Raw genomic sequence first — 140,442 nt, 5'->3', positions numbered from 1 at the left:
ATAAGACATATCGGTGTCACTTTTTTCTCTGTCATAGAATTAAAACATCGTTTTAGAATACAGATTTTGAGTTAAGGGGTATGCAATTCTATAGACCTTTTGTTTTTCCCCCCCCCCTGATTTATAGACACAATGTACCAACACAAACAAGTCAGTGTTTCCTGGAGAATAGTACAAAGGACACATTTACAGTGTTACAGCAGCAAAGAGCAAGGATAGTCAAAAACAGAACACACAGTGAAAATTTTTATTAAAAAATAGTTGAGGAGCCACAAACAGAGCTACAGTTGAACAGGTTATTGCACAAAGTAGGTTCCATATTTTATTGCACATAACATCAGGTAGTATGTGGTAAATATTGTAATATAATATTGTACAAGAGGTATGAGTGAATTGTGTCCGGCTTGTGCGTGTGTGTTTTGTGATCTACACGACAGTATAATAAATAGATGTAGACTTAAGTCTCATCAGCTGCTGCATCGATCATAGAGAAGTGTGTCACAAATTGTGTTACTGCCACAACCACAGCATTGCAAATTGTCTTTAATGCAGTATGTAACTAACCTTGGGATGTTGTCTCTTACAAGACAAGGCCTTTAACTCCCTGTAAATTAGTCTAGTCTAATAAGCAATGGTGCACTAAATGTAAAAAAATGTGCAGTCCACATTCCTTAATTGAAATGTTAAATACATTGTTTTGATCATTCTGGTGTTTTCCAGCCACAATGATCTACAAAAATCAATTCAGCCCATGCTTGTTCGACACCATTGTCCAGATGTGACTATAGAACAAGGTCTTGCTATTGTGCAAGTAAAGGGGAATACTGGTTTACCATACTAGTATAGAGTATTAAATGCAGTTGTAAATTCCATGCATATTCACTGAGGCCTGCTTGGTAATCTATGGTATTGCACAATTTGCATTAATCAGAGCTTTAGCTGTCTGTTACAGGTTGTTTTTTTCTGCCAGTAGTATATTACTTGAATATTTTATATTTTTAATTATTTCTGTGTTGGTCTAAACAGCTGTCTGCATAAGGACCTGGTAGCTCACGTTGCTTCATGTTCCTGTCTGTGAGATAAAGTATGTGCAAATAAATCTGCGTGCTTCCCTTTCTCTTCTGTGTTAGATCTTGGCTCATGATTCGTAATTCCTCTTGGTGGCACTGTAAGCCTTCTGCACTCAATTACACAGATTGAAATGTGACCAGTAATGATGATGACTGAATAGGCTACTTGGTTATAAAACATTCAACACCTCTGAGCCCCTCAGTGCATGCCTGATGTTCCCAGAGAGAGAGGGTTCATTGATTTGATTGAAAATGGTTGAAAGCTTTTAACACCATAACTGAAACAAATGGACTAATATATGTTGCCAATAAAAAGCATTGTATTTTAAAATCGTTTGTTCAACTGTATAAGGATGTCTTATATTTTATTGTCTATTTCCAATGTATAATTCTTAATTTGAGATTCTTGCTTCTATATTCTTTATACTTCATATTATGAGCCAAAATACCTTGTATGTGAAACCAGTGCAGCGAATAAATAAAAATAAATAAATAAATGTTTTTAATAATGGATATGATGTAAGTGTGTGTGTGTGTGTGTGTGTGTGTGTGTGTGACAGAGAGAGGGTGTGGTTTGATGGGGTGATTGGTCAGTGTGATATTGGTAGGTGGTGATTAAATCTTTTGTCTGTCCTTCAGTCTGTCTTCATGTTTTAATACAATATTTGTGAGTGGTTAAAGGGGAGGAGAGATAAAAAAATCAAGGCATTGGTCAGGAGAGCAGGAGATTATGTGGTAGACAGAGGAAATAAGTCCCATCTTAACTTCATTACTTGTTTTGTTTTTCTGGCCACACTGCGGATGTTACATCTCAAACCACTGACTAATTTGGATGCCCGTCTGCTCAGAAGACATCAAGCTGCATCCTGGAGATAAAATAACTACCATCAGACTGGCCTCTGATGTTCAAAATCTTCTCTCAAATCTGCGCTACAGAGAAGAAACTTGATTGCAATTGTCATTCTTTCCTGTGACAGAAAGTTTTTTGGCTGTCTTCAAGCTCAGGAAATTCAGAGATTCACTTGCAGACAACTGAACATGTAATTGACTCGTTGGAGTTTATTTTTCTCTCCTCGCTGTGAAAACAAGGATCGATAACCATCTTTATTTTTCTCACACCTTCTGTGAATGTGAACATGCCTAACCCTGCACAGTTTGTGGAGGTGAAAGGTGTACCTCCTTTACCTGCAGGATGGGGATGGAGCATGGTGGTCTACTTCACTCTCTTTGTGTCACTCAGCATGCTGTTGGCTCTGTTCCTGCGGTTCTTACTTCAACAATCACAATGCTACAGATACAGAAGGTGATGAAGCACTATGACCTACACCTGCTTACTACAAAAAACTGCCAGTGTTTTGTTTTGCAAAAAATGTGTGTTGTTTTTTGTGAACTGTGTGATATTTTAAATGCTGAATTGTAGCATGATGTTGGAAATCACCATAAACAAGTAGACATATTGGCTGCTTTGATGTGGTTTCTATACTATATGTTGATCCCAACCTGGAAAAAAAGTGAATGCAAAGTAAACATACCTGAACACTAAAAGATAGAATTATATTTAATTTGTTTTATGGAGAATAACACATGATGATTACATGTATCTATATTTATTTATATATACACTTTAACAGATTTTGCACACTGGATCCTTTTACACAGTAAAGGTTAATTAAATTTCTAGGATGTCTTTTATTTATAATTCCGAAATTTTAGTTTAGTTTTTGAAAACTGATCTTAGTATTTTTGATGTCTTGTTTTTTGTCTGCCTAAATGTTATTTGTTAGTTTTTTTGTGTGGTGTCTTGACTGTGATTGCAGTTTACTGCTGTGACGGTATGTATGTATGTATGTATGTATGTATATATATATATATATATATATATATATATATATATATATATATATATATATATATATATGACGAAATTATACTTAGTAGTATCAAAATAATATACTGAAATAAAACACAGGGCAGTAGATGTGTTAATTTGCAAATAGTTTAATGTGCAAAAGAATGAAAGCTATGTTGAAAATACACGAGTACCACTTGTCACATGTGCAAATGTCATAACTGATTGTTTTCTTGTAATATTTCATATCTGTGATTGAAAAATATATTCTTGAAACTGTGTTGGTCAAATGTTGGCTATAATAAAATAATGAACATCAATATCACTCTTTATTTAATTCCCAATTTTAAAGCTACAATTAATGATGGAGATGGCAACAAAAAGATCTACAAACTTAGTTAACAACATACAAAATATGTGTATGCTTTTTCAGGAGCTTCAACTGCATTTCACAATCTTCACCACCAGAGGGCTGACATGGAGATGGTTTAATGATTGCCAGTTTGGTTAAGCTTGAAGCTTGATCTGTGACCTACAGGTCTGAAACAGAGCATGTGATATGAGAATTGCAATTAATAGATTAGATTTAGGTAAACCAAAATGAAAAAAAAAATGTTCACAGAGATTCTGCAGGTCAAGGCATTAACACCAAAAATGTTTCAATGTTGATGCCCATTGACAAGCAATTGAATGTTTGGGTGTATTGTACACCTAAGTAGCTGTCTTTTGTTTGACTACAGTTTTCATGTTTAGAATTTACACAGTGAAATTGAAGTTAATATTGCTTGTTCTTTCAATATAAAAGATTATGTATCAATCTTAAATTATTATTTTTTTTACCATTTGTTTTTAAAGGATATGTTCAGAAGCTCAAACTGTATGTGTTTTAAAACAGTAAAAACAAAATATGATATCTCTTTTTATCGATCGCTCTTCAAGTTTTTTTTGTTAGAATTGATCTGTAGCTCGAAGTGGACTTTACTTGGTGATATATTAACGTTGCATGAAGATGCCATAAATGCCAAAGGCAACTGAATGAATAGCACTCATAGTTCGCAAACTCATCCAATCCAATTTCTAAGATAAGGTTCTTCATTCATATAAAGTCTGTAGTAATGAATCAGTTCGGTTGTCAGTCTCCACCTGATGTATTCCAGCCTGGTCTCATTTTCTAAGTTCCCATCAGCAGTGGTTAATATATTATCTCTTTAATTATCTATAATCATTAATCTGACTGTAGGGGCAATTTCTTCTTGTGTGTCCTATAAAAATTGTCACTTGTGTCATAGGAGCCAACCTGTTGGTTCCTGATGCGTGTCGACTTAAATATACTCACAGATCCGTTGTTTCGCTTGATTTCTAATTTTATTCGTAAATCCACTTTCCAGAACAGATCCAAAATGAATATATCCAAACTCATAACAAAAGGTCACGATCAAAAAACATTTGCTGCGTGGCTCCTATACCTCCACCACAGTCCACAAACAAAACAATCTACTTTTTCCTCACCACCTGTGCATCTCACCCAAATGAATTAACTCGGCTCCACCCATAACACAAAATACCTGCCAAAATAAGCCCAAATAAATCCATTATTCACCATAAAGGTTTCCATGTCAAATCAAGTACTTCTCATAAATTAATACTTATTTCTAACAACACAAACAATATACTCTATTCGCACAAACTTAAACCATACTTCTGAAATTAAAGTTACCATGATTATAATGGCCTCTACACTGACATAAAAAATAAATAAATTGGCCGTATCATACAGCAGACTTACAAGGTTTCAGTTCAAATTAATTCAAAAATATTACAAAATATAATTGATACAAAATAGAAAACAAATGTCTTAGATCATGCAGAATTTAAAATGTCATCAAATGTATTTTTTCCCCATATTGGATTATGTTTATTGACGCATTAATATAACATCATAAAGATGTTGCAGTACAAGTAAGGATTATTTTGATTACTTTATATGCTGCAGGATAGCAATATGCACATAAGTATTCTATTCTATTATTTATTCTATTAATGATTATATTGTCAATTATCAGTGAAAATGTGAAAACTAGCTAGTTATTAAACTTACAAATGAATTAGAGAGGTGCAAAAATAATGATGTGGTTTCAAGAGTATAGGCTGACAAAAAAGCACTGAAGTATTTGTGTATCAAAGAATACCAATGATTGTTTTCTTAATATCTGAAAATATTGTGTTCTGTAACCATGAATATTCTTTACCTAAACAAACGATATCAAGCCAACACCAAATAAACTGTATTTCTTTCCACCTAAAATGATTATCAATCTTTAACTATATAATACGTCAAACACTGTAGCTGGTATCACTTATTATGGTGTTTTCACATTGGGATAATGGAGAGCATGATCTTTGTACATTGTCTTTAACTTGTGGGTGTGAGTGCAGTGTAAGCAGACTCTCCTCCTGTGTGTCAGCTCTTTGTTAGCTTGCCCTTAAAGCTGCACTCGTCAATATTTTAATGTTAACAGGGGATCACGTGACTTTGTGTCATGTTTAAGAAGTCACGAAACCACAGATAAGAGCACTTCCTTTTTCATTCAAGCCGTGCTCTTTTGGAATCTATAGCCACTAAATCATTGAAAAAAGCTTGCCGCTCATATCAGGCACTTTTCAGCCAAAACGCTTTGTTAAACCAACCACATGCTCCCCGCCAACAACCCAAAGTCAAACTTTGTAACTGTAATTGTTAAACAAAAACGGAGCACAAGCAGCCTTAAACCAGATATTTTCACCAGGATAGCAAAAAAAAAAAAAAAATCAAATACAAAACATCTCCACATTCTCTTAGCTCTTTTCATATGATTTTCATGGAGTAGAAACCCACTCCATAAACCTTTGTTCTGTATAAGCTTTGTCTACTGAGAGCTGGTCTTATCAACAATTCTGCCATGTGTATCCAGTGGCCCACAACTGGTGAACCAAAACAAGAAAGTAGACACCCCTAGTCTTTTTAAGGGGTAGATCTTTAACCCCAGAACTTCATTTGGACCCTGGTAGATTTGGTCTAAACGCACGTAGTTCTTCAAAAAGACCACAGTTCTGGGGGAAAGTAACTCAGGTCAAAAATAGGGCTAATAATTCTGGGGCGGGCCATTAGCATTCAGTTTCACAGCCAACATGAAAAAACTAATGTTTTAAGCATTAGTGGGCACACATATATATATATATATACACACACACACACACACACACACACACACACACACACACACACACACACACACACACACACACACACACACACACACACACACACACACACACACACACTGTATATTTCTTTGTTAGCCTACTTTTGTTGAATGTTTCTTTAAATCCTCACATAAGGCTATATTGATAAATTAAAGACTTGGAACTACAAAGAAAAGATCCTGCATCTGATGTGGTTCAATGACCGTGGTTAACCTTCCTTCCTGTATTTTTCTGGTAACCGATGTGCATGCATGAAATAAAAAGGAAAACTAAACATGAGTGTGAGGGCTATGTAGCCTAACTTTTATGGTTAATTGAGTTTGTAGCCCAGGATACACACATTAACAGGAGGAGAAACATCGTAAACAATAAGTCCATGTTTTGTGTTTCATGTTACTCAGCTGTAGACTCTACAGTGTAGAGGTAAACAGCCCTTCTTTTAATAAATATAATAACGAAACCTTCTTTTCTGGAAGACGTTCAATAGATTCAAATGAACCTTTTCTGCTTCTTACTGGCGCCAACATTTCAAAAGAACCCAAAACAGCTTCCTGATACCTAAAACTACATTTCCCAGGATGCTGCAGAAAAAGGGCTTTACCAGCTTAGGGACGTGCCCACCGGGGTGTGGCCCACACACACACGCACACACACACACACACACACAAACGCACACACGCACCCGCTATCCAGAGAGTATTTCCGAGTGGGTTTTCTGCTGCTCGTCCTTCTTTTCTTCCTGCTTTCTCCCTCTGCCGGGTCTGCTTACCGAGCTCCATCGGACAGCTGCTTGTCTGCGGTAAGTGTCCATTTACTTTATTACATCCGCCAGGTGAGGAAGGACAGACGGGGTTCTACCTGAGGACGAAAAGGAGACAAAGTGTGCGAGGCTACACAAAGGTTTGATAGCTACCGCTAAAGCTAGACAGGGGTCAGATAGAGAACTACACAGAATACTTTTATTGCAGATAGCCTAAAACATCTAAAACATCTAACCCCTATACATCTAAAACATCTACAACATCTAACCCTTATACATCTAAAACATCTGGTCTTGCTGTTTTTCTCTCCTCAACAGACTTTGTTCCCATCGCTGAAAAACCTCCGAGACTGTCAAAATGGTGAGTAAGCCTGCACATTGTTTCGCAATACTTTTTTTTTTTTTCTCCCCCAAGCTGTCAACACAAAGAAGCTCGTCGACAAAACTTTATTGCCTATCAGAGTATATTATATCAAACCCATGGCTAAAAAGTAATGGTCGATGAAGTCCGTTATTTATGCAAATGCATGAGTCACAAATACCATCTGAGCTGAAAGACAACGCCCACATTTTTCCTATTATAAAGTCAAACATTGAACGTAGATGTAAAAAAAAAAAAAAGTTAAGACTACCAAAAAGCAAGCTCACTATTCTTTCAATGTTGTTCAAATTGTAGGGACTGTTTAGACGTATCGTTAAAAGCAAAATATTTTCCGTAGCAGATCATCTGAAGATTGAAGATACTGAAAAGTGTTTACACACAGTTCAATAAGCAGCTCGTTTCTATAGTCAGGTAAACTTCAAAATAGTAATCTTCAAATGGACACTTTAACTAAAGTTACTTTAAGTTTATTTGCTGTGTACATTTGTTTGTGTTCGCTTGTGGAGTTGAAGAGGTTTCATTTGGGGAAGTTTAGTGTATGAGTCATGTGGGCTCTGGTCCATTCGGGTGGGTCTCTCCTCCTTCTATGTGTATGTGTGTGTATGTGTGTGTGTGTGTGTGTGTGTGTGTTTTATACTCGTATGTCTAGCCTGGAGTTTAAAGCGGCCCTCCCTCTCTTAAAGGGGAATCCGTTCTGTTCCTCTTTGTCAGGGTGGAGCCATAAAACATGTTTTTACATCATATTTATGATGATAAGTTTATTGTGAGGATATAAACTTAAAGTCTTTTTTTTTTTAGTAATAACTGTTTTAGGTCTTCCTTTGATACACGTCTAGTTTGAGGAAGGTGTTTTTTTTTAGTTTAAGCAGTTAAAAGATTTAAACAGAAATAAGTCGATCGTACCAACGAGAAAAGGACGGTGTCTGTTTTTTTTCAAAGCCTTAAAAAAAAAACGATTCCTCTGTCATTGACTGCAAAGTTGTGTAAAACATTATTAAATACACGTGAAGCCACACCCTCGTATTGAATGATGGAAACCGCACTTAATTTGAAGTCAATCCAAGATACTCTCTATCATCCAATCATGTCATGTCATGTCTTCAATCCAAGTTTAAAGATGATTGTATTAAGTTTAGTTAATGAGCATTTGTCAGCAGTTTTGTCCAGATTCTTAGAAATACTGATGTTGACAGAACAAGCACCCTTGCTGTCCCAGGAAAATTCTAAACACTGAGTTGTGTTTCTGGTGATTGTGATGTTTCCTAAGTTACAATTATTGATTAGCCATCTTTTTTTTATTTTTTTTATTTTTTAAAGATTTATTTCTGGGCATCTTGTGCCTTTATGTAGATAGCATAGTGGACAGCGTAGGAAACCTGGGAGAAAAAGAGTAAAGACATGTGGGGAAAAGAGCCGCAGGTTGGATTCAAACCCAGGCTGCATGCTTGGAAAACTACAGCGTCAATAACTGTCAGACTATCTGCACAACTGGCCATCCTTTTTTTTTTTTTTTTAATCCATTTAAAATGAGCTGAACCGGAGTGCTGATGGCACAGTGGTTAGTGCGCCAGTCCCCCAGGCAGGCGGCCCAGGTTCGAATCCGAACTGTGGCTCCTTTCCACCTCGTCATTCCCCACTCTCTGCTCCACCCAACTGAGCTGTGTTGTATATTCCTGTCATAACATTTTAAAATCGTCCTCTTAGTTTTTCATTACCTTCACTGTTTTACTGAACAGAACAAATGTAATTGACTTACTTGAGGTGGTATACATAGGAGTTGTTAGTCACAGAATAACTATGATTCATGTGCAGTTTACATCACATATGCATAATTGTCTGAATTTCAAACTCTTTGTCATTTACGTTTGTATCCCATTTAGTCCACTATTCTCTTATGTCATTCTGTAGTAACAGAGCATGGTGTATATGATGTTTATATTATCTGTTCTTGGGGGCGGGTAATAGTTCAGTTAGCAGTAAAACACATTATGAGAGAACATGAAAGGGAACTTCTTTTACAACTGTGACGATCGATTATGTGGCGCTCCATTGTTACAAACGCAAAGATAAGACCTGTGTGGTGCCACTGTCCGTACTCTCTGAAGCACAGATAGCAGCTGTGACAGTCTCTGTTTACATATGGCGGGTCAACATACCTTCATCACAAACCCTCCGCCTCAGGTCATGTCTGAACTCGCTCCATAGTACCAAACTTATCACTCGCTATATGAACTAAACCTGATCCTAACATTCCAGAGGACATTCTGCATTGTGTTGAGTTGTTGTCTCAATACCGTCCTGTTCTAACAGCCATTTGCAATCTGATTAGATTGTGTGTTTAGCTTGTGGTGCTGAGTGTGTTTATGAAAATGAAGAACTCGTGGACATTTTGGCTTTCCTTTCTGTGGAAAGACAGAATCCTGGTTGTCCCAGTTGTTCGGACAGCCCACTTTTTCTCTGCCAGTTTTTCAGAGTCAGGATTCCTGAGACATTCCCCTGGTTTACCACTTTAAACATCTCTCTCCTTGAAATTAGAAGCAAACACTTGGCTATTTCATTGTAAAGTGTCACAGTTTTAGTGAGTGTCCAGTCTTTTACATTCTTCCAGCCTTCAGTGAGCTAAAGTCTGTAGTTCTGAAATACTTTTCAGGATAATAACTACACTGAAGTGCGTTTTCATTTTCCTTTATACGTCATATTTCAACAGCTTAAGTAACGTGAGACTTAGGTGGCAGTTAGAAGGTTAAGAAATGATGTGGGAACATGTTATGAAACAGGACTGCATGAACTGAGTGGTTTTAATGTGAGAGCTTGTGTCCACATCTGCATGTGTTTCCTGCAGCTGCAAGTCATTATAAGTTCATGCATCTGAAAGGATTGAAAGTATTTGATGAGTGTCTGCACAGCAAACATCCCTGACACAGTGTTTTATATCCATTTAAGCATCTTTGTAGAGATAAAAAAAAAAAAAAATGTTCTGCTTTGATATAAAGAGGCTAAGTCTTTGATGATTATTTCTACAAGATATCTGAGATTATACATACATGTGTGTGTATGATTTAGTTTGAAGAAACCATAAACAGCAGAACTGTTCTCCTCTTCTAAAGTACTTTCTAGTAGTGGGACAAATTCAACACGCGTAAATAATGTTTTCTAAATTATAATAACATCCACAGAGTGACTTCTTCTTATGTTACTGCTAACGAGTACAGGATCAACAGTCAGCCAAAAAGAAAACATTTAACATCAGAGGACAATTAGACGTGTAAAAAAAGGAGGACATAGTAATGTCTCAGAGTCTCATGAAAAGTGTTACTAAAAAATTTTAAAAGATATTTTCAATAAAAGACAGAGAAACTGTGGTGATGTTCTGTGCAATAGATTTTTTTTATATATATATATTTTAGTCAAAGTAATTGGTTATTTTTTTTCTTTAGTTAGACGGACAGACCACTGTCTGGTTATGCTTATAAAGGTTTTCTTTTAATATATTTATAAGTTAATGTGATAGGATACACTTTTAATAAACATAGAATATAGTATTTTAAGAGCAAAATTGATAAGTGTGCACTTGTGAGTGTATATAGTATTAGGTTCTTCTATATTTGGTAGTATGGGTTCTGTGTAATATTTTGACCTTTTATTTTCCTTTTTTTTTTTTTTTTAATAGAACTTTGAAATGCATTTCAAATGACAGTAACGTGGTCAATGTTTCAGGAGAAGTACAAGTTGCCATACTAAAAAAAAAATACTTTCTTGAAAGAAAAGGTGGATGTTAGGTAACTTACTCCTTAATAACCCTCGTCTCTCTACCTGTCCTATGTTGCAGGCCAGCAGAGGAACTGTGAAACCCAGTTTAAACTTCAATGCCACCTCAGATGCTGAGATGCTCTACAAAGCCATGAAGGGCATCGGTAAGATATTTGTGTGTACTATGAACGTTACCTGTCAGCACAGTGTAATGTGATATGTTAAAGCCATGTCAGTCAGTACTACAATCCTAACAAACCAATGAGAGAGTGTTTTACTGGGAGTTCCTACCTGATAAATTAGCGTCATAGCAGCGCTGTCTGTTTGAAGCTCCACCCAGACAGCCGTGAGTCATAGAACCACGAGGAGCGATGCAACTTGAGTCACTCATGTGCTGACCTCATTTGAAGGCTGTAATTATGTGGTTAAAAAAAAAGTTTGATCAACAGTGCAAGTAGACAGAGCAAGCTGACAAACTCGTCCCGCTTGGTTCCGTAATCATGCTGCTTGTTGCCATAGGGACCGACGAGGACGCCATCTTGCAGCTGTTGACGGCGCGCAGCAATGCTCAGAGGCAGGACATCAAGACGGCCTACAAGACTCTGTTTGGAAAGGTTGGATTACCTTTGGCAGCTGTTTAACACATGATCAGACATAAACAAACGAGCTCTGACTTTTTGTAAAGGCCTCAGTATTCTTCAAAAACCAACTGCTGTTTGAACCTGTGAAGAACTGGCACAATGCACCTTTTTCCCTTATACCAGGGAAACAAAACAGAAAAAAATCTACCAATTTTGATATGAACTACTGAGATATATTGAGCCAAAAAGGATTGCTATAATAATTAAATAAGTTCTTCATATTAGGACAACACACCTGCTGGAGTAGGTCATCAGTACTCCACACATTACCTTAAACTGAGGCTTGCCTTAACTAAGTAAGCTTAAACTTGATTTTGTTAATGAAAGGGGAAAACATTAAACCTCAGCTAGCAGCCATTTATTCAAGCTCAAGTGTACTGTGCATGAAAGCTAAGCTGAGTTCAACTAAAATAAGCTAACTAACAAGCTGGCTCCAGCTTCATATGTACTGTACAGACGTAATAATAATAATAACTTTATTTATATAGCATCTTTTAAAAACACAGGTTTACGAAGTGCTTTGACAAACAGCAAAAACAAGAACAAAGCAAACTAAACCAAACACAGAAGAACATTAACAACAGCAAGAATATAACAGATGCGAAATACAAAAAATAATTCAACAGAAAAGAACCCAAAGTGCACGATACCGAACAGACATATATAACCCGACCAACACATAGAGGTTGTTTGGTCTTAAGAATATTCTCAAAAGGTTTGGTACGCTCTTTCAGTTGAACAAGGGACTTAGTCACCAAGTTATACAGCTCTATTTGTAACGAAAACCTTGATAGCACAAGCCATACATACTTTACTACCTTTGCACAATCATACTGAGGCCTATAAACCCAGCGACCTCGTGCACAGCTTCACAACTCCCCACATGACACGGTCAAATTAAGTACCTTGCCTTACAAATCATTGGCAGAAAATCTGAATATGTGACATGACAAGATCACACAAACCATGGAGAAATAATCCAGCCGCATACCACAACAGTAAATTCCCTGATTAGTTTTGAAACTTCACAGTCACAAACAGGATTTACATAAAGTACATAATGTTTTTTTTTCTTGACAGGATCTGATAGATAACCTGAAGGGGGAGCTGGGTGGAAAATTTGAGACACTGATTGTGGGTCTGATGACTCCACCCATTGCTTATGATGTGACCTCACTCCGCAATGCCATCAAGGTATGAACCGCCGCTGACAGATATAGGATGTTATAAGATGTTAAGGACTCCCATGGACTGAAGATTTCAAGTTTATATATGTACACTTATTAGCTGTCAAGAAAGCTTATTTCCTCTCACATTTCCCCCTTTGACCTGTAGGGGGCAGGAACAGATGAGAAGGTTCTGGTGGAGATCCTAGCCTCCAGAACACCTGAGCAGGTGAAGGAAATCATCAGTGCTTACAGACAAGGTAAAAACACACACACACACACACTTAAACATACACCCCTGTAAATGCCAGTGATTCAATTAAACACTGTATTTAATATTTAGTGGCGCCTATAAACATATAAGTGCATGCAAATGAGCAACATGTGTAACATGCACAATAAACTTAGGCTTCAAGTCATTGAATTTAGTCATATGAATAAAGGTTATTATTATTATTAACATTGTTATAAAATGTGGGGGCTTTCTTCTCCACCGGATTTGATTGAATTTTAGTGTCAAACTTTAATGGTCATGCTGACACATGCTAACTCCTTAAATGCTTATTTTCTCATTTATGTCCGTACACAATCAAAGTATTTCTTGTTCAGAAACAAATCTTAAAATTGTGCTTTTAAAATATTTTTAGTGACTGACTGAGGAAGAAAACACCATGTTGGATAAAAATCACTTTACTTGATGCAGTGCAGAAGTTATAGAAAAGAATAACACTTTTTTTAATGTTATTTAGAGTATGACGACAACCTGGAAGAGGACGTATCAGGAGACACTTCTGGTCACTTCAAGAGACTTCTAGTTATTCTGCTTCAGGTAAAACGCCTCTCCTTTCCTCTGCCTTCTCTTTATTTTCTCTCCTTATGTAATTTCCTCTTCTCTGTCCTTATCTCCTCTTCTGTCTAATGGAAATGTCTTGTCTCTCCTCAGGCGAACAAGCAGACGGGGATCCAGAATGGGAACATCGAGAGCGATGCTCAGGTGAGTCAGCTGTTCAGCAGTAAATGTTTCTGCTCCTCACCATCAATGGTGTCTTTGTGTTTCTGTCTGAAATGTGTGACTGTCACGTGTTTGTGGTGAGGAGCTAAATTCTGTTAATTTGGAATGGTGTTATGATGCCATCTAGTGGAGGGAGTGGGTAACATGATTCCTTAAAAAGGCGGGTTTAAAAAAAAAAGGCAAAGCAATACTGCGAGTGAAGTATGGTTTGCACTACTTTTCATAAGCTCTCTCTGAAAGTTTGCTAAATATCTTCTGATTTAGAATAAAGTATTCCTTAGAGAGAAACTGTCTCATTATAATCTGTAACAATTATTGGAACATTCCTGATTAAATAAGATGCAAGCAGAATTTGATCATCTTATCAAGTGGAATAAAGTTATTATTTTATCAAATCTTATACAACCAGATAACGATCTGTTTAAACGGCAGTGATACAAAGTAATGAAAGATTCATATGATTTGTTTCATATTGTACCTATATTTACAATATAGTACTTGTGAAAATTACAATTCACCTTGACATGTAAAATAGTTAGAGATCCCCCCCCCCTCAGTTTGTTTTCCATGTTTGATGTGAACCTTGTGTTTCTGTTGTTTCAGGCCCTCTTCAAGGCCGGGGAGGAGAAGTTTGGCACAGACGAACAATCGTTTGTCACCATTCTTGGAAACCGGAGTGCAGAACATCTCAGGAAAGGTTTGTCTTTGAAATAAAAAAAAGATTGTCAGAAACTTCTTTCCAGTTTCACTAGATGGCCAGACTCATTCTGAACGTGTGTTTTGCCAGTATTTGACGCCTACATGAAGATGTCTGGATACGAGATGGAGGAGAGCATCAAGAGGGAAACCTCTGGAGGCCTGAGAGATCTGCTTCTCGCCGTTGGTACGAAACTCCTCTGGACTTGTTCTGTCATCAGCCTCTCAGGAGGTTTTGACATTTAATGTTTTATGATGGCACATTTTTAATTGTCACCTGTTATTTCTCGATCTTTACAGTGAAGTGTGCCAGGAGCGTTCCAGCCTATTTCGCTGAGACCCTCTACTATGCAATGAAGGTAAGAAAACAAAGATGTCTAAGACGGCCAAATCCATTTGAAATAATCATGTATTTAACCAATGCATAATGTCTGTGTATAACGTAATAAGGTCTGCATATTACGAAACAGTAATACTAAGTACAAAATCTCACATCACTTTTGAGGCTTTCAGCTGACGGCTAGAAATAACCCCCCTTATTCAAAGTGACTGCACCCTAATTTATGAACTATTTTAGGTCTGAATAAAATGCTGTTTCACACAAGCTTTATCCCCTTACAGTCATCACAAAAAGCTGTAGAGATCAGCACCTTTCTTAGATGGCTGTAAACATGTTTATTTTGCCTTAAGTCCTTCATTTTAATAAGGGTAGCTTTAAGTAGTATTTGCCTGCTTTTGGAGCCAGACTCTTGTGGCCAATTAAGGAACAGCAGGTTTTTGCATTTTCTAGCCAGAGGTAGTACAGTATTACATACAGTATGAATATTAATGTGGTTCCATTATTGCTGAATGTACAAACTTAATAACATATAAGGGTGATATGACTTCAGTGTTTCGTGAGTGTGGTAAAAGTCAAAATCTGTTTTATATTTAGAGATATGTTCAACCTTTCCACAAGCCTTGTTTCTTAGATAATTACGTATTGGCAAAGTTATAACGCATATTTATGTTGGACGTTTATCTCACCAACATCAGGGTGCTGGAACTGATGACAACACCCTGATCAGAGTGATGGTGTCTCGCAGCGAGGTGGACTTGTTGGATATCAGAACTGAGTTCAGGAGGATGTTTGCCTGCTCTCTGTTATCCATGATCAAGGTACACACATACCAGCACACAACAATCCCCTGCATTCTACACACAAAACAGTGATTTATGTAATTTACCATAAACCTGTGAAGCCTTTTCCCCTTTCTTGAATCCTTTGTTTGTTTTGTGTTACAGGGAGATACCGGGGGTGACTACAGAAAGGCTTTAGTGTTGCTCTGTGGTGGAGATGATGCATAAACATGGTGACAAGCATTTCAACAAGCAACACACCTGAAGTGCCTCTTCTATAAAACTCTCTTGTTTGACAGAGACGGCCTCATCAGGGCTTTTTAAACTTTGACCCCAAATATTGTCTTTGAAAGGTAGCTAACATTTTGTTCATGATCACATTATTGCAGCTTTTTGCTGACTAATAACTTCCAATATTTCTCATATTATATCATTTATGTACAATGCTAAAGTATCCGAACCCAGATCTTTTGTTTGCACTTTGCATGGCAGAAACAATACATGCAATAATAAACATTCCAGAAGATGAAATCATTTTTTTCATTTCTCAACTGTGTCTCAGTACCTGTCTTTGACTACCTGTCAGTATCTGTGCAACATGCACTGGCTACATAGAGCCACTAGAGGGAGATAGAGCAGCTTTAATAGGAGTTCAGTTGTAGAGTCCAGTGATGTATCTTAAATGCACTTTCAAATCATGTCTTAATTTTTTGCAATCAAAGAAAGAAAAAACAAAGCGGTTTTGGTTTCTTTAAAGAGTCAGGTAACCAAAATTAAAATAAACTATTTAAAAGACACTTCGCTTAAGAATAAGTATAGAGACATGATATTATACTGTAAATTAATTTTTTAATTTAGAGAGCATTTTCTTTAACAAAGGAAAAATGGCCAAAAGACTTAAAAACTATAAATGTGGCGCTTAAATTCTGAAACTTCACTCATGAAGCCTTCACTGCAGCATGTCTTCACATTTTGGTGGATTAAGAGGTGGTGTTGGTTGTTAGCGCTCATAGTAAGACCAAGCAAGGTTCTATGTGTCCTCATCTCAACATCGTAGCAATTTAAAGTGCCATAGATAAGATATTCAAGAGTACAGAAATATATTGAAGACAAGTAACTAAAACAGGATTTAAAAAAGAACAAAGCAGTGCAGAAGTTAAGTAAAAGCTTAAAAAAAAGCTATTAAACACTAACACAAAAATGTAGATAAAGTGCAAGACATACATGAGCAGTCCTAGATAAAATGCAGTGCACTCAGAAAAAAAATGATAGAAGGAGCATCTCCAGAATTTCAAAAACAAAAAAACAAACGGCGGACTTGAGCTTGTATAGCGCTTTTCTAGTCTTCTGACTACTCAGAGCTTGATACACTGCACCATCCCATCCACTCACTGATGGCGGAGGCTGCTAAGTAAACTATAAATCAGTTTTCACTAATCCATTTATTCACATTACATGCCGGTTTAGGGATGACCAACTCTACCACTGAGCCACAGCCGCTAACAAGAAAACAAGATTCGATATCTTGTGATAACGAGAAAAATGATGCTATTAAAATAAAAAAACAAGCTATTTTATCCAGCGATAATGTGCAAAATATTATAAATGATAACTTTTGTTTACATAACACTTATCAAAACAGAGTTACAAAGTGCTTTACAAATTAAAATAAAATAAAGAAGGATTAAAAGAGTAATGTTAGGAAGACAATCATTACAAATTTTACAAGGGAAAAAAACCTTAATATGGAATAAAAACTTTTTCTCGAGGAATAAAAAACGCTGGGGTAACAGTTGCCGAAAAACACATCTATAAAAATGTGTCTTTAGATATTAAAAAGAGGATAAAGAGCTTGCCAGTCTGATATCCTCAGGTTGGTTGTTTCAGAGGGCCCGGCCACCTTTGGTCCTCAGCATCGGTCGTGGAATGATTGGCAGAGCCTTGGCTGAAGACCTCAGGTTATGCCCGGGCATGTTTGGAGTAAACTTTGGTGCCACGTCCAGAGGGGGCAGATTTTTACATTTGGCAGTAATAATTTAGGTTCGAGAGCCCAACAGTGTCGCTACTTTTGCTGAGCCAGGGCCAATAACTATCACTTCCGTCTTTTCAAGAATTAGCTGTAGGAAATTCTGAACCATCCAGCATTTAAGATCCCTGATTCAGTTGTTCAGTGAGTTAAGATGGTTACAAGCATTGGGGATTAAAAGAGAGGTACAGCTGGGTATCATCCGCATATCGTGGCTGTGGAGATGTCCCAGGGGTAGTGTGTAGAGGGAGAAGAGGAGAGGTCAGAGGACAGACCCTGGGTGACCCCGCAGATCAGCTTCACACGTGATGATTGTAAGCTGGCCAATAGCCACACAATAAGATCTATCATGCAGATAGGAATACTGAATCAGAGATGCCAACCCAAGTGCTTCAGACGTTCCAGTAAAAAAAAAAAAGACATCAAAGGCAGTACTCAAATCTAAAAGATCTAAAACAGAAGATTTGCCAGCATCAGCAGCAATCAGCAAATCATTTAACAACTAAGGCGAGCCGTCTCTGTTCTATGCTTTGCTCCAAACCCAGAATGAAATTTCCTCAAACGGCTCTTTAAAAGAAATGCAATCAATGGTTCAGTCAAATGAAGTTTTGAAATTGGTCTAAACGTGTCTAGGGAGACAGTACAGTAATAAGCCCAGATATCAAGAGAACAACTGAAATGAACTTATTTTCACAGGACATGGAGTAAATATTTTTGGATGCATATCTGCTCAGGGCTTCTGTAGATTTTCACATATTCAACAAAATAAATACATACAATATACAAAAAAATATTGTTATACCCATTCAGTGTGTATGTATGTATGTGTGTGTGTGTGTGTGTGTGGGGTGTGGTGGGGTGTGGGGTGGGGGGGGGTGGGTCTTGGGTTGAAAGAGGGGTCATCCCAGGTTCCTGTTATTTCTCTTATTGTTTAACGGAAGCCGTGGCCGTTGATTGTTGCCATAGAAACGAGCAGCCAATAACACTGTCTGAACAGCAGGGTGTGGAGGTCAGGCCACCTCGAGCCACAGGAAGAACAATACCTCCAGCTCCTCCCACTGCCCTGCCTTGCATGTTTTTGGGTGTCTGTGGGTGGGCATGTGACGACTCAGCTTTGTAGGTCACATCTGAAGTACTTAGTGGACCACTGAGTCGTGTTTTGATGTTTTTCCTTTTTAGCCCTCCTGAAATCCAGCCCCTCCTCTTCTTCATCGTCATACACACTGCACCTCACAGAAGCTCAAGTTCAAATTGACAGGGAAGTTTGAAAAAGATAGAAATACGAAGGGTGGTCATTTCCTGGGTTTAGTTCAACTTAAACCAAGCAAGAGTTGAAGAAGGATGACATTATCCATCCTGAACGAGCCATTTTGTTCACATTGCTGCTGAGCTGACACAGTATGTCCACTCATTTATTGATCAACCAGTTAAAAATTAGCATCAGTATTGATAGTAGTTCAACATAAAATGTAGCGACTTCAACAAGAGGATTTCCTTGTTGTACTCATACATACTTCTCTTATGGATTTCTAGTTCTGCCACTCCACATTCTTTTGGCAAAAAATTAACCTTTTCTCTCCCTTACATTTATTTTATATTATATGACTGGATATTTCTCTGGTTTAGATTATAATATTAAAAATAAAGAATGATCAAACAATCGAAACATAAATCAACTTCCTGTCTACTGAAAGTAGCCCTATATTTATCAGCTGCAACATTGAAGTAATGTACAGACTAATGCATCACTTAATAATAATAATATTAATATAATAGAATTTATCATTCTGCACCATACATCCTGTCCTGTCAGAATACTGCACAATAAATGTATATTCAGATGCTGTAGGTGGAATAAGCTTTTGTTAAAAGATCATGAGCCATTGGATTTTCTCGGATGCTTTTATGATTTGGTGTAAAGTTGTGACAATAAATCTGAAGATATAAGAGTAACCCTGTGGTAGAAGTCTTACAAATCCCTTGTTCTCAAATTCCTCTCATACCGGTTTTAATTTAGTAACACTACCTGCCATGTATCATGAGCAAATGTCAAGTGCTTCACACAAAAAAAAGACAAAGGCAACATAGGTGTAACAGTCAGTGCTAGGCAGTCTAAACCCAAAAGCATGACTCAAAGACCAGTGTGATCAAAGCAAGTCTTCAGGTTTCCAGAAGTTAGTATCAGGAACAGAAGCCAAAAAGCTGAGGTATAATCAGTCAGAGAAAGAATGAAAGTGGGCCGGTGTTCACACTGAAGGGCTATTGAGGGAACCGGAGAGGTGTGGTGTGTGAGTATAGGCAGGAAAAGTCAGGTGATGGAGAATGGCGGGAACAGGAGTTTCTGCAGGGCAAGAGGGAGTGGTAGCATCTGAAAAGACAGAAAATGTATTCATGGTAGGACAACAAGGCAAGCAACAAAATGTGAGAACTAGGAGTTGGCTGTAATTATAAAACAAATAAGTGAAAAGTGGATTACTGTATATGCAGGCAGGTAAACTTGAGTCCAACAGCCGATTCTCCGGATCAAATAGGCTACAAACTAACTATGGGCAACTAGAGGGACAAGAAAGAACTTGATTTCTTACAAATTGCTAAATATTATTTGTAGGAATTGCAACATGTTCATCAAAGAAAAGGTTGTAAGACTCACCCGTTTCTGAGGAACTTTAAAGCAGAGATGTTATCTTATTGAAACAAATATATAATCCATGAACATTAGGAAAGATAAACACAACACTAGACACAATGAACTTTAAAAGCAACAGAAAAACTATTCTGCCAAAATGTATTCTCTTTAGAAAGAAAAAACTTGATTTCTGTTTGGTTTTGAAGCTTCATCCTGTAAACTATCAGAACAGATATCCTACATGCACTAAGTCCTATAATAAAGGCATTCAAGAAGAAACAAACATCCAGCCCACATGAATGTGTTTGCACCTGTTTCATTCATCAGGTCAACACTGAGGAGCATATAGAAATCATTTTCAGGATAGGATCTGCTGTTATATGGAATCATGCCTTCACGTAAAAGGCCTGAAACCTCAAAGGGATTTTAAAGGAAGTTGTTTTAATATTTTGAGCAGACGAGTCAAAGGCTGGTGCTTTCACAGGTGTTTGTTTAGTTTGTAAAGCGTAGACGCTGCCTCCCTTAGTGAGAATGGGAGACAAGATGAGACACGCACCTTTAATGGCAAATGTGAGCCGTAAATGACACACATGCCTGAATATGACTCAGGTGAGGTGATGATTATTCAGTAAAATGTGTTTTGTTTCAGTATCGCTTCCCCTCATTAAGGTATTACAGGGTTTAAGTGTCAGTTTGAGATGTTTGCATTCACTGAATTCCTTCAGAAACTGCACAATGGGAAACTAAACTGCCCTCCACCCAGAGAGAACTATTCAGCTCTGCAGAATTGTTGTGGAAGGGAAAGTGGGCAAATGAAAGATGACTGGAAATGAGAAGGAAGTAAAAGTGGCAGAGAAACTGGCAAAGCTTCAGGCGAGGCAGCTCTGGAGGCGTAGACCTGAAGGCCAGTCATCTTTAATAGGCTTTGATGGCCATGAATGGGACTCCCATACAGGTGACGAGACAGCTCTGGGTGCTGATAAAGAATAAGGTCTGCTCTGTCGTTGGTGTGGCAACTGAGAATCTCTGTGTCAAGGCCAGTTGCATAACTGGCAGAGCAGTGGAGAGCTGAGCAGGGGTTCAGCATCTGGAATAGGAGAACCAAGGCTGCTGTGCTTCTGGCAGATAATCTTTTGGAGCCAGGGAAACATAAGGCTGCTGACACGCCATCAACAGAATCACTTTAGAGTACTATTTTAGATCAGCAGGAGCTACTGAATGCTGCAGCTCTGAATTAACAGGTGCCTGCTGCAGCACAGCAGGAACAGGTGGCTGCTTTTACTTGACTGAAGATTTCCTATGGGATCAAAACCCACAGGAGCCAGGAAGTAAAAGAAATAAACCCACGTGAGGTGGCAGCTGATGCTTGCACTGACTATCGGATGGCATCCTCATTTCCTTCCTCACCCTTGATCTTTAACGTCTAACTACTACTGGAATGTGTCCTAGAGCTCTAAGGAGTCGGTAAAGCAATATGTCTACAAAATTCCCCTCTTTGTGCCTTCAAAGAGAGCAGACTTCCGTTTAAAGGTAGATATGTCTCTCCAGTAGGCCTTTTTCAAAGTGTCTGTCTAAGGGGACAAAGAGCAGCAGGTCAAAGGTCAAGAGGGTCAACGGCAGGCAGGAAAGCATAAAACTCACATCTGTGCTTGCACTTGTTGAAGGATCACACACACACACACAGACACAACATGTGAACACAGCTGGATCATAGCAGCCCTGACTATTTATAAATGTGTCCTAAAGCAGTTGACGGCCGTCACTGACAAAGTAATTAGAGTCTGCAGGAAACAGGAGGAATAGGCCTTATATTTGGATGCCATGTACAATCACTCCACTTCTGTGTATGAAAAGTCTTTCATAACGAGTGTGCAGTGCTTTAACCTGAGGGCATGTCAGCAGAGGCAACAAGGCCAAGAAAAGTAGTTAATCTTCGAAAAAAAGATTGATGCCGGCATGCACTCTGATGATGGGGGATGAAAACCTCTACGCCCCGAGGACTTGCAACACAGCCAAATCCACCTTTGACAGTTTATATTTAATGAATCGGGAAAAGTACAAAGTGTATCTAAAAAATGTTATGAAACACACCTTTAACAATAAATGTTAAATACCGGTGGACTCTGAGGGAAATCTAAACTTTTTAATCAAGCACTGCAAACAGATAGTTTACATCCTGAAAAGATGTAGCTTATTGAAAAGTGTTATTTCTGCACTGAAATAAGGAAAAACAAACATGTTTATATTGACGAACTTATCACCTATATATTTAATGTTTATATTTTCATGGCAGGAAAAAGGTTGTATAAAGACATTACAACATCAAAGTGAAGACAAGGGGAAACATTCTGTTAATAGAAAATATTTATTTGTGGTGCATAAATACAATGATGTTTACAAGGTCGATCAATAACTAGAGGTAGAAGAAAGTACCACTCTGCTTAAATCATAATCAGCCTTAAGCTCTACGTGATAACCACATTAAGTGAAAGAAGTACCCGAGTTGTTTGAGTCTTAAAAAAAACACACTTTGAAAATAATAATCTGTTCCATGTAAAAACAAGATCAACTTTTACTTAAGTTCTCTGTCGTCAGTGTCATTGTCCTGAAGCTGCAAAACTTTGAAAGCGTTTCAGAGCAACATTCATTTTCTGTCTGGTTGGTCTGAATGTCTGTTTTCTCATGAAATACTGCTGTAGCGTCTAATACATATGATTAAAGTAATAAAACGAAGCAAATTTTACTTCAAGTGTCAAAAGTAATCCGTTTACTACTGTAATGCATTATTGTTACTTCAGTATTTATGTGCCAATGGCCTTTTAGTTGAGCTTTCAAAATGATGTGCTTATGATTATTTCACATGTAAAAATTAAAATGTTATGATCTCATCACATGTTTTGGAGGAACATTAAAATCTGAACAGTGACAAGTGCTTTATAATTGGCAAAAAAAAAATAAAAAAATCAATAAATGGAAATACTCAAATAAAAGTGCCCCAAAATGTATAAACGACAGTATAGGAAAGAGTTACTTTAACCGCTGGTGATAAATTACTGCACTCAATGGAAATATTAATAATGGTTATTCCTGTTCAGATTGGTTAAAAACACCTCATAAGTACCTGATAATACCAGCATCTGAATGAGTAGCCTATATGTCATGTTTGTGTACGTGTAAAATAAAATCATCCCGTTCACTTCAGTGAAGCACATCGAGAAGACAATATCTTATCATTATCAACAGATTTGTCGTCAGATGTTGATGTGTCACCACAATAAGTCCTGCAATGAATCGTGCGTCAGTCTGATCATGTCCACAACCCCCCTTTTGAGACTTCAACAGTCGTCACTTTGCAGCATGGAGAAAAAGAATGTGCACAAACTGGCCCATGTGCCACAGTTCTCCTCCGCCTTTCTCCTCTGCTGCTCGCCCCCTGTGCACGGAGAGGATTTAGTTGGTCGGGGGGGTTGGGGAGGCTGGAGGTCCTCAGACATTCCTCCTGACTGAGCAGAGGCCACGGAGCTGGAGACGTCAAGCTTGAAGTGCGCATCCCGGGGCGCGCGCTTACACATGCCAGCCCTCACAAGCGCGCGCTCATCATGGCACGCTTTACCTTGCAGCCTTTTGAACGCGCGTGCCACCTGTTTCCAGAAGCCCTTCGGGTCGGACTGGTAGCCCGGACAGCGCTGAGGTTTGCCGTTGTAATTACACTCGACGTCGGTGATTCCACCTTTGATGCGTGCCTCCGGGTTCTCGCATTTGACTGACACCCTGACCGTGTCCCCGACGTCGCGAGCCCCCCACGTGCACTTCATCTTGTCTTTATTGATGACGAACTTTCCCCGGCCAGTCGCTGGGGACTTGTTACCGCTCCTCTGCGCTCTGCCGGGGGCTGAGGTCACGGTTTTGTCCGCTTCTCGGTTCTTATTGCGCACACCGGAGGACACAGAGACCTGCTGTCCGAGGAAGACCAACAGCAACCAGGGAGCCAAAGTCTGGAGCAGCTGCATTTCTTCTTTTGCAAGAAAGTTAAGGCTATCACCTGAAAATACAGAGGGTATTTTTTTTAAAAAAAGTAAAAAAAACAAATAAAAAAAACAATCAAAGAACAAGCCAATAGCTAAATTAATTCTTTTTTTTTTTTTTTTTTTTTAATCTAAGATTGTTAGCTTGATAAATTAAATTTGAGTACCTGAACCCATAGTAAATTTAAAGATTGTAAATAAAAGTACCCTAAAACACTTAACCTATTTGACATTTATATATATATATATAGAGCCCACATCATAAAGTTCCTTATAGGTAGCCTAACTTACCAAAATAACAAGTGTCCTTGTGCGTAAAGTTGCTTCTTGTGGCTCTCTTCGGTGTCGCACATGGCTTTCATACAAAGATGCTGAGGCACGCCCATCATTCCCGCCCTACACAACGTAGGCTTACGCATCTCCATTGAGTAAAACATCTTGGCAGTAGTTCCTTTGGGCAGGCCGGAATGTGTTTTGTTCTGGCATGACCTGACATGTCCAATGTGAAATCTGGCTTTCGACGGAGTGTTAAACTGAAGATCAAAGAGAACGAAAACCAAAACTGACGACGGATCTGCGTGTCTGCACAGTGGGTTTCATCTAGTTTTAACAGGCCTCTTCATCACATTACAACCCCTACTCACATAGCGAGGCTGGACTCTGACTTTTCACCAATCAGCTGCTGCATTCAGCCATCAGTAGATCCTCTTCACAACTGATTTCCGGCATGTGGCTGAACTTGTATTACCAAAACTGAGGACTAAACTAAATTAATTGTGATATCAGTGCAATAAGAAAGAGTAAGGATTGAGTATGAATAAAATAGAAAAAGCCCAATTACTGTATATGGAAGATTTAAAGTCCAAACAGAAATACCTGAAAACAAATGTTGGAGGGAGAATGTGCACTATAAAAAGGGCGGTAAAAAAGTTGTGGTAAAGAAAACACCTCGGAATAAATAGGGGCTATCTTAACAAGTTTTAGAAGACATTGAGGACATTTTCTTTTCTGCAAATTTGGGCACAACAAAGGCACACTATCAAGCTACCACAAGGGAATCACAGAGTGCATGAACATGAGGGCATCAGGCTTTGCCCACGAAATCCACAAGTTTAAGTGGAGGCAATGTTCAGATTTTGTTTTTTAAAACCTATTCAGTTTGCTTTCATTGTGAAATATTCAATGTCATATCATAATATATTTAAGTATATTAAGTACCTAAACTTAGGAAAGGATCATGTTTTGGTCCAAAATAACTACTCCTCGCTTTACTTTGGTGACAATTATGACACAGAGTATCTACTATGATAACAATTTATTTGACAAATCCATCTAACCATACCTGATTTTTATACAAACTTTCCCCCTACCTCATGACTTCCTCAAGTCATTCTGTGAGAAGATATTTAGAGTTTTCGAGTAAACTAAAAGGGGCCCAAAATAGACCCCTGCCTGACTCCTCGAAAAAGAGAATTACCAGATTAAGAGGCCTCTCCAAACTGGAATTATAGGGAAAAATAGTGAACTCACCTTAACCCACTTGATAAACAGCCCATCTGTTTAGTAGTTAAATTGCCCCAAAATTGTCAAATTCAAGGCAGTTGCATTGGCACAAACCTTTTGTATTTGACACTTTCTCACCCCTTGGTGCAGTAGCTACTGTTGATTACACAAGTGTGGGGCAAAATCATTCTAGCAACAGCAATGATAACAAGACAATGGTCCAGACAAAATTTCCAAGGGCCTAGTATTTAATCCAGGGAATGGCCCACTATCCAAGCATAACGGGTGAACCTGTTTGACAGATTAGAAATAAACCAAATCAAGGGCCACATCACTGATGACAATGTAGCTTTTCAATGGCCTATGAAGATGTGATAAAGAACGCACAGAAGTTACAAATAATATCAATAATGAAGTTGTGTGACAGGAGTAGCAGGGACTAAATAAAAATCATTACATCTACAGTGTCATTTAAACCTTTATGCTTTCAAGTTGGCTTCTCAGTGGTAGGAGTCTTAATACAAACCTTTGGCTTTTCTCAGTACTTAGTTGGCCGGGGATGTGTGAGTGTGATGTCATTTGTTCTAGACTGACACTGACCAGATTGTTAAATCTGACCTCTTTTGTCTTAAGCCCTGTTATCTATCAAACAGTAACACATTAACCAGATGTCAGCCCCCCCCCCCCCCTTCTCCCCATAAATGCCCATCTTTCCTCCTTTGATATCCTGACATAAACTCTATGAGTTCTTTTATTTGCACAACTTAAAAGAACCTAGAAGTTAGAGGAAGTGTCCATCTATGTTTTTAGGTTCAGTTTAAATGAAGGCTGTTTCTAACAAGTTACTGACAGTTTATCTTAGGGGTCTGGAATCCAGGTTTATTCAGTGATTTGCATGAAATAAAATTGTTTCAAATGAATACATATTATATCTTCACACATGCTTCTCCATGCTTTGAGTGGGACGAGACAAAACATTTGTATGGGATATGAACCACAACCTGCACTGTTTAGACATTTCCTGCCACATCTTAGTCAGGGGGCTGCATGGTGGTGCAGTGGTTAGTGCTGCAGACTCACAGCAAGAGGGTTCCCGGTTTGATATTTTGACTGGGGTCTGTCTGTGAGGAGTTTGCATGTTCTCCTCCTGCATGCATGGACTCCCTGGTACTCCAGATTCCTCCCACAATTCAAAAATACATCAAGTCAGGAGAGCCTTTGGGAATTGTCCTATACATCAAAACATTTTAAACAAGCAGGTATGTGGAGTGATGGGGGAAACTGATAATCAATGATAAATCCATAATCTGAAGTTGCATTGTTTCTTAAACTGTATATTGTTTTCACTGCCATTAATTTCACTTATACATCATTAACAGCATCCCACAGATTCCACTTGAGGGTAAATGCATGATTTCACCACACCCTGTAATCATATCATCTCGCTAATGATGCAGCTACTGCAGGAAAGGATCAAAGACATCATGATAACAAGGAAGGAGACATATACGCCTCATGTGGCTGGAGTACAATAATCTACTTTAAAGTTTCAGTAATTCATCAATGAGTCAAGCAAGAGACTAGAAATAGTAGCAGAGGATTTACTGTAATTTCAGAAGAAGGCTCAGGAAGACTGTGTTGAAGTGGGAATTTAAGTAACAGGTCAACACAGCACCATCTGGTGGTTAGAAAAGTTTGACAGTATCCAAACTGACTAATTAAACTAGGCGTAATCCAGTGTGTAAATAGTGTGTAGTGTAAATCCAGTATAGTAGGTACACTCACTAATACAACAGCTCTGCCAAAATGGTAAGTGGACTTGAGCTTGTATTGCACTTTTTTTGTGTTCTGACAACTCAAAACTCTTTTTACACTGGAGGTCACCCCTTCACCCCTTACACACCTCATACCACCTCATACACACACTGATGGCAGAGGCGGCTTTGAATAGAGTCCATCACTATTAAGTTATCCCACTTATACACATTCAAACGCCCTTGATGCAGCAGACACTTTGGCATGTGGCTGCTGGAGCTGGGGATTGAACACCCACCATTCCAGTTGAGAGACAATCGACTTTGTCACTGAATCACACCCCCCCCACCCCCCATTTCTTATTTATTTAAATTTGCTCATCTTTCAACTTCTTCAGTTTTGATTGTATGATCTTTTATATTGTGTTTATAGGCCCTCTTTGATTAGTATTGGTTGTCAGTCCATAGTCTTATCTAATCACAAAGGTAATAATTATTTCTTATTTTTATTATTGATGTTGTAGAGGATATTTCTTGTTGGTTTCTGAGTGTGTTGTATTTAAACTTCCCTCTAATGTTCTGCCCTCGATCAACTCGGTTCAGTTTAACTTGGTTTAGTTCAACACCACAGTAAACAGCAACCTGGGTTTAAAAGTTTTAGTCGAGTAATACCTCGCTTTACAGTGTCACTGAATGAATTTTATTTGTGAAGGCAGACTATGAGGCAGAGGTCTTGTGTTGTATAGTTCATAAAAGTGTCCCTAAAGAAGCGGCTGGTGATTTATATTCTACTCGGGATCTAAAGCACGCATCTCATGTCATAATTAGAAACACAAGTTGTTCTTAGGGTGCAATTTGTGCATTAACAAATCTTTTTTTCATTCACCTATGCATGTTATCTTTTCTTTTCCCATTTGTTTTATGAGACTTTTTGTTTAAAGTAAAGTAACATCAAGTATTATGTGCATATTTGTATTTTAAATACTTGTTATTTGATAGTTTAAAAAAAGTGCATCTAGTACTCCAACTTCGCATATGGTTTTGTGTTTAGGATTTGTGTGTAAGAAGTTACTTTGATGAAGTTATCTTTATACCAAACTTCCTCACACTTATTTATTTCCCATAAGCTTCAGCTAGCTCTTCATTCAATGCACAGAGTTACATTTTCAAACCCAAGACTCAATCACTTTTCACAGATGTAACATGCTGACAAGTTAAAATAATGTGAGTGTCTTGTACAAAGTTTAGCAAACATTTCCTCAAATTAAACCTCTAGTATCTTCTTTAACCTTGCATCCTAAATAAGCTAAATTATAATGTTTGGCTACATAGCATTAGTCTGTAATGACTGTTTCACAGTTTTTTTTTAGGTTTGACTAATCAGACTAGCAGTGATTTGCTGCTTCCTGCACCATGTGTGTGCATGTGAGTGTGTGAGTGTGAGTGTGTGTGTGTGTGTGTGGCTGCAACGGTGCTGCAGCCACATTAGTTTCTGCCCACACAGACCTCCTCTGTTCCTGCACACGGTAGCTCTTAAGAGTCAATTCATCAGCTCATACAAAGAAGTGTTTAGCTCTGCTCAGACGGCTTCTGTGACTGAGCTGTATTATCTTTACTGCAGTCTGGCTTCACTCTGACTGTGTCTGTACCTTAACTACTTCCTCAGACGACATGTTGTTACAGCCGGCGATGAAATGGAAACAAGGGCTCCTTTCAATGACACAGTGTGAAAACTTCTACTGCTAGTTGTGTTAGGTGAGCAGAAGAAACAGAGCGACACAGGAGAAGGAGGACAGGTCACCGCTTTGACTTTATTCTCTTAACCTTCATTAATGTGACACATGGAGGGAATTTTACATCATATACAAACATAATCATATGCCTGCCATTGTCCCCCTTGCCTTGCTGTGTGTTTTAAAGATTTAAAAAAAAGGACATGTACAATACATGAAAGCACAAGCAGTCATCCGCTAACCGTACACAGGTGTAGGTGGAGTGTTTTTGGCTCAGCCTGTAAGATGCTGCACTGTGGGGGGTCGGACCTCACAGGCGACGAGATGTCTCAAAAGGCTCCCGCACAGATCTTGGAGAGGTCATAGATAGATGGGAGTTCTGACCGGGTCCATCGCTGCTGTTTACAACCTATAAATATAGAAAATGAGAGATTTATTAGTGCATTTCAGGTCATGTTGTTTTCCATGTGAATGGTCAGCTTGCAAAGAGTTAAAGTTCAATAAAGTTAGAGACAAACTTCAATTGTCAGTTGATTTGAGTGTCTAAAATATCCATGCAGAACATTTTGCAAGTGATTACTTCTGTCTCTTCTGATCATTTCTTGCTATAGTGACATTAATGTATCCAAATCAAAAAAACAAGATTTTATCTACTGTATCACTTTTGATTCCAACTTTTCCACTTCTACATCTACATATTATTTTCTTCTTTACACACCTGTGTCTGGGTCATCGCCTCAGTTTTGGAACCAGCTGATGAAGTAGGTGCAGACGCCCTGGAAGCTCTTCCAGCAGTACTCGTTGGCCATGCGGGATGCTTTGGAATCAGTCTGCTCTGTGGGACGAGTAGTGGTCTTCCCAGGCTTAGGGGTGGTCTTCTTGGACTGGGGGCCCTTGCCTGGCTGGGGCTTGACGGGCTGTGGCTTGACAGGTTTAGGAGTAGTGGCAGGCTTTGTCTGGGCTGGCACCACAGGTTTACGTGGCTCCTGGACCGGCTTAGATGGCTTGGGGGCGGTGGTCTTGGGCCAGGAAGCCAGGAAGGTCATCTGGGCCTCATCTGGGTATTTCTTGCACATCTGTGAGCGGTAGACTTTTGGTCCCTGGCAGGCATGACTCAGCTTCCTCATGTCCCACATCATCTGGGTGAAGTAGTGGCGAGGGTTAAGGTTGTATGCACGGCACAGGTTGGGTTTGCCCTGGAAATCGCAGTAGTAGGAGCGTCCAGCAGTCTGGCCCTGGCTCTGACCTTTACAGGAGACACGCAGGCGAGTGTAGTCCCCAACTCCAGAGACCACCATGGTGCAGGAGTCTTTGGTCTTGGTGATGAATTTGATGGGCTCATCCCAGACGCTTCGTTGCTGCTGTTGCTGCTGTTGCTGCTGTTGCTGCTGCTGCTGCTGCTGTTGTTGCTGCTGCTGCTGCTGCTGCCTGTTGTCGTTGCTGGCGTTGTTGGTCTGAGCGTTTGACACACAAAGAGTCGCTGCTAGGCACAGCAGCAACATCCTCATCCTGGCTCTCATGGCGTTGTGTTAGTGATGGATAGATGAGGGTATTGGGTGATGTGTGTATGTATGTGTCTGCTCAGAGGGGTGAGGTGTGCAAGGGTAGACAGCATCTGAGTGTGTCTATATAAGGCCTCAGCTCACAAAGAAGGTATTATTCAGGTGAGCTATAGGACTCCTCCTCCAGAACTGAAAACCCCCACTTCACACCACACATACAAGCTAGTCCACCCACCCACCCACCCAACCACACACACACACACACACACACACACACACACACACACACACACACACACACACAGGCACGCACCCTCACGCACACACAAGGCTTGTGTGGTATGTTCAAAACTTTAAAAAAGTGATAGGTGATGGAAGGAGGAGGGGAACATTAAGGAAGGAGGAAGAGGCAGGAAGGGAAAGTGGTCAACTGGGTCTGTGGGAGACGAGGGGGGAGAAAGCCAGCACACACATGAAGCCAAATGTTGTGCATAAGAGTTGCGAGACATTATATAATCTCACATAGGAGGCTCTTTGACTATTGATGAGGGGGGAGACCACTGAGGGTCCAGAGCTCTATTACAGCCTGAAGTTATTTGCTGAGGAATTAAAGTTGATCTATGACCCTTGTAACAATAAAAAAAAAATGCTCATGTTCATCTCAAGTCACAGAGACTAGGCGGCACTACTTTAAGAGCTGCATACAAAAATAAATAGTTGTACAACCTTAATAAACACATTACATTCAGCCCAAGAAACTGCTAAAAAGCACAGTGCTTGTTGAAGTTATAATTCCAATGGTGCCAATTAAGTCAGGCCAAATGTTTAGAAATGTGTTTTAATGTAATGCACAAGTTTCCATTTCAGTGTGGTCAGACAGTGTAGAATAAGATGATTCATGAAAGTATTAGTGTTCCTATTGACAGAATAATGATGAGAACAGTCTTTCTCCTAAAAATCTAAAAAATAATAAGTGATTTTGACTTTTACTAAGTCAGTGCATTGAGAAGTTTAGCTAGTTCTGCCAAACTACAAGTGGCATGAAGTCTTTCTGATGGCTAAATGTGATAAAATAAACAACAACACTTAAAATAAACAATGCAATTCACCATATTCAGACCGCGACCATTTTTTATCTGATGTCACGCACAGGAAGCAAGGTCATTAGGTTCACATAGGCTCCACATCTTTGCCTGTGTCTAGGTTGAACGAAAGTTATGTTTAGAAAGCGTTTCTAATATGGCGACCTCATATGTTCTTCAAAAGTCCCCTTTAGTAACCAATGGGTGGCGTCACTGAGACTACAACCTTGTTTAAACAGTCTGTGAGTGTTCCATTGTGCAATATTCAAAGTTAAAACAACGTATTTAATAACTCATTAGCTATTGTGTTGATGGAGTCAAACACCGGCTTAAATTGCATTAGCTAGGAATTTACCAGCTTAAAAAATGGCACTAGCTAGGAATGAATGCCTTTCCTATTGTGTTGTGCAACTTAACAAAGAGGTAACAGTTAGTTTGTGGGTGGGCTGTGTAACTACCAAAAGGAAATATTTGCTTTAAGCCAACTCCTAACTAACTAACTAACTAACTCATAAGCTGAACGCTAATGCTAACTATTCTCTGTAGCCATGAGTTATCAAATTGTTTTGAAACCTGGAAGGGATATTGACATTTTCTGTGTTGCTGATTATTTGAGAAGTGATCAAATGGTAATGATATGTCAAAAAGGCACCATTTGTAACATTTCTACAACATTCAATCTTTCAGTATGACATTGTAACAGTATTTGACTGTTTGACCTTTCTCAGCTGTTCTCCACATGGCATCAGAGAAAAAGGGCCACTGCATGACAGTAATATGGTATAGACATCTCTTCAAAGCTAATCCACCTTCAACTTGCTCTTTATGTCTGTTTACCATCATTAAAAATGTATTTCATCAGTGTTGTAACATTGAGTTTGTGAGCAAAGAAAAAAAAACTATACAACTGTGGTGCAAAACTAATCGTGCAACAACCCATATATAAAAAAAAACAACTTCCCAACGCTTCCTCAGCTTTGTGTTGAAATCTCCGCTGTCCAGAAACATACATGGAATTAAATGCCCTCTTTCTTGCTGTAATTAGGCTATAAGCTATAAGTCCTGAATGGCAAAGTAGTCACTGCATAAAGCCTATTCTGCTCTAAATACACAATTTCACTATTCTGTCTGGTGTAGTTAAATGATAAGATTGATTCTGTAACAGTATCTAATTGTTTTAAGACTATAGCAATGTATGTTTGGCCTAGCTTAGTTTAGCACATGAGCAAATGCTAGCCTTTTTCTGTCCAAATGCAAAAAATTCACCCAGACAGCTTAAGCTGATATAGGAAAAGTGATATCTTCCTTGTTTAATCTCTACAAGAACTGTATTTAGGGCGAATGTACATGGCATAGTGACTTTCAGGCACATAGCCAATTAAAACAACTTGTTTTTACAATTCTGTATTTGCATGGTTTGAACAAACAAGATATAACATGTTAACTTAAGTGCTGGTAGGTAATGTTTTTCTGCCTGTGAACAGAGGATATCTCTTCATATATAAAGTGGTATTTCAATGTAAATTAACTCTGGGGGTTAAAGTAGCTGCCTTCAATGGAATAACAGCTTGCAAAGGCTGCATAAAACATTGCTACGATGAGCTACAGTAGCAAAGTCACAAAATCACATTAGGAAGTGATACCAAATGCCAAATTTGGATGTTCATTAAGTTAAGCTGAGCCAAAGAAAAGAACATGCTTTAACACTAATTACACACTGATTATATAGTCTACTGCATGACAGCAGGGCCCAGTATCATTCCATTGTTCAATATGGTATGCTGGTTATGTTCAAAGGAAGGCCTGCATAGCATTGAAACTAAACAGAGGCTGCCTTTAAAGAGACTTACGAATTCCATATGAACTGGTTGGCCTGGACACAGAGCGGAAGAAGAGAGTGTATGTATAGCCTGCTGCTGTGTACAGAGTCACATATGTGTGCTAATGCACGAATGCCCTCGGCACATTCAGGAAGTTTTGTTTTTATAGCCATCAATCTGGTGGGGAGAAGAGAAAAAAGTTCCCCTAGTGAGAGACATCAGGAATGCAAAGTAAACATATGAAGTGTGTGTGTGTGTGTGTGTGCTGTGCGTGTGTGTGTTGTTTGGAACAGATGTTTTCTTAAATTAAGTTAGTGTAGTCCTCTTCTGATAGGATGCAACAGCATCACACCACCCCAACCGCTGCCAAGCCCCCTCCTTCCGCCGCTCCCTGCTAACCTGTCAACCCTTTCAGCTGCTGCGTGTGCATGTATTCAGCACTGCATGTTACATGAATGTTCCTTGCGTTTCAGTTGATTTTGGCAGGACATGGGAAATTTGCTTTTGCTTTACTTGTATCATCGAATGGATTCTTTTCACTGCTATCTGGAGGCTGTTGCAAAGAGTTTTGAGGACGATAAAAGCACACTTGAAGATAATTTGGGTGATTTATGATCCATAAAAAGCGTCACAATGCTATCACCTTTCTCTGTGGGAGTGTATATTTGCCAAACTGTGTGAATCAGAGAACAGTGGTTATATTCATCCAGTTGGTGTGTTTGTGGACAATAAAACAAAGATTACACTTATTTGACTGAAGTTTTTATTCACTGATTATTGCTTTCCTTACAAACTCCAGCTGTTCAGTCACTTTTTAAGTGTTTTTTTTTCCTTTAACAGGTCACTGTCATCATGGAGGTTCTTGGTGTTTAATTTCTTAAACCACAGTATGGCAAAGAAAAACAAAACAAACTCTGTAAACACAAGCATCTCTAGCCACAACATTATAGACTGGGCTGTCACTCATGTTGTGGCCAGAGATGCCTAAGACACAGTATTTTGTTTGTTAGCTGTCTTAATTCCCTGTGAGGGTTTGTGTGTGGAGCTTATGTGCTATGTTGAATTGCGAGCGATATTGTTCAATAATTTAGAGTGCCACTTTCCTCATGAAAGTTTGAAGTTAAAATGAAATGTTTTTTCTTTTGGCTTTATTCTGAGAGTTAGCTGAGAAGATAAAAAAGCAACAGCCAAGAGGCCTTTAGCTTAGCATAGCTGAGCACAGCACAAAGACTGAAAATGGTTACATGGCTTGCCTAGCTCTGAACAAAGGAAACAAAATACACATACAAGCACCTTAACAGAAAACTTCTAATTCATTTTATCTTGTGTGTTTAAAGCTCTGGTAGGCAACTTTGGAAAAAAACAGCAAGAGTAAGCAACATTTGAAAGTATCCATTCAAAAAATGACTAAGTCAATCCCCCCAAAAAACATGAATGCACACTGTTGGATAATTATCAGATAAAGGGTCACTGCCCATCTTATTCTGTTTAGTTAAGATAAGATGGTGCATTGGAGAAACACAATGGATGCTAAACATAATCATGTTAGCACTGTTATTCTGATGCTTTTAGCATGCTGATAGTAGCATAAAGATAGAAGCACAAATGCTATCATGGCTATAGGCTGTTTGTTTTTTTTATACCATATTTGAATTTAGGCTAACCTGCTATTTGCAATTCATAAAAAGATATCAGAGGTGCATCTTCTCATCTAACTCTTGGCATAAAGCTAATGAATGTATTTCCAAAACTGTTTAGCAGTCCTTGAATTCCCTGATCAATGTAACCTGTGGAACCGAAATGATTCAAGCTAAATTACAATTATTCACAAAGAATAGAAGAGCTAATACTACAAAAGCTTCAAACATGTTATAAAACAAACATTAACAAAAATATATAAAACTTTCAAAAGTTTTGAAAGCTGTAAAAAATGTACACTTGTGTCACCATGTTAAAACTCATCAGTACAAACAAATGTTTTCTCTACAAATACAGTAAAAACTAGCTATGGAGGTACATAGTACTGATGGGAGATATTGTACAGACTGAGTACACTAACAGGACTCCTGGTGTACTGCTGGGGCTTCATTCAGGTGGGTTGAGAGAACACATGATATTTTACAATTGGCTGGCATTAGAGGTCCTTGTCAAATGGCTTGGAGGGGTGCCGGGGGTGTGATGCCCTCACCACACAGTTCCTGATTGTTGCTGATCTTCCCAGAGAAGGAAGGTTTGAAAGTCCAGTGATTCTGCAAAATAGAGTCTGTGTCAAAAAATGTACCAAAGTGCTCTTAAAAAAAAAAAAAAGCAATATAAAAATGACACTTACCAAGAGGGAATTATCAGTTCCAGGTGTCTTGTCCGCTGTGGATTAAAAAAAAGAAATTAACTTTAGGTTCATTTCACTTTTGCACAGGCTCCAGACCTGCAGCAGTTTCACCCAATCATAAATCACATCCCGCCCATCCAAACCAAATCAAAACATATAGTTCACATAATGATCAGTGCATGAAGTCATTGTTTTTCAAATATGAACTTCGTTGGAAGAAATGGATTTAGGTGTAAAAAAATATAACGTATAGAATATAGAAAAATTATTTTTAAAAGTTATTATTTACATCAACAGTACAAGACAGTATCATCTGTAAAATAAAGAGCTGGATACTATTTAGTGCAGCATTTATAGTCCCCATGGCATGAAAAATAAAATTTCACAGTTTTAATCCAGCATTCTGTTTGAAATATCTATTTATCTGCCAAATATATTTCACTTAAGCATTTTCTGAGAAGTTTTACATCAAAAATACTGTAATGTCCTGTAATGTCTGATGACTCATCCTGCACTCTGGGGGATGCATTTTTCAGCCAATTAAAAATCCTTGTCGGAGCTAACGATCCAATCAAATTCATCTAACGTTATGTTCTGCCTTCTATCTTGTGATTTGTTCTATCCCATTTCAGTTGGAAATACGTCACAAGATGGCATATAGAACACAGCATGTAGACCAAACAAGCTAACATTTTGCAAACACAAAATTTCAACCCACTGCAGAAGGCCTCCTTCATACTGGTTTAATCCAAGGACAAATATAAGAATCGTTGACACAGTTTGGATGCATGGCAGTGTCAGTGTAAAAGCGGTCTTCAGCTTCAACTGCTCCATAATAAGAAACTTTTCTGATGAACAGACCCAGAGCTTGAATGCACATTAGTGGTTAGAAGACATTGAGGATGGATGAAGACAGTGACAGAAGAGACAGAGGGCTGGTTTCTGTCCACCTGTATTTTAAATGCATTTTTCATCTTCACACCGATAAACCTGAGTTGAAAGCTGAATATTAATTTAAAAAAAACAAATAAAATTGTTGCTGTTGTTGGTTGGCTGAGGTGGAAGTGAGGTGGAAACTTCAATTGGCAGAAACCTCATACTCGGCACTCTGTTGAAGCAGATTCAAACATTGTTAAAACTCGTGACAGATTGCTGTTCTGGTTCTGCCCAAGGTATCTGCCAGTTTAAGGGAAGTTTTTCTTTGCCACTGTTGTCAAATGTTGCCAGGTTCTCGCTTATGATGCATTGTTTTGTCCCTCAGATAAAATGGCAAAGAGTAGTCTGAAACTTCTCTTTGTGTCCTGAGATAATTCGGATATGATCTGCAGCTATATAACAACAAAAAAAGATTGATTTTGTACTGTTCTGCTGCAACTGTTCATTGACAACTGACCAGGTAATACGGGCCACAAACTGTTAATCTTCTAACAAACTTAGAACAGTTTTGTATATATAAAAAAAAAAAGCTTTCTTGTGCAACTTCGTAAACTGAGTCATTATCTTCTGCAACGTATGGATGAAAACTTGGCCATGGACGTATGAAGACAAAAAAGTATTCATAGATGATGTCAGATTGATGATGATGATGAAAAGGTTGGTGGTTCTCAGATGTTGTTAGATGAAAGTTAGTTGGAAGTATCAACTGATTATCAGTACCTCATCGACGATTTCCTTTGGCTCACCAGTCGGAGTAGCTTGGTGGAGCAGATGCCCGGGGGAACCGGGTCAGAGTGTCAGAATAGGGAGAGCTACATGTACACACACACAGGTACATATATAATGGGATTTTTTTGAATATATATATAAACCTAACATTTGTGGCAAATGTGGCAGATTTTTCACCGTCTGCAGACTTTCAATCATGCTGAAAATGATCCCTCCACCAATTAACACGGCAGCATGCAAGAAAGCAGAGTCTCCAATCGTACCTGAGTACAGCAAGATCTCCATGGATTTCACGAATATGCTCACCATGATTACCTGTATTACCCAGACTGCAACAAAAGAGCAGGGGGTCAGGTGAGAGAAGCAATGTGAGGACTCCATTGGAAGCATCATGGATGGAGTGATCCTCAGAAAGCATCTCTCAAGATGGAAATGTAGTTGAAAAATAGAGGCGGAGAAGACGATGAAATGAAGATTTGTGTGAAGAGGAAGGGACAGAGCTTTTGACTTCTGATCAAAAAGTAAGAAAAATGTGCAGAGATCCAGAGCTCAAGTATCCCATATGAAACAGGGGAGTGGGAACGTAGAAGAGGACGGAAGGACGCATGAATGACGGACAAACATTAAAGTGCAACAAGCCACGGGTAAGAAGTGCTGGAGAGAGATGCAGTAAACATGAGGAGAAAATATGAGGAGAATCAAAGAACAGAGAAGGAAAAAAGAGGATTCATTAATTTCATTTTTGATCTTTAGAAAAGATTCAGGAAAAACTAGAAACAAATCGGACAACTCTGAGGCTGGATGTACAAAATATATTTTTATTTGGACTCACTCTTCGAAGACGTCCTCTGTGTCCATTCTTCGATAATACTTGGCCAGTTTGATAGAGAAGATAATACTGGGAATCAGAAGGATGCAGCAGCCTCCAAGACCAAACCAGAATGTGTTCTGAAAACACATTTAGAAGATAATTGTAACATTTGTTTCTCCAGTTAACCTTTGTATCATCCCTGTCGCATAAAAAAATACTGAATTAGTTACAAATTTAAGTCATAAAGAAACAAACATCTTTACATCACATAAAGTTAGTGAAATGAGTATTGTATTTGAAATTGTATTTTATTTCCTATTTTTTAGACATCTTGAAGATTGACGAGCTCTAATAACGTCTAAAACTCTAATCTATGTATATATTATACCAATCATGAGTTTCAATCCTACAGATATTTTTTTATCACACAAAGACAAACATTCAAGGCTACACAAGAAGTATATGTTTGTGCCTGGTAATATACACATTACGGGGCACAAACAGAACATATAAATATAAACATATACAGTACATGTACACACGTGGCAGCTGGGGCTGGAGCACTGATATAAAAAATCTCTGTTTAAATTAACCACGGTCTGTGGTTTGTTTGAGCTCTCATTAAATTCCCACCACAAACTCACATGCATGATATATAGCTTATATGTAAATATGAACCTTTACAACACTTCAGGGGTCATAGTGCAAACGGTGAATAATCTATGTGTATGTAACTCCCTGCCCTGCCTCAGAACAGACTGTATCTCATCTCAGTGTGTACAAGTGAATGTGTTGAGGGCTTGAGAACATACTGTTCTCATATGTGTGGCCCAATGACTCCGCAGCCTTCATCGCTCCCTCAAACAGTCAAAGAGCCGTTTATGTTTCCAGTCGGGATCCAAATAAATGTGGGGAACATGTTCAGTACATACAGCTGCAAAATGAATCAGAGCACCTCAGCAGCCACGCATACACACACATAGACACACACACACACACACAGACACGCACACACACACAGACACACACACGCACACAATCACAGTGTTTTGGTGCCTTACCACTGAATCGACTATGAAGCTGCATCCTACTATCTCCATGCTGTCCACAATGTTACTGATGGGTTTGCACTGGGCAACCTCTGCCGTCAACTGTGGGGGAAGATACACACATTATGTATAGTATACAGCAAAAAACCCAAATTATAGATTACAGAGAGTGTGCTCATGACGTCAAATATAAAACCTCAACTTGATGAGTATGCATGCATCAGTGGAAAGACTCTTCACATGTGGACATTTGGTTCCTGCTGCCTAAACTATCCTCTATCTTTTTATTACAGACTTCCAATTTCAATCAAAGTGGCTTTATGGACTAATAAAATCCCTCTGGTTATAATTTACAAAGCTTCTTTTATCTAGAACCCAGAACTTCCTCTTTACTCTAAAGCGTAAAGCGTGATTATTGAAAGTCAGCCCATTTATAAAACCTCCCTGTGAACTCAATGCCCTGCAAATAATAAAGACAAAAATCAGAAATAAGAAACAAATTAAGACCACCTGGTCTAACCTGAAATGACCATAACCTGGTCGCTGGCGCTCAGTGGGTTGAAGCAATAAACAATTGTGCTCTTGCTTCCTGCTGACAATGGGCCTCATTCACCAGTATGTTCTTACTTGATGAAGGACCAGCTTTCTCAGAAAATGCTAACTAAAATAACTTCAACTAAATGCATGACATGTCAATACAAAATAAAAAAAAATAAAAAACTGTATATAAAAAAACCTTGAATGGACAACAAGAATTAAAACTGGGAATTTACTAATGCATTGACTAAATGTTTTAAATAACCATGACATGTATGCCTTTTCATCCTTATTATACTTAAAATATTTAATCTTAAATTAAAGAGTTTACAATCAAGAATGTGACAATGTAGGCTACATATTGAAATGTAACGGTTTTGACTTTCATATGATTGTCGACCACTCCCACCAATATTGCCATGAAATATCGCATCTGTACTAAAAACCAGCTGATTAATTGGAGCCTTTTTAAGGGCAGGCAGGGAACATACATGATTGTGATTAATGTCCAACAAATTGTAAAGGTGACAGATCTAGCCTTACTAAAAGAAATTGCAGCCGGTGCCTTCAGAAGAGAGCTCATCTTCAGAGACTGCAAAACACGTTTGAAGCGTGTGATGAATGGCTTATCAGCCGATTCTGACTGCCAAGGCATGTACTGTATTGCTGCAATTACATAATTCCCTGGAATAGCATCTAAGCCCCAAGACACACCCACTTTTTTTTTTGCCTTTTGGGGCCATCTCTTGCAACTTCTACTTGTTTTCACCTAACTGTTCTCGTCCTGATCGTCTTTATATGGAGAGATGGAGGCGTGGTAGTAAGCTGATTGCAGGTTGCAGGCACGCGCCTGTCAATTTAGAATGATTCTGATTCACTAACTTACGCAAGGTGGTGAGAACAAAATTGGCAGGTACGCACGTGTCATGAATCTGACTGACATGAGTGAGACATTTTCTACACATGTATTAATGAATGAGGCCAAATATCTCTACTGTAAATACTCAATTCCTAATATTTAAAATGACACATAGTACTATATATAAAAAATAAAATGTTAGTATACTCACCGAGTTTTTAACCCATGCTGTGTATTGTTTGAAGTATCCCACTAAGCTCTCAGTGTAGCCCTTTGTCTCCTAGACAACAAGAGAGAGAAAAGGTGTTGGTAAATAATTGATGTTGGATTTAATCAGAAAGATAGAGCCTGGACTGAGCTGAGGAACAGATACACATGTTTTTTTTATTTCATATACCTAGGATGATTGACCAGACTAAAGCAAGTAAAAGGACAAGAAATGCATCGACATGAACACAGTTATAAAATGCTCATTCCTACCTGTTTAACCACATGGGATGCATTGTGACTGATCAGGTACTCGACGGCATCGATGGCACTCAGGATGTTCGTGACCTTGACCTGGGGGAGGAATTAAATGAAATCCTTACTAATTTGATAATTAAGGAAGTTTTGCATTAAATTATTATTTCTAGTTTATTTAAAGTTAACAAAATGGATATTGATGAGAAGTTTTTCTCCAAGTGGTCCAATGGTTGATTACACCATGTTAACACCAGGTTAATACACAACAGTAACACAGTTCATTATGATTTAAATAGGGTATGATAATATTCACTCAGAATTCGAAGACCACTACGATCTGGCTTATTCACTATGTAGTTCACTATACAAATATAGTGAGCTGATTGCAGATAGCCTAAGAGATCAGTGTGGGCATCTGGAGTTATGCAAGTTGAAATAAGTTGAAAAAGTTCTGTTTATGTTATACTTGCAGTAAGGTTGTACTAAAGTGTTTCATCAGTTTGTTTCTCACCGGTAGGTCGTTGGCCGTTATCTTCAGTTGCTTGATACTCTGGCTCATGACACTCTGTGTGAGAAGAAAGTACTGTCAACAAACAAACCATCATGGCATATCTAAATACTGCTTACCCAATCACATCACTGACACAACATTAACAACACTGCCCAGACAAACACGCACAATGAACACTGTCACATCGCTGTGTATCAACAAAAGCTTACCCGCGCTCTGACATATTTCTGTCACAAATAACAAGAAAAAGAGAAAAAAGGAAAATTGTGATCAGCTAACAAAAACACACGTGTCATACATTGACAGTATGTCAGTCCATATTATTGGACAAAATGTAAGCTGTGTAATTAGAGCCATTTGATAAGTGTTGTTTGATAAGAAGATAATGCAAAAGATGTTGATCCTACTTTCAGTTGAGTCTCTTAAAGTGTCATACTTTGATATAAAATGTCAATTGAAGTTAAAATAAACTCAAGATACTTAGTCACATACGCACACACATTCACACATTGCAACCTCATCCAAATGCTTTTGCCCTCCTGATACCTAACCCACCACACGGCCCTTAGCGGCCACCACAACCCAAGCAGCATTGCCAATTTCAAAAACCAGGCTCAGTACATGTGAGCTCCAGGTATTGACAATGCCAATACTATCTACCTTAGTGGCCCCAACAATTCAACTTTGTTAAGGGACACACATCACTGGGGTTATCAATTGGGCACCTCCCTTCACAACTGTTTTCTCAAGTTATAATGTTTGTTTTTGTCATAGTGTTTTTTGGACATAGGAGAAGACCTGTGTGTGCTTTCTTGTACATATGTACAATATGTACATAATCTAACAGTAGTTATTTTGTTGTTGGAGAGTTGATTACCATTGCTTGCTCCATAGGAACCACCTGTTCTCTGTGAATTTGTCTGATGCTGCTTGCATGCCCTTTTAGTGCATTTTCCAAAGCACCACGTGGCTGTAAACAAACAAACAAACAAACACAGAAGATAAAGACATTTGTCACAGTTGCACATTATGGAGTTTTCTTCAAAGAGCTGTAATAGATTGATCAAGCTTTTGTATAAATGTGTTATTAACTCAATGACTTATTATTCTTCCCTTCCTTTGATATACACATAGACACAATTATCCCTCTGTGGCATTCCCCATGTGCTTTAAATGGCACAGTTCCTGTACATACCTGTATTCATACTATACATGTGCTATAAATGTGTTAGTGTGTGTGTGTGTGTGTGTGTGTTCAGGGTGAATGGGCAGCCTGTTCAGGGCTTCAAGCCTGATCACTGAGCATGAAGTGGAAAAAAAAGAGAGAGGCTGTTCCACTGTACATTTGGATTTGTTGGTTAAAGGATATTTTATGTTTGAAATTTCAAACCTGCAGTGTTCAAGTTGTAAATCTATTTACCAAAGAACAAACTAACAAGACTGTTGAAATATGTCCATAAGGATTTTCAGCACAACATTTTTTTCAAATCAACTGCCTGGAAAAATAATTAGATCCAGCAAAGACAAGGATCTGAAGAGACACTTGGATGTAGATGTCTGTGTTGCACAGCACTGTTCTTTATCTGTTAACATAACTTCAGCAGCATAAGTTGACTTACTTCATCACAGTTGACTAAGTATTTTCCGTTGCTTTTTAAAAGCTACAAGTGTAACTCAAACAGGTCTTAAGATTTGGGGATTTCAATGATAGGAATCGTCCTGATGCTTTAATATGTTGATCCAATATTAATAAGACTTACCAGCTGGTCGGCCTGAGCCTCCAAGTTGGTAGAGAAGGACAATAGATCCACCTGAGTGACTCCCTTATTTACCTAAAACAACAACAAAAAGGCATTAAATAAAGATGCAGGGTTGATATACAGACACAGCCATTTATTGATGTACAGTATCTGTCTGGATTCAAGGAGGTGAGGTTCTATACATGATTTCTTTTTCTTTGTATTGCCAGTAGAGATGTTTCTTGGGACTAATTTCCCTTTTGAGTAGCCTAGTCAACATGACTTGAGGTGAGAAAACACCCAGAAAAGGGTGAGCACAATTTATTCAACATGGCTAAATACTGCCCAAAACCATCCTGTGTGTAGCCTATTTAATTGCTACAGCAAATTGACATCTATTTCATTTGCAACTGACTCGTGTGGCACTTTACTCTGCAGATGAAAGAAGCACCCGATAGGTTTGCAGAGTGTGTCTAATGTAAGAAGTGCTAGCACCACTAGCATCCAGTCCTCTTTGTGGGTTAATGTCCACATGTCTGTGCTGACTGTAGATACACAACGCTTCAATCAAGCAGTTAAATGCCAGTTAAACCTAACACAGCAGGGAGAGCAGGGCCCACTAACTGAAGCTTCAGCCCCAGCTAGTGGCTACTGGCTGTGTTACAGCCTAGAACACTTGGGGGGCCTATGTTAATAAAATATCAATTAGTTTGACTGACTGACTAGCCATTCTAGTGCTGAATAATGAGGATGTTGACGTTTAATCGCTTTGCCAATTGGCATAAAGGAGCAACAATCACGTACAAAGAACATCATGAAACAGTACAAAAATAATACTTCTGTCAGCGAGACAATGTTAGCGGGTTAAATGAAGTTAACCTCTACCCACACGTTTACATTAGTGGCGCTACTGTTTATCCTAATACGGGAGTAGAATCCCTACAATGTGATACGATACAAGCTCTGCACACAAACACAGATTACCTCTGCCAGGTAAGCATCATAGTCAATCTGTCCGATCCCAGAGTTGGCGAAGTTGAGGAGGTTGTCTCTGCCAGCCTGCTCCAGCAATGTGATGTCCCGCAGGTCGATCTTAACGCTTTCAAACACATTGGCCAGATCCTTGTTGTACTGTTGGGAAAGGCAAGGCAAGGCATATCGATTCATATAGCACATTTCAGCAACAAGGCAATTGAAAGTGCTTCACACAAGAAATCAAAAGCATCATGACAAAGGTAAAAAGAAAACATTTAAATAGGGCATTTAAAAGTTATTATAACAAACAAAAAAATCAAAGAGAACACAAAATAAAAACAGAAGAAACGGAAGCTAAAAAAATAAAATGATAGCAGTAAAAGACAAGTGTAAAAACTTGAGCTACATAAATATAGTAATAAAGTTAAAATTAAAATAAAAGGGCAAAAGTTACAGTACAGTTTTTACAGTGTATAAAGTGTTTACGCTGCATGTCACACATACCCATTCACACACTGATAGAAAACGTTGCTATTTAAATTGGCTATCAGAAGTAACTAATCATATTCATATACACATTCATACACCGCCCATGAAGCAGAAGGAGCAACTTGGGGTTAAGTGCCTTGCCAAAGGACACATTGGGCATGTGCCTGCAGAAACTGGGGATTGAACCCCCATCCTTCCGGTTGAGAGACGACCGACTCAATCACCTGAGCCACAGCCGCCCCAAGAAATGTATTTTGGCCCTATGCTATTCAGACCTTTATAGACCAGCAGGAGTATTTTAAAATCTATTCTTTTAGAGACAGGGAGCTGGTGTAAAACACGTACCAACTCACAGGTCACCAGGTTGTCAGATTTTTCTGCTCAAAAGAATCAGTGCTCAAACTGACACTTACCACCGATCTGTTGAGGAAGGAGTTGATGTTGAACATCGTCTCCAGCTGCAGAGCGTGGTACAGACCATTGTTCTCGAAGCAGTCCCTACGAGAGAAACATGGTCAATCAATGACTTATCCAGTGCAAATGCATGTGTTGATCTATAGCACACTGTTTAAGAGATTGCATGGTATTTATTATAAACATCAAAGAGCAAAAAAAAAAAAACATGGTGAAAACATTTTATTAAAAACATATTACAGCAAAAAACAACAGTTTATCCTTTTATTTTAATCTAAAGAAAAATAATCCCCTTGTTTTCCAAGCGATTCTCAACAATGTCTTAAACCAGAATCTTTTTATTAAATTTTTCATGTATTTTTTTTTTTTATTATTATTTTTTTAAATGACTGTTATCATTTTCTTCTTGGATCAGATACAATACATCTTTTTGTTATGCAAATGAATAGAATCAGGCTTAAAAAAATAATCTGTTGCAAATCAGCTGTTATCATGTTACCTGTACATGCTCCCCAACGTCAAGTCAATGTTCTCATTCTGGAACAGCATCCCGGGGAGGAAGTTCTTCTTGGCAGGATGAACCAGGTATGGTGTGTCTATGATCTACAAACACACATACACACACACACACATTAGCACAGGGCCACAGTGTTGTATTTGACGTAACACTCTCTCGCTCAGATAAAACTCTCTCCAAGATAAACACTGAGAGGGCCAGAGAGAGAACTATTCAGGAAGGAGTTGAGTGTGCATTCAGTACCTGGAATAGCTGTCGGTTAGCTAGCGGTTCACAAATCAGCTTCTCCACGTTGCCACTGACGACAAACAAGGTGGTCACGATGCCCATCAGCGCCCAGGCAAAGATAAAGGAGAAACCAACCCCACTGAGAGAGAAAGACACCCAATTTGGGAAACATTGTCACACAAAAGCATCCGTCATTCTTTAGTTACCGCTTTCCATCATACATGACAACATCTTCATTCAATTTATTTTCTAATAATCTGATCAAGACCCTGTATGGGCCCACGAAAATGGATTGAAATTAATATATGTATTATGACTTACACCTTCAATACAAGTGAAAATGTATGTCATGAAAGGTTAAAATGATTTTTGGAGTTTTGTCTTGGTAACGTACGCCATCAGCAGGTTGCCGCCAGTGTTTGATAAGCAGCCCCGGGTTGTTGGTGTAGCTTGCTTGTCGTAGCCACAGGTGCCACACAGCAGCCCGAGGATGTTGAAGGCCACAACCAGGACTACCGTACAGAGTACCGCCACACAGCCAATCCACCTGCAGCACAGACACACATGTTTGTGAGGAGGGCTCCGGGACAACCGCATCTGTACATGGGGGGCTGAAACTAACTGCTATGCTAAAAAAAAAAAAAATGCTCTGTTTTGCCACACACTTCTGGAGGAAATGATCAATGTCAATCTGTTTGGTTTCTAAATGCTTCCATAAGTTTACTGATTGTTTAACGTTTATTTCTGCTATCTGTTTCTGCTGAAACAGTTAAACAAGGAGCTGAGCCTTGTAATAAAGTTGAGAGGAGCCAAACATCTTTCTTCCCTTGATAACATCTGCTTTTAGCCTGAAACCAGGTCTTGAATAACTCCCATTTTGGAAGTTTTCTCATAACAATGTGAGAGATGTTTGTGCCCTAACCTGAGTAGCAAAAAGACAAACCTGTAGAAATCCATTTGGTCAATCTGTGGGTAATAGGACTCAATGTCTTTCTGTCCTTGGGTGAGGAAAATGGTGAAATTGACCAGAGAGGCTTCCACTGGAAACATCTTGGCGAAGCCGATAATCTCTGCTCCTATCTTATCCAACATGTTTTTAACTCCTACAAACAAAAAGACAAAAAATCAAATGGAAGAAAAAAACTCACACCTGACAACTCAGAGGGGAGGCGGGGATCATTTGACCTAATAAGAAAACAAATACTTACGAGGTAGAGCTGTGGTTTTTATCATTCAAAAGAAAGCAGTTGAAAGTAAGATGAGACAAATTAAGAGAAGTCACAGTAGATATAATATAATGTGTAAAGAGGAGGGGGGGGGGGGGGGGGGGGGGGAGCTGGATTAATCATGCAAGCTAACATGCATACAAACACACATGCTTGTGTACCTGAGACAATGTTTTTGGTTTGCTCTTTAACCAGTTTTGGTGTATCATTGAAGGACGAGTAACCCTGGAAACCAAAAGTAGGAGAGAAAAGAGAATTGAATTAAAGATCGAGGATGTTTGGTAGGAAAATGATGGGTGAAAAAGAACGTGGTAATCGAGGCAATGATGAGATGTACACAGACACTAACCTTTTGTACTATATTGCTGAGGTCTGTTTTCAGGATTACATTGATGTTAGTCAAGGCATGACTGACATCTGCAAGCTGAAAGAGGGAAGTACATGTAAATAGTAAGATATTAAAATACTTGTTACAATTATTTTCAGGTTGTCATCACCATTCATATGCCAGGCGGCCATCTTGAGTTTCTTGGTACCTTGGAGTAATCAGCATTGACACCCAGTTGGGACAGTGTGGAACGGATGGTGTTACAGGTGTGAGACACAGCTCCATTAGTGCAGGCAGGATCTGACAGGGTGTTCGAGAGAGAGGCCCGCTCGCCTGAAAGACTGGCTTGAAGTTTCCCTGTACCCTCCTGAAGGACCTCCAAGGAGGAGCTGACGTTCTCTAGGGCTTCCTTGGTCTCCCGCATGGCTACAGGACAAAGAGGAACGATCAAAGTCCAACGAAGTTAAACCATAAGCGTAAATCTGGTGATCCTCATAGGAGTTACGCTGTATAAACATACATTCACAATTTACAAATCACCACAGGACTTCACAGATTATAAAAACAACACTGATTACACTGACCACAGGTCAACAGTCCACAGAGGAAAAACCACAATAGAAGACGTTTTACAGGTAACGACAGTGGTGGAGGATCAGGATCTATAGTTTCTGTAACATACACAATGCACTAACGAGTCACAAGCACTGCAAATAATGAATCCATGTCAACTCTGATTACCTTTGATGGCATTTTCAACTTTTGCTTAAATAAAGATGAAATGTGAGGGAAACAGAGCAAAATAAAAAGGGATTATAAATGGTGAAGATAAGCCCTGAAGCGAAACACCAGGAAATTAAAGTGATTAAACTGCAAGGTCATTTATCTCGCCACTTTATGTATTGCAACAATAAAAAAAAGACAGATATTTAGAAAACAACAGAGTTTTATTGAAGTATTGAGGGGTTGTCTTTTATTGGAATAAGAACAATAAATGGTTGAAGAGGTTAATGCTTGATTTCAAAATGAAAAATAAATCACCAATTACATGTGTTGACAGAACCGGTTGATTGTTTCAGCTCAGCAGCTTCAGTGCTATGTTTCAAGTGTTTGGACTGAAAAATAAAAGTGATATATAAGAGGTAATACAGAGGGATGTGTTTTACCTCCTGCCATACGCAGCGCAGTGTCCAGAGAGGGAACCACCTCTTTCTCCAGCTGACTTTGGATCCTACCGCCCAGCAAAGGCCCAATGTCTGTCAGAAAACAACAGACGAATCACAAAACGACATTTATACGTTGTGGAGGCAAACTCAGGCAGCCACTAACACAAGTGAGAAACATTGAACTAAAACTGTGAACATGCTGAGATGACTTACTGTCAAGGTCTGACAGGACTTTGTGTTTTGCCGTGGTGTACTGGCCTGTCAGATATTCAATTTGCTGCCGAAAAAAAACCAAACATACATGTTAATTTAACACAGTACAAAATAAAAACTTCAACTGTGTTGTTTGTGTTAACCTCAAGGGCGTGTGTGTGATCGTGTGAGAGGGCTTACAGCAGGTGTGTTGTTAGCAAACGTCTTCAGGTCTCTCATATTGGTGTTGATGAACCGCCGTGTGTTCTTTATCTTGATGCTGATATTATGGTTTGCAGCATAGGCAATAAGTACTCCCACACTGAAACACACATAAACACCCACATATACTAAGGATCAGTCAAGCAAAAAAATCACAATAAACACTGTGACCAGCAGAGGGCAGCGTAGCATCATTAAACTGTATTTCTGCTGAAAGGGCTTCAGCTTCAGCAGTCACTCAGAGACTTGTGAGCAGTCTACAAAGTCACATCTCTCACTCAGTTGGAGGAGTCAAGTTAGTCTTTTTTTTATTTACTGTATACACTCTTCCTTAAAGTGAGGATTTTAACAAAGGCCGGCCTAAAAATGTAACATGGTAGCAGCTTTCTGTCTGTCTCTGTGCTGGCCATGAACTAAATCCAACCTCTAATCTGTCATTAAAAACCGCTCACATGTTTGATCCAAATGCCAACAGTTGTGTGACAGAAATAGAGTCGTGCATTTTTGATCTGTTTCAATCAATGAAAGTTGAGACTGTGAGGGACGATGTGCAGGATTCTTTAGTTTCTTCACATTTCTGATGTGAGAGAGCTTAGTTGTAATTTTTTGTTAGATCAGTAACGATTTTAAAAGATGTTTTCGAAACCTCTACAACTAGCTTACCTTCAAGTTTGTCAAATAAATGTTGTACCTTTTGTGTCATCATTCGATCGGCTATGCTTCTGTTATTGCTTTCCTGAGCTTTGACAAAGAATTAATGGTAATAACCACATTATTTCAACCATCTAAAGATATTTAGATTGTCTTGCCAAATGCCCCGAGCACTGAACTGACTAAATGTCAGTAAGGGAAAAAAGAACCTCCTGAGTGAACTATAGAACAACGAGTAATAATCAACCCTGATCAGATGATACCTCCACATCCCCAAAAAGCTGATGAGGGCTAAATGTATGCATGTGTGTATGTTTCTGTGTGTGTGTGTGTGAATGAGCAAGCAATATGTGGGCCTTGAAAGCACTCATTCAGACAGAGAGGCCTCTCAGAGTCAGCCAAGTGGTATCAGTAACACTTAACTGTCCTGCACAGTTTGGATTGTATTTCTCCGACGGTGCACCTGTCTACCCCACAGCAGGTAAACTGCATGTTGTACAAGTTTAAGAGGCTGTAGATCACTCCCCCAATTATTTTTCGATACTTGCTGTTTTTGTCGTTTCCAAACTTTGAGTGGTTAGTGAATAAACTGTTGTTGGCGTCTGACTGAAATGATACATGATAGTGACTTTACTTTCATAGTTAATTCTTCACTTAATTGTCATTCATAGAGATATTATGTAGATGACAGGGGGGAAAGTTGAAGAAGAGAAGAGACAACGCAGCTCACTGGCTGGACTCACTGAGGGATGTTGTGATTGATGATATATAACCTCTAAGCCCATAAAAAGTCACTTCAAGCAGGTCGGGCTGGGTTAAGATTTTAAAAACATTTGATTACTGGTTGCTTTGGGATCTATGACTTTTAGTTTTACAGAATATGCTTCCTTTCCAGTTTTTTTCTGAAAAATGTATCCATATTGAGGGCCAAAGTATTGTCAGTATCCAGAGCAGTTAATCCAAAACCTTTTGCAGCAGTAAAACCTCTACAGCTACAGTGACACACCTTCCAAACTGGGGTGCATACAGTAACAACAGAAACACACGTATTATACCTTAATACTCTGGTGAAAAAAAAAAAATAATAAGATGATGAGGACCCAGAAGTAGGAGAAGAAAACAACTTACATTATGAAGATAGAGGTGCAGACGAGCGATGCGGTGTAGAAACCTCTCTGACAGTCAGCATTCTTTCTCTGTCTTTGGTGCATTTCCCCTCCGCAGTTCTCACAGCAGCGACACACACAGAACCACATGCCTATGATGGGCATGAGGACCACGAATAGGATACCTATGGTGCCACATATGAGGAACCCAGACTCATAGTAGATCCACTGCAGGAGGACAAGATTAACACAATAATCATTTCCCCCCTCATTCAATCATTTCTGGGACAATTTTCTGTGTTATTATGTGGGATTTCAGCACTCTGTTAGCGCAGAAAGTTTACCTGCAGTAACAGGACCACATTGTCGGGCTGTGATAGCCAGCGATGGAGGCAGCAAAAACAAGTGCACATGCAAACACACAAAGCAGAAGAAAGGGAACAACAAACACCAAAAAGTGATCAGTGTTACAGCCAAGTGATCAGAAAGAAGCAGAAAGTAGAAACTCACATTTCTAAAAAGGGAAAAAGGTATTAATTGTAATCAAAACACTGTGATATCATTACAGTAAGTATGATATTATCTGATTGTAATTGATGCATTTACAAGTTTAAATACTGGACACCTTATAAAAGCACAGTAATAAGGCTTCATATATTATATAATAATCTTTCGATGGCAAACAGATTTTGCAAGAACACAGTCTTAGTAAAAACAACTGCATGTTTTTATGACAATGTGAAGCCGTCTCAAATTGGGAGTGGCTGTAAGTTTTCACACATTAAACCCTCCTCAAGCCACAGGAGGCCAAACATCACTTAACTATGAGACAATCTTTGATTCAATTTATGAAGCTACATATACATTTCACATGTATAGTAACAATTCATAATTCATGGAAAATGTTCACATAGCATTACATTAGAAATGTATTCTCAGTCGTCTTTGAAAACATACCTTTCTCCATTCTTCTATTTTGATTCCCCCCATGTTTTGTTGTATAACTTTCACAATCAGATCTGAAAAAAAAAAAAAAAACGGACAGATACTAAGTCAGCAAGCGTTTTTAGTTTGCAAACATTGTCATGCAGAATTGTAATCCCGTGTACAGCTGTGTTTTACATGCAGTGCACAGCTTGTAGGGGAATCATCTGCCAATTTCATTCATAATCAAGAACGTTTCCTGTACAGTTTTTGACAAGCTGATACACTGACGTACAAAAATCGATTTATCTTTTTCCCAGGCACACAAACAGATTATGCATACTGATTTTTTTTATTTCCGAGAACAATATTACAAATGCATCTCCTCATTTGTCTGGCATTCCCCATTTGTTTGAACCGTGTAGATTGCCTGTGAGGATGCAGCTCAGTCCAGCTGTCTGTGTATATATGGGTCAGCCAACACTAAGCCTACCTGGATGTTGACTCATCCACACTGTTAAATTCCTAAGCAGGTAAACATTGGTTCCTGTAACAACACACATTACTTGTATATGTGCCAAGAAAACAAACCCACATGTGCTGAGTACATAGGTATATTTAAACACGTGTTGCAACATACATGGTACACAGATGTCCTTCAATTAAAAGCTTAAAGAAACAAGAAGTCTGTGTACTCAAAGCAGGGATGTCATGTATTACAGTGAATTTAATTACGCAATGTTATGAAGTGGAATTGCATAGTATTCTGCTTCACTTTAGCTATTTTTTGTGCTTATAATTCTACTGCTGTAATTAAAAATATTGTACTGTTTACTTCATTCAAGTTTACAGCTTAAGTTACTGATTTCTTTCTACAGATGTGTTATGACATTTTAGTTTAAAACAGACGTTTTATATTAAATACAACAAGAATTAACAAAAATTAAGAATTTCAATTCAAATTCAAACTTCACATCAGTATATAAAGTTGATAACATTAGATTTAGCCCTTAGCAGCTACAGTCATGGTGATTTAATTACTTCTTGGAGTTGTCATTAATTCACTGTTAATCATCATCAATAGTGTAATATCAATTTTTCTCAATATGGCAATTCTGCTATTTTAAATTACTTGTAACTGATATTTACAACAAAGTTTTGTTGCTTCTTATACTTGACCTAAACATCTGAGTACCTCTTTCACCATATCAACAACCATATTTACCTAGTATGAAAAATGTAGCTTGAACTTGCTTAAAGCTGCATAAATAAAGCTAAATGGACTTAAACTTGTACAGTACAGACTACTCAGTGCTCTTTAAACCGCAGGTCACATCTACCATTCATACACATTCACACTTTACATAGCAGAGGTGTATTGAAGCAGGTCTTGGTTGGCACAAGAGGTGACACTGCACACAACAAGCAGATGGAAGCAAGTTAAGTATGTACATGCTGACATAGCTGGTTACACACATGGCACATCCCATGTTAATCTGCATGGACCAATGAGGCAACTTTAAACTGGTCTGGCATCTTGTTTTCGATGGTCGTTGGCAAAGAAAAGCAGCTAATAATCAAATTTAAAATGAAAATTAAATCAAATCCTTCAACAGATAGTTGAACAGTTAGTTGTGGCTTGATTTCTACGTAAAAAGAAAACCAAAAAAGTAGTCATTTGTAATGTAGTAGCCACAGTATTCCAGGTTGATGGATCTGATTTTTATGATTGGTTGTAAAACAACCAAACCTTATAATAAAGTGAAGTCTATACATTCCCCTTTCCCATTACTGGTGAAAGTAAAAATGTCTTTCTGCTGAGTAAAAGGAGACTTTGGTTATCCTTTGTGGCCATATGGATAATCCTCTCAACACCATCTTCCCCGTCTGCCGATAGTCAGCTGCCTTATCTTTTCTCGGATGTTTACCAACTGTTCATGAAACGTGTTTACCTGAAGGAGACCCCAGACTGTCATTTAAGGGTAAAGACGTCTATCTTTATTTACTCTGCAGATGCACTATATGCGCACATCTGAGTCGTGCAGATGCCACCTGCTGCTCATCTACTTAGTTAGCATTAGCCACAGAGGGCAGTTAAGCTAAGACAGCTTATTTCAGTGACCCAGTATAAGAGTTGTCTCCAGCAAATGAAAGGAAGAGGGGGGGGGGGGATAAACAACCATTAGAACTAGACCTGTACGGATGAAGAGACCACTGCCTAACTAAAAGCCATGGGTCTGCGAGAGAAAATGTACACTCAAATATGGCCTTTGTGACTTTGTGTTTTGTGAAGAGCTACCTTTGATTAACCAGCAATGTCAGCAGAGTTGTAGTAAACAAACATGTTGTGTTGTTATCTTTAGACTCAACAGTGCTTAAAGAGACCCTAGTTTGACTTATGGACCAAAAGTGCTTAACTCAAGTTAAATAAAGGGAATTTAAAAATAGATTGAGCCTGATGGGAGTTAGAAATGTCAACATCACACACTGCTGCTAGTTATCTGTTAAGATGTTTAAGTCAGAACGTACAGCCCTCTTCCCGTAAAGTGTAAATATAGACATATCCTATATGCTGAACAGCTCTCAGAGATTACAGGAAGGTGTGAACATATCCTTACGCAAACCCATAACCATCTCATTACTTGTCACATTTTAGGGTCTTCTTTAGAGTAATATAACAGTCTGACGCTGGTACAAACAGAACAGTGACAGTCTGGAAAAATGCCAGTACATTAGCTAACATGTTCGCCTTCATGGTGCAACAACAAGGGGAACTTAAACCAAGATATAAATAGAAGTTCACTTTTTGATCAATTTCGATTTTTTTTATTTATTGATTCAATATGTTACAACTTCAATTACTTGGGCTACTACATTATAACCAAGACAATCAATCACTGAGTGTTGGACGGTCGGTTTCTAAAGCTGTCGGTAAGTTAAAAATAAAGTTAAGCAGGCACCCCGGAGACAAAGTCCTCAAAGCATCAGGCACTGGTTTCCACTCCCAGTCCCCACGTTTTCTGTCTCTGTCCAGCTGTCCAATCTAGTGAAGGCAAATGCCCCCCTCCCCCTCCCATAAACAATACAAAACAAAAGAAAACTTAAAGTTGCCATGACACAGCATGTGGATTGACATTGTCCTAATAGTTTCAATGTGGCTCTGAAACAGCATTTTTTTTTTTTTTAACAACAAGCCACAATGTAGATAGAAGTGAGAATGGTGAGGGTTGCATTAGGAGCTTTGACCGAAGTCATGTCGAGTATTTCAAGGCACAATTATGTAGAACTTTAAATAAGACGGTACAGTGATACTCCACAGTTTGTATATGACTGGAAACAGGGGCTAAAATAAGTGACACAGCCCACTGTAAAGGAGAGCAAACAACTAAGAGGATTATGTGGAGTATCTTTTTCTAGCGTTTGCAACGGACACTTTATGAAACTAACAATGAGACAAAATATTTTAAGATAAGATTAAACAAAACACATGTTTTCAATAACAATTACCTAATTATCATTCCCTTGATTCAATCTGGTCTACAGAATAGAAGAAGATATACTTTATTAATCCCGCAAGGGGAAATTCAATCTTAGACGATAGTGATTGTTGTATATTTAGTTGACATCAATAAGAATTAAAACATTGGAAAAAATAAGAGAAGCAGGAAGCAGATTTTTTTTTTTTTTTCATTTTTGATTAAATGTTTAAACAACGAATACATAAAAACGGGTTTCAATTTTCAGTTTAAAGTCTTAGAAACAGTATCTATGTGTGAAGACAGACATCAGCAAATGTTGTCTTTTTGTCCACAAAAACCACAGCAAGAGTTACTCTTTAATCTAATAATACAATTACAAGACTTGTAGCTGGTTGCTGTAAGATACAGATGTGATACACAGCAGCACAGTGCTTTCCTCTGTGTGTTCGGGCAGATTTAAAAGGATAAACACAAAACGACAACTTTCAAAAGGCAGTGATCTCTCCCTTGTCTTAATTATCCCCATCAGACCACTGATTTGTCTTTCTCTTGAGTCTGATCTTATTCAAAATGTCTGTTAACTGATAAACAACTTGTCTACGACCAATCACAGTAATTAAGGCGACAGACTACACCAGGACTATGACCCACTTTCTGTGCATGTTTGTGTGTGTGTGCGCCTGACTGTGCTTGCATATGTGTTTATGTGTGTGTGTGTGTGTGTGTGTGTGTGTGTGTGTGTGTGTGTGACAATGCCATCTGTAGCAGTTGTAGCTTGTGTAGTGTTAGCATTAGCCCCGTGGATGCTAATCCTCTAATCTACCCTGTGTGTACCAGAGTGGTAAGACACTGCCTCCTCACACAGTGAAAGAGTCCAAAATGCATCGTAAAAGAAACTTTCACACAGATTTAAGAAGAAGGAACCAGCGATGACCCCGTAGCTGTTGTTGTATTTTACCACAAATCGGCTCTATTTTAAGTATTTGACCTTATTTATATCTGTTTACTGTAAATCATTATTTAGATTTGTCATTGTGGTTTGTTGCTGTTATTATGTTTACAGCTCTTGGAAACATACATTGTGTTGACTGTGCGTATTTAACTAAGCTTTTACCTGACAGCATAACAATTAAACAAAATGAATAGTACAATGGTTTGTGGAGGAATTTGCCTCTGACTACGCGACGTGCCCGATTAATAAATGGTTAAGTGTTATGAGATTGTTCAACCTCAACAATCCACCTGATCTCTTAAGTCTACTCAATTAACTTCAGTTCCACAGTGTCCCTAACATTAACCCAGCCTTTGCCCTGACCACAATCCCCTCTGCCCTAGCTAATAATAACCTTACTAGAGCCCCCAGCCTCAACTTCATTCAACCTCAGGAAACACCAGGGAAGCCTGGGTCTTTTTTTAAGAAGTGTAATGATGCGCTTGTATTGAACAGAAGCACCTATAGAATCAAGGAGAGAAAACCATTTTCAGGAAAAGCAAATGTTTAAATAAATGTAATCAGTAAGTTAATTCTGCCATGTTTCAACTTTTGCTTGCTCCAGGATCATTATGTGTGGATGTATCTTCTTCTTAAGACAACATTTCAACTATTTAGCCACATAAATGTCTTCTTTTTTCATACTTTATGTGGTTGATACTATGGCCCAGTGATTAGATTTAAGAAAAACCGAGGCCTGGGTTGTTGTGTTGCTCTCTCACCCAAAATAACCTGTGGTGCACAATAAGTGACCGAGCAGCGGCTGAGAGTAGGCTGAGACAACACAACAGAGGTGCACTTCACCACACTCGTCTGTGAGTTGGCGTCAAACTGCTTTAATTCTCTGCTTGCCTCTGATTGGGTCTCATTAGGCATCCATGGAGTGAACAGGATTACTAAAACAAAGAAATAAAAGATCACTGATCTAACTGACAACTGTCTGACCTGACACAGGTGACAGTGGTTGGATCCATCGAGAATGAGTGGATAAGGTCCCAAATCAAATCTGCAATTACCGCTTAAAGCTGTACCAAACTCATATCTTTAAGATTGTAACATTGACGGTCATTGTAGCGTTTTAGTTATGATGAAGGACTTAGCTACTTTTTTTTAGAGGTTTTGGCCCAACGACTGAATATAATGACAAACTGTTTCAAACTTGTTATTCTACAACACTTGTTTGTGTTCGTGACCTGCACAAACACAAACACAGTCTTTGATTGACTCTGCGTTTATCGGTAATGTGATTAAAAATGATTCATGACTCAGAGGACCTGGCAGTTTAGGGAGCACCATGGTATACCTGAACTTGCTAAACCTTGGACTCTTGAGTGAACTGTGATTAACCTCAGGGTAGGTGTCCTTTTCCTGGCCCTTTTCCTCTGAACTAGCTGTGTTATTGTGAGGTCTTGATGGATCACCGGTCTTGAAGCTGCCGTTATGTGCACACTTACAGCTTTATGTTTTATTTGCAAAAAAAAAAAAAAAAACCTGAGTTACATCTTTGATTTAATTGAAATATCTTCAAAGAGTTATTCATGTTTTTATCACCTTTCTTCTGGGTTAATGTGATGTAGAGTTCACAAGCCACAAACAAAAAACAGAGATTACATGGATTCAGGTTCTCCAACATGCAGTCACCGGATTATTAATTCTCAAAGCATGATTATTTATGTACTTTATGAACTTCCTTTGAAGTAACATTCACTGAGAATCGATTTTAGTCCTGAGTTTGGCGTAGCTTCTAAATCACAACTCATCAGACTAAAGTTTGAACTGAAAGATGTTACGATGCCTTTTTTTTCTGCCGGACACCAATTCTGATACCTGAACTATTTTTGGGACAATACTAAGCAATTTCCACGCCTTACAAAATGCAAATACTGTAATTAGATGTATGCCAACACTGCTTACCCTGTTTGGTGACCCCATAAATTTGAAGTTTGACATACCAGATACATTCTTTTTTTTATGGGGGGATTTTCAAGTGAAAAATCTTGTCAAGTTGCTGACATTTCGCTTACTCTTACTAATGATAAATTGTCTACTAAAACCATACAGCTGTTGTTTGGTGGCCAAGGACGCAGGAGAAGAAGAAGAAGAACTTGGGGGGGGTATCAGACGGGTTTCCTTTGGTTCTATTCTATCTCTTCATGTTCTTGCTTTCTTTGTAACAATATTGGTTGAATGTGAGCTGTCATCTTGCATTAATCTGTCATTTTCTATTATGTACATTTAACAGTGCATGTGAAGTGCTATAAAGCTTTCATTAATATAATAACCACATTTTTTGAATGTTCGAGTCGTAAGTATTGTTTGGAGTAGATATGATCTGTGATTTAGGAGTGCACAAGCTCCATTCAGGTGGTCCCCACCTGTGTGTGTGTGACACTGTGATGATAGTGGAAAGTCCCTTGCAGCAGGAGCATATGGTCCTTTGGATTAAGGTATTATGTGGTGATGCAGGTGACTGAGAAAGCCTCCTCTAATCGCTGATCTGCTAATTGATTAGCCAGCCAGCAGCACAACCCTGGACACCAAAATGGCAGCAACTTAAAACCTTCAATCCTATTGCAGCGTGTCATCCTCCAACGTGACCATTCATAGCACATAAACACACTTGGAGTTGGTTGTAGCTCTATATAGCCATCACTGGGTTACTAAACAACCCCAGAGGGGCAGAAAATAGAAGTCACTATTTTTATATTGATCAAGCAACAGCTATGATCACTATTCAATATTGTTAAAGCACAGGCCCTGAGAGGATCACTTATGAGCTATAGCAGCTATTGATTCTATTAATCTGATCTTAACATTGGTTTATGAGCTCAACAGGCACAAAGTTAAAGCATGCAAGCCCTTCACTCTGTGCTTGTGCTCTTCTGAGCCTGTAGCATTTTAATCACAGGCAGCCACGTATAGTGTTTTTTTGTAGAAGTCGTGCAACAAGTCAGACATTCAAAAAGAGCATATAAAAACATTATCAACGTGCAAACAACTCGTGCCATAGAGCTCTCTCATGTTTTGAATGTTTTTGGACTTTGCTGTTTAGTTTAGACGTACAAAAGGTCAGCCAGAGCCTCTGATGATGAGGCCAGTGGTTTGTAACCTTATGAGATTTTGACCCCTTAGAACAAAGCGAAGGGAACTTGTGAAACCTCAGTACAAGTTCTGGGCTCCAGCTCAGTGCTGATACAGAGCTGTGAGCTGTTGGCATACTTTTTCTTCATGAATTGTTTCATACAACATTTTTTTTGGGACATTTAGATGCATCATTTAACGAATAATTGAAACAAATTGAGAAAGAAAAGGTCAGAAAAATAACTCACAGTGATAGTTATACACATCTGTCTTTGTTATGTCTTGAATTGTCTTGTTACCCTCTTCGTTTTATCTTGGGACCCCCTTAGTTGGGTATCAGGTTGAGAACCTTTTAAAGCTCAAAGTAAAATACTAAAGGTTGAAAATACTAACATGTGCTGTGATAGAAGGAATACAAGTTCTGCTAGTTACAGCTACCATCCAAAAACTTTTACAAACCTTACTCTGACAAAGATATTTTCATTTTCCATTATTGTTTACCTTAAATCAATTCACTGTTGTTAATTACTTTTTCCTGCATTTTAATATGTGAAAGTAATACAGCTCCTAGCGTTGATATATCGTATTCATTCTTTCATTATCGTGATTTAAATTTCTACTCAATCCCACAACAGCAGCAAAGGATTAGGAACTGTCAATTTGACAATAGATTAATCAAAAAAAAAAAGAAATGGTCCTTTTTATTTGATTACACGTTTCAGCATGTCTTTAGCCAAAATGTATTTGTTACTTTTCATTGTAGTTCATGAATGTAAATAAGAGTCTTTTCTTCAGAAATTGAAATACCTCACTTTGGTCTCTGGGAATGGTTGTAAACATTTTTTTTAATTTTTTTTTTTTACTATTATTATGTTAAAATAAATGTAGTGTTAAACGAATTATTATCACAAAGTGGCAGATATCATGTAGGAATAATTCTGTACTTAGTTCTTAAATTCTATTTTACTTTAATTTATCTGAGATTATCATCTTAATTTTAATCTTAATGCTGTGGTTCTTGAACATTCATCCCAGTACACAGAGTATGGCCATTAGAAAACATCTGCAGGGACATAAAGTAAAAAATTCATAAAGGTCACTGAATCCATTGGGTGAAGAATTAAGAGTATCCTAACACCTGTTACTCACGTAGGCCTTCTGAACATTCAAATGCTTACGACTATTTGATGGTAATAATGAATGACCTATATGTGCAAAGTAAAAAGTGCATCCCTGACATTTTTCATGTTCGCAAGAGGAACTATAAATAGAGTGAGATGCAGAAAGAAGAGCATTAATGTAGAGGAGGGGTTGGTTGGGGTGTGTGTGGGGGGGGGGGCGCGATTATCTTCTCACCTTTAGGAAAGGAGTTGGGTTGAACGACGTAGAGAAACGCATGGACGATGTTGAAGAGGATACCCACAGGTCCTTGCTCGTGGTATGCGTGGGTATCATACACCGCAGCAGGTACAAACCCAAAATCCAACGGTTCCACAGGTGGAGGCGACCGCTGCCTGCGAGAGTCTTGCCGGACCACAGCAGGGGCCCCGTCCCTCTGTTCCGCCCGCTGCTCGGTGCTTGTGGCCCCCCAGCAGAGCAGCAGGACGAGCCACCTTGTCCACAACATGGCTCAGAAAAGTCTGAGCTTCGAACTGAAAAAGAAAAAAGATAGACAACAGGGAAAGAAAGCTCCCAGCCCGGCTCGCACTACAGTAGGCTATAGAGGGAGGTTGGAGGAGGGGGGAGGAGGGGGGGGGGGGGGGAAGATGAGACACCTGTCCCTCACGGTGCTTTAATCCTCGCAGCCAGCACAGAGACGACAGTCCGAAATAAATCTTTTAAAAGTAACATCCAGCGGTCCAAAACCTGGTAGAGGTTAGCTCCTGTTTTGTCGGAACGCACTCTTTAAACACATCATCGTCCTGGAGTAAAGTCAGCAGCTCGGAGGACCGACGGCCGAGGATGTTCCCGTTATTCCGGTGTCCTTACTCACTCTCTCACCGGCCGGCAGCTTGCCTTAATCTCGCGTGCACGCAAAAACTCCAAAGCGCTCGTGACCAATTCTGCAGCGTGCGCGCGCGACACACAGCAGGGTTCAATTCCCCTCTTTCTCCAGCAGCTATACAACACAGGTAATGTTTACACTCAGGGCCAACTTAACTCATCACTCAAATGTAATGTATTTTTTAATCTCCATCGCATTCATTTAAAAGTCAACTGAAAGATTTTGCTTAACTTTTGATCTGTCTTTTAAAAATAGGCTACAAAATAATCTGTTGAAATCGGATTTCCTTATAGGATGAGTTTTTGTGTGTTTTCCTTTAGTTTAGCCTATATCAAAAAATATGTTTTACTAAATCAATATTGGACAAAGGGACAAAACAAAATAGAATCTAAATAAGACAATCATCCAATCAAGAGATTAACTCATACACTGAAAATAATTTCTTGCAGATTTATAGGCTATAAAATAATACAAAATGATCGACCTGAATGCGGGACAGTATTAGGACAAAATATATATTTTTTAAAAATATACTTTTACTCTAGGTAGTCTACTTGTACATCCTTTTATGAATAGACGTAAACCTGCTGTGAAACAAAGAGACTAAACATAATTTTTTTGTCCATGAGCTTAAATTCGGGCACAAACCAAGTTTCTCACAGTAGCTTTAACATTGTCAATAAAGGATTTCTATTTGTGATCCCTGAGCAGCTGACCTTCAGCTTGGAGGTTGATCAGATAGGTGGTCAGTGAAATGTTGGAAAGCACAGAAGGTTCGAGTTCAGAAGAGGGAAAACCCAAAGTTCAGTTACAGCCTGGATAAGTTGTGCAAGTGTTTGAAAACAGCTTTGAAGTCTTTCACTTCAGCACTCTCTTTCATCCTCTCTCACATGGCATGCAGTCACTTTGCATGATACATGACACTACAACTTGTAAATGTGAGATACGTAGGGTGATTAAAAAACATTAAGCATGTGTCCAGAAGCAAACCATTTTTTTTTCCAGTGTTGGACCCTGGAAAAGTCCCCCTGTGTTTGTGATGACAGACACCCCCTCCAAATGCCCATTCAAGGGGAACAGTGGTCTGCAGTGTTTGCCCCTGTGAACAGAGACAGCAGTGACTCCATTCAGTAAAACACCCGCCTCTATGCTAACACACACACACACACTCATACACACACACACACATCGTACATGCAAGCTGTGTAAGATAGTCAAATCACACCAAAGCGGGTTACAAAACAGATACCTTGTTTTATTCTCCCTCTGTCATGTAGGAGATGTATTACATAGATGGGTTGCACATGAAAAAAAAAAACAAGGGAGGGAAAAATCAGATGTATACAGTACATGTAGAATGACTTTTGGTTGTGAGATTCATCCATGCAGAGCAGATTAACTCTCACACACATTTTTACACAAGCATATAAACACACTGCCATGATGAATCCACACTCTTCAATCCTTCCCTCAAAAAAGGCTGTTATTTACCTTCCTTTTGACAGTAAGGTCTCATGTATTATTCAATAACATTAGCAGTGTCTTGTCCCCGGCCTTTTTTTGAACCACTATTTCCTTGCAGAAGATGTAAAAGAGTCAGGAGGAGTGATAGAAAGTGTGTGTGTACATATGTGTGTGTGTGTGGTTGCAGGTTGTTTTGATCCTATGCTGCTGTCACTAAGAAGACTTTTGTTTTACATATTTTGTTCCAAGTTGCAAGTCTGACTGCTTCCTAGGAAGCCTGAAATGAATCATCCTCAAACGTGTTAGGCATTCCACATGAAAAATATAAATGTATCATTTTTGTATAAAAACTTAAAACAATCATTAATATAGATAAATACTGTACATCTCGTCATAAAGTCTGTTGTTTTGTTTATAAAGTACAAAATGTGGGGGGAGCTACCCTCCCTATAGGGAACAAAAAGTTGTAACTTGGGTTTGACTATTGACTCAATGCACAGCAAAAAGATCAATTTCTTAAAGGTTGTCAGTGTGTGTGTGTGTGTGTCCTTGATGACTCTGCTTGAACATCAGAACAATAGTTTGAAATGTTAAAATAACCATGTATACTAATATGATTTTTAAGGGTGTGGGGCTGTGTCCTGAATGCAATCAGGGTACTGGCATAAAATATTGAGTAAAACCAAGTTGATCTAAAGTTGCAATGTATTGTTTTTATTAATGGAAAAATAATAGGAACACAATGATTATCTATATAATGTGTAAGTCATTTTTCAGATAAAACGGTTGTGTCGGATATGCCGGTTTCAGCTTCTTAAATGGAAAGATCTGAAGCTTTTATTGTCATTTATGACAGAAAGTTAAGGGGGTTTTGGACCCTTGGTTGGGCAAAATACCTTATTTGCAGTGGTCACGTTGGACTTTGAAAATTAAAAAATAATCACCATTTAACAATCTTTAGCTTAACGGATGAATGAAAATATTTTAAAGATGCAGCCCCTGCTGAAACTAGTTTTTGCACAGGATGCATAATTCCTGTCAATTCCTGTACACCATACTATCCACTCCATTAATCTGACCGTTTCATAGCATCTTACTGACTGGTAAACTTACATTTTCAGAGTTCTAACAATCAAAGCCAGCAGCCAACTGCAACAAAAAATGCCGGGAATCTTTGAGATCAGACATGATTTTTCCAATTTAACAGGATTTTGGCATGTGAAAACAGCTGGGTTTACTGCTTTCACAAGATCACAGTGCTGGTACAATTCTCCTTCATGTTTCTCAAACGTATCCTTAAAAGACAGCAGCATACATGTAAGCTTATTTTTCTTTAAATCGCTCTCCAAAATAATTGTCACCATGTTTAGTGGATGCCCGTGCCACAAAGTCTAAATTTGAAGTGATACCAAGGACACAGTGATGACACACCATGATTACCTGTAGGTTACATGTTTGTACAATGATGTAAATGTGAAGCATATGAAAAAAAATAAAACCCTTCTAAATTGTTCTTGTTTTGAGTAAACTCCAAAAAAATTCAGGGCATTTTAAAAAAACATATGCACCATTGTATCTCAGTGCCTCAGGGTAACCACGCAACACAAACTTCACAATACTAAAATCTCCATCCTGTTTCCTCTGTCTAAAAAGGTCAAGTCACTGTTGCGTCCAACCCATGAGCATGTCAACTGATGACTTGTACTCATATACGACAGTTTTCTGTGTCATTTCTGCCATATCAAAAGGCTTTGAACTTCTTGGCTCATTGCGATAACTCAACTTGAACAGAGCTTTGAGTGTGTGCTTGCTGAAATATTGTGTGTGGAAAAACAACCCCTGATTTTTCATAAAAACGCCATTTAAAATATAAGACATTTTCAGGATTTGAAAATAAAAAAGTACAAAAGTTGACAAGTTTTGTTCTTTCTTAAAACAACTCTGCGGGACGCAGATGACCTAGTGGTTAGGTCACAAAACATGTACAGAGGCTATAGTCCACCTAGTGGGCGGCCAGGTTCGAGTTTGACCTGTGGCCCCTTTCCCGCATGTCAGTCCTCACTCTCTCTGCCGGGTTTCCTATCTACTGTCCTATCAAATAAAGGGGAAAAAAAGCCCAAAAGTCAATCTGAAAAAAGAAAAAAAAAAAAAAAAAAGCAAGTAATATCTCTGCGCTGTAGACAGGATTGTGCTTTAGGACACACACTTGCACAGTCCAGCTGTCATTTTGGATGTTTGGATCACACAGCGACCCACATATGTAACTTTAAATGTATCCATCTTCGTGCTCTCCTCCAGCAGTGGATGCCAGTTTTTCCCCAGTCTTCATCATCAGGCAGTCTGCAGGTTGTTATGACACACAATACCCTTCCTCAGTGTCTTCCTGGCTCCTGGGCTCTGACTTGAACAGATGGAAACATCTGAAACAGCCTTTTAGGCTTGTAGTAACAGCTTAATGCCTTGGCTGGTTTTGTCTGTAATAAATAAATAAATACTCCAGGGGTCAGGCACAAAAAATCGGTTTGGTCTGAGCATGCTCGTGACCTGTGTCTGAACCCCGAACTCACTATTTAGCCAGGACACTGACTGCTTGTGAATATGGCTTTCAGTCTATCCGGTTGCCACAGATGGTGAATCGGTCTATTTCCAGCAAATCTTTCTTGGGCGTTCTGGGTTCAAGTCCACCTCCTTCCAGTCCAGTGTCGACATTGATGATTTTTTCGTCTTCCTCCTCATCTGGCGTGGTCAGGAATGTGTCGGAGTCGCTCTTTGGGAGCGTAGGGGCGGCACTCTCTGCCATGTTGGCAGGCTGAGTAGTATGTGATGAAAGTGGTATTCCACCTTTGTCGATTGTGGGATCTACAGAGATAGACAGAATGTATTATAAGCAGAAGAGGAACTTAAAGTATATACATACTACAACTTGAACATTTTAGAATGGGAATATAACACCTCCCTCTTGTAGTAGTCCTCACCTTGTAAATTACATTTTTTTTGTCATAATGCAATAAGGTCTCTATATCAAACGTCACTAGCCTTTTCAAAAATGGCAGATGCCTTTAAGTTTTTTTTTCGATGGATGGCAACTAAATATATTGTTATTTCTGTTGTCTAGAGTGTCGTAAGTACACAAGACTTCCCCTGTTTTTTTTTGAAGATGTATTTTTTGGGCTTTTTATGCCTTTAATGGATAGATAGGACAGTGGATAGAGTTGGAAATCAGGGAGAGAGAGTGGGGAATGACATGCGGGGAAGAAGCCACAGGTGGGATGTGAACCCGGGCCCATCCGCTTGAGACTACAGCCTCCATACATGGGGCGCGTGCACTAACCACTGCCCAACCAGCGCCCTGACTTCCCCTGTTTTAACCAAGAGCTAATACTATTCCTTTTAATTCATTAATAGTATAACCCATCAAACAGTGCTTTCCATCAGCAACTGTAGAATTGTCAGACTTTAAGTAATCATTAAATGAGATTCTAGGTTACCTCTTATTAAAAGATGTACTATTAGGCCATGCACTGCCAGGTATTTTTTTAATGATTTTTTTTTTTTTTTTTTTTTTTTTTTATAAAGTTGAGCCTGGAGGTTACAATATCACAGTGGGGTCACATTAGCAACTCTGTGCTGTTAAATATCAGGAGATGTAAACACCAGCAAAAGCAGCAGCAACAACAACAACAACAACAACATGGTTTGTCTTGAAACAAAGACTCTTTCCTTTACAAAGTAATTTATAATTTTACTTTAATAAACAAGTATGTTAGCTTCGCAGGCCATAAAGATTCTGTAAAACAAAATTAGAGGGTTTTTTTTAACTCCTATTCTTGTTGTAACACTAGCATTAACTCACTCAACATTATTATACTGTATGTTAATACTGCTGTCTTTACTTCTCTGTCTTCTGAGTATCATGGAGTGGGAAGGGTGGAGAGGGAAACTTGCAGCTTTATTCCTTTTTTTTAACAATAATATAATGATTGATAACATCATGTGCAATATTTTAGACTTAGATTTTGCCAAACATTTTGAAAGGCATTCAGAGACTACGACTAATGTACGGATTTAAAGCAAACTGAATTAGCTAGAAAAGTAGACAGCTGCTGACAGGAAAAGATAAGTCTGCTTATGCTCAGAAAGCCTTGCAGACATATCAGCATCTAAAAAAAGGTGTAACACTTAGGGACTAAAAAGGGACACAAACTGACGGTTACCTGGTTGTGGTACAATGTGAACATGTTTGGTGCGGTGAGCTCTGGAGTTTACACGACTGGAAACAGCCGAGGGTGGAGGGTCAAAGAGCTTTTCTTCCATGTTGGCCTCTTTCACAAACACACATGACCTCCCCAGAAGAACAATGCTGTTGAGCACCTTCAGAGTGATCATCCTGCGCACAAACACATACACAGCATTAAAACAAAAGATACTTAAAAACCACAAGATATGAAGAACAATTAACGCTGCAAAGTGTGTTCAAAAATGTAAACTTGACATTTACCCCAGGTAAAACAGCAGGACACACATAAAAGAGAGCGAACCCTGGATCTTCACAGAGCTCATCACTACTCTGATCAACTATAAAAGGAACAAAAACACATCATCCAATGTAAAGTTTGTACAGGCAGAATTAGAACAAATACATCAATATAATTTCCTTTATATAAAGTTACAGACCAGTAGAGCTAGTGGAAGCGGGATGAAGCCCATTCTTCTGGATACAGAGTCGCTGTAGTCTGTGTAAGCCTGGGGACATATGTAAGAAAAATTCAATGCATTGATATTTAGATAACAATAATGCATCAAATCAAGACATTTCAATTAAAGAAACACTATTTCTAACATTTAACTAAAAATGTGAGGACCCCTCCCCCTTGCCACTGGGTGAGTGTATCTATGCTCTCCCTGGTTGCGTCTGTTAGAGGGGGCGGGTCCTACTTTGAGGGTCAATGGCTGGTTGAGCTGCACCTGAGCCTGCTGCACGCTGCCTTTAAAGACTAGTTCCCTCAATTGCTCTATGACTCTGACTCTCTGGCCTCTTCTTTGTAGAGTTTATTTGCTTGTTTTCTATGTAAATAAATGTACTTCTTGTGATGAGAGCTTGTATTGTCTCCCTGCTTTGTCAGTCTATAAGCCAGGCCGTGAAAAAACAACATATCATGACAAAACAAAGTGTATAAGAGAAGTATAAAGACACTCTGTCTAGAATTCGAGCTCAAGGGGGAAAGACCTAGAAACCTTTTCCTTACAGATGCTTGGATTTATTTCACTTACATTTTTCTGTCGACTGCTGACGAGGTCAAAGGCCAGACTCGCTCTGTATTCCCCGTATACCTTGAAAATAACAGGGTAACACACCACTAATCAGACAAAGATTAAACATCATACACATTATTCAACTGACATTCAGATAGCAGAAGAATGTATATGAATCACAATAGGTACTGTATCACTATACTTTATTTACTTTCCTAAATTGCCGCCTGTTTAAGCCTCATAACTAGATTTATGCCTTTATGTAGTGATGTGTATTGATTTATCATGAGGGTACAGTATTGGTAGAGACAAGAGCTAAATGAGAATTTTCATTAAGCCAGTTTAAAAACATGCACACAGATTTAGGCGTAGGTACACTATTGTATGAACATCTACTACCTGTCAATGATGTTTGTGTGATTAGATGTGACAGTTTGGAGATAAAGGGGTTAATCCCTTCCTGTGGGGAAGTTGGTTTGTGTTACATAACCCAAGAAAAAAAGATGTTGAAAGAAATCATAAAGGAGGAGAAATCCCAAGGGGGGGAAGTTGGAAGCCAACAAAGTGGTAATAAAATGAGAGAAAAATGGCTCAACTATTTACTTATTTAAATTATAGTGAATCTAGTGCGAGTGTGGGTGAGTGAGGAAACAGAGAAATCTGTTTAACATTAAAATGACCAGTTTAAGTCAGTAGTACAGAAAAAAGCGAAGTGAATACAATGTAAATCAATTTCCAGTTGCTTAGTTTGTCCTGAGTTTTTGACTTCACTGATATCAAAGCAAAGGTTTAAAACAAACTTGATCTAATAAATCACAATCAGTCTGGTGTATGCAAAGTGATTTTTCTTGCCCATGTTTGCTGGGATAGAGTCTTGATCATGCCCACAGACAGTGAGCAAGATTTTGCTGACTGCCGGCATTATCAGTGTCACTATTAACAATGCTTAAAAGAGGACATGTGAAGTCAAAATTTAAATGAACACTAATGCCATAATAAATATAAAAAGCAAGAAAAAAAAGATCAACCTGCCAGTCAAGAGTGAGACATTTTGCGTGTAGAAGCCGGGGGAGAGGGGGGGTATGGCTCTAACTTGTCTTAAGGATTATTATCTGTCGGCTCAGTCGAGACCCTTGGTATGTTGGTGTAACCCAGCCTGAGGCTAAATGGAAAGACATTGAGCTATCTTTAATGGATGTATCTATTCAGTCAGTCTCAGGCAGTCCTGAAAGATTTAATGATGTACACCTACGACAAAATTTATATTCTTCCACTGGAATACTGATAAGTGGACCTCAAATAAGATTATTTGTCTTATTGAGTATGGTCTGTGTGGTGTACTGCATTTAAAACATTGCTTTCTTACTTGTAACACTTTTCAGGAGGCACATTGCAGATCTCAATGGATAAACAGTTAACTGTATGTAAAAAGGACTCACATCAGCACTGATGTCATTGAATTTGGTGATGAAGGCATGCTTGACAATGTCGACCGCAACCTCTGATGCTATCACCATGACGACATCAGGAAACAGCACCCACAAGTGGTCTACAAACAAACACATCAAAAACATGTAAGTGACAATGTTCTTTGTAATAACAGCTATAAAAGTCAGTGACAGTTTACCGAGAGACCTCATGATGAGATCAGAGGATAAGCAGTAGTGGGATAAAATCTTCACACTGTCATATAGACAAACGAGCTGTTTAAATGTCAGTATTGTTTACGTTCTTGGTACAATACTGTATTAGTTACCAGGATTCCAGGAGAACTGCTCCATGTTTCTCAGACAGACGATGAGCAGGAGGATGTAGTTGGTGAACCTCTCTTTTATGTCTGTGGGAAACAAATAAATCAATCCTGGATTAACCTACTTTGTACTCACTGCGGCTGAGCTCATTTCCATAATTTTACCTTCCACCAAATCACCAAGTTCAAATGCTGAGTTACAAAATGTTCACAGAGTGAGCTGATTTTCTTGGACATATTGGGCTTGTTGGAGTATCATTATCCACTTACCACTGTTTGACATCTGGAAGAGGTTGTTCTTTTCAAACTTCTTGAAAACACTGCCTTTGATCTCCACAAACTGCAAAAGATGAATCCAAAATATCACGTCGGAATTCATGCTGCATATTTGAAAATTAGATGTGTGTGAGCGTGTGTGAACTTTACTCACGTTATTTGACATCATGATGGTGAGCAGAGACTTGTTGTGAGAGTTGAAGGCTACGTTGAGAGTGGTGGCCTGAACCATGATGAGGATGGCATGGAGGACTAGATACAAACAAGCTAAAGAAAATCATACTGAGGACTTATCATGTTATCAAGTATCATGTTGTTCAAATTCTGCTTTATTCACGAATAAAAGCAAGTTGTTCCTTCATCTTATATAAAACTGAGTAAGGTTGCAACACATGAATAATTAATTACAGACTTAAGATTCACTGACTCCCTGTTTTCTCTACAAAATGTCAGAGAATCACAGAAAATGCCTGTCACATCTTCACAGAGCTCAAGCTGACATATCGGAGACGCTTAATTTGTTCAACAGCACTGTAACAAACAATGCATTAGGAAAATTGCTTTCCACTGATTGGTCACATCAAGATTAAAAATCATTTGAGCAACAATATTTCGGTTAGTTAGGATGTTACGCTATATAAGTTAAGATGAACTTAACGTGGTGCAACCAAACAATGACACTAGTTAAGTCACAAACTGACTTGTTTCAACGTAGGATAAGTGTGGACAAAATTAAGACTACACTTCTGAATAGCTGCTGCAACAGGCCACTGATATTTAGCTTAAAATGCAACTTACTCAAACATAAACATTCAAAGCTTATCAAACATTTTTACTGAAGAATTTACTAAAGACTGACTCATCAACCTCATGTCTCAGGTGTGTTTCATTCCTTTCATTAGCTGACCTATGTTACCTGTAAGCTCTTGTTTCACAGCAACAAGATACACAGATCAGTAACTACAATCACAGAACCTTCTCAGTGAGGATACAGACGTATAGCACAGCCATGAGGAAGTGTGGAATCACGCCTATGTGAGCGCGCTTCTTTTCCTTTGGTTCTGTTGCTGTCCAGTACAGAGCATCAAGGATGTCCTGTCCAAATGATGAGAAGAGGCGGTCTGCCACCTGACAAAAGGACATGGGCCAAGAGAGCAAGTGAGTGGTTGGCTAAATGTACAGAACAACCAGAGTTATAACAATAAAGTGATGTCATCTCGGTGTACCTCTAACATGTTGTATATGATGTAGAGTTTGATGACAGACTGTCCCCTGATCAGATGGTACATCATGGAGTAATCCACGTAGCTCATCATAGAGTAACACAGCACCATAATAAAGCCTTTCAGCACATCACACACCTGGGCTGGTTGGAGTAGGCGGGAGCCACTAAAACAAACAAACACACACATTTAACATGAGAAAATGTTAACTGAATAACAATAATAAAAGAACAGAACAATCGAAAGCAGGTAACTATGATCTGTTCAGCCTAAAAGTCAGAGAGAGCTGTAGTGCCCTCTAGAGGTTACAGTTAATAATACTGCACTGATTGTTATTACAAACAAATATGGAGGTAATGTGAAGGTATCTATCAGTGAGTTTACAGTAGCTATTTTTCTTTTTTTATATATTTTAAAGTCAACTGATAAACTGTTGGTCCACAAAATTGTGATTCAATTTAAAAAAAAGATCTAACATCTTCAAAGTTGTTTTTTTGTTTTACAGACCAAACAGTTCTGAAATCACAGTAAATCACTGATAATGAAAATCTTTGCTGCACACTTGGACAAGCATATCTATAGAAATGCCACAACATCATACAATAAAGCAATCCAAAACAACAGCTCTGTAATTAATTAATAGAGCCTTTTCTGAGTTTAACTAGTTTAGGTTTCTGTTATCAGAATACTGTTGAGTTTGAAAAATATAGCTGATTGGGGAGATAAATTCAAAGTGCATTCCTGGTAATAATTATATTCTTTACCTGAGGCCACAGCAAGGCAAAGTGAGGAGCCGTAAAAGGGCCAGAATCACCCTGAGAGGCAGCAGGGTGAAAACATATAGAAAGGCATCCAGACAGAGGAAGAAGCCGAATGTCATCAACTTAAAAAGAGAATGGGAGAAAGACACAAAGAGGGAGAATATTTATATAATTGTGACTTGAGACAAAATTTTGAATTGAGAATGTCAAGGTAATTTTTTTTGTGTTGTACCTTCTCAAGCTCCTTGGGGATGCGGAGGCAGGTGTAGACCCTCTCTCTGCGCTCTGTGTATTTGGCCTCATTGTGTTCCAAGAAGTAGCCTCTGGTGAGCTCAGTCGTTATAAATCGGACCAGAGACAGGTCTAGACCCAGAAAGGACAGAGATGAAGACATGTGCAGAGATCTTACAGCCTGTTGCATGAGTCAACAGTCTTCTCATTCCCTATAAACAGTGTCAGTCTGCTTACATTCAAGCTCAGAACAATCATCTACAAGAAAATCACTGCCTGATGCCTCTCCCTTTCTCTGACAACATAGTGGTTACAAAAAGTGAACCTAGAAGCCTCTGATGACTTATTTCACCTGCATTTCATTGCAAAAAAAAAAGAAGCTTTTTTGTAAATAACAAAGCATGCATTTTATTATTAGCCTTAAATTAATACCCTGTATAGCAAAATATCTGTGCGCACACCAAACTTAACATACATACTCTAAAAAAACAGCCTGAATTCCTTTCCCCTGCAACAAGGATTCATTCACAGAATAAGGGAATATCTTATGTAAGAATGGCTTCCTCACAGCTAGAGATTATGGCCTCTTTTACTTAGACTATTTTAAGACTGGTCTGTGTAAAGGCATAAAGACAGAATGGCTGAGCTTGTTCAAACTTTAGGTCAGCAGTGGTGGTAGTAACAGAGTCAATTTGACGTCTGTGTAAATTGGAGAGCCAGAAGGACATTGTGTTGTGTGTTGCAAGTGCAACAGACGAGCAGATTGCAGCTAAAACAACAATAAAAAAAACAAAAGAAGAGGTAACCATACAAATTAAACTACAGTACAGCAAAGGAAGCTCCATTAACTATGTGGAAAGAGATCAAAAGTGACAATGGAAATATTTAACCCAGCTGATAAAGAAATAAGATGCAAATAGATTACTAAATGCAGATGCTGTTCTGTTAAACAGCACCAAGTTGTCACAATCACAGTACAGTAAAGTATGCCAGTGTGTTTCAATTATAAAATTGAAAAGTGCCATAATGACAGATAGGTCTCAGGGTCTCTTTATATAAAGGATAAAAGCCACGCTATACTGAAGCTATTCTGAAGCTATTCTGAAGCTATTCTGAAGCTATTCTGAATCTATTCTGGTCATATTTGTTTGCCCAATTACTAAGACAATTTCTTTAGTTTTTTCCTTCCTTTAATTTGTCTGCATGTTATAACATTAACAGTATTCCAAGAATTACTCATTCCAAGAATATCAATCAGCTTTCACACTTCTGGGAAAGTTTTCCAAATAATTTGAGCACAGGGATATTTATTCACATTCAGTGAAAAGCACATTAGTGAGATCAGTTGTTGATGTTGACTGATGAAGCCTGGCTTACAGTTAGGGTAGAAATCCCAAAGGTGTTTTGCATTGCTTTGAGGTCACGGCTTTAAAACGGATTTCACAGTTCCTCCTGGCTTATCTGGGAAAGACATTACTTTATGAACTTAGCTTAGGGCGAAGTGGTATCTAGAGGTTAAAGCATGTAAGAGCCTTCTTTAAATTGTTGCCCCAAAGTTTGAAGCACACTATTGTCCAAATATTATTGTATCCTGCAGCAGTAAGATCTCCCAGGAAGAGGCAGCTTTAATGATATATCAAACTCAGTTTATTACACTAGGGAGTCTCTGCTCTCAGGCACACCTCAGGTTGGGCTCGGTTTCTACTTCTTTATTAACATGCATAAAAAAATGTGGCTTTTGGGTTTGAATAGTGTGGCAGTTTAGTAGTTTACCAGACAAGAGGGGTCTAGTTAAAAAGCTCTGTCAAGCTATCTTAGGTAAAGTGAGGCGTCCAGGCTGCCATTAATGAAACTTGACTCAAAGTAGAAAGAAAATAAATCTGTATTAATCTGCACCTAATGAATTAACTAGAAAAACTACAGCCTTTTAGAAATGTGAAACTAAATCATTATTAAACTATTCAATTGGAACAAACACTAAAAGTTCATGAAAGTTAGTGCATATATTAGGGCTGGGAAATATATCAAGTTTTTAAGATATATCGATATATTTTCAAACAAGATATAGTGTAAGACAATAACGTTAATATCGATATAGTTTATGTTTCATTAAAAATAACATTACAGAGGTGCCAGGTCACCTTTTTCCTCATCTCACTGATGATGACTGTCTGTCCCTCTTAACCCTGCTCCTCCTCTCTCTCTCTCTCTCTCTCTCTCTCTGTTTTTTTATTTAAGGAACATTTTTATTTTATAATATTACTTTTTAAATTCACAAGCAAGTAGTTTATTTTTCCATGTGTTTTCATTGTTAATAAAAGACATAACGATATATATCGAGTATCGCCATTCAGCTAAACAATATAGAGATATGAGTTTTGGTCCATATCGCCCAGCCCTAACACATATATATATATATGTGTGTCCGCATAGTTTTGTCCTGAAACAGAGTGTACCTACTCTCAAGCCAGATGAGTGAATGTGCGCATGCGCAAATCAACAGCCCATCGACTACTACTGTCTGCCAGAGGAGCCTACTGGCCTATTTAGACTCCAGTATGATTACATTCAATGGCGTAGTCTTGCTGACAATGGTGACTTCTAAATGCAGTTGTAATTTATTTGCACATTACATAAGGAGCCACCTAAAGGCACTTTAACTTCAGCTCAGTCTTTAATAAACAGTATTTGTGTTTCAGATGGTAACACACTGAAGCCAAGAGGGCACTCAGTGCAGCGCCCACAGCTGCAGAGACTACACTTAAACTGCGTGCTGTAAGAGACAGACATTGCAATAACACCGTAAGTCTATTAAAAATAAAGGTCAGCGAGTATCGTAAACAAAAACAGAAAAACAACAACCACACGAACAGCTAGCTAACACTGTCAAACTGGAGTGTGTTGCTGTCGCTAGCTCTCACCTGACAGGTTGCGTTTCTTGCCCATATTGCCGCCATTTTTATCTTTTGAGCTCAGCGTCTCCCTGACATCGTCTTTCTCCTTGTTCTTCTCCGCTTTGGCAGCGTGTCCGCTCCTCTCCCTGTCCTCCTTCTCCTTCTCTTTCTCGTCTCCCAGACCTGACGACAGCGAGTCCGCCATCTTCGCCAAACGGTCTCATCCGCTGCCTGGGAGACTGACAACTGCGTCACATGCTCTGTCGTCATTACGCAAAGCTCTTTAGTGTCACCGGATCACCAGCAGAGGTCGCCATGGAGACCAGTGAGTACTTTTTCCACCCGGACTCGGTTGAAAGACCAATGACAAAAAAAGGCTGATTTTCTCCTCTCTAAAGCAATGTACAATAATCAGACATCACAGGTCGTTCAAAAGGGTGGGTAATTAAAAAAAAAAAAAAAAACTACATCAAATTGCAAAAAAGTACAGTAATGATAAAGAAATAAATATGCCTAACAATATTATTAAAAAAATGAAAAACAATGATGACTAAGGATGCGAAAATGTAACAGTGTAAAGTAAATTGCTTTATAGATTACATGTTTGAACTAAAATGATTAAAGCATATAATTTTTCTAATTACAGATCAGAACAGATTTTGAAACCCTCATTCATGTGTAGTTATTATGTAGAATATAAACTGAGTCATTATTTAGACTTTGGGCAAAATATAAAGGTACCATTCACTCATTTATACGCATGACACTGTACGCACCAATGTACAGTACATGCTGTACACTGTGAGCAGATGGGGGAAGGAATGGGTTTCAACAGAGGCCCCCAGCTATTTTTTACCCTCAGGCTCTCCAGTGCACAGCTGGATATACCTGCTTAGAGGTACTGCTAATACATTGAGCAGCTGGGTCTGCAATAACCACTCTGTTACACCCCTCTTTTCATTTTGTATATTTATTCACTGGATTAATCTAGATCTTACTTTTATGTGCAGTATCAGTATCACGTTGAAGCTTGATCATGCCAATGCAGGTCTTGATCATGTCAGTGTTTAGTGTGCTTTAGTTCTGCAAACAATAACAATTCATTTAATATCATAAAACCAGTTGTCACAGTAAACCTGCTGCTTTTGGTGATTCAGCCTTGGTAGCTGGGGGAGGTAGATGTATTTTTTTAGGATGCATAATTCAATTTCTCCTTTATCTTTTTTTTAACTTCTTTTTTTGTTGGGGGGGCTTTTTATGCCTTTATTTAGAGACAGGACAGTGGATAGAGTCAGAAGTCGGGAGAGAGAGAGAGAGAGAGAGTGGGGAATGACATGCAGGAAAGGAGTCACAGGTTGGATTTGAACCTGGGTAACCCACTTTCCAGGCTATCAATATTCTGATTCAAATTCATTCAGAAGTCAAATGAAAATCAGGCTGATTGCCAAGAATTCAAACAAGGAATTAGCCTTTTGGTGCATGAGTACAACATCGAAATATGGTCTCCCATGGATGGAAGTCCCACACTGATGTGCTTTGCAGTTTTCACCACCATACTATAGATCCTTACACAAGGCACTGTTTTCCCATTAATGGAGACATTTCTTAGTTTCTTGTTGTTACCTCTTCATAGTCTGCACCTGGGAACAGGGTTGGTAAATTAAAGTAAATCAAATGCATATTACTGCAGAGGTTTAGCTGATTTTTGTTAATACAGTGTATCAATTTTAAGATCATTCGGTTTATCCATCACAGGTGCATCAAACAGACAATTTGCTTCATTTTTGTTCTAATATGGAGGCACCAAATTTGACCTTAGTATTGTATGTGCTTGTGGTGTTTAGTCACTTTGACCCACTAGATAAAATCTAAAATAAAAAAAACAAGTGGACCATGCAAGAAACAAGATCAGATAAGATCAAATCAGAAATACTTTAAATAGTCAAGACTATGAATCTTTTAACACAATGTTCGGTCTGTGGCTAATACTCACTTGACCTTTGGGGTTTAAATGGACCATGTATTTCATTCTGACAGCATTAATTCTGCTGATGTGATTCTACATCTCTTCTGAGGTCATAACTCCGGATTAATTTCCTGCTCAAAAGGCCAGGTTGTAAAGGTTCATTTTAATTTACCCTCTGAATAAGATGTGTTTTTGTGTGTGTGTGTGTGTGTGTGTGTGTGTGTGTGTGTGTGTGAGAGAGAGAGAGAGAGAGAGAGAGAGAGAGAGCAGGCGCGCACGACAGGGATAGAGTTTCTCCCAGTAAGAGATCTCTTTGACCGCCAAAGATTCGGTTTCTTTTCCTCTGTAACTCACACATCAAGCAGCAGTAGACTGGAAGGAATAACATTTTCAAACGGTTACTATGATTCATTTTCTTTTTCAAAACTAGAGCATTAACTCATGGTGATCGCCGGGTGTGCGTCGCGCTCGCTGCCCAGCGTCGTGTTACCTCCCTCGGGGCAGCATGGGCTCGTAAGATGCCTTCTCTGTGGAAACGGATAACCTTCTCGGTGGCCTCGGTGCTCTGTGTCGGCTCCGTGGTCCTGCTGGTAGTGGCCCTGTCCACGGAGCAGTGGGTGACGGGAAGGATTCTGTGCAAGACCGGGGCGGAGATAGTGAACGCTTCAGACCCGGAGCTGGAACAGTTCATCGGGGATATTTACTACGGTTTGTTCCAGGGAGGAAAGAGCAAAAAGTGCGGACTGGGCAAGAGGAGTTCCAAAATCTACAGTAAGACACAACACAACCTGCTGTGAACTTTTACCTCTCTGTTTTGTCCATACCAAAAGGTTCAGGCTATACCATTATGAATAAACATTTATAATTGATCTGGACATAAAAGTACATCAAATATTTATGAGTAATATCACCCTGATATAACATATATATTAGGCTGAATATATTTATATTTATATAATATCTAATACATCATTAAATGAATCGTATTGGTGGAAATATAACAGAAATGTTGCTCCTGATTTATTATAAAGGATTCATTGGGATCCATTCCTCCTTCAATACTGTGTGAACAAAGAAAAGTGAATATTGCACAAACACATCATGCTTTCATTTTTAAAAACAGTGGTGACTTTTATTGCCAACAAACATTTGCAGTTAAAATCAATTAATTAAGATTTCACAGCATGCATGTCAGGTGAGAAGATTACCAAAGTATCCAAAAAGAAGACTTTTGTATATATTGGAGTTATAGGCTCCATACTCACACTAAAAAGTACATCTGTTTTTTCACCGTCTCTTGTCATCTTTAAGTTATGCCTAAATCCAGTTTAAAGGGGATGATAACTTTTTAAAATGTGTTTTCTTGTTTCTGTCTGTTGGTTCAGTTTTCCCAAAGCTTGTGCGGACATTAAACGGTGGTCTTCACATGATGGTGATCCTTTTCCTGCTGGTGGCTATGGGCTTTGCCATGGTCAGCCTGTCGTTCTGCATTTACAACGCACGCAAAGTTCCCTACCAAAGCATCAAAGGGCACAAAGGACTTTACCTGTGGAACTTCATCGCTGGTATGTTTCATGCCACTTCTATAATCTATATACTCCCCTATTTCTTTGCCAGTATTTCCCTCATCCCTCTTTTTTTATTTATTTATTCTCCTTTCTTGTGTTTCTGAGCATTACCTTGCCTCTCTAATTTTCGGTCCTGACTTGTCTCGGTCTCTGTCGCCAGCCCTTTTCGGTGCCCTGGCCCTGCTGTGTTTCCTGGCAGCTTTGAGACATCACAGTCTGACTGAGCGGGTGGCGAATTTCCACGAGAACCTCTTTGTTCTTGTGGTCCTGGATGACAGCTTGGACTGGTCCTTCTGGCTCGGTGTGGGCAGCATTGGGTCTCACTTTGCCGTCTGTGGAGTGGTGGCCATGAGCCGGATCAAACTGCCCAAACCAGAGATCAAGAAACCTGAAGAACCAACGATCTCTTCTCTGGACCTGCTCTACTGAAGGGTGTCCAGAGAGCATTGGTGTTTGTTTTTATATTCCTGAACGTTGACAGGAGCAAATCTCAAAGACTGACAGCAAAGGGATTCAACACTGTTCCAGAAACATTTTAACTTAAGATGACTTTTAAGCTGATAATAGCTTGAATATAACATTATTACTCTTTATTATGGGAATTCTAACTTGGCAATTCCTTTTCCAGCGGTTATAAAGGTTTCATCTTTCATTGCTCAAAATTGAGAAAACCTCAAAAATTGAGAAAACCTCAAACAAAAAGCGGTGACAACTACATTATTCAACAGTCAACACACACTGGAGATCTTCAAAGTTATGCAGAAATGGATTTTGGATACATCCGAGTTAACATCTGCTGGTGGCTGCTGGACCTCAGAAAATCAACAAGTTAAGCTTGAGTCACATCATGGTTTCAGACACTGGTAATAAAGGAAATGCTCAGAGCAAAAATGCAGAATTTTTAAATCAACTCTCTGTTTACAAGACCAAGTCTAACCCTAAGTAAACAAGTATAACAATGAATTCTGCTCATTCTGTGCTGTATATATTATGTCTATAGCTGCAATCTGTAAATATGTCCTGATTTTTTTCATTAAATAAGATAATGTTATTATTGGATCTGTGTTTCAGCCACTTTATAGTTTGCAGAAGAAAGTCTTCAGTCTTCGGTTGTGTTTGGACAGAAAGTAACGTCCCTTTATGAAGGGTTAAAGTCTATATTTTTGAATCTCTAATCATGCATGTTTCCAGAGGACAGCGGATGAATAATGATTTGTTTCTCTGAAAGTTTTGGGCTCAATGACATAAATCTATATGATCTTCCATTAACAGAAAAAAGACTAAACCATTATCATTTCATATTTAATAAATGTGTGTGGCCATATAAGGTTTCTCACATCTGAGGACGTTAGCTGTTAGGAACAATTTAAACATGTTAAAAAAGATAAGTTAGGCATTAAATGATTTATATATTTGTTTTAGACTCATTATAATCTGTTATGTGGATTTGGATCGATTTGGATGCATGACTTCAGAACAATGGTAACAGTTTTCTGTTTTGTTTTTCTTACATTGATTAAGATGTTTCAGCAAGGGAAAATAACTGGCTACTAAACAAAAATAAAGCCGAGTCAAACAAATATCAATGCAACTGGAGTATGTGTTTTATTAATGTGTGTTTTTCTTATATGTAATCTGAAAATTCCTAAATTTGTTTTACACTTTTATGTGCCACAGTCATATGATATCATATTCTCTTTCCTGAATAAAAAAACCTTTCAGTACAAAACTATGACGTCAGTGAAAAAGATAGGCTACATCAAGAGAGAGCTTAAAGGAATTTAAAGTCTTAATAATTTGGTCTACAGAATAAAAAATGCGAATAGGAAACTGATTAAGTTATACAGTACGATTCTAGTTTTAAGTTTACAGTCTATAGTTTTAAGTGACCTAATCCCTTCCCACAGTTTCCTCCTGCGGCCACCAGGGGGCGGCAACAGTTCATCTTTGTCTTTTGGTGACGTAAGAAAAGCGCGACGCTGTCAGGTCGAGCTACACTCTTTTTGCACATGCATATGCGACCTCTAAAACTATAAACCAACAGATTTTGCTTTGGGTTTATGTATGCTGAACAGATGACAATGCTTCTTTTGAGGAGAGCTGCGCACCTGCGGACAAACCTCCGCAGGTCATTTTCTGTCTCACGGACTCACCTGAACGAGAGAAAAGTAAGTTAGCTGATGTCAGCCTGTGAAACACGAGCTTACCTGTCAAAGAGTTACATCAGACACTCACACAATTCTCAACACCTGTGTGTGTGTGTGTGTGTGTGTGTGTGTGTGTGTGTGTGTGTGTGTGTGTGTGTGTGTGTGTGTGTGTGTGTGTGTGTGTGTGTGTGTGTGTGTGTGTGTGTGTGTGTGTGTGTGTGTTGTGGTGTGTTTGTGTTGTGGTGTGTGTGTGTTTGTGTTGTGTGTGTGTGTGTGTGTGTGCGCGTGCGTTGTGTGTGTGTTTGTGTTGTGTGTGTGTTGTTGTGTTGTGTGTGTGTTGTTGTGTTGTTGTGTGTGTGTGTGTGTGTTGTTGTGTGTGTGTGTGTGTGTGTTGTTGTGTGTGTGTGTGTGTGTGTTGTTGTGTGTGTGTGTTGTGTGTGTGTTGTTGTGTGTGTGTGTGTGTTTGTGTTGTGGTGTGTTTGTGTTGTGGTGTGTGTGTGTTTGTGTTGTGTGTTGTGTGTGTGTGTGTGTGTGTGTTGTTGTGTGTGTGTGTTGTTGTGTGTGTTGTTGTGTGTGTGTGTGGTGTGTGGTGTGTGGTGTGTGGTGTGTGTGTGTGTGTGTGGTGTGTGGTGTGTGTGCAGGGTCTGGTGCTGGGAGTGTTTGAAAAAGATGGAGAAGGGGGAAGTCTACATCTGACAGAGGCAGCAGCTGGTTTTGACCAAAGTCTCTCTGGGAAACTTTCTGAACTGCTGGAAATGTGAGTTTGTAATTTCTGTGAGGTGTCAGCATGTGGTTTACTCTACCACATATACTAATAATATAAAACAGATAGTTAGAAACTGCTTGCTTAAAGTGACACAACAGTGTTGCAGGGAATCAAACCTTATAAGGTCAGATTTCCCTTTCCATTAGATGAAGAGGTTTGTTTACTTTAAATTGCTCTATATAAACGTAGTGGTAATTGACCAGTAAATCACCCAAACAAAAATATTAACCCCTCGCTTTATCATATTATTTCTAACTTAATGTCTAGAAATGCTTTGTCATAATGGATTGCAGTTATATGAACAACTTAGGGCCTGATTACAGTTATTTAAATTCTATTGTCACTGCATGTACTGTCATATAAAAATAACCCATCCTTATGGATATTGTGAACATTGGGATAACACACAATCAGAGTAAGATAAACTGCTGTTCATTTCATTCACATTGTTTTTTTTAGAAGAAGAAAAAAAAAGATTTTGGCACGACATTGCGTATTTGAGCTGCACTGGATGTCTGCCTTACTTGTTGCTTCGTTGGTTATTTAACAGACTTTTGTTTTGTTCTCTCCAGCTCTGGACCAACTCTCAAAAAAGGCAAAAGCAGAGTATTTTATGGAATTCACAAGGTACTAGGAGTGACATTCAACTCAGAAAAGTCTCTTTTCAAAATCAGAGAAAGTAAAACCTTCTGTCTTTTTCAGGACTTTCCCTGTGTGGCAGTAGTTGGGCTAGGCAAGAACAATGCAGGTGTGTGTGGGGCAGAGAACTGGGATACTAGCAAGGAGAATATCAGACATGCAGTTTCAGGTAAGTCACATGACTCGTCTCTTTGTGGTGCTGACTACGTGGTGGAGCATCGTGGTGGAGTGATTACCTGGCTGATGTCTGTGTGGGTATTGTTTTTTTCTAAGCTGGATGCCGGGTACTTCAGGACCTGGAGGTGAACCATGTGGAGGTAGATGCCTGCGGTGATGCCCAGTCTGCAGCAGAAGGAGCTGCTCTGGGTTTGTTTCAGTATGACCAACTCAAATCAAAGAAGACGACCAAAGTGACCACGCAGCTTCATGGAAGGTAGACTAACGGATGAGTGAGAAGATATTTCGCTCATGGGTTAAAAAAACAAAGATGAGCAACAACATGCGACCTACGTTGAAATGACACTGTTTATGTGAATTTGTTTACAGTGCTGACTCTGCAAGTTGGGGGAAAGGAGTCATATATGCAGAAGGACAGAACCTAGCAAGGCTGCTCATGGAGGCTCCAGCCAATCACATCACTCCTACGGCCTTTGCCAACATCATCGAAGAGAAACTTGCGCCACATGCCGAACGAGTAACAATTAATAAAAGGTTTGTGCTTTATTCATCAGCAATGTCTATATGTACAAAGGCAGGAGTGTGTGCACTGTGCAAAGTCCTTTCATTTATCTATTTTATAACCTTTCAGTAGAAAGTGCAATGAAGACCAGACATATTTAAAAAAAATGCTAGAAAAGATGCTACAACCAAATAGTGTGTGAACACTTTTTTTTTTGCCTGGTAAAAGGATAAATATGGAACTCTGCATCCTATTTTTTCGGGGGGTTAAAAAATGACTGTTGTTCAACAATTGCTAAATTTGCATCTAATTTACCGTTGAAAAGCTAAGTTGAAAGCTATTAGCATTTATCAGGTAAGACCATTTTGAAATGACATTAGAGGTAAGAGGTAATGGATAGGGCTATTGACAGATAATCAGATTCTATTTTAATAATCAATTGAAGTTCCCTTTCAAGAAAAAATGTCAAACACCCCTACATTTGAAGACTAACACGTGACATTCTGTCCTGACAATGTTTACTGTTTGAATAAAGGAGACCCAGTGATTAAAAAAGAGGAATTGTTGGGTAATATCAAGATGTAATTTGATAAAGACATATTTATAAATATAATATCCGTACTTCATGTCCTTAGGAAAACCTTTTTCTCTCCCTCAAAATGAACAGATGATAAACTTAAACATATTTGACTTTCTCTTTTTAGCAGCTAGCTCAACATAATCCTATGCTTGTAATAAGGATAAATCTGATGACTGATTATTTGGCAATATGAAGAGGAAATGAGGGGAAAGAGAAATTGTGTGTCTAAATCATTTTTATGTGTGTGTGTAGATCACAGAGTTGGATACAGGAGCAACAGATGGGAGCTTTTCTCAGCGTGTCTAAAGGCTCAGTGGAGCCCCCTGTCTTTCTGGAGCTGCATTACAACGGTTCGCCTGACAGCAAGCAGGCCCCACTGCTCTTAGTAGGAAAGGGCATCACCTTTGACAGGTAAATCAAAGAACACACTCCAGCTATTACTGCTGTAAAAAGTTGACAACACTTGGTTCTTGTTTCTCCATTCACCTGATCCCTCTGTGTGTTTGTAGTGGTGGTATTTCTCTGAAGCCGTCTGCTTCTATGGATGCAATGAGAGCTGACATGGGCGGAGCTGCCACTGTGTGTGCGTCTATCGTCACAGCAGCAGCTCTCAAATTGCCGGTCAACATTATCGGTGGGCCTTTTGACATTTAGGATTCTCCAGCTTTAACTTATTTTTTTTCCCATCAAAGATGTTAAATTACAGTGTGTTATGTCCATGCAGATCCCTGTGGTCTTTTTTAAAATAACTTATAACTCTTAATGGACAGACCTATTTGTATCCCTCCATTGAAAACAAATCTTTTAGCCTGTCTTGTGTCTGCTTGTCACCATGATCTAGGTCTGGCTCCGTTGTGTGAGAACATGCCAAGTGGAAACGCTACTAAACCAGGGGATGTTATCATAGCCAAAAATGGGAAAACAATCCAGGTTGGTGGACGTGTGATTTAAAAAAAAAAAAAAAAAGTTCAAGTTTTAAATATATATCACCTGAGTGTGACAGGTGTGTTTGTCCAGGTGAACAGTCTTTGTTGTTGTTGTGTACAGGTTGATAATACAGACGCGGAGGGCAGACTCGTTCTCGCTGATGCACTGTGTTACGGACACACCTTCAACCCCAGAGCCATTGTCAATGTGGCCACACTCACAGGTTGGATTTTATAACAACGGTTAATCAACTTAGATATGTGAAGCAGTTACTGTGACATGGATTAATGAAGACATTTTCTAATTAAATCAGTAAAAATGTTAATATTTTTCTGTCCTTAAGGTGCGATGGATGTAGCTCTCGGCTCAGCAGCGACTGGAGTGTTTACAAACTCTGACTGGCTCTGGGAGAAGCTGCAAAAGGTAACGTGTGTGTGCACAGTAAAAATACTTACAGCATCTCTGTCCCAGCTCCTCTTTTGACTGATGATGATTGTGTGTGTGTGTAGGCCAGTGTTGTGACAGGTGACAGGGTATGGAGGATGCCTCTCTTCCAGCACTACACCAGACAGGTAACTGACTGCCAGCTGGCCGACCTCAACAACGTCGGGAAGTACAGCCGGTATGTATCTCACTTCACTCTGAGTGACTGAAGCTAATGATTCAGACAGCAGAGCAGAGCCCGGAGAGCTGGTTTAATATGAATCTGAAAGTGTTGTCAGAGCTACAAGCCCTTCAGGCCAGACCTGCAGAATGACATGCTTTTGTGTAGTATTGCTCTCACTGTGTTTCTGTATTTGTAATATTCCTCTTTTGTAATGTTTGTTTTAGAGCCACTTATTTCTTGGAGCCACTTTGTCACCTTGATTTTGAGGAGCGCTTTTCAGATTAGAGCTGTCTTATTGTGAACTCCATACATGAACAAGTGTTAATATAGTCATTATTTAAGACATAAAAACATGAAGGATACTGAAAAATCACCCTGATATTTTGTTGTACTTGAAATTTTAAATGAAGAGTGAGAAAATGTAAACATGTTAAACACAAAATGTTTTGTTTTATCAAAACTTTATATTTAATGGTTACCTGCAGAACTTACTTTGCTTTTAATGTATTATAATTTATCATATGTTAAATGTAACTAACATAAGTGATGCATTGCTGGCAATTATCACTTTAATCAAAATACATTTATCTGCGACTGACAAATCAATCCTTATTCTGGGTTCAATGAATAACAGTGAAAAAGAGCTGCATTTGAAGAACAGGGCTCAGGTACTGTATACAGTCATTGCTTCATTTATCTGACTCTTACTGTTGTATCTGTCTATTATCTTTGCAGCTCAGGGGGTGCGTGCACAGCAGCTGCTTTCCTGAGAGAGTTTGTCACAGCTCCTCACTGGGCTCATCTTGACATTGCTGGAGTGATGTCTAACCAAGATGAAGTTCCCTACCTGAGGAAAGGCATGTCTGGAAGACCGACGCGTACACTGGTGGAGTTTTCCTCCGGACTGGCCCACAGCGGCTGAGAGACTGGCAAAAAAAAAAAAATCCAAAACACATAAAAGACTCTCTGACTGTGAGCTTCTTTTCTGGCAGTGATCGTTCAAACATGGTCAAGTTTTGATATCATTGCGCAATAAATTATTGTCACCATGGAAGAGTTCTGAAAATGTTGGAAACGATTAACAGCTGTGTTCTAAAGACCAGTCTGACAATTAATGCACCAGTGAAATACAACAAATACAAGTTCAGTTGTTCCCTGTTGTCACTGAGGTTCTGTAGTAACTACATAATTTATATGCTGTTTGAATAAACTCTGTATTATTTTAATTATGCATCTGACTCGTGTTTTCTCTGTTGCTTTGTTCCCAATGTGAAATGAGCATACACTCCGGCTAAAGGTGAATAGAAGTCATAACAGCATCAGCTCTTCTGAGAAGGCTTACCTCCACGTTTTGGAACCTAGCTGAAGGGATTTGCTCCCTCTCAGCCACGAGAGCATTAGTGGCATTGATGTTAGGAAATAGGACATGCCTATAGTGGCTGGTGTTAATCACAAATGACAATCATGTTTTTTCCACACTAAAACCCTGGAAACTATTTTTGAACTCTATTGGGCGAGGTCTTCCCTCTATTACTACAAAAAAACATAAAGTTGAAGGTACTTCACAAGAAGTTCAGAAAAAACAGAGGAGCCAGATAAAGTCAAATCTGTCAGAAAGCTAAATATCTTATTACTAAGTTGTTGTGCGTTCTGTAAATAAATTATTTTGAAAATCAAAGTCAAATCTTGAAAACCCCAAATAGAAAAAAAAAAAGTCAATCAAGGCATCCCACACACATTTGACCGGAGAGCGTTCACACAAACGCACTTCTGTGTGCGCATGCGCGAACCGGATTGACGGGGAAACAACTCGGACCAAGATGGCGTCTTCCATGAGTGGGATGTTCTCCGGCCAGCAGCCGCCTGCTGCCCATCCCGTCGGTGGTCCAGGTGGACCGGGCCAGCCGAGCTTCCCCAGTTCCGCAGCGAGGGCCCAGGGAAACAACACGCTGGTGGATGAGCTGGAGGCTTCCTTCGAGGTATGAGGCTAATGGACTAGCTAGCGTTAGCTGCGGGTGCTAACTGATAGCAATGCTAGGGGAGGTTTATTGTTAATGATTAAATATTAGAATATGATACTAGAGAGCTATTTGAAGCGTACCACATTTAACATTTAGACTAGGGCTTCATTATCCCGGTCTGTGTGAACAATAATACACAAGGCTGAGGCCGAGTTACTGACTGGCTGGTCGTAAACTACACAAACTCCTCTTTGCAACCAAACATCAAGATATGACCTGCAGCTCCTTACTGTCAGGTATCCCTGCATGCACACTCAAACCTCTGCCTATCAGCTGAAATGCAGCAGCAACCCACTCAAAAAAAAACACACATTGCTCCTCTGCTTATAGCCCTACACTGTTGGTGCTTCAGATTAAACCCTGCACAAGTACACAAGTAATGAATTCCCCTGTGGTGGAATGAAAGACTTGATCAGTGTGATGAAAGATACAACAGAAAACCCAAAGTACTTGGTCTTTTTCGATTCTCTGTGGTGGAATGAATTACCAAGCAAGCTTTATTCAGTGATTTTAGAGGATGGTGTTGATGCTGGTCAGACTTTTCATGATGATGATGATGATATTGTTAACTAAGTTGTTGATGGTGATGTTGACTTTAAAACAACAATACAAATCTACCCCAATCCTGCTCCTTTGCTCGGACCTTGCATGCATTGACACTCTTGACCCTTAAATATATAAAAAAAAAAAAAATGCACTTACACAAAGATTGGCATTATGTAGTGACTAATTAGGGCACTTATTTAGTCATCTGACTTAAAAGCTGTTAGTTGCTGATGTTGTTTCCTCCTGTCCTGGATCCTTGCTAATGTTGTACTAACGTTAAGATGCTCTTAATGCTCTGGACAAAAAGGCATCTGCTAAATAATATTGTAGAACCCTGAGTCGGTAACATTTCACCCGAAAAGCTCTTGCCCTTCCAATGTCTCCTTTTCCAGCTCAAAAGACTTCACATTTATTATTAGTTAATTGGCTGACAAGAGATAAAGAGTTCAACCCATCGTGTACTGGTGAAAATAGTGTTTTCTAAACTGAAACTATGCAGCTGTCTATTAAATAATGCAATAAAATAATACCTGTATATGTACTTTCCTTACACAGCATGCCAGTAGTACAGCTTTTTTCCCTTGTTTCATTCGTAATTTTTGGAATGACCGATTTCTGGGATGGGATGGGTGACATCACTCAGGCTTCGTCCATTCATATTTACAGTCTATGGTAGGTAGCAGTTTAGGACAATTGACCAGTTCTCTGGAGACATGGGTGTGTAGTAATAAGCTGTGAAGGATGGAGGATAATCGGGTTGTGTTCCTGATAGGGGTAACTTGTGATGTACTACCATCACACCAGAACCTAAACAGTTAGGTAGATGGGGACCCGTTGTGTTCAGAATATCCCAGAAGTATTACATCTATTCTTAGGTTTCTCTTCATAATTTCACATGATTAGAAGTTGAATTAAATAAAAAACAAATCGCTGTGGCAAAAGTATTTGATACTGATTTTGTCATCATTAAGAAAATGGCAAAATAAATGTACTGATATCGTCCTCTTTGTATTTTTATTCAGGCATGTTTTGCATCCTTGGTAAGCCAAGACTACGTTAACGGAACTGACCAAGAGGAGATTCGAACTGGTGAGTGAACCCTTACAATGTGGACATGTATAGTAACAAGAGTCTTAATTGATCTCTTATTGGAGTACTAATGCAGCTCTCGGTGTCTTGCAGGTGTCGATCAGTGCATACAGAAGTTCCTGGATGTGGCTCGACAGACAGAGTGCTTCTTCTTACAGAAAAGGCTTCAGTTATCTGTGCAGAAACCAGAGCAGGTGGTGAAGGAGGTGAACTACTATCCAAACTTGTATTCTAATGTCTCTTGACAGTTTTGAATGACAGTCTTCTCCACCTCCCATCCACAAAGATTACTCATTCATCTCTTTGTCATTTGTGAAGTTCTGTAAGAAATAACAAATCCCACACCATTTGACCTTTATTGGCATTCTGCTATTGTTTATGTAAACTATGTAATTTTTTTCTGTTTGCTGATCTGCCTTTTCACTACTTCAGTTCACTTTTCTTCTTTCCCTCTAGGACGTGTCAGAGTTGCGTAATGAGCTTCAGAGAAAAGAAATGCTGGTTCAGAAACACTTGTCTAAGCTGCACCACTGGCAACAAGTTCTTGAGGATGTCAGCGTGCAGCACCGCAAGCCCTCAGACCTTCCTCCTCCTGGACCCCTGGCCTTTTTGGAGCAGGCCTCTGCGAGTCTGCCCCCTGCTCCTCCAAAACAAAACTAACACATCAGTGGTATAGTCACATCAGTCTTCTGTTTGATTAGAATGCCCCACAGTGAGAAGCCGTGCTCTGTGGATGATACAATATTTGCTGCGAAGAAGTGAATGTTATGTTGCTTCACACTTGAATAAGTCCTGTGTTAACCTATAAGACAACTGAAGAGCATCCTCTGCACAGCTGTGGGGAAATCATGACATTTTAAGTTTCTTCTGGACTCCTTCCTGTATTTTGGAATTCTGTAAATATTTCAGTTTTTGACTTTTTTACTGTAAAAATAAAATGAAATTTGTGAGTACTTTTTATCTGGACTGATGCAATCATTTTGTTTTACTTTGCATGTGATTGAAACGACAGTCAATCTCTGGATGTATACCTATAGGGATATCAACCAGTTTAACATATGAAGGGAGTTTTTGTCTGTTTGGATTTTGATCAAGTGGCATTATGGGAACAGTTGGATCCAGCAATCTTTGAGCGTTACCATCGAAGCTTTATAAGAAACGAATAAGCAATATAATCTATGAAAGTAGTATGATAATAAGAACATATCAAGCAAGGAATACTATTCTTTATTCTTTGTTCCAAGTATACAGTAGGTCTCTGAAAATAGCTGTTTATCAAGCTGGAAAGCGACATCCGCAGCACTGACTGTGCAGCACCAACAGAGAGATTTTGGTTGCCAGAATTTGTGAAGAATGAGATATCAGTGTTGCCAGATCTGGCATAAGTCTGTGTTACAGTCAAGTTAGGAAGAGGGCTAAGATTAACTTTATTTTCTTCTGATTTACAAGTATAAAGAATGCAATTTAATGTTCAAAATGTACAGAAGATGTTTTGTCTTGTTAAAATGTGTCCATTTTTTAGATGGCAGATATGGTGTAAAACATTTCAGTCATACTCTGTGCTCATGTTGACTGGGAGGAGCAGAAGAAAAACAAGTAACTGTTCATCTGCACCTTTTTTGATCTTCTGTGATGTTCCTAGTTATGATTCTTTCCACTACTTAAATTGTTTTGATGAATTCCTCCCTGACAAGTCCACACACCTGAAATTTTGAAATACTAAATGTCTCTGGATCACTTTCGGTTTAAAAGCTTGCCCATAGGGAGTGAGTGGATGGTATAGGATAACTTTCAAAACGGCTATGAAAAGTATCTAACAATATGATTTATTATTATTTTACCTTTACCGGTCCAGTTGAGATTAAACCTCTTTTACAAGAGAGACCTGGCCAAGGCAGCAGCCAAATACATTAGAAGACATATCCACCTATTTACATACAATTTCAAGTGGCTCCTTGGCTGCTTTCATTCCTTTCATATGAAATGATGACAGAGACTTGACTTCAGCTGACTGATTCTCCTGCAGTCTGCTGCCACTAATGCATTCACTGTGTTAACACTATACAGACTTGTTCTGTTCAGCTTCACAGCTATTGGCTGTACACTGACAGTACAGCCAGCCTCAGTTCTTCACAGATGGTCCCCGGGGACAAAGCTTTTTGTGAAGCAGGAGTCTGTGGTCTTGGCATGAGAAAAGGGAGGAACTGTGGATTTAGCATTATATTTGCAGAACTCCTAATGGGCTCCTGTTTACTTGTTATCTAACATTCCTGGAATGAGCTCCGGTCAACTAAAATGAATTTTTCTGAATTTGTTTCACTTATTCAGCATTAAAGCTCAATCCACACCTTTTAAATTCTTATTCCTGACAGGATAGAAAGACTTTGATGCAATGCAATCTCACTTTGGATATTTCAAAGTTATATATATATATATATATGTAATAAGAAAACTTTAGTAATTCCCTGAACTTATTTATAATATAGTCTTTAAGTCTTCTATTCATTTGGAGTTAAGTATGTTTGCTTATCTTTTTAAATGCAAGGATGTAAATAAAGGTAAGGCGTTTCACAAAAACAAATTATTAGTATAAATTCGATTTATAAAAAACTTGAAACGTAATGTTAAAATGATTACACTGATTATTCTGTTGACATTTGACCTTTGTTTAAAATCATAAAGTAAAATGAGAAGATGACATTTTAGTTGCAATGTCACAATTATGAGACTATCAAAACTTGGTAAAATTACTTCATTGAATTGAGTGGATATTCAAGTATTTCTCTTATTTACTGTAGGCCTACAGTAATCATTCCCAGGTTAGTTTATATATTTATTTCATTTTATGGTCTTCACTGTTGTAGCTCAGTGTAGCCTATTATTGTGCAAAAAATAGGCTCTATATGACCGTTAAATATTCTGGTAATTGATATTTTTTTTTTATTTTTTTTTATTGATTCCTGTTCTTGTGGGATTTTTGTTAAACAAGTCTGCAGATGTCTAAACATTCTTAAATGCATCACAATGATTTCTCTCATCGCATCGCAAACAACTTTATTTACAACATTTGTAAATACAGGCCAGGTTACACACTAATTGAAATAGCAATTCAACATATATCTCCGATGAAAGTCTGTTTCAGTCTTCCACAGCTAGAGGGAGTCAGCGCTTTCTTGTGGGCCTCCTTGGCTGCTCGGCGGACCGTCTTTGCCGACACGTCCTTGTTTGTGCGTTTTAATCAGCGATTGGAAAATAACAGGTATCCTTATTCGCCCGACTCTCGCACCCATATACACCCAGTAAGGACGAGGTGTGGGGAGGGGGAAAGAAAATCCACATTAACCCCACTTTGACGCTACGTTTGACACCTTTCCGGCGCGTTATTTTGGGGAGGAAGAAGCCGTGCGCAGGGGCAGAAACAGCCGGGTTGAATCGCAACGTGTTTGTTGTGTGTCACCGCAGTCTGCCTGTGTTTTTATATGTAGCAGACTGATTTAATGGGGCTGCCGTCAGCCCGTCTCCCCGCCTCTGGACAGATGATCGCCGCTTGAATTTAATCCATTAAAGAAGACTTTGTGGATATGGAATGGTGCATGCCGCTGGGCCAAGTTTTCAGCCTCTGAAAAACACCGGAATCATGGACAGTCATCCGCTGTAAGTGTGTGTTTATGTGTGTTGACGTTTCCCAGAGGCTTGCTTTGACTGATGGTGCCGCATTGACAGAGACAGCGGCCAGCCGGTGTGGCTGCTCACTGCCGGGGATCCGAGCACTGATACCCGGGGACATTCACCGAGGCTGCCCGCTGCTGCTGCAGGACGGCTGCTGGAGGAGGATGTGTCCGGGGAATCTGGGGTTGTGTTACACTGTTGTTGTTCGTTGGGATAACGGGGGTGTTGTGTTGATGGCTCAGGGCATATAGCTGTACAGCTGCTGTGTGTGTGTGTGTGTGTGTGTGTCAACTGGTATAATAGCCATGTGTGTGTGGGTGTGTTTGTGACAGAAAATAAGCAACCATGTGATGTTAACCATTAGGAGCATAAATGAAAGTGTTTGGTGCTTCAACATGACAAAGAAAGAGGCCGTTTGTGTGTGCTGAATTCATAAAGATACTCAGACAGACATACTCAGATTTATTAAGCCTTCTTTACTCAGTTGATATGGTCTGCTGTTCAGTACAAAAGCGTTTTTGATTCACTGGAATCAACATAGTCTATAGGCCGAGCTAAACACACCAACAACAGTAAATTCAAAGTATCTTTTAAAAAGAAATCAATACTTGCCACCTCTTTGATGAATCAGTTTCACAAAATGCTTCTAAAATGAGTCAAAAACTGAATGAAATGTTGCTCTTATAGCAAACAGTAAGATAAGAAACTGTAATTCAACAGAGCCGTGACATTTAAACATCACTTTATAAAGTTGATAGTATTATTGTTGATTATTGATAGTAGGCCTGTTTCTGGTCGATACTTGTGATTGAATCAAAACTCTTTGCAGCATTCGAGCAAGTGTGCGTGCATTTCTTCTTCCTCAATAAGCGACTTAATTTAAACATTGTTTTAAGCTCACTTTCTGAATGTCCCCAGATAAAAAGGTCTTCTGAACCAACTCCTCTCTAAACCCACAGACCCACAGAAGTTTAAAAACTGGCTGCATTATTCTAGGATGCAGTAGGAGTGCTGTCTGGGTCTTAACTTAAGTGGTAACTTTGAAGCAGAAGGTAAAATATGGATGGTGTATTTGGTACAGCAAGCTTGTACGTAAGCAGACTGATACAACAGTCCGACAATAAATCTCACCATCATGAAGGTGATTTTGGTACATTTTTGTTGGCTCTTCTCAAGAGAAGTATTTTTTTTCCAACTATGGTGGACATATTTGGTTGTATTGTTTTAAATTAAGATGTTGGTTTTCAAATATGTTGCATTTATTTAAGTTAATTTAATAAGTTACATGATCCTATAAGTCAAAACACACAGCGTAAATCGGGTTCTATTTTATGTGCTCTCTCACAGTGTTGAAAACCCAACGTTCTTATCCACAATCACTGGCCTAACCACTCAGAACTGTCAACAGAATACACAGTCAATAGTGATCATGGGGACTACTTAAAAGAAAGTATTTATTGATATGGAAGCAAAGCTTTTACATTTCACTGCACATCTGTATGAGCATGTGACAAATAACAATCTTGAATCTTGAATCTTGTCTCAAAACATCAGATAATAAAGCCCCACGCTCACATGACCAGGACAATGCAGAAGAATCATTTTATATTTTAATACGTGGGTGAAGTGACCCTTTAACTGTTAAGCAACATAATCTCATGTTGCTTCAGCGCTGATTCACAAGAGGTTTTAGATTTTAAAAAAAATTCAATTAAATCCACATCAGCCTCTGTCCATTGTTCTTTTTTCTTAATGCATTAATGCAGTTTCAACTTATTGTCATTCATTTATTTCATGCTCTACAAAATTTTGATTGGCAAGTGTCCAGTGCAACGTCCTGCCCTCTCTGTGTGGCTGCTTTGGTTTAACTTCCTGCCTCAGCAGCCAATAGGCAGAGTCGGTGAGAACATCAGTTAACTTTGTACACCTGAGTAATCCTATTCCTGTTCGTTGTGTTTTGCAAACATTTTACTTGACTAAAATCAGAAGCTCTTCATGATGCGATTATGGCAACACAAAAATCATGGTTTTGTTGTGGTGGAGAAAAAATGTTTTACAATTTGACAAATAAAACCAAAACCCATTCTGATCCAATCAAAAATGAAGCGCATTAAAAAACAACTGAAGTTGATCAAAGTGCTGTACAATCAAACGCAATAAATAAATAAAAACACAGTTCATGTAAAAAGAGCAGGACACAAAAAAAAGTGTCAAGACAAATAGTAAGAAATAAAAGTCAACTCCCTACTGAGCCAAAAGTCAAGGCATAAAACTATCTCTCTGCATGGCTGAATAGTTTGGGTAACAGACTCTTTTACCACACATGTGTGTATATACTCTAAATTAGTGCATAAAGTGAATCAAACAGAGCACATTAGCGACAGTATATGCCAACAGTCAAACCAACTGTCCAAAGTGGAACAGGCCCATCTGGTCGGTTTTTATATCAATAACAATCTCTTAAAATAGGTGATGTTTGGAGCAAATTTTCTCATCACATTTGTTTGAAGTGGCCATCCTGCATACACGATTTCCCCATCTGTGATTGCCAACAGCTTTATTTATATAAATCAGGACACCTTTTTGTGTTGCAGTGACTTGCCTTCCTCCTTTTTGCTCCTCTATCTGCCCTTATTAATCACCAGTTATAGACAGTTTTTCTGACACAGTTATTCTCTGTTAACATAATGTTAATACACATCTTAGTGTTCGCTTCATGTGTGTGTCTGTGTGTGTGTTCTGTCCCTGTCAGGTGCACCAGACTCTGTCCACACACTCTGGATAAGGAAGATGGAGTGGAGAGGCAGGGTCCTGTCACTCTCAACCCTCGGCACATGAGGAAAGCGTTCAAAGTCATGAACGAGCTGCGCAGGTGATGCACACTACAGCTCCTAAAAATCTTCTTAGTACTGTACTGCCACTTTAAACTTAAATTGTAATCCGTTCTGTCCTTTCAATGCCCGTATAGCCAGAGCTTGCTGTGTGACGTGACCATAGTGGCAGAGGATGTAGAGATCTCTGCTCACAGGGTGGTGCTGGCTGCGGGGAGCCCTTACTTCCACGCCATGTTCACAGGTGAGGGGCCCTCTTCTGTACATGTTCTATGATTTCCTTCAATGTTGAACGACTGTAATGTCCGTCGCCGTAAATAGACGATTAATACGTGTGGATGTATCGACAGGTGAGATGGCAGAGAGCAGAGCAAAGCGAGTGAGGATAAAGGAGATGGATGGCTGGACTCTGGGCCTGTTGGTGGACTACATTTACACAGCAGAGATACAGGTCACAGAGGAAAATGTGCAGGTGAAGTTAACTCACTCACATAAAATGCTCTTTGTGAACGCTATTTACTCAGTTTCTTTCACACTATAATATTTCTAGGCCACATTTCAGAAGTCTAAACTGCTGTTGTAGGAGAGTATTTGTAAGTCAGTTTGTTACTCTGGTGTTTATCTGCCTACATAAACTGTTTTTATTCACACACTTATACATAAACATATTATTTTGAGTCAGGGGGTTAAGGGAATTTGTTGAGCAGATTGATGTTTTATCCACGTAATCCATCTACTAATCAACCCCCTTTAAAGCAGTTCTTTAGGTGACAAAAAATAACAAAGTGAGATGTATGTAACCTCTAATTTTTTTGAAGCCTATAACTATGTCAACATTTCGACAATCAATTTATTGAACGCTCTTACAAAATAAACAGAAAATAAATCCTAATCACGATCATCTTTTGATTGATTTTGAAATCATGATAATCAAACACGGTTACTCTTGTTGATGCAAGATAACAATAAACTCTTTTACCACACAAGAACAAAACCTTTGACAAAAGAGCGCAACACGGCATGCGGCACATTACTCATTTAATCGAGGTTGTCTTGTTTTTTGTGATTGTAGAAAGCCAAAATCATAATTGAAAGTGATCCTTGATTAATTGCCCAGCACCAGTAGATTGTCAAGCATAATACAAGTTAAATATATAAAGTTGAAGTCTGAAAATTAGAATAAAGTAATTACCTTGGAAATGTTTTAGTCAAGTTTAGAACATTTTAGCTTTTGCCTTATTTTTTCCATCCTTATCTGCTGGGCTAAAGTAAACTAATCTCAAAGAAACGATGTGTTCTCTCTTAACTGGTGTTTATAGTAAAGTTAGAAACACTGACCTTTTATTGTGATATCTGGAAGTACATTGAAAAAGAAATGCTTTTCTACAGAAGCCGTCTAACTGGAGCACTTCGGTTTCTTAGTTATAGAAATTGTTGGAATGGAATACGGGCCGTTTTAGGTGCAGATGCTGTTTCTAAAAACACCCTGTCACCACTTTTATTTAATCAATCTGAATTCAAAAGAGAGAAAACGACCACTTCACACAGAATATCATATGCATGTGTGTTTGACAGGCATTGCTTCCTGCAGCAGGCCTGCTCCAGCTCAATGAGGTGAAAAAAGCTTGTTGTGAGTTCCTGAGCTCTCAGCTTCACCCGTCCAACTGTCTGGGAATACGAGCGTTCGCTGACCTGCACGCCTGCTCTCAGCTCCTCACACAGGCCAACAGCTACGCAGGTTTGTTAACGTGCTGCTCTATTCAAATTGTTCTCTAAATGTCTGTTCTGGAGGATATACTGTAGAATGGTGGACCAGACTGACTTAGAGTAGTTTTAGGTAAGGCTGCTGAACGATTACAATTTAATCGCATTTTTAAGCTCATGTTTTAAATGATATGCATTATTTTGCATTTAAGAAAAAAATATTGTGAAGCTTTTATTCTGAATTGTTTTATGGTCTTTAGCTGAGAGTACTTTATATGCTGCTTGAGTTCAGCCCTGCTTTATTTTGAAATAAGATCGAATGATACAACATTGACATCCTGGCTCAACGGAAAAAGGAACTCTTTATGGATTAAAAACAAAATGAAAACAGCTCAAAGGAAGGGGAAAAAATGAGATAGTTGATGTCAAGCGGTTAATATAACTTTTTTGCTTGTAAACTGAGATGTCTGGGAATGCCAATTTATGACTGTGGCTGCAAGGAGATACAGTATGTGGAGGCGTATCCACAGTGCGCCTCAAAGGACAAAATAGCATGCAATTAATCCTGATAAAAAAAATGAATGCATTCATTTCAGACCTTCATTAATCACACTTAATGCTGACAGCCCTAGTTTTTAATGTATAGAGATGATAAGAAAAATGTCCATCTGCAGAGCAACATTTCACCGAGGTGGTTGGGAGTGAAGAATTCCTCAATCTGGGAATGGAGCAGGTGTCCAGCCTGATCGCCAGCGACAAGCTCACCATCCCTACAGAGGAGAAGGTAAACACACTTAACCTGCCCAGCCTACTCAGGTAGGACAGATTATTGTACCTACGGAACTGAAAGTGTTCACTTTTTATTGTATAGGTTTTTGAGGCGGTGATAGCCTGGGTGAACCACGATAAAGATGTCCGACAGGAACACTTGGCTCACCTGATGGAGCATGTCCGCCTGCCACTTCTCTCCAGAGAATACCTGGTGCAGGTAAGAGAGTCTGCATGGAAAACATACATGTAAAATAATATTTACAACATAGAATACGAAAAATTGAATAAAATAGTCATTATGGTTGCAAACGTTGGGAATTCCAATGTTCAATTTTCTTTTTTTTAGGAAAACCAAATATCATCTCTCTGTCTCAGCTGCTGTGTCAGAATATACTGTAGCTCACTGTTTGTCTTCTCTGCTGGTGTGTTTCTTTCTCACTGATGTGTTGTGTAAGCGAGTGGAAGAAGAGTCTCTGATTAAGAACAGCAGTGCTTGTAAAGACTACCTAATAGAGGCCATGAAGTATCACCTCCTGCCAGCTGACCAGAGAGCCCTGATGAAAACTGCACGCACACGCATGAGGACCCCAGCCTGCTGTCCTAAGGTAAGCTCCACAAGTTAGCTGAGAAATGACTCTCATATTTACTGGACTCCTCATGCGATGGCTCTTCTCTAAATGCTCTGGTCAGGTGATGGTGGTGGTTGGAGGCCAGGCTCCAAAGGCGATCCGCAGTGTGGAGTGTTTCGACTTCGAAGAGCAGAGATGGTACCAGGTGGCTGAGCTCCCGACCAGGAGGTGCAGAGCAGGTAGTGAATCCATTAAAACACATCACAATATCAAGAGGCGGGACCCTCTAAAGACTACGAGAGGGGGTTCCATTGGAGGACCTGAACTAATGGTGCTCTTGGGTTGACCTTCATAAATTTAAAATTAAGTTTATCACCTGGACCTCGTCCTCACACAGCAGATTAAGTGTTGATATCACTGAACCAGTAATCTTTACAGCACCCTAGGTTACTATATGTCATACTGTATCCACTTAAATAAATCTGTGACGGGTTACAAATCTAATTTACTGGTGAAGATTAATATTAGAGTTCAGGTATTCTACTGAGGTTTTCCATTGGTCCAAGTCGTGTCATGTTCTTTTCAATGACTTATCATCAAACATTTACACAAACACCTGATGAGACATCGTAGTTTTAGATTTCATGAGTTGGTGGAGTAGAGTTAGACTCTTTTTTTTGCCTAAATTCAGGAGCACAAAATATAATGGAGTCAAAGATAGGTGCTGGGGCGCTGGTGGTGCAGTGGTTAGTCCGCTCGCCCCATGTATGGAGGCTGTAGTTCTTAAAGCGGACGGCCCGAATCCGACCTGTGGCTCTTGTCAGTTCCCCACTCTCTCCCCCTGATTTCCAATTCTATCCACCGTCCTATCCCTCCAATAAAGGCCTAAAACGCCCCAAAAATTAAAAAAATCTCAAAAATAGGAGGAGAAAGAAAGCAGTATTTCTCATTGATGCAGGGTAATAGAATGATGTTTTGTATATTTTTTTCACCCGTGCGTTTTCTGTTGTGTTGCCTTTTAGGTGTCGTGTACGTAGGCGGCTGCGTTTACGCTGTTGGTGGTTTCAACGGTTCTCTGCGTGTACGGACAGTCGACTGTTACGACCCAATGATGGATCGCTGGACGAGCGTGAGCAGCATGCAAGACCGCAGGTCAACACTAGGGGCCGCTGTGCTCAACGGGCTCCTGTACGCTGTGGGAGGCTTTGACGGCAGCACAGGTGCAGTTCTGTTTGAGTGACGTTCAAATTATTTTATTAGACACTGAACCCCTTCATGGTTTTATAACAACAAGGAATATGTGCTGTATGTATATGTTGATGTTAATAATGTTTTGATGCATGTTCTGTGTGTGTTTGCAGGTCTGTCGACAGTGGAAGCATACAACGCTAAAACAGACGAGTGGTTCCATGTGTTACCCATGAGTACCAGACGGAGCAGTGTAGGAGTGGGGGTTGTTAATGGTGAATACATTTTCAGTTCAGTTTTCCTGTCAACATTTAGAAATAGTTAAAAAAAATAAAATAATGAAGCGTGCGCACGTTCAGCAGTAAATACAATTTTTGCAAAGTACATGCCTTTTTTTTTATTAAGACACTATTATTATTGCAGGTGTTAAAGCAACAATTTGTAAAGACATTGGTTAAAACCCTGTGTATCCCGTGTTTGGTGTTGTGGTGACTATAAAAGGCGAAGTGTCTGTTAACTTTTTCAAGCAGCAGACTTTATTGAATATCTTATTTTTTTTCAAATGAGAATTTTGTAAAAGATGCTCAAGAGGAAAGGATAGAAAACGGACAAACTGTCTAACAAATACAGATATCACTGTATAAACCACAACCTAAGTTAAAGTATAAAATACAACTAAGACCCTTATACTGAGTATGTTGTTTCAAATCACTACATTTGAAGACAAGGTTGTGCCTTTTTCTTGGCTATGAACTGTATGCTTTTCTTGTGTGTGTTTTCAGGGATCCTGTATGCAGTAGGAGGCTATGATGGGGCAACCAGGCAATGTCTGAGCACAGTAGAAGCTTACAACCCGAAAAGTAACACATGGAGCTACATTGCAGAGATGGGCACGAGACGTAGTGGAGCAGGTCTGTGTGTTTTTAATTTCTAAAATCTTTAAAAAAGACAAAGAGACATTTCATCTTTATCCATCCAGAGATCTGGTCCAGGATCTTGTAAAACACTGTTTTTGTCTCCCTTAGGTGTAGGTGTGCTAAAAGGTTTACTATATGCTGTGGGGGGTCACGATGGGCCGCTGGTGAGAAAAAGTTGTGAAGTTTATGATCCGGCCTCTAACAGCTGGAGACAGGTAGCTGACATGAACATGTGTCGACGCAACGCAGGTAATGCAGACCGTCTGTAGAATAGACCTCAAGCGTTACCATGTAAGAGTGCCATGAATATTCATTCTGTGTATGTGTGTGTTGTAGGTGTGTGTGCTGTAAATAACATTCTCTATGTGGTGGGAGGAGATGACGGCAGCTGTAATTTAGCCTCTGTGGAGTTCTACAATCCAAACTCGGATAAGTGGACGCTACTGCCCACCTGTATGAGCACGGGACGCAGTTATGCAGGTGTGAAGGCAACAGATGAGCTAACATGCTAACAACTTTACTACTAAACTGACAATTTGAATATAAACGTCTGTGACAAAGAGATTGAATTCCAGCTTCAGCTGTAGCTCAATACTAGGATTTTTAATCAACATTTTGTAGAATCAATTCAGTAAAAGTATAAATTGTGTATTTCACTCATATATGTTTGTTTCCAGGACATAGGATCACATGGCATATATTTTACATGTTATGAATCATGGAGGCAGACTTAAACATAAACACATAAAGTAAATCCACTGACCACAAATTCAACAACAAATCCAGAAGTCAAATCTGGCAAAAAAAAACAAAAAACAGAAAAATACACACAACAAATGAAATCAATCATATCCACTGCTGGAGGAAAGATGTTAAACACATGTGTCTGACTCATACAACTATTCTTATTTTACATTTATATAAAAAGTGCTTTGTTTGGAAATGGTATCATGTGTGTTGATACTAAGTAAGTATCCTCATCTTTTTCCATTTTTCCTTCCCACAGGTGTGACTATGATCGACAAGCCCTTATGACTGCTCTTAAAACCCGCCGCTGATTCTGAGCAGAGTGAATTCTCCTGCTGAAAACTTATCTTGGATCTGTCTATGATGCCAATGCTTCGTCGGGCAGCATTAGCGCAGGCACTGACAAAGATGAAGGAAAAATGACAAGATTGTTGTTGTTGTTGTTGAGGATGAAGATTTTTGCACTTAACCTGCACGAAAGGAGGGTGTAACGAACAGAGGGGGGTGGAACCTGTGTTTTCATGCCCTCCTGGCAGGACTGCCGCAGCGACTGTACCACTGCAGTGTCACTGAAAACGCTACTGATATGAAGCTACTATAACTGCAAAGTTACTTTAACTTTGGTAATGTTAACATGAACCAACAAGGAGAGGAGAGGAAGACAGACAAAGACCACTGGTGACTAAAAAAATCTTTGGTTCTCCTTTGTTTTTATTCTCCTGACAATTGTCTGAGATTGTGTGTGTGTGTGCGTGCGTGCGTGCGTGTGTGTGTGCGTGTGTCTGTGTGTGTGTGTGTGTGTGTGTGTGTGTGCGTGTGCGCGCGCGCTTGCATTTAAGGTGCTCCTTTGCTTGCACATGTGAGCATGTGTGTTTCTGTGCATCCGAGTTTCTCTGAGGTGGATGGACACCGCATGAATGCACTACGTCTGACCTCTGACCTTTTACAGTGTTGCAGTGTGCCTGAATGTCAAATTACAACCCTGCCTTCCCCTTTCTTCTTCTTCTTCTCCTGTGTAATGCCTCAAGAACTGTCACTGGACAGAGAACAGATGGACCTTTTCTTGGATGAATGAATTATGTTTGAGGACTGACGTTACATCTGTGATGGTGCGTCGGACACGTCGGCATGAATTCAGAATTATCTGAGAAGAATTAGCAGAAAATGTACATTTCCTCTTTCAAAAAAAGCTACTTTATCTGGAATAAAACTCTTCTGGTAAAGGAGAAGAATCGTCCATGTTGCCAAAAACAGTGACAAGAGGGAGAAGCTGTTTGAGATAAAAAAAAACAGTTGGATGTATCAGTGCTTTACTGTCACCTGGCAGCCATCTTTCCTGTGGTTGTAACCACTGATGACAGCCTGAACTCTGCATGGTCCCTGTTTTCCTCCTCTCCTTTTGGTGTAGCAACCCTATTAACTACTGCACACCCTGACTTAATATGAATGTGCCAATTTTATTATGTCTCTTTATTTCTGTCTCTCTTCTTTACTACTTTACTAATCTGTTCTCTCTCTTTCTGGAAAGTGACCAAACCTTCTCTTGTATTTCTGTTTCTTCAGTCTCTTTCCTCTCCTCTTATATTGGGAAAAAAAACCCTGCTATAATAGTAACTGGTATCGCTGTTTCCTGTCAGTGTATTGAGGAATGTCATGTAGGCTAATGACTTTGCAAATGTTTCATTACCTGTTTTATATTATCATTAATAAATATGCTTCTTGTATTTAAAGCAGTGAAATGACATAATCTGTTTTTAAAACTTTGCCAAATCAGTAAAACATTGAAATGGAATAACGTTTTGTGAGTTTTTAATACCGGTAATCATTTATTTAATACAATTTCATATATACCATTACTCTTGGGTGTTAATTATACTTGTATATGCCTAAATGCTGATAGTGCAGTTTTTTGTTTCTTTCAAAGAGTGAACACACTGAAATACATACAAATACAACAAAAACATTGTAAGAATATCAAACTTGAAATCCAATAAAACAGAAAAAGTATAACAATAAAACAAACAACAGAGAAGGACGTAGATATATATTAATAAGTGGTGTAAACATGTTATTTAAATGTAGCTACTGAGATGCCAAAGTCTTCTTATTTGAGAAATAAACAGTAGGCCTTCCTAGCAGGAAAAAAAAAAAACTATGTCATTTAAAAAGGTGGGTAAAATATATATGATTTAATATGTTTTCAAACAGTCAATGTCATTTCCCAAATTTCCCCACCCTGATAAAGTAGATAAAAATTCATGACTAAAGTTCTCCGGACCACACCATCTCTTCCCTCGTACATACTGTTCAGTATTTCGGAGGTTATGAAAGCCAAGCTCGCATCTGATTGGCCGTTGCTGTAGAAACCTCCAGTCTCACTATCATCGCTCCATCACGCGGACCAATCAGCGATGCCGTTCGGTCCCGCGACGTCAGTCTCCTCTCTTCTCGGCCAATCAGGTTACTCGATATTACTGTACTTTACTCGGCCCTACCGCCTCTTGCTCAGGTAGACGGAAGAACCCGCTGAAAAGGTGAGAGTTGTCCGGCGTTGTCTGCTTCAAATGTGTACTTGTAGCTTTTTCTCAGTGGTTATTTGGGATTGTAAATTGTATCAGCACATTTAGCATGCTAAATAATAAAAGCCCATGTTTTGTTACGAGCTGTGAAATGTTGCGGAAAATAGACTGCTAAAGCCTATTTAGCGAACACAGCTGTTAATTAATAATCCTGTAATTGTGTAAAAGTGTTGAAGCGTTAACTATTGATACTGGAAAGTGTTATATGGGAGAGCTGCAGGGACACACATAAAGGTTTTGGGGGGGGTCCCCTGACTGTCTACGTTTCTTCCATTTAAATGTAGTTTATTGTTTGGCAGCTGCTGTTGCTACAAAAGTCTGCAAGTAGTGTTGAATATAATGATCTGAATTGCATGTTTTTATTTTATTTTAATTATGCTCATATTATCAGGCTATAACCTAGTATGTAAAACAGTGTAGCAAGGTTATTGTACCGCAAAACAGCTAAAATCATTAAAACTACACTAACATCTGTAAAAGGAGACTGAAGTATTTTGAAGTTAAAATCAATCATGCTTATTTAAGTGCACGTCTTTTGTCTTAAAGTTGTGTAATGGTCAACAGTTACATATATAACTCAAGAAAGAATGAATCTCACGCCTCTGTTCTTGAGTATTTTCATGTCATACCATCTAGCCTACATACAAATTGCAAAGAGGACATTTGTTTTAGAGCTTTAGTTCCTACTTGTCACAGTACATAATTGGATTTTACATTAAAAAAATGTATTGCTTCATATATGCACATATAAAATGCCAATAATGTAAATTGCAACACAGTCCCAGGGTTGTCTTTTGCATCTTAACTCAGAATGCAGAACTTTTAACACTGTTGCACCAGACCTACCTTTACATATCTCTAGAATCTGCATCTTATAGCAAAGTCTATTTAAACTGTTTATGATTTTTTTTTGGAAGAATATTAATTGTTTATAAAGTATTTCACTGAACAAAAGTTTCTCAGGGTAAATGTACATTTTAAAACCTCAGAATAAGTATCAGACAAGTTGTGATGTGTTGAGCCTGTGTGCAGCATCAGCCTGACAAAGTGGTTGTTGTTTTGATTAGTAAACAATTTTAATAGGATTATAAAACTGATATATGTCTGTAAGTTCAGTAGCGTGAAGTTACATTTCTCCTGTATGGTAGATGTCTTTTTTGACAATGTATGAGAAATATGTTAAAAACATAATCTGTCAATATTTTGACTATATAACATTAGTGAAATGTTTTTAAGAACCACAATGACTCAGTTAAGAACTGTCAATTAATGCAGCAAACTAAAGTATATGAACTTTTGATGAATTCATCATAAATTGTGATTACATTACATACATTTTCTTTAGTGTACAATTGTGAGTTTTCTTTTAGTTTACCAATAGTCTCTGTCTCTCTTTGATTATTTGCCATATATGAATATTATTTGTTGTTGCTAATTGTTTTTAGAAAAGGCTATTTCCTTCTGAATTTATTTTTCAAATCCATTTTTTTTTGACAAAGTTGAAGTATATGGCAATGAATTTAATCTGTCTACCTGTTTTTATAATAACTTCATTCAGAGTGCCACATATATAACATAGTGTTTCTGTTTGTCAGTCATCTCTTCAGGCCTGCAGTCACCTCACATTATCATCATGGCAATGAACGGCTCAGCAGACATCTTGAGCTCTGCATACCTGGCTGTGGAGTATGTTGATGCAGCACTGCCAGAAAATCCCCTCCAGCCCTCCCTGAAACACGCCTGGGACTACATGCTGGACAACTACACCAAGTTTCAGATTGCCACCTGGGGGTCTCTCATTGTCCATGAGTTCATTTATTTCCTGTTCTGCTTGCCTGGTTTCCTTTTCCAGTTCATGCCCTTCATGCAAAAATACAAGATTCAACAGGTTTGTGAGGAACTGAATATGTCCTGATAAACATTTTGTTAAATCTAAGTGGAGACGACTCCTAATAGATCGTCCTTTTCCTGACTGTGTTTGTTTGTTTTTGTGTATGTGTGTTGGTGTGCAGGACAAACCAGAGACATGGGAGAAACAGTGGAGATGTTTCAAGATGCTGCTGTTTAACCACTTTTGCATCCAGCTACCTTTGATCTGTGGGACATACTACTTCACTGAGTTCTTTAACATCCCTTACGACTGGGACTCCATGCCACGCTGGTGAGTGGAAGTGCAATAAAACACAAATGAACATGGCATGACATTGAAAGTACCAGGGATGTAGTGTTTAAAAGTTATACAACAGCGACACATGAGCATAAGATATTCTCAAATACATGGTGTGAAATTTATATATACTTTTTTGTTCTCCTTTAGCATGATACCAAAAACAATTTTATTAGTGCTTGTTTTGTTCTTAATACAATTACAGCTGAATATTTGTATTTCCTTCAGATAGTGCAGCATAGCATAGCCTCAAAATGAAAGCACATAGTTCTCCTTCTGCAATAATAATCGTGAAACATATGCTAAATAGTCATTCATCTGTAACACTATCACACAAAGTACACACAATGGACTCAAAAGTAAGACTCCACAGGGGCAGAGTAAAATCAGGCAGGTATTTATTCAGTCCGGTTTGGTACACAGAAAATCCAATCAGCAAACAAATCCAGATGAGCAGATAAAAGCAAGGTCAAAAAACAGACCAAAATAATTCACAGAGAAACTCATGAGGAAAACTCTACGACGAGGTTAGACAAGGGAAAACACAACCAACTGGCAGCATTAGGAAAAACCCACAGGGATAAACTCTGCTCTGCAAAATGAACAATGTCATCATCCTTCTGACACACTCAAGCTGAATGTTACAGACTATTTATTGGATCAAGTTAGGTAAACAGAGTCAGCCTTTTAAGTTCACATGTACAAGTTTAAGTTCACAAGAGGATATCTTTATGAGTGTAATGCATGTGTGAAAAGAGGCTTTATTACCTTCAGTAGCATATTTCATATCTGTTGCAATAACTACTCTGCTTGCTCCTCTAGGCCGTATGTCCTGGCTCAGTGTTTTGGCTGCGCTGTCGTTGAAGATGCCTGGCACTACTTCCTCCATCGTCTGCTGCATCACCGCAGAATCTACAAATACATCCACAAAGTCCACCATGAGTTCACTGTGAGTTTTACAAACAAGCGAGAAAACAAATTAGCACCAACACAGCATTGTCTTGCTTTTCTTTCCACTGTGCCATCACAATAGGTGGCCACACATGTTTTCATATCAGTCTCTCTGCTGTCCCTCAGTCTCCGTTCGGCATGCAGGCAGAATATGCTCATCCTGCAGAGACTCTTATCCTGGGAGCGGGTTTCTTCATTGGCATCATGATCTTCTGCAACCATGTGTTCTTCCTGTGGGCCTGGGTGTCCTTCCGCCTGCTGGAGACCATTGATGTCCACAGGTAGGAGAAAACACAGCTGCCATTTTTAGTATGTTGCTGCACTTTCCTGCAGAAGTATTGGAAATAAGGCGATTTTAGACTGTAACTTGTAAGGTAGACCACTAGGGGGCGACAGGGAACACCATATGTCATGTCATGTTGTTGTCTATGGAGCTATGCAGTTACTTGAGGTGACAGAGCTCCTTTTTGATGCGGTACTGTAGGCTTATCATCAAAATGCATTTAGCCATATACAGAACCAGAATAAATGCTTCATTACTCATATCATTATTGCAAAAACACTGTAGACCAATTTCTTGGATTTAAAAAAACATTGAAAACATATTTTCTTGATATATAAGACAAAATAAAATGGGTAATTTATTTAATATGTATAGCTGACAAACTTTAAATTATGATTTTTTCCCCCCCCTCTCAGTGGCTATGACATCCCTCTAAACCCACTGCACCTGATCCCGTTCTACGCCGGAACCCGTTTCCACGACTTCCACCACATGAACTTTACAGGGAACTATGCCTCTACCTTCACCTGGTGGGACAAGCTGCTGAAGACAGACGGCCAGTTCAACAAGTACATGCAGAAACAGGGAGACAAGAAGGAGCAGTAAAGGTCCTCAATGCTTCGGTTCATCTGTTGATACACTCACAACTGGTCTGCGTGGAGGAAGAAGGGGGCAGCAGAACAGACACAATGAGCACACACAAACTCTGATGATTTTGGGACATACAGTTAACAAACACTACAGGTGTACTTGAAAGCAATCAGACTGACTCTGGTTTGATTCTGAATCAAACTGTTTGTTGGTTTCAGTGTGTCATCTGTGCCTCTCTGCAAAAAGATAGTACTGTTGTCCTCTTCTGCCAACAGCTGTTGACTGAATAAAAGCATCAACATCCTCATTTTGAGTTTTTGCTTTGTCTGGTCAATGAGGGGAAAAGGCTGTACCATAAAACTCTCTCGTGAAATGCTTCCACTTACCTCTGAATGTCTTAGCACTATAGCACTTCCTCTTTAATGAAACTGAGTCATTGTGACTTTGTGTTGTTGCTGCAGTTCTGAGGAAACTGTTGAATTTTGATAATAAAAAGGGTTCGGCTCATATGGCACTTTTTTGTCTAAGACTGTTAAAAATAATAAAAAGCTGTTGATTTAACAAAATAAATTAAAGATGTTCTGTTTTTTTTTTAAAGAATAAAAAATTGAAGGAGTTTGGTTGTGTTGGGCAACATAATTTCTACAGAAACTGTATACAAAGAAGACTTGATGATCTGCGCCTCAGGATACATCACATTAAACACAGTCTGTTATTGACATGTCTCTAGTATTGCATCACTTATATTTCTATTTCTTACAGTCATCAAATATGTTCACCTTCTCGGTGAGCTTTTGTTTTTTTTTAACTGCAGACACTATATATGTATATGAGTGTATGTATAATATATGTTTTTTGTAGAATAGTGGATGATTAGATACAGGAGGTCCTCTCCATCTCCTCTCTGCTGCACTGTGGACACACCCCTGCTGCCTCCTCCAGCACAAACAGTGGTGTCAAGTCAGCCAGCAGCAGCAGGTACCAACAGGAAATGAGGATGTTTGAGATTAAGGCCAACAAGGAGATGGTAAACATAAGAATTAGATATTGGATAACATTGTCATACACTTTCTGATGTAAAAAATAAAATTTGTAAAAACACGTTAATAGTTCTTTATTTTTACGTGTCACCCCAGTTTTGTTAGTACCTGATGAGAATATTGCATCTGCCATTAACCATCCACAAAGTTCCTTATCAAGGAGGCCACCTTGGCTTGACAAAACAGACTTATAGAGCACAATTGTTTTCTTGATTCAGACACTTATAAGGCCTATCCAACACACCATTTCATAGTATTCAGCCCATCCTGCTTAGTGGTTCAGATCATCCCTAGCTCCTCTACCCCAGAAGAAGATGTGTCTTGGAAGAGGGTCCAGCTGCTGTACACTTGTTTATTCTGGGCTCTGCAGGGCCTTACCCTTCTTCCTGCCAGTCCCCAAGACCCTCGCACTGCTGACCCTGAGGCAGCAAACATTTTTCAGACTCTTTTACATGAGTGCTAACCATTACAGCCAGCCAACCCCCAAGATTTAGAGAAGCTGCGGTAAACTAACTATCCAGAACCTGACCAGAGCAGGACAGAAGAGAGGATTACAGCTTGTCCCACATTTGCTGATTTAAACTCCCTTTAAGTACTTCTGTGGAAACTTGAACCAGTCCATGTATTTTGAGCTCTCGAGTCAGCTTTGATGATCTCCTTTGACCCCGAACCAGTCACCCCAAATTTCATCCTCATTGGGCGTCTGATCCAGTTCATCCTCTTCTGCTGCAACACTAACTCATGCCCTAACATTCTGGATAACAAGTAATGTGAGGTGCCATGGGGTCATGCAGTATGTCAATATGTCGCTGCTGTCAGAAGGAAATGTTTAGATGGAATTACTGCTGTTGTGTGATAGATAGATAGATGTCGAACAGTCAAGTTCTGGTGTAACACATGTTGACCCTGTCCACCCACACTACCTGGCTTATCCTAAACTAAGCTCAAACAGTTCACACTTAAATCTTTTCTGTCGCCATGTTTACCAACAAAAAGCTGACTCAAAGCCTTAGAACCAGGTGACATGTCCCATGTCCCCTATCTCATCCAGACAAATGAATCGTTTGCCTTACCCCACCAATCCCTAATGCTACTCATATAAATCAAATATGAACATATTTTTTTAGGGCTGTTGTGAAGAGAAGAGTTACAACCAATTGCAAAAACAAAAAGACAAAAATGGTAAATACTAATAAGAATAGATAGATATCCTAAATAAAAGGAAAACACGTATTTTACAACTGGTAAATTAGTAAAGCAAACTCTACAGGACAACTTTACTGCTACGCAGTACAAGAAACAGTAAGCTATGAAATAAAGCTTTAATTTGAAAACTGTGCCCGGATGTATTAATCCTATGCGTGGCTTTACACTGGAGGGACTCAGGTAGAGCAGCGCATCACGCTCAACCAGAGGAGAGGGAGAGAGCAGCACGAAGAGAGATATTTATAACCTGAAGCCAGGCTGCAGCACTGAGATAAGGCTTGGGACCAAGCCGCAGGAAGGAAAGCAAACAGACAGACAGACACGGCTTAGGGAAACGAGGACACGACAAGATGAAACCTTTTTTTGCGTTAGTTTTACTCGGGGCTGCAGCGGTCGCCCTAGTCAGCTCCGCGGGTACCGAGGGCGAGATCTCCTTCGAGTACCACCGCTATGAGGAGCTGCGAAAAGCGCTGGTGTCGGTGTGGCTGCAGTGCCCGACCATCACCCGCATCTACACCATCGGGGAGAGCTTCGAGGGCCGCGAGCTGCTGGTGCTGGAGATGTCCGACAACCCCGGGACGCACGAGCCTGGTCAGTTTTACGCACATGCAAAGTGTGCTTCATGATGCGGGGAGTGTTTGCAGCCCATTCTTCTCTCTTTGTCCCCACTTTTCTTTTCCATTGTATGAACGCATCACGCACTGTTGAACTGCTTGCTTGTCTTAATTTGTGTTAGGTGTGTAGATTACAGAAGACTACCTGTGTTGATGATGGATGTGGTATGGAGGGAGAACAGTAGAGGAGGAGCACAGGTGTGAGTGTGTGTGTGTGTGTGTGTGTGCGTGCGTTAAACTGTGAGCGCAGGGCCCTGCTGCTACTGCTGCATCACTTCAGAGGACTCTAGATGATAGATGGTGCGATCAGCTACGCAAAGCCGCCATTTTGCTGGTTGATAAGGATCTCTTCGTGCTTATCAAGAGTCGTGATTCTGTCAGAAACACCCTAAAGGCAAAGGTTCATGCCTCATTTATATTTAAATATCTTTACAATCAGCATTCCTTCCAATTTTGAGCAAAAATGATCAATATATCAGGAGGGGGCACAGTAACTGAATTGTAAGTGCACCTGTTATCTTGACTGAAACCGTTTCGATGTTCACACCCCTCAATGCTGTCTGGACTGGACTGCAGCCAGGCGCGTTGAAACCATACAGCAGAACAAGTGATGTGAGTCTATGGGACACTTCTTGGCTTCAAGGCAGCTTACACACCAGACACACAGGAACAGCAAATATTGTCAACCACCACTGCTGGTTAAAGATGCAATGCACCTTCTTCTCTCTGACAGAGGCACTAGAGGAAATTACACATAACACACAACATAGTCTTGGATACATCCCAGCTTTCCCCTCAAGATGATATTGGATTCGACTTTGACAACGATTAGATACGATTGTGACTTGAATCACAAAGTCACTGTTACGGTTTCCATTTATCTCCAGTCAGAGGCCTGCCATTGGTATTAGAGGATAGGCCCATAATAATACATACAGTTAAATTTATTTTACACACAGGCTATGAAATGGTAGCCTATATATATTTTTTAGTGTGCTTATCTTATGGATGATCACATGGATGTTTTGATTTTGTGTGACTGCTATGTAATTGTTGATCACTGAATTGATATAAGGATCCATACATGTAATCTTACTCCAAAAAAATTCTAATATCATTCAATGCTTACATTTGAGAATAAAAATGTAAGCTTTGAATCACTTGATTTCCTTAAGATTATTGGCTAATAAACAGCAGAAGACGAACATAACAGACAATATTGATTACAGTTTTTTGGGGATTGAAATGCTCTATGGAAATGGAGGACGGGCCTCAACTATCGTATTCTTATTTTGTGATGATGAAGCAACAGAGAGAGACCAAAAATCTCTCAGGCTAGAATGAATTAACTACACATGATTATATTCATGAGCTTTTTATCTTTGTCTATTCTCCATTTCTTGATGTCAGAAACTTAACCCGGATCTCCATCTTGATACAAGTTGTCGGCCTGGGAAAATAAGACCTTGCTTGTGATTATTATAGATGTTTACCATCTAATTCTTGGTGCTTAATTCAGCTATACATCTCATGGAGTATTTTTGTCATGAAGGTGTATCTTCCTCTCTGGCTGAATTTGTGTGGTCTAAATGGTGCACCACAGGTTTCAGCTCATATGGTCAGAGAGTCCAATGACCGTATGTAGCTACTAAATAAGCCTGTAATAGACTAGTGGGCGTGCACTGGAATGAGTCACAGTAGCGTTGTGGAACCCTTATTACTACCAGATGAGTTTCCAAGCCGCCGCTGCCTCACCAACAGGGGCAGGACCTCCCCCTCCTCCCCTTCCTCTCCTCTCCCACCGTCTCTGCTGAGCAAAACATCCAAAGCATATAGGGAGGGGGTGAAACAGAGAAGGAAACTGGGGAAAGCTCCAGAGACTAGCAGGGAAACCAGGAATAGTGGATGAAAAAGATGATGAGGAAATAAAATGGAAGGACATGTGAATTCTAAAAGGTGTCCGACCAATATTTTATCTGACCCTACACTGTGTTGAAACTCTGAGGTGGAGCCAAAATAGCAGTTGCCGGGGTAACAGATCGGCTTAGTGCACTGAGCTGGCTGACTGGCAGATCCTGGTTGGCTGGCTCACTCAAGAGGACGGCAGTCCTGAGCTCATGCATCTGTCAATAAGAAGCCATCTGTCATGCACTGCAGCACAGGAAGTACCTTTAGTCAGGAGTGTAAACCCAATGGTGACACATTAGTGTACAGTGCATGCAGTGTGATAAAACAATCAGCCAAGTAGAGTAACACATTTACAAAGATGCTATTCTTAATGCAGAATTTATCATTACTGTAAATGGATTAGGCTACACCAACACTTATGTGGGAATAGTTTTGAGGACAGATGCATCCAAAACCCTAAAGTTTCCCTTTAATCTAATCATTCGTTCAGTGTCTTGCACAAGGATTGCAGAGGCAGGGGGTCAAACCACCAACCTTATGGTTGAGAGATAACCCATCCTTCCACCGAGCAACTGGTACTTCGGTGTCAGGACTAAAGGTGTAGATACTAAAACAGTTCTAAAACAGAGCTCAATATTTAACTTAAAGTCATCAGCTGGCCAGATATAGACTCCTAATGACTGCTCATGATGCACAGTGTCACGGGGTTTTTTAATTGGTAAACGGTTTGCTAACCTCTAGTGTAGAGTTAAGAGCAATAGTGCTTCCACTCTGGTGTACTTGTGTTAACACCAAAGATGCTAAGAGAGGATAACAATTTCTAGCTACCCTTCAATGTATAACATAAGCCTACCATTTAAATGATCTGCGAACAAGCTATTACAGTGATTGCTTGCTAGCTTATAAATGATCAAAATAGTAATGATCATAATTTTGTTTTACTTTAGAGTCAAAGAGAAAATGTATTGAGGTTAGGTTTAAATGGCAGGGATTTTCTCTGACCATCCCTGGCTATGGCTAATGCTAAGACAGTCAGTGCACTGGATAACTTTTGAATTTTTAATGTAGACAATATTTGGTTGGTCACTCTGGCATGAACAGCACGCCCAAGCTGATCCCACAAGTGTTCAATGGGGTTGAGGTCAGGACTGCAGGCAGGCCATTCCATCCACTACACTCACAAATTGTGGAGGTAGTCTCTGATAAACCCCGATCTGTGGGGGCGAGCGTTGTCTTCTTGGAGGATAGAGTTCGGTCCCAGACTGTGGAGTTATGGGATTGCCACTGGTTGCAGAATCTCATCTCGATATCTTTCTGCATTGAGATTGCCTCTAATGAAGACAAGCCTTGTTTTTCCAGTGAGGGAGATGCCGCCCCACACCATCACACTGCCTCCACCAAAAGCTGTTACCCTATCGGTAGAGCAATAAGCATAGCGTTCCCCCGTTTCTTCTTGACACTTAGACCCTGTGATACAATTGCCGTAGGCAGAATCTGGACTCATCGCTGAACATAACGTTCCTCACATGTTCAGGTTGAAGTGCACGTGATGCCGACACCAGCAAAAACGCGCCTGACGATGAAGGGCAGTCATGGCAGGCCTCCTGGCATGACCGGAGATTGGCTGCGTGCAGTCTGTTCCGGATTGTCTGGGAAGAGAGTCGTCGGCTATATCGTCCTGCAAACCTTGACTGCATATCTGTAGAAGACTGCCTACGGTTCCTAAATGCTGACATGGTTAGGAAACAGCCTTCTTGGGGTGTCGTCTTCTTGGGACGCCCACTACGCAGCCTGTCTCTGACATTCCCCGTTAAATGTAACTTAGCCTTCAGTTTGAAGATGGTACTAGGGCTCACTCCAATTAATGCTGCAACTTGGTTGTGCGGAACACCGGATTGAAGTAGCTCTATGGCACGGGCCCTATCCAGATCAGGCAAACGTGGCAAGCTTGGAGCAGACACCAACTGACCACCGTAGCAGGGCCCATGCTCACAGGTGCTGCCAATCTGGCACCTGATTGTCAGCACCTGGGGTATCAGAAGCTCAAAACAAGAGTCAATAGCAACAGCAGAAAAAGCTGTTTGGCATTGGCAGAGAAGATTTGGCAAGTTTTTCATGGGCGCAAACCACATTCTCAGCTCTGATGCTTATCCCACAAAGCATGTTCCTTACAAATGTGGCACCATTTAAAATGGAAATAAGCAGGCTTTCCAATGGTATAAGATGTATTTCCAAGAAGCATTGCTACATCAAAGAAATAATCTCCAAAAAACAAATTTCCTTACTTTTTGTGCGATGTTAGTATGGATTTCTGTTTGACTACATTTGGAAAGGTGATCAGGTGTGTTAACTTTATATTTACTTTTAAGATTGGATTTAACATTTAACCTCCCAATAAAATACTATAAAACATCCTTAATAAACGTCAATAGATACAGTATAATAATACAACTCCAACCGGGGCCTTTTGATGCATAGGCCTGATCAGTGCATTTATCTATTACTAGACCCTTCATTTTGATGATTGTAATTGTGCATGTTGACTTGGGTAAGCTTTTAAATACTGGATTTTAACTAGTAAAAGAGTAGTATTTTTAAGTAAATTGCTACTTTTACCTAAGTAGAGCATCAGACTAGTCCTTCCACCACTAAACACTGGTGACATGTTTCATTTAAGGGGGGTGTTTATTTCTTGCAGCTGGCCGAACACAAGCTGAAAAGGGGTTCCTCTTCACTGAAACATGCTCTGGTTTAACTCTTTTCAACGTTCATGTCTGGAACTATTTACAGGACTTCAAGTGCGGGGAGATACTCTATCATGTAATACGTTTGGCTTTGTTCAAAAGTGAAAAAAAAAAGATAAAAAAAGATTATGTCAGGGAGAGGCACTGCTTCATCCAACATGCTGTAGACAATCTTGAGGGGGACGGAGATGCTTGACTGTTTTATCAGACGACAGAGGAAGTATGTAATCCCCAGTGATCACGCACACTGGGGATGACCTGTTAAAACATAAAGCAGCCAGACACACTGCTGAATATTGACGTATCAAGTAACATATGTAATACTGAATATGAAGTGAAACACAAGAAGACATGGATTTAATGACACACGTTGCAAAGGAAGAAAAACAAAAGAGAGTTGTGTCGAAAAAACCAAGTGAAATGTTGTAAATTTAAACTGTGAGAAGGCAGTGAGAAGACAGAGATAAAACAGCTCGGAAGAAGAAGGAGTTGCTGGAAAACCAAAAAAGAAAGGAATGATGATTGAGAAAACGGCAAGTGTAACTGAAGAGACAGGGTGACGAGGGAGAAGACGAGGAGTGGGCGGATGAACGCAGAGGGAATGAGGGAGAGATAGAAACGGAAGGAGGATGAGAGAAAGGCCAAGGCATCAGCAAGAGGTCATTTATTATACATCACAGACCCTCTCTCATCTCCTGACTACTTCCTCTTCTTATTGTTTGGCTTCTCCTGCTGCCAAAGCCTCTTTTCAGATTATTGCTCTTCCTACACCTACCTACCTTTAACCTCTTTTGTTCCCTTCACTTGTTCAATCGTATCCCTATTTATTCTTGTGTGATTTGCATGCTTCATAGTCGGCACCTCAACATGCTGAGTGACGTCACCTCATGTGATGCTGTGTATACTTGGCCATATATTCAGTCTACCTCCTATCCTAGCCTCTAATCACTTCAGTTTGTTTTCATATATTTTCTCTTTTTGGTCTCAATGAAAAATATTTCAAAACATCAAGTTGTAATTTTTGAAAAACAATTTGCAATGTCTTATGAACCAAGGAGCGAAAAAATAAGACAACCTGCAAAGCATTGCTTGTAAACATGAGATATCTTTTCTGAATTATTGAGGTAAATTCAGATTTTTCCAATGTGATTATTGCTAATGCTCCTATCACGCTAATGATTAAAATCCTTTTTTTTAATGCAGCCTTTAAATAAAGCAAGTGTATTATTATAATGCAAAGACACTGTTATATCAATCTAATGCATTTTAGCATATCTGTATTTTTAATTTGAACTGTTTTATTGCTCAGTCTTTGCTCTCTGTGTCTGTGTCATAACAGGTCACTTAGCTGGCAGGCATTCAGAGCTAACAAACAGCTTGTTTAAATGAGTGTGTGTGTGTGTGTGTGTGTGTGTGTGTACACATTCATGAGACTGGCAGACAGGCGTAGATCGAGAGTGTGTTTACTCAATCTCTGAGTTAATTTGTCTCCCTAAGCAGCTGCCTGTGTCAGGGGTTGCCAGGGCGACTGAGAGCACTCTGATGTGGTGCTTCCCTAATGACGCTGCAGCAATACTCATTATTTGTTGTCACCGAGGAGACCGTATTGACCACCTGACCGACAGGTTTCATAACGCCTTACAAAGCGCAGAATAATGCAATAAACTGTGCCACGTCAGTTTTACACATATTCAGGAGAACTTAAAGGATTAAGGATATTTAAGATCTCTTAACAAAAGTAAATCATTTTGCACATGTATAAAAGCCATGAAAGGAGAGATTCTCCACTCACTGAACATCCCGGGATCTCAAAGGTTTATGATGCAACCATCTTCAAGCCAACATAAATGCAAACAAAAACAAGGCCTTATATAGTCAACTGAAATGGATTTTAGCTTAATAATTAAATTCATTAATTTGAAATAATGAATCTTTTAAGACACAATTCATGTTCCAAAACCTGCTTCTCCAGTCCAAAGATTTGCCATTTCCCCCTCATTTGTATCATTGAAAACTTGTGAAAAAGCTGTGTTACGTTTACTTACTCTGTTAAGACAATTAAAACGATTGTTAGAGTTCCTCCCCTTTTCGCTATCCACATAGACTTTCTGCTTGTATATGCCTTTTCTGCCAACAGAAATGCTAGTAGAAAACATTACCAATAATATAAACACTAACCGTAATGCTATATCAACATATCCGGGCCAACAGATTCTGCAGTTTTATGCAGCTGTAAAGGCAAAAACGCTTCCGCTTTTGTGCATTTATGGCATCTAATCTATAAGAAATGAATTCATTTTTATATCAATCATAAAACAACAAGATTTGCCTCTGGGAAGTTACTGCATGGGCATGCAGTAACTGTGAATTTAAAGTGAATTAAATGGAGTAAAATGGGAATAGTCTCAATCCGCTCCAGAGCAGAAAGGATATTTGATTTATTCCGCCTTAGTGTGATGCATCATGCTTGCTTTTGTGTAACTTTGCTTCCTCTGGTCAACAATATGTGTAAAAAAAAAAAAAAGTACAAAGAGCTGTAACATTAAAATTGAGTTTGCAAAAATGATAATAAAAGACGCAAACAGAAATGGAAAATGTTATTTTTCATACTTCTGCATGTAACCCATCACTACCCTGATGCATCTGAAATCCTTCAATAGTTCCATGAGTGGCAGACAGGAAAATGTCTCCAGATACTGAGCATCTGTGTAATAGCTTGAATCATGCTAACTCATTTAGACAGAGTGCAACTTCAAAGTATGTGTTTGTGTGTGTAAGTGTGTGTGTTTGACAGCTCCACTGGGCCTCTGCAGCCTGTAAAAACCATTCAGTAACATCAGCACAGAAAGAGTTAATTGTAGGCTTGAAATCATTAGTAGCTACTCTGAGAGGGACCAGATTTGAGCGTTTAAAAATAACCGGACGACCAGATGTGTGCTGGGCATGATGTGTGCGCGTGTGTGCGTGTGTGTTTAACTCACTCATATAGCCACTGGGATTACTTCACATCAAACCCACAAAGAAATCCACAAAAATAGATTTCGACAGACACATGAACATGTACATCTTAAAATGACTTCTTAGACAATATATAAGCTAATTAATACAAAAAAAGAGATGTAGGTTAGATAGCTTCCTTGAAAATGGTCAAACCAATCAGTAGAGGAATAATAAAAAAAAAAAGGTAGGGCGTGAACAAAAAGCCCCCCAATAAAAATGGACCCCTGCTGTAGTTTGACTTCAAACCCACCCACAAACAGGCGCACAAACACCTCGCCATCTGCTGCGCTTGTGCCACATTTCACAAGTAAGAAACTGAACAAAAGATTTTTTTTTTATTTGTATGGCTCAACGCTCAGAGATGTTCTTTTCTACTCGTACAGCCACAGATCTCTGGTTTGTAGTAAATCAAAAGAGTGTGTTGTGTTCTCATTTGTTCCTTCTCTTTGTCATTGTTTAAGAGCTGTATATTACTCCTTGTTAGTATTTGTCTCTCTGTAGCTATTGTGTGTTTAGATACAGCATCAGTTTATACATGAGGAGACACAGAGAAGTGAGAGAATCGCTAGTTAGTGTATTAAACAGATGGCTACAGCTTTGGTCATTACAACACAAATAGCTCTCAGATATAAACCCAATATCTCTCATTATAAAGGAAAGCGAAGCAAATACAGGAAATGCAGCCTAGTCATGTCTTTGTTGCTGTACACACTGACATGAAATACATTAGTTTACTCCAGAAAAATCACATTTATTTACGTGCTGAAAACATGATTATTTTTTTTTCTAAAAGGCAATCCACAGCATGAGCAGAGAGGTTTTTGATATTGGCCGAAGAACTAAATTGTAACATCATGCCCCGAAGTCAAACGCAAATGTATTCCAATCTGATCCCAGAGCTGTCACTCCAGCAGGCCGATTCAGGCAGACTGTGACAGTGCACTCAATAATCCTCTGTCTGTCAGCCATTATTGCCCAAATTGAGTCCCGGACTGTAGTGTTCAGTGATGTTCAACCTTTAGCTGATGAGTCAGTGTGTTTGTCACTGCTGCTGTGTGAGTAGATTTTTGTCTCAGTGTGTGTGTGTTAAGTGTTAACCTCCATAACAAATGATGAGGTGACCTTCTCTTGGTCCGTGACTAAACTGGCTTCTTATCACAAAGATTATGACGTTGTTGTTATGTTTCTACTTTTTTATTACGTGGCAGGTTATATTTGGTGTTCAGCCTCTGACAATTACAGCTGTTTCTATGGTGCAGTGACTCACTGATTCCCAATCTGTGGTACGTTTATCACCGGTGGTACACAAGAGCCTGTTGTAAAGGCCAAATGATTTTACTACAAGGAACCCTTAAGGGATAAATAAGAGTATTTCTGACCCAGATTATAAACACTTTATACAAGTTGTAGTAATAACATTGCAATGATGTAAACAGTAGTTGGTGATTTTTTAAAATACTTTTGAATTAAATCGGCTTGTGCTCAGCAGTGTAGGGTAGTGTGATGCATCTCGATTCAGAGTCTTCGGTCAATAATTAAACTACAAAAGGAAGAATTTAAAAATGGCTACAAGGTCGAAAACAGTCGAGATACAATGTTGTCACAGACAATGTGTTTTACCCTGACTGAATTCATGCTTGGCATTCAAAAACTATAATTAAATCACAATATATATACTGTCACATATCATTTTAATGTTTTATAAGAGATGTTCTTGTACCATTTTCCACCTCTGATAGTTTTTGATATTGGCTCATACCAAGTGTCCCTATGACACAACTGTAATTATTTGATATGCTTAATTTAGCATGAAAATTAGCTATGAAAAACACTTTAATCCCCTGCCCTCCTCTGTTGTTGTTAATTATGGTCGTATGATAATCCACTTAAAAGCAGATGTGTGTGTGTGTGTGTGTGTGTGTGTGTGTGTGTGTGTGTGTGTGCGTGTGTGCGTGTGGACGGCGGTGGTATGCATTACCTGACATACTCTCCAAAACACGATACTGCATTTTAGACTGTCAGAGCAGAAGTTGATACTGATACAGATATTTATATCAGAACTACTCCTCTTGTTATGGTGTTACAGGAGAGTTGTGTGTTTCATTGTTACTTTGCTTGCAGTGGGAAGCTGTATTAAGAAAATAACGTTGGTACTTACTCTTAGAAGTTTGGAAACCTCTTCATTAACTCATCTAGCTTCTTTGTCTCCCCTGCAGGTGAGCCTGAGTTCAAATACATCGCCAACATGCACGGCAACGAGGCGGTGGGCAGAGAGCTGCTCATCTACCTGGCCCAGTACCTGTGCAACCAGTACCAGCAGGGCAACGAGACCATCATCGACCTCGTCCACAACACCCGCATCCACCTCATGCCCTCAATGAACCCAGATGGCTTTGAGAAGGCTGCCTCACAGGTGATGACAAAGCAGGAAAGAAATACACACATATACCTGATCACAGGATTTACAACCGATTAGATTAAGCCTACGAGAAAAACAAACATCTAATTAGTTCCCACAACATCCAAGCATTAATGCCCTGTTTCCTTTGCTCAGCCCGGAGAGATCAAAGACTGGTTTGTGGGCCGCAGTAACGCGCAGGGGGTGGATCTAAACCGCAACTTCCCCGATCTGGACCGCATCATCTACATCAACGAGCGAGAGGGCGGAGCCAACAACCACCTGCTACAGAACATGAAGAAGGCCGTGGATGAAAACACCAAGGTAACCCAAACAGACATTTTGTGTTCCTTGAATAGATAATTCCCATTAAAATAATCAGCCCCAAATCCATTCATTCCTAATGAGTAGTGGGGCAACGGATCACAAATCTCACAATTCTGATTGGATCACGGCTTTGTTTTCCTAAATCTGATTTGATCGGTTTTATGGCATAAAGTATGTTAAGTATGATTCATACTTTTATTCATACCAGCAAATAATATTATCTGGCCACAGCAATTAAAGTAACAACACCAAAACACTCTAAATGTGCATTTTAAAGGATTGTATTTAGCTGTTGACTTAAATTAACAACAGCAGCAGGATATGTGTTTAATTGAGTTAAAGCTGCTATGATAAAAAATGATAATTGATGGTTGTTGAATAAAGGTTAATCAAATGTGGAAGGCATTTCTTCTCGTAAAGTGTCAACTAAATGTGCAGCTCTGTAATCAAATCAAATACTGAAATCATATAAATAAACTGCAGAGCCCATGTTCATTTATCTGGTTAGACTCATTCAGTTTTCCTGCCAGACTGTTTTTAGTCAGGCTAAAAAACAACAACATTTGTCTCATATAGGGATATAAGCACAGATGGACCATTTTTTGAAAACAGTGAAGATGGTTACTGCTGATGTTAAAAGTTGTGAATTCACTATTCCACATACTGTTGATGTAAACTAGCCCTAATCTAACTCTAGTACAATGCATACAAAATGGCGACATGTATGTTTAATATTGTACATGATCCCTTTTCTATTACATCAGTATAATCTAATTTTGATTTTAGTTCAAGTTACAATAAATCATTATACGCCACACATGTACGCATTCAGACCACTTGATCCAAATGTTGAAACTAGCTACTTAGCTTAGCAACCAAACACAATTGAACAAGTTTCGATATGCTTTGATTGGTTTTGATCTCACAGGCATTTTTGTCTGTGCTCGTTGTTAAGGTCTCTGTAAGTCATGAATGAAGAAATATTTCTCTCTGGGTGACAGTGTGATGCTTTTGAATAGTTTTGGGCAACAATAGAGCGCCACAGTGCAGAGAAAACTCTAGAACCTTATTTTTTTTACGTGATCTTGTGTGTTACATGGATGATAGCTTAGATAAAGAGGTGTCTCTTTCACTTGTCCTTATCTTCAGATTGTTTTTGTCAGTATAAGAGAGTTGTTTTGTCTTTACAGCTGGCTCCAGAGACCAAGGCAGTGATCCACTGGATCATGGACATTCCTTTTGTCCTCTCAGCCAACCTGCATGGAGGAGATGTCGTGGCCAACTACCCATATGATGAAACCCGCACTGGTACATACACACATATGTGAAAACACAATCTCTTTCACACCTTGTTTTTTCCTGTTTGGGTTGTTAAAGTGTATGTAAAACGCTTCCCTGCTTTGTATATGAGCGTGTTTGCACGGCTTTAATGAGACTGTTTTTGGACTATAACTGAAACAACAGACTTTTAACTAGTTTTCCTACAGAATGCCGAAGCTTTCATTCAAATCAGATGGAAAATGTTTCCTCCAACGGCTTCCTGTATATTATTACTCACAGTAAACACACATTTAATATGTTGCAGATGCAGGTGTGCATTTCATGCTTTATCACAGGCGCCTTCTAAACATTGTGCATTTGTTTGTTCCCTTCCCTTTGATTCCTCCTCTAAGGCTCCACACATGAGTACAGTGCCAGTCCAGATGATGTGATGTTCAAGTCTCTGGCAAAGGCCTACTCCATTTACAACCCAGTGATGTCTGACCAACAGCGAAAACCCTGCCGCAAGAACGATGATGACTCCAGCTTCAAAGATGGGATCACTAATGGAGGCGCCTGGTACAGTGTGCCAGGAGGTGAGAAACAGCAGAATCCATTAAGGCTGAGGAATGATTAATAAGGCTGATAAACTGTCTATTATGTTCATAAATCAGAAGTAAGTTTACAATATATATATGTGCAACAGCAGGCAGGTAGGCCTTGTCTTTTTCACAGCATCCTATGACTGAATCTATTCAAGGATGTTTGTAGATTGTCTCCCCATTTGTCTCTTTACTTTATTTCCTGTCATCTCTTTCAAGTCTACCAAATTAGGCAGAAAAATGCCCCCCAAAATGTATGTTTTCCTTGAGTTTGATTATTAATGAACTGTCAACAAGATATGTGTTTAAGGGGAAATGTATAGTTGAAAAAAAAGCTGTCAGTGCTCTCTAGTGTTCAAGTTTAGCTACAGCAACATTTCCTAAATATTTTTTGTTCTGCAAAAATGTTGTTGCTTATCATCCAGCAATTCAACAGTACTGATGTATTTGTGTGTAAGCTTTAGGCTTTCGATTATTTCTTTATTTTTAGCCTGCTAAAGAATTTGGCTCTATTTAATTTTTTTTTTTTTTTTTTTGCAACAGGAATGCAGGATTTCAACTACCTCAGCAGCAACTGTTTTGAGATCACTCTGGAGCTTAGCTGTGACAAGTTCCCCAATGAGGACACACTCAAGAGCTACTGGGAGCAGAACCGCAACTCACTCGTCAGCTACATCGAGCAGGTTAGGAAAAAACACATCGCAAGATCTTATCTATTTTCTGTGTTGAAGGACTAAGTACTGACTGCAATAACAAGAATAATAAACATACTTTTTTTAATGCACTTCTCATTGTAAAATATCTCAAAGTGCATATGTCCCTCTGTGTGTGCACTTGTAGGTCCACCGTGGTGTCAAGGGCTTTGTGCGTGACCTGCAGGGCAACCCAATCTCCAACGCATCCATCTCTGTGGAGGGGATCGACCATGACATCACCACAGGTTAATTCACCCAATCCTGAAAAACATGCACACACTATTTACAACACTGTAATGGGGTTTCATGTGGAAAAAGCAATACTAAGATGCTGTATTGCCATCTAGTGGACACATTTGGTAGTAAACTCCTTTTCCCAACACCTGATTTATATTTGCGCCTGCTGATCGTATTAGAGTCACAGATATACAGACACTGTACAGGATTGTCGCTGGCTGCTTGCAATAACGAGAAATGTATCTGTTATGTATTTCATAGCCAAAGATGGTGATTATTGGCGCCTTCTGGCTCCAGGAAATTACAAAGTGGCAGCCACTGCCCCAGGATACCTGACTGTCATCAAGAAGGTGGCTGTTCCCTTCACTCCTGCTACCAGGGTAAGACTCACAGAAAAAAAAACAACCCGGTACTCTTACGATAAACCTGCTTCATTTTTTATGTTGTATTGACAATAAATCCCATGAAAAGACCAAACCAAAAATGAGTGCATTATATTGATAAGTGTCCAGAAATACTCACTGAAGAAACCAAATGTATTATTCTATTTCTTAAAGTAGGTCCGAAAACATACACTATTTATTCTTCTTCTTCGGGCATTAAGATGAGATAAAAATAATTTGATCTTATCATTTATGTGATCCATTTTTTACAAAGTGTATATGTTAGTGTTGGAGCCATGGATACAGTCATGTATATTTGAAGTGTTTTAAAGGTTAAGGTATGGAGTGTGTTACATTTTATTGCTTGTGGTTATTGTTTATTATATCATTGATTTTGAAATTATATTGAGTAGGGTTATAGCGGGTCACACGGGTATGGGCGGAGCTTTTGTTTTGAGCTTGGTTACAGTATTTTGTGTTCACCGCTATTGTTTTGGCTCGCTGCGATTACTTTGATTATGAGTCAATGCACGTTATCATAGGTTGATTATCTTTTTGCGTTAATAAAAAGTCAATCTTATTTTATCGTATCGCAGTGATTTTTTTGTACAAGGTAATAGGCCCAACCTCAGCCTCTCAGTTAGTGAGGAAAGGACCAAAATGCATTCAGACAGAGAGAAAAACATCGGTTTCTCTTTTCATTGAGTTCAGTGACAATACGAAAAATACAGTAAATAAAAAAAATAATAGAAAAAAAAATAGAAGGCCTTTATTTCCGTTGTATCAGGCTACAAGGAAATGAAGAGATACAACAAAATTCAATTAATAAGTCAGAAAATAAAAATAAATCTGACTTTGGTGGGACGTCTAATAACTGGAATTCATTCAAAAGAAAAACAATCTTTCACTTCCTGTCTTTCATCTGCCTCTGTGTGGCTCTGTATGTGTCTCAGGTGGACTTTGAGCTGGAGTCTCTGATGGAGAGGAAGGAGGAGGAGCGGGAGGAGCTGATGGACTGGTGGAAGATGATGTCAGAGACACTGAACTTCTAAATAAGCTTTTGTCTGGTTTATGATTGGGTCCGTCTGCACATCTATGTAATATATTCAACATTCAGTGTGCCCGTCTGCTATAAAAAGAATATATTGTCTATAATTTGTTTTGTTCTCTTTCACTCATTATTTTAATTGATTATATTGTTTATAAATGTAATGGTTTGCCTCATACTCCTGTAGATTGTTCGAATATCCACAGACGTATGCTGACGGACACAGGAGAAACTTACTGGTAGTTCTGTGGTATTGTGTTCTTTATTGTACATGTGATTGGTAACCATGACACCCACTTGTATAACCAACGATTGACTGAGTATTATGTGTGTAAAAGAGCTTTTTACATCACTTCCACGTGGCTCTTTAAAAAAAAAGTATTTTTTATTGTTTTAACCTCTCTGTTTCTCCAGACTATAGTCCAATTTAAAAGAACACAACTAATATAGCGCACACACCTTTTAAATTCACAATAAAATGCACACACACACACACACACACACACTATAGTTTGAGATATAAAAATACTGTAAAATCATTGTTGACATTGTAATCAGTCTATACAGACAAGCTCATTTTCCTGTATGTTATTGATGTTGTTTTTTTTAACTGACTGCAGCACAGCTTTGAGTTTAGCACAAGATGAATGGTTATAATATATACAGTACTGTATTTATGAAATACTAAGTATAGCAAGAACTGTGTGGTTTTTGTATCTAAAAGAAACAAAATCGAAGAAAATAAGGCCATGATACCAATAAATCTGTCCACCTCAGTCAACCCAAAGCCATTTCCTTTGTATTTGTGCACTACACAGAAATAACTTTAGGTGATGGAAAGAACTGTGGTACATGATGAAGTTGTTTTTCAAATTTAACACTATCTTCCAAGATTGGACCGTGTGGATGCAGTTCATCTGGTTTGAGACGACAAGAACTTAATGAATGTATAGCTATAGAAACCGTTACAAATAGAAAGAATAAACTGATCAATAAAAATCCCCTCTTTATGTTGTCAGACTGCAGTCTTGTCTTATTTGTTTTGGCTCGTTCAGGTGACAGAAGTTTTGAGCATATTACATGTGCAAGCTGATGTACTGCACTTCATAAGAAAAAAAAAAAGTATGGTGCACACTGCTTTGTTTAGTTTAGTGCTTCTTAGTCCCTAAGATCTCATGAACAGACCTATTTCCTCACCAGTAGTTACAGCAGGACATGAGGCCTATATAAATTATATACACAGTAAAATTGTGTCCCCCACTGTTACTAAAACTTACAAAACTAAAATAAAGATAGGAAAACCCCCAATATATGAGCAAAAAAAAAAACGTTCAACCCCAAATTAGGCCACAAGACCAGAAATACAGAGTTGTAGCTTATTTGATCAAGGGATATCTGAAAGTTTGGCCTCTTGGCAGAAATTGAATAAACGTTTTAAACCCATGATGTATTTTTTGTATAAACACCCAAAATATTTTCTTTTCCTTACCTTGAAAGGAGTTTGAAATCTGCATTTTGGAGGTGGTCTCATCTTTTGATGAATAGTAAAACCCGCCATGCTGCAATGCCATGTTTCTAGTAGCCCAGAACCAACAAATCAAAAACTGCAAGGGGTTTCAATCCCCGCCCTTCAAAGCCTGAACCCCGCCTCAGTATCCCATTATTTTTTTAATGAAAAAAAACCCCAAAACTATTATGCTGCATAGGCTATACAGATGTACAAATAGTGTCGACAACCCTACTCATATTAAAATTATGTTAGGCTATTATTAGACTCATTATATTAGGCTAATGACTTACCGGAAAAGGAATGATGACCATTTACCTGCTGCTTGTGGAGATTTGAGTGGTTGGTTCAAATCCATCTGTTTGCAAGTGTGGGACAAATGTGGTGTTTTGTGTGTGGGACTCAACTCTATTACTGTAGGTGTCAGGACAAACAGTAGATCCAAAAGTTAAGTGGTTTATGGGGAAACACAAAAATACCCTGCATACAAATGTTTTGAAGCTAGTAACGGATCACTTTAGTCATCGATAAGAAACAGATTGCATAGTGGTTGTTTGAGTAACAGCAGGTAGGATTTTGAAGAAGTTGAGAGTGCTGAGAAGTTGAGAAAAAGTAAGGGTTATTATTCTGAGTTTTTATATCGTTTATTTAGGCTACTGGAAAAGTGGACTAAAAAGCTACTGGATTAGGTTTGTTTTGGCTGAAATAACCAGATAAAAGTAAAGATTTGTTGCAAAAATTGGAAAGTAAACTAGTGTTCTGAAGTGCACTCCCAGTGTCTTTGGACTAACACTGGATTATTTTCAGCAGACATTATCTGCTTAAATAGTATTAAAGGCTTATTACATTACTATAGTTACCTTAGGTTTGAACTGTTTCATTTAGTTTTAATGAATTCATGTTATAATGTAAGAATACTTGTAAATGGTGGAAAGTCAATGTTCAGAATCACTTATGAGTGAGTTTCTCAGTGAGTTCTTCAAAAGCCTCAGAAAAAGGAACATTTATGGGCTTTATACTAAAATGATACTGTATGATGTCACTGTCAGATAATTTGCATTGTGTGCAAGTGTTATTGTGACATATGCATTATACTTAAACTGTTTCTGGTCATTGTTTACCCTTTGTCTAAGTAGGCCTACTGTTTAAACAATGTTTATTACGATGCACACTTCTGGCTGAATGATTTCAGTCGCTTGGCCCATTTCAGTAACTGAATGTTATTTAAACGAAACAATTACAAGTATAGATGTTGACATTGAGGACATTTTGTTATTTCAGATGATGTTTAGATCTGTAAACAGCAAACAATCAGGAACTCCTGCAGTTGGCGGTAAAGGCTGATATCGTAAATATTAAAAGCTTATCTACATAAGTTTATTGTTGGTTAATGGCAGAAAACACGAGTATGTGTTCCTTGTTGTATTCATTTTTCATTTTTACTGTGAAGTCTTTCACATCCTAATGTCCCTTGGCCTGGAGAGGAATGCATTCTTACAGTGACTAATTTAGTATACTGTCACAGTATACTACACACACACACACACACACACACACACACACACACACACACACACACACACACACACACACACACACACACACACACACACACACACACACACACACACACACACACACACACACACACAGAGCAAGGGTGGCACTTTTAGGTCCAACTATGTTGTTGAGTCAGCTGTTCTAGCATTAGATGCTAACTTTGCAGATCAATGGTCCCCTTGGTCTATTAGTCATACTGGGCCTATTTGCATCTGCTATTAGCATTTACTCATCAATACCATTGATCAAGCTGCTTTGGCTTCAAGACATGGAGGCACTCGGAGAGAAGAGACAAAGAGAGGGAGTTGGAGACTGATTTGCTTAGATATTCAGATTTGATGTAAGAAAACAATAGATGTTCTTTTCCATCATGGCAGAGACTATATGGTTTGCATCCTGAAACTTTTGTCCTAAAAGATCAATTAGAGTCTAATGAGTTCATGACCTGTGAGACGCTCAAAGGATCAGTTGTCACATTAAATGTTCTTAAGAGCTGATCATTTGAGTCATCTTTACAAGCAAATAAGTCAAAAAGTATCCAGGTCAAAATGTAGGCAAAATCCACTGATTGACTTGTACAGCAGATGTAGTTTACTTTAGCAATTTAGCAAAGCATATTTCAACGACTTATTTTACCACATTGCAGGCGAAGGTGCAACAACATATTTGGTCTCAGTCAAGAAAGGTTTGGTTATCTCTAGTCTAGTTTCTTTATTTTTTTTTTTACATAAGAAACTTCTGTGTTTGGGTCACTGCTGTCATTTTAGTTTTACACTCTGGTCTGCTTGCTTAGGTATCCGGTTGACAGCTCTCTATTTTCCTTTGTCATTTCTTTTTTTATCCTGCAGATGACAGCAGTGGGCTGATTACATGACAGTCACTGCGAGGAGTCTGCTCCTAAAGTTGATATCAGTTTAGTCTCAGAAGTAATCGGTCCCTGCTACCCCTCTTTAAGGATCCACCATGCATCTGTTTACAGATCATAATTTATTTGTGTATTTGAGCTCTTGCATGACAGGAAGTGTCTGTGGTGAGCTGTGGTCAAATGTTTCCTCATTACTGAGTGGTTCCCCCCTCAGAACGGACAACTCCCAGAAGTTCAAAGTGGCTGCCGGCATAATTTCAGCCAAACAAAATTCACTGGGAAAACTATTCTATTTGTGCAAAAACATGCACATAATCTTCTTTATGTGATTTGTATAAAAATATTGTGCAAAGTGGACTTAAGTACCTTGAGAACATTAATAACTGTGAAGAACACAAACAGTACTGTACATCCCCTCCTCTCATCTGGGTTTTGTGTGTGTGTGTGTCCGAGTGTGTTTGCCCGAGTGTGTGCATGTCCGAGTGTGTTCTTGGTTATTTTACTTTGAGTTCAGTGAGGCCAAGGACCAATAGAGCTGACTGCCAACAAACAGGGGGACAATGCATGGCTGAAAGCAGAGCCAAAAGGTAAAAACAAATGTGTTACTTTCCTTACAGTCAAAAATACTTTTTTGTTTTCAAAATACTTTATTTTAAGAATTGCTTTCTCTTGAGTTGGTGATGATATTTGACTAAAATATTGGAACTGAAATGTGTTCGAAAAAGAGAAACTGTTGTTTGCAAACTCAAGCCTTGATACCTTTGATCTTCACAGATGACACAAGTGGACAACTGACTGTACTGCAAAAAAAACCCAGATTTTAAACAATACGAACAAAGGTATTGAAATGCAAAAAGTATGGAAAAAACTAATACAACTGTAGCTTGAGTTTTGCATACAAATATTTGTATTGAATGCCTTATTGTCCTCAATCTGATACTCATTATAGATGATATGAGTCAGCTGTATGTTAAGTTGTAATCTATAGGAGGGAGAATAGAAAAACAATGTACAGAAACACATCAATCAGGGAATATACTACTGTACTTTGTCATGCAAACCATTGTGGTTTCATTTAAAAATAATAATAATTCAATTTTCAATTTGTTAAATGTTGGTTACCTGATACTTCTTTTGGTGTTATCCAGCCTATGTTCTAAGGGAGCTCATTCATTAGTGCACTGCACACCACAGATTGGTATAAGAGAATTGTTCCGCACACACACACAACAAACAATGCAAGCAATTAAACACTGGAAATACACCATGATGCCAAAACACGTTTTAAGACACGTTCTTAAATGTATGTAAAAGATTCCTCATTAAACATCCTGGCTGTATTTGTGTGTCACTGAAGACACAAACACACAGCAGGTACTAGCTTGTGGCTTTTGTTTGTGTACATGTAAAAGTACTGTAAAGCAAGGGTCATTACTGTTCCTGATAATACCTTTTGTACCTATAGGTGGTGCAGTCTGACAGGTACAGCCTCCCTCCAATGAGGACTCTACAGCTAAACATGACAAAGTGAGTCTGCGAGAAAGACATACATTTAGAGAAGTTGCTTTTTGGAGCTGAGCAGTCTGTCTGTCTGTCTGCGCATGCACACATTCACGCACATACACGCAGGCACACAGAAACATACACACACAGTCCAAGGTCTTTTCTGCTTATTTCTTCAGTCTTCCTGAAAGGAAGCGTATCTGTAAGGAGCAGAGGCCTGGACACATACACACACACACACACACACACACACACACACACACACACAATCCCAAGTTCCTGAAGGAGTGCTGTGTCGGCAAGGGACTACTGTTTACATTTGCACACACACACAAGCCAGCACATACATACAGCATCTTTGGCTTTCAGAGCAGCAAGGAGGTATTCAAACGAAGGTTTGCCTCTGTTACGGAGTTATTGCTCACTCGTTACTCTGATTATTTCTCTGTCACTGCACTTCAGTGATATCTGTCTAAGCATCATTGGTCTTTAATCTGTCACTGTAACTCAAAATTATTTTTTTAATTGTTATTGTTAAGACTTCAAATGTTGAAAACCTGCAACTAGGGGACATCTGTTTAATTGTGTTCAAATTCAAATCAACCTCACAGTGATTCAAGTAAAAGGGAATAAGAAGCCTATGTAGTAGTCAATTTTGTTTTTTCATTATCAGATAAAAATGCCTTCACCAACAGGACCTTAACATTTTTTTACACAAGGCACACTAGTGTGATTATATGATTTAAAAAAAAAGATAAAATGTTTTTTATTTTTTATTTTGCAACATCCCATCAATGTACAGCTCTACGGCAGTGCTGGTTAGATGTTCAAGTTTTTCAGAACTGCTTTTAATGGGTCGATCTGCCATACATTTGACTTTGTATCACCCCATTACATCCAATTCTTTATCATCATTTGATCATTTCAAACTCGTTCTGTCTATACAAGTGTTGTTTACAATGACCCATTCTTACTTCAATTAACAAATTAAAAGTACATGGAGATGGGTCTTATGTTAAAACCTAGACATCTGTTATTTCTCCTGTTATGATGTTTTCATGTTGACATGTAACACTGAAAACAAAAAAATCACCTTGGACTTAAGTATTTCTCATCAAGTAAATGTAAGATACTAAAGATTAGGTTTAATGCAGCACTTCAGAATACAGGATAGACGAGAAGTTTAACTAGTTTGGGAAATACTATGAAGCAGGACACAAACAAACACACAAACAAATGTGAGCCATGCAGGCTGTTTTGACTTGAGGTGTGCTGATTACCTCCCGTCAACAGATAGAAGGATTTTCTGCAGTATGACTGAAGCTGGAAATTTGTTCATTTAATCTCAACCTGTCTTATTTCTCTTCTTTACATTTTTTATTCCCATCCTTTTCCCCCCCATAGCTGCAGATATTTTTTTCAAACTCCAATACACATCCTGAGTTCATTGTTCATCTCCCCCGTCAGTTAACAGTGATGGCACAGACACAAAAGCACTGTCATCTATGACCAGAATCATGAATGTGTGCCACTAGCTGGCACGTGCACCCCAACGCATTCACGCCCACATGCACGAACACAGTTGAGGTTGCGGGAAAGAGGTGAAGGTGGAGAATACGAGCCCTGAGAGATGCAGAAAGAGGAAATAAGAGAAGGAGAGGGAGAATGGCATTCACAGCTTGGCATTTAAGCAGAGGATTTCCTTACTGTACCTTGTCTTCCCTCCGCTCTTTACTGTTTACACAATGAGAGACCACTTCACAGCCCCACAGTAAGAGAGTCCAAGAATGTGTTTATGTATGAAGGTTGTTCTATGTATGCCTGTGTAGAACAAAGCCTATCTTGTATGAAAAATGTCATAAACATCTTAATATTCCACTTCAAACTTTCATTAAGGTTACAAGAGAGTTAATACTTTTTGAAAGAGTTTTTTTTTGGTACCAAACAAGTGTAATGAATAAGGGGCTACACACAGATCCACTTAGACAATTAAGGATTTACAAAACAATTATCTTAGCATTATCCTCCTCTGTTGTTCTCTGCTGTGTTGTCAGCAGACTGTCAAAAGATGATGGATGTCTTTGGCCACCACTTTACTTCTCTCTAACGGAGATTCAAACAACACTTAAGACACCCTGATAGTCAGTAGCCATGAGGGACATTTTTATTCTCCTATACCTTTAACCTCTGGGATTATAATCATTTTTTACCATCTTGTGTCAGTGGTATAACTTCTTTAGATCTTTGTCAAAAAACTGTTTAGAAGCTCTTGTCAGTGGCAGTTTCAAACCTTGACCAAATTTCCTCGGGGGATTAAGTATTTCTGATTCTGACTGTAAATGTTCCTTTACTTTATGCAAAGTTAAGAATTGTCTGACTTTATAACATTGCATTAAAAATATACAAGAAAAGCAATGAAATCACACATAGCATAAGATGTCAAAGATGGTTTATGAAACTCTTCCCTTAACTGCAGTGTATCTCAGTGTTTCACTTCTTTTTGCAAGACGGAGCTACTGGGCCTTGAGTTATTCATGGATAGTTTACTGAATAGTCTCAGGGGCCCAGGGTGCCCTTGGGCTGGGGCCTCTTTTTTAAGTGAGTCTTAAAAGTCTAGTTGAGAAGCCAATCAAAATGATGTAAGAGACCCTAAACTACTACAGAAATTGACACAAAAACAACAACAACACAACCTAAAGACATACAATTATTATTTAGAGACAAAAGCACTAAAAGGATACCAAAATACCAAAACAGACATAAAAAGGCCTCAAAGACACATAAAAGACCGCAGAGAGAAATAAAAGAACCAAAAAGGAACCAAATAACAACAAAGAGACAAAACAACCAATAATGATAAGGGTGATGTTTTTGTGTTTTATTCGTCCAAGGAGCAAAAACATTGTAAACGATTTTGTCCCATACAGAAAATAAATCATCGTCATTGCATGTGCCACTTTTCAAAGACCTAGGATTCCTTTATTTCACAGTTCTTCCAATTGTATTAAGACTCAGAATCATGCATATTTATGGCGTTACCACTCTGAGAGACAGTGGGGTGCCAGCAGGACAGACTTCTCCTCAGCTTTACTGAGTCCCAGAATAAGTGAGCATTGAATTGTAATATAAAGCTTTTGAGTTTAATTTTTTTAGATGTGTGTGGTGGTGGAAGAACACCTAGAGGTGATGCTGGGTGAAACCAAACCCAACCGGTTTAGGTCTCCAGCATCTCCTGAGACTAATATCAGGTTCAGGTAACTTTAGTTGTACCCGTAGGTAATATTTGACCCAGTAGCACCTAAATGGTCCTCAAGAGGCAAAAGCTTGAAGCTAATTTTGTCATTTAGTGAGGTTGTAAAGTGGGTACATCATATAACTTTAAAGTTGAACAAGAACAGTGTAAACCTTGTGGAGTTCAGCTGCTGCATAGAATTGATTGGAAAGTGTGTTTGAGGAAAACAAAGCTAATAATAGTGCTCCAATACCTGCAGACCACAGCACTTGGGAGAGTCTCAAGGGGCTCAGATTGAGAGTTCCTCCCGGTGCGCAAGCCTCTGTGTGTGTGTAGTTTCGGGGGTGGTGGGGGGTGGGTGGTGGTGGCGGTGGTCACTGTGCTGGGTAAGAATGCTGGCGAGGGACTTTCAGAGAGTTTCAGAGACACACTGATCAATAAATGCTTTAAATAGGGACACAAATTCCTGAACACAGCATTAATCTCAATAGCTGGATCCTATTTAAGAAGGATGCATTTTGCTGAATAGTTTGGCTCGATGATAACCACACAGAGGTGTACTGTAAGTGGTCAGGGAGGCCCAAACGCCACTCAATGCCTTCCCCAGTGTTAATTAGAATTGCTAAGAAGAACATTCAAAACCACCAACACACACACACACACACACACACACACACACACACACACACACACACACACACACACATAGAAGCACACGTAATATGTTTCAGCCGATGAGTGAGTTCAGCTCAGTTATTTAAAAGGAAAAAAAAAACTTCAATATTGTACTATAAAAGTGTATTTATTTAGACTTATTTGGAGGCTTTGTGATGGACAACAGAACCAAAAATATAGAATGAAACCTGATTTAAACTTATTCAGTCTCTCAAGGTCCTTTTTTTAACCCAATGCCGAATAAAACTCCTTTAGCGGACACTTTTATCCAAAGCCAGGAACATCAGAGAGCGTAAATAGACGAACCAAATCCTAACTGTGTTTTGTGTTTTGCTCCTTGACCTCTTGTGTCCCTCTGATTATGAATGTGTCCCTCTCATTCTGAATAAGCTTATATGTAGTTCCACCATCAGCAAAACTGTTTTATTATTTATTATTAATATTTTGTTTCCAGTTATTTGATACGTAACCAACCATAAAAAAATACTTGCAGCCCCCATTAACTTTAGCTGTTATCTTTCTTTTGTGCTAACAAGCAAATGTCAGCATGTCAAAGCGTTGGTTAACGTATGGCTACCTGTAAAACATGAGCATAGTTGGTTTTCATTGTGAGCATGTTAGCATTCAGCTTTTAGCCAGGATTGACTGCTCTGTGTATTTGTTATCAAATCATTTTTATGGAAGTTATTCAAAGAATTTTAAAGGTCCTTCATCTTATAATTGTTCAGTTGGTCTTCTATTTTAGGAAAACAATCAGGCGTGTGTTCACCTACACTGTGTGTTTGTATGTGTGTGTGTGTTGTCTCCCAGGGGATTTGTTTCCATGCCCCAGGCGTGTATAGTGGACAGCTTGCGGCTGGATTGATAGAGTGACGTCAGCGCGCCGCTACCTCTCCCAGAGGGCAGGATTAGTCGTAGTCGGAGCAGCAGAGACAGCGCTCCGGTAATCTCCCGGTAATAAATGGAGGGAGGCTGGCACGTTCGGAACCGCCGGTACCGAGTGATACCGGAGGCCCCCTGAGACCCCTGACAAAGATGCCTGCCATTTGGAGCATGATGGGTCGCTCGTGACGCCGCAGCAAACTGACGGGCCCCGGGGCAGGTACACGCAGCGGGTAAGCTTTGGAGACGCAGGTTGAACTCGTCTCAGGAGGATTTACCTTGACAAGGTGTTCGCAGGCTGCAACGCTTGTCTGTCAACAACTGCTGTTTTATTTTTACTGCTCGTGTCTACTGTGTGCGTCTGAAGTTGCACCTGAGAGATTATGTTTGTTGATAACTTTGCAGTTCATGAAAATTTGGGGAAATTACGCTAATCATACTGACATTATACGGTATATTTCCCTCAATTTTTGTAACATTCTTTGGTTTTAAATACCAATGAACAATATATTAAAGGTTACTGCAGTTTAGTTATGGGTACCACTGATGCAGTGGAAGACCGGGAACCCACATGAACTCACTCATCTGTTGTTGGACCGACCTACTGCAGGGCAAGGTTAGAGTTAATGACAGATTATAGAAGACATCATTGCTGAATGACATGCAGGCTGATATGACGCATGAATTCCCAATCCGTTATTTAAACATGTATTATAGGATCTTACTCGAATTTAAATGACAGAACAATAACGAAAAACTATTAGAAACATGAAACAATACGCAAATATGTATATAAAGTGTAGTTTTTAAGTAACTTTTCGAAACATTTACCCATGGGTGAAATAATAACCCTGCATGATTGCAGAACATTCCCAAAACACAGAGAATCTAATTACTGTTTTGTTTCTCGTCTTTTACGCACAAGGCCTTACTAAGCCTAATTGCTCTGAGTTGCAAATAATCTACCCTTGGATCTTTTTTTCCGTTTCACTCTTTCCATGACATACTTGTCATGATTGTAAAGGCAACTGAAAGCCCTGTACTCTGGGCATTTATGGTTTGGTTGTCACCTACTGGCACCTGCCTCTAAATAGCTAGATAACACCCATTACGCACCGGTTATAAGGGCTGATGGATACTAAAACCCACAGGCCAATTTGTATCCGCCTTGTTACTTTTACCGCTACCGGTTTCACTCTCCAGTTGCGGATCCATGTGAGTCGAGGTCCAATAACCTGTCAGATCAGTGCGCGCTTCATCTATGTGCCCTTAGAGTGAGCGTACTGAGGTTTACAAGAGTTTATGATGGGAGAGAATATGCAATTTATGTTTGAGAGATCTTTTTGTTCTGCTTATTGTGTTGTTGAGAGAATAACTCCATGTTCAATCTGCAGCAAATCTAAATGAATAAAAACAAGAGGGCAAAGGAAGTTTTTTGTTCTGCACCACTTGGGTAGAACAGTGCAGGTATTTGGCTGAATGGGTGTGTGTAGGCGGTGCATTGAGTCGGGTTGAGAGAGACAGTAACGCAACGCTATCGGACACAAGAGAAAGGGGGGAGAGGAAGAGAGAGAGAGAGCGAGAGAGAGAGAGAGAGAGAGAGAGGGAGACAACAGGGCTGGTTTGAGATACGATGTTACTTGTGTGAGCAGCACTCAGACTCACCGCTGTGCGTCTTTACGCTCAGGGATCATCCACTCCTGATCCCCCCCTCACGTACTCTCTCTCTTTCTCTGGTTGTTTCTTTACCCACAGCAGCCTCACCTGCGAAGCCACAGCGGAGGACAGAGGACACTTTGCTGACTGACGGACAAAAAAGGCACCTCCGTGTACTCTCACCATGGAGGAGAGCCGGGCAGAGTAACTTACTGCAGCCTTTACAGTATAAAACCTGACTGTCAGAGAAGAGAGCGATCTTCACGATGAGCCGTTAAATTCCTGCTACCGGTGCTTTCTTTGGAGAGTGGATTGACCATCTCCTAACAGCAGGGGAGACGAGCAGAGAGGCATTTAACCGTTGATTTGAGTCCTCAGATGGACCAAGTGCCCTCGGCACTGGCCGCTAAGATGCGCTGGATCACGCTGATGCTTGCAGGCTTGACTTTCTGGGGCAAAGTGACTATTTGTAACTGTTTCGACTACGAGGAGCCAGACTATGATTACTACGAGGAAGATAAAGCGGAGACCATTGACTACAAAGACCCTTGCAAAGCTGGTGAGTCGGTTTTTTTTTTTTTCAAATCGTTAAAAATAGAAGTGAAAATAAGTATTTTTGCAAGTGTGATTTTACCCTCGAGCGCACTGGCTCTCGAGTTGGCACGTTTATGAGAGCTGACAGCGGCTGTATGTGTGTGCATGTGTACACAATCATCCAGATGCCCCCGTTTCCCCACCCATCACAACCGATAAGTCAGTACCGGTGGAGATCCCGCGGGTGGATGACACGTGCTGCCCGGTGACGGTCCTACTGAACCCGTGCACCCCTGAGATGCACGCACACGTAGGCTATTCAGCGCCCTGCATCTAATGAGTGCAGAGTTTTGGTGATTGCAGCCGAAATACTGAGGCATATTTAGACGTGCACGTTTGCGCGTATGTCCAGATGTTAAATCGACCATCAACGTAGATGAGAAACAGCTGGACTCAAGTGCACCAGAAACACTCTTTCTCTTTCCAACACACACACACACACACACACACATACACACACACACACACACACACACACACGCACACACACGCACACGCAGTGATAAAAAAAAAATGGTTGGACATTTAATGACAGGCTGTGGGCTGCTGTGGAACAACTGTAACCCTGACTGGTCTCATAAAACAAACATATGTGTGTATAAAGACAGAAGGAACATGTACATAATTGGTTTCATAAAATAACTGTCAACATATTGTTGTCACTGATTTAACTGTAAGTCAAAATTGTCAAAATCTTTTTTTCTCAGCATAATACAGGTCTTGTATGTGTAATGTCTGTGCTCCACCCAAATAAACTTCATTTATTTGGAGATAAAGTCTGGAGATTCACTCTTAATGTTTTACAACAAATGATATGGCTCTGTACATACATAATACATTTGTACTGTATGGTCTTTATAGTTGACTTTAAATGTGTTTTAATTTATACATAAGTAAAGATACCAATGCAGTACGATTTCAATTTACCTACATGTATCTTAAACTGTGCGTACATATACTGCCTGTTTGAGAATACAACCATTTGAATATTCTAACTTTTGCTTTAAAAAGTTCTAAATCACAATAAAGTATTGGGATTTCCAGATGTAGGATATATATATATATCGCTCTACAATTTCTTTCTGCCTTGATGTTCTCAGATTCCGGCACAACTTGTGTGTATAACTGTTACCTGTGACTTTTTCTTATCCTTTTTATTGTAGCCTTGAATTCATGTGTCATTGGCCACTACAACATTCAGCAGAAGCATCAGAGTCTGCTGATGCTTACAGCAATAGAATAGAATAGAACTCCTCTATTGTGATGAAATAATACAATATGTTTGCCCTTCACTTTTATTTCTGTTTGTGTCTAGTGCAGACGTGTGTCGATTTTCCTCTGGTAAAAGAAAGCTTTTTACAATCACTCCCTGCAGGACCTTGTAGCAAAGCTCAATGAGCAGTACGGATTGTTGCTGCTTGTTAACCTCTCTCACTACATCAGCATCATCTCTGCAGAGCAGGTGGAGGCTGAACCTCTCTTCTCCTGTTTTTGGTTGCAATGAACATGTTGCAGTGTCGTATGACTTAAAAGCCTCTTCTCTATCGTTGTTTTGGTAACAATTGCAGACTGCGTATGTGTGTGTAAATGTGTTTTTATATTATGTATGTGTCCCTGCTTGTCTTATTTAAATGGCACTTTGCTGCTTTAAAGTTGTCTCTGATGACACGTTGCAGTGATAACAGGTCCACCCAGAATGCCGAGCGTTGGTACGCTGACCGACACACATTCCACACATACCAAAATACACAAACCTGACACCGGTCAGTGTGTGTGTGTGTGTGTGTGTGTGTGTGTGTGTTATTCATGTGCATGTTACACTGATCTCTGTGTGGGTGATTTTATGTTGATACAGCAGTCCCATGACTCTGTGGTTTTTAGTAATGCTGGGACCTTACCCTGTGAGTGTCTGTTTGTGTTTTTGATTGGGTGCCTGGCAGGTTACAGGGAGACAGTCAGTCTACATATGTTTGAGCGACTCTTGCAGGTTAAAATAACTGAGTGAGAAAACAGTTTTTTATGTGCTGCAAATATCAGTGAACATAAAGGATGTATTCATACGCACGGCTTAGATCTCTCAAAGCAAATCCACACACCAGACTCATGTTTTCAGAGATTTTTCTGTTTCTTGTATTCAGTGAATTCTTATGCACACGTTTTATCAAATGTTTTATTTGTAGTATAATATTAATTTTTCACATTGCTTTGATTTAGATATCAGACAGTTGAGAGCAACTGGGTGGAGGGGCGCATAATGCGGCAAAGGTCTCTGGACTTGAACTGAGACCAGCACATTTACACATTGTGCAAGTTGTGTTCGGATTAAATGTAAATCAAATGTCCGCCTTGCTTTATTCATTCCAATTTGACTGCCAGACAGCAGACCTAGTTTACAAACAACCAACGGACATTTTTGCCAGCATCCAAAACAGCA

The 140,442-nt window shown here is 39.1% G+C and overlaps 11 protein-coding genes across 21 annotated transcripts; 7 read left to right on the top strand and 4 right to left on the bottom strand.

The window, feature by feature from the left end:
- The first annotated feature begins 6,820 nt into the window (after positions 1–6,820).
- Positions 6,821–16,219, top strand: anxa5b (annexin A5b). Of its 2 annotated transcripts, XM_020653413.3 has the most exons (13): positions 6,821–6,961; positions 7,241–7,283; positions 11,134–11,218; positions 11,574–11,668; positions 12,776–12,889; positions 13,031–13,121; positions 13,611–13,690; positions 13,805–13,855; positions 14,477–14,570; positions 14,661–14,756; positions 14,870–14,928; positions 15,605–15,727; positions 15,854–16,219. In XM_020653413.3, exons 2-13 carry the CDS (start codon positions 7,281–7,283, stop codon positions 15,914–15,916), a joined length of 954 nt encoding a protein of 317 aa, XP_020509069.1. In that variant the 5' UTR covers positions 6,821–6,961; positions 7,241–7,280; the 3' UTR covers positions 15,917–16,219. The 2 variants fall into 2 exon arrangements, with proteins under 2 accessions (XP_020509069.1, XP_020509068.1); XM_020653412.3 differs by lacking the exons at positions 6,821–6,961; positions 7,241–7,283 and having other exon boundaries at positions 11,110–11,218.
- Positions 16,220–22,686: 6,467 nt separating this feature from the next.
- On the bottom strand, positions 22,687–24,806 carry LOC109998529 (fibroblast growth factor-binding protein 1-like). Its single transcript, XM_065956775.1, has 2 exons — positions 24,657–24,806; positions 22,687–24,382 (listed from the first exon to the last, which is right to left on the bottom strand). The coding sequence occupies exon 2, from the start codon at positions 24,348–24,350 to the stop codon at positions 23,676–23,678; it is 675 nt and encodes a 224-aa protein (XP_065812847.1). The 5' UTR covers positions 24,351–24,382; positions 24,657–24,806; the 3' UTR covers positions 22,687–23,675.
- A 4,607-nt stretch (positions 24,807–29,413) lies between these two features.
- On the bottom strand, positions 29,414–30,968 carry fgfbp2b (fibroblast growth factor binding protein 2b). Its single transcript, XM_029281090.2, has 2 exons — positions 30,074–30,968; positions 29,414–29,764 (listed from the first exon to the last, which is right to left on the bottom strand). Exon 1 carries the CDS (start codon positions 30,873–30,875, stop codon positions 30,093–30,095), a length of 783 nt encoding a protein of 260 aa, XP_029136923.1. The 5' UTR covers positions 30,876–30,968; the 3' UTR covers positions 29,414–29,764; positions 30,074–30,092.
- Positions 30,969–34,499: 3,531 nt separating this feature from the next.
- prom1b (prominin 1 b) lies at positions 34,500–61,747 on the bottom strand. Of its 10 annotated transcripts, XM_065956730.1 has the most exons (29): positions 61,070–61,744; positions 52,196–52,257; positions 51,583–51,609; positions 51,261–51,466; positions 49,461–49,581; positions 49,281–49,344; positions 49,068–49,157; positions 48,643–48,666; positions 48,110–48,327; positions 47,923–47,997; positions 47,735–47,798; positions 47,291–47,450; positions 46,742–46,894; positions 46,363–46,486; positions 46,102–46,205; positions 45,602–45,686; positions 44,709–44,855; positions 43,746–43,817; positions 42,863–42,955; positions 42,195–42,212; positions 41,986–42,039; positions 41,490–41,570; positions 41,221–41,289; positions 39,626–39,715; positions 38,586–38,701; positions 38,017–38,082; positions 37,745–37,836; positions 36,089–36,123; positions 34,500–36,008 (listed from the first exon to the last, which is right to left on the bottom strand). In XM_065956730.1, exons 1-27 carry the CDS (start codon positions 61,338–61,340, stop codon positions 37,767–37,769), a joined length of 2,724 nt encoding a protein of 907 aa, XP_065812802.1. In that variant the 5' UTR covers positions 61,341–61,744; the 3' UTR covers positions 34,500–36,008; positions 36,089–36,123; positions 37,745–37,766. The 10 variants fall into 10 exon arrangements, with proteins under 10 accessions (XP_065812802.1, XP_065812815.1, XP_065812822.1 ...); XM_065956743.1 differs by lacking the exon at positions 38,017–38,082 and having other exon boundaries at positions 61,070–61,743; XM_065956750.1 differs by lacking the exons at positions 38,017–38,082; positions 48,643–48,666.
- Positions 61,748–62,952: 1,205 nt separating this feature from the next.
- On the bottom strand, positions 62,953–75,841 carry tapt1b (transmembrane anterior posterior transformation 1b). Its single transcript, XM_020647187.3, has 14 exons — positions 75,598–75,841; positions 72,678–72,808; positions 72,449–72,567; positions 71,688–71,850; positions 71,454–71,589; positions 70,616–70,713; positions 70,456–70,525; positions 70,192–70,272; positions 69,875–69,984; positions 68,454–68,513; positions 67,857–67,925; positions 67,681–67,757; positions 67,397–67,569; positions 62,953–66,041 (listed from the first exon to the last, which is right to left on the bottom strand). Exons 1-14 carry the CDS (start codon positions 75,773–75,775, stop codon positions 65,788–65,790), a joined length of 1,719 nt encoding a protein of 572 aa, XP_020502843.1. The 5' UTR covers positions 75,776–75,841; the 3' UTR covers positions 62,953–65,787.
- On the top strand, positions 75,758–80,163 carry clrn2 (clarin 2). The gene is made up of 4 exons (XM_020647188.3): positions 75,758–75,895; positions 77,967–78,307; positions 78,922–79,101; positions 79,265–80,163. The coding sequence occupies exons 2-4, from the start codon at positions 78,055–78,057 to the stop codon at positions 79,531–79,533; spliced, it is 702 nt and encodes a 233-aa protein (XP_020502844.2). The 5' UTR covers positions 75,758–75,895; positions 77,967–78,054; the 3' UTR covers positions 79,534–80,163.
- Positions 80,164–81,075: 912 nt separating this feature from the next.
- lap3 (leucine aminopeptidase 3) lies at positions 81,076–86,680 on the top strand. The gene is made up of 13 exons (XM_020647179.3): positions 81,076–81,272; positions 81,893–82,008; positions 82,590–82,644; positions 82,720–82,825; positions 82,930–83,089; positions 83,203–83,367; positions 84,168–84,326; positions 84,425–84,549; positions 84,757–84,845; positions 84,963–85,065; positions 85,186–85,265; positions 85,352–85,464; positions 86,185–86,680. The coding sequence occupies exons 1-13, from the start codon at positions 81,165–81,167 to the stop codon at positions 86,369–86,371; spliced, it is 1,566 nt and encodes a 521-aa protein (XP_020502835.2). The 5' UTR covers positions 81,076–81,164; the 3' UTR covers positions 86,372–86,680.
- A 548-nt stretch (positions 86,681–87,228) lies between these two features.
- Positions 87,229–90,063, top strand: med28 (mediator complex subunit 28). The gene is made up of 4 exons (XM_020647182.3): positions 87,229–87,428; positions 89,039–89,105; positions 89,199–89,311; positions 89,562–90,063. The coding sequence occupies exons 1-4, from the start codon at positions 87,270–87,272 to the stop codon at positions 89,763–89,765; spliced, it is 543 nt and encodes a 180-aa protein (XP_020502838.1). The 5' UTR covers positions 87,229–87,269; the 3' UTR covers positions 89,766–90,063.
- A 2,256-nt stretch (positions 90,064–92,319) lies between these two features.
- klhl2 (kelch-like family member 2) lies at positions 92,320–103,231 on the top strand. Its single transcript, XM_020647185.3, has 15 exons — positions 92,320–92,759; positions 95,527–95,646; positions 95,743–95,849; positions 95,956–96,077; positions 97,181–97,343; positions 97,984–98,093; positions 98,181–98,297; positions 98,536–98,685; positions 98,771–98,888; positions 99,672–99,869; positions 100,011–100,112; positions 100,620–100,748; positions 100,863–101,003; positions 101,091–101,234; positions 101,761–103,231. The coding sequence occupies exons 1-15, from the start codon at positions 92,692–92,694 to the stop codon at positions 101,787–101,789; spliced, it is 1,818 nt and encodes a 605-aa protein (XP_020502841.1). The 5' UTR covers positions 92,320–92,691; the 3' UTR covers positions 101,790–103,231.
- A 660-nt stretch (positions 103,232–103,891) lies between these two features.
- Positions 103,892–108,647, top strand: msmo1 (methylsterol monooxygenase 1). The gene is made up of 6 exons (XM_020647173.3): positions 103,892–104,035; positions 105,676–105,968; positions 106,093–106,241; positions 107,070–107,196; positions 107,325–107,479; positions 107,898–108,647. Exons 2-6 carry the CDS (start codon positions 105,714–105,716, stop codon positions 108,085–108,087), a joined length of 876 nt encoding a protein of 291 aa, XP_020502829.1. The 5' UTR covers positions 103,892–104,035; positions 105,676–105,713; the 3' UTR covers positions 108,088–108,647.
- Positions 108,648–110,512: 1,865 nt separating this feature from the next.
- On the top strand, positions 110,513–126,552 carry cpe (carboxypeptidase E). The gene is made up of 9 exons (XM_020647183.3): positions 110,513–110,909; positions 120,801–120,997; positions 121,139–121,306; positions 122,500–122,617; positions 122,983–123,165; positions 123,715–123,854; positions 124,012–124,111; positions 124,365–124,483; positions 125,440–126,552. Exons 1-9 carry the CDS (start codon positions 110,669–110,671, stop codon positions 125,536–125,538), a joined length of 1,365 nt encoding a protein of 454 aa, XP_020502839.2. The 5' UTR covers positions 110,513–110,668; the 3' UTR covers positions 125,539–126,552.
- Positions 126,553–140,442: the final 13,890 nt, after the last annotated feature.

Source organism: Labrus bergylta, chromosome 1 (genome assembly GCF_963930695.1).
Source record: "Labrus bergylta chromosome 1, fLabBer1.1, whole genome shotgun sequence".
Lineage (NCBI taxonomy): Eukaryota > Metazoa > Chordata > Actinopteri > Labriformes > Labridae > Labrus > Labrus bergylta.
This window is presented reverse-complemented; position numbering and strand designations above follow the sequence as displayed.

Coding starts and splice junctions, on each gene's coding strand:
- klhl2 (XM_020647185.3), top strand. CDS start 92,692: ATGGTGCATGCCGCTGGGCCAAGTTTTCAGCCTCTGAAAAACACCGGA. Junction 95,647..95,742: donor GTCATGAACGAGCTGCGCAG/GTGATGCACACT, acceptor ATGCCCGTATAG/CCAGAGCTTGCTGTGTGACG. Junction 100,749..100,862: donor CACGAGACGTAGTGGAGCAG/GTCTGTGTGTTT, acceptor TGTCTCCCTTAG/GTGTAGGTGTGCTAAAAGGT.
- lap3 (XM_020647179.3), top strand. CDS start 81,165: ATGTATGCTGAACAGATGACAATGCTTCTTTTGAGGAGAGCTGCGCAC. Junction 83,368..84,167: donor CGAGTAACAATTAATAAAAG/GTTTGTGCTTTA, acceptor GTGTGTGTGTAG/ATCACAGAGTTGGATACAGG. Junction 85,465..86,184: donor AACGTCGGGAAGTACAGCCG/GTATGTATCTCA, acceptor TTATCTTTGCAG/CTCAGGGGGTGCGTGCACAG.
- med28 (XM_020647182.3), top strand. CDS start 87,270: ATGGCGTCTTCCATGAGTGGGATGTTCTCCGGCCAGCAGCCGCCTGCT. Junction 89,106..89,198: donor CCAAGAGGAGATTCGAACTG/GTGAGTGAACCC, acceptor GGTGTCTTGCAG/GTGTCGATCAGTGCATACAG. Junction 89,312..89,561: donor CAGAGCAGGTGGTGAAGGAG/GTGAACTACTAT, acceptor CTTTCCCTCTAG/GACGTGTCAGAGTTGCGTAA.
- fgfbp2b (XM_029281090.2), bottom strand. CDS start 30,875: ATGAGAGCCAGGATGAGGATGTTGCTGCTGTGCCTAGCAGCGACTCTT.
- tapt1b (XM_020647187.3), bottom strand. CDS start 75,775: ATGGCGGACTCGCTGTCGTCAGGTCTGGGAGACGAGAAAGAGAAGGAG. Junction 72,809..75,597: donor CAAGAAACGCAACCTGTCAG/GTGAGAGCTAGC, acceptor TTCTGGGTCTAG/ACCTGTCTCTGGTCCGATTT. Junction 67,570..67,680: donor GTCCTGCTGTTTTACCTGGG/GTAAATGTCAAG, acceptor GTTTGTGCGCAG/GATGATCACTCTGAAGGTGC.
- prom1b (XM_065956726.1), bottom strand. CDS start 61,340: ATGTTGTGGACAAGGTGGCTCGTCCTGCTGCTCTGCTGGGGGGCCACA. Junction 47,799..47,922: donor TCAGCAATATAGTACAAAAG/GTTAGTGTCTGT, acceptor TTTGGTTTCCAG/GGTTACTCGTCCTTCAATGA. Junction 39,716..41,220: donor CAGCATGGGTTAAAAACTCG/GTGAGTATACTA, acceptor CTTCCCCCACAG/TTGACGGCAGAGGTTGCCCA.
- anxa5b (XM_020653412.3), top strand. CDS start 11,125: ATGTTGCAGGCCAGCAGAGGAACTGTGAAACCCAGTTTAAACTTCAAT. Junction 11,219..11,573: donor CAAAGCCATGAAGGGCATCG/GTAAGATATTTG, acceptor TTGTTGCCATAG/GGACCGACGAGGACGCCATC. Junction 13,691..13,804: donor TTCTAGTTATTCTGCTTCAG/GTAAAACGCCTC, acceptor GTCTCTCCTCAG/GCGAACAAGCAGACGGGGAT.
- cpe (XM_020647183.3), top strand. CDS start 110,669: ATGAAACCTTTTTTTGCGTTAGTTTTACTCGGGGCTGCAGCGGTCGCC. Junction 120,998..121,138: donor TTGAGAAGGCTGCCTCACAG/GTGATGACAAAG, acceptor TCCTTTGCTCAG/CCCGGAGAGATCAAAGACTG. Junction 121,307..122,499: donor CCGTGGATGAAAACACCAAG/GTAACCCAAACA, acceptor TTGTCTTTACAG/CTGGCTCCAGAGACCAAGGC.
- clrn2 (XM_020647188.3), top strand. CDS start 78,055: ATGCCTTCTCTGTGGAAACGGATAACCTTCTCGGTGGCCTCGGTGCTC. Junction 78,308..78,921: donor GAGGAGTTCCAAAATCTACA/GTAAGACACAAC, acceptor CTGTTGGTTCAG/TTTTCCCAAAGCTTGTGCGG. Junction 79,102..79,264: donor CCTGTGGAACTTCATCGCTG/GTATGTTTCATG, acceptor CTCTGTCGCCAG/CCCTTTTCGGTGCCCTGGCC.
- LOC109998529 (XM_065956775.1), bottom strand. CDS start 24,350: ATGCAGCTGCTCCAGACTTTGGCTCCCTGGTTGCTGTTGGTCTTCCTC.
- msmo1 (XM_020647173.3), top strand. CDS start 105,714: ATGGCAATGAACGGCTCAGCAGACATCTTGAGCTCTGCATACCTGGCT. Junction 105,969..106,092: donor AAAAATACAAGATTCAACAG/GTTTGTGAGGAA, acceptor GTTGGTGTGCAG/GACAAACCAGAGACATGGGA. Junction 107,197..107,324: donor AAGTCCACCATGAGTTCACT/GTGAGTTTTACA, acceptor GCTGTCCCTCAG/TCTCCGTTCGGCATGCAGGC.